Source organism: Anabrus simplex, chromosome 2 (genome assembly GCF_040414725.1).
Source record: "Anabrus simplex isolate iqAnaSimp1 chromosome 2, ASM4041472v1, whole genome shotgun sequence".
Classification (NCBI taxonomy): domain Eukaryota; kingdom Metazoa; phylum Arthropoda; class Insecta; order Orthoptera; family Tettigoniidae; genus Anabrus; species Anabrus simplex.
The window spans coordinates 950,019,788-950,163,966 of record NC_090266.1 but is presented as its reverse complement, the minus strand read 5'-3'; the positions used below and the strand labels follow the sequence as shown (position 1 = coordinate 950,163,966).

The 144,179-nt window shown below is 40.9% G+C and overlaps 1 pseudogene; it reads left to right on the top strand.

Moving 5' to 3' along the window:
• Positions 1 to 59,765: 59,765 nt before the first annotated feature.
• LOC137498495 (uncharacterized) lies at positions 59,766 to 122,498 on the top strand (annotated as a pseudogene).
• The last annotated feature ends 21,681 nt before the right edge of the window (positions 122,499 to 144,179 follow it).

Here is a 144,179-nt window from a genome sequence, read left to right as displayed (position 1 = left end):
CTAACCACCACAGGAATATGGACTGGTGAATATATCACTCCAGAGATGTTTGGTGCTAGAAAGGCCACCTGGCCGCAAAATTTGGCCAAATCAAATTCGAATGATGACCTCAATAATTTGGGGAAAGGCCAGAAAGAATAATGTAGCTGGGATGTTCACTAGGCTACATATTATTTTATTAGTATAGTGTGTTGTAGCAATATTAAGAGGACCAAAAAAGGAAATGTCAAATGTATCCGTTAATACTAGTTGTATCGAAATAAACCGTATGTAAGAAAGTTGTGCAAAATAATTTCTTTTCTACCGGGCGAGTTGGCCGTGCGCGTAGAGGCGCGCGGCTGTGAGCTTGCATCCGGGAGATAGTAGGTTCGAATCCCACTATCGGCAGCCCTGAAGATGGTTTTCCATGGTTTCCCATTTTCACACCAGGCAAATGCTGGGGCTGTACCTTAATTAAGGCCACGGCCGCTTCCTTCCAACTCCTAGGCCTTTCCCATCCCATCGTCGCCATAAGACCTATCTGTGTCGGTGCGACGTAAAGCCCAAAGCAAAAAAATTATTTTCTTTAATGTTTCATACATTTTAACAATTGCAAGAATAATAACGGATATAATCGTGATCATTAAATTTTCACAAACTTGCAAATTATCTTCGTAAATATTAGTTCTGTCTGAAATCTCTCCATAACAAAAGATACAGGAATGACAATTTCCGTTCATTATTATACCATACACAGAGTGTTCTTGAAGATGTGGGAAGTAATCCGGGGTGGGTAGTATAACCCAAAACAACAAAAGAAATCCCTACGGTGGATCATTTACAAGCTAAGGCTGTTTCATTTTTTAGCTAGAAAATGAAGATTTGATATAGAGTCAGGCATCGCATTACGGACATTGCAGTACTTCACCAGTATGTGGAACAAGGTTACCATCAATGCCTGTAGCGTTCAAAAGTGTTCGACAATCAATGAGGTAACATGTTAAGGCGTGGATTCAGGCGCATGGTGGACATTTTGTTGATTCCTCGTATTAGAATGCAGTATCCCTGCTGGTACGCCAACGTGACGACAGCTATTCGACACGGGATGTGCCAGGTAAGGCTATTACCAACACTTCCTGGATAATGATGGAATGTTTGTAACTCGTAAATGATCGACTTACGGTATGTTCATAGGGACATTTTGTGTTGTTTAGGGTGTATTATCCAGCCCTTCCAAATGTTTAGGAACATCTATATATATAAAATAACTTGTCCTGACTGACTGACTGACTGACTGACTGATTCATCATCGCCGAGTCAAAACTACTGGACATAAAGAAATGAAATTTTGGGGATATATTCATATTAAGATGTAGGTGCTCGCTAAGAGAGAATTTTTGGATATTCCTTCGCTAAGGGGGTGAAAAGGGGGGTGAAATTTTAAAATGAGTGTATCTATATCTCAAAACTTTAAACGTTTACAGATGTAAAAATTGGTATTTAGAATCTTCTTTAAAAATAAGGAAACACGTATTTTTTTGTTTTCAGAAAATCCCAATAGGAGGGGTGAAAAAGGGTGAAAATGGGGAAAAATGGGTTGAATGCCTTTAATCAGGATACCGGTACTTATATCTCAGAAACTGAAGATATTACAGCCCTGAAAATTGGTACTTTTGATCTCTTTTAAAAATAAAGAAACACGTATTTTTTTGTTTTCAGAAAATCCCAATAGGAGGGGTGAAAAGGGTGAAAATGGGGAAAAATGGGTTGAATGCCTTTAATCAGGATACCGGTACTTATATCTCAGAAACTGAAGATATTACAGACCTGAAAATTGGTACTTTTGATCTCTTTTAAAAATAAAGAAACACGTATTTTTTTGTTTCTGGAAAATCCAATTAATGGGAGGGTGAAAAGGGGGTGAATTTTTAATATGAGTGAATCTATATCTCCAAACTTTTAAAGTTTGCAGATGTAAAAATTGGTATTTAGAATCTTCATTAAAAATAAAGAAACACGTATTTTTTTGTTTTCGGAAAATCGCAATAGGAATCGTGAAAAGGGGTGAAAAAGGGGTTGAATGCCTTTAATGAGGCTACTTATATCTCAGAACCTGAAGATATTACAGACCTGAAAATTGGTGTTTGGGATCTCTTTTAAAAATAAAGAAACACTTTTTTTTGTTTTTGGAAAATCCAATTAATGGGGGGTGAAAAGGGGGTGAATTTTTAAAATGAGTGTATCTATATCTCAAAACTTTTAAAGTGTATGGATGTAAAAATTGGTATTTAGAATCTCCTTTAAAAATAAAGAAACACGTATTCTTTTGTTTTCGGAAAATCAAAATAGGAAGGGTGTAAAAGGGTGAATAATGGGTTGAATGGCTTTAATGAGGCTACTTATATTTCAGAACCTGAAGATATTACAGACCTGAAAATTGGTATTTTGTATCTACTTTAAAAGTAAAGAAACACGTATTTTTTCGTTTTTGTAAAATCCAAATATTGGAGGGTGAAAAGGGGGGGGGGGATATTTTTAAAATGAGTGTGTCTACATCTTAAAACTTTAAAATTTACAGATGTAAAAAATGGTAGCTAGAATCTCCTCTAAAAATAAAGGAACACGTATTTTTTTGTTTCCTGTAAATCCTAATAGGAGGGGTGTAAAAGGGTGAAAAATGGGTTGAATGACTTTAATGAGGATACTTATATTTCAGAACCTGAAGATATTACAGAACTGAAAATTTGTATATGGGACCTCCTTTAAAAATAAAGAAACACGTATTTTTTAATTTTTGGAAAATCCAATTAATGGCTGTTAAACAGGAGTGACAAATTGGGGTGAATTTTTTGAAAGACTATATGTACAGAATATCTTGGAAACGTAAAATGTTACAGACGTAAAAAGTGGGTGTTTGGAATCTCCTGTAAATGTAAGGAAACATAGGTGATTTGTTTTTGGAAACTCCACTTAAGGGGAACTCAAAAGGGGTGAAATTTTAAAATGAGAATTTTTACAGTATATCTAAAAAAACTTAACATGTTACAGAAGTGAAAAATGGTATTTTTTACCTCTATTAAACATAACGAATCGTGTATTTTTAGTTTTCGGAAATACCACTTGGGTGGTGGGGGGTGGGTAAAAGTGACTGAAAATGGTGTTGAATTCTTTTAATTAGGCTACTGATATCTCAAAAATGAAGATATTACAGACGTGAAATTTGATATTTGCAATCTGCTTTAAAAGTAAAGAAAGACGTATTCTCGGAAAATCCAATGAAGGGGGGGTGAAAGAATTGAAAATTTAATTGACTTAATTGTATGAGAATGCATACATCTAATAAAAACTAAAGTTGTTACAGACGTGAAAATTCGTATTTCGATCTCCTTTAAAAACAAAAAAAAAAACGCCTTTTGGTGGGGAAAACCATCTTGGAGGGTGGGAGTGTAAAGGAGTTGAATTCCTTTCATGAGGACACATAAATCAAAAACTGAAAAAGTTAGAGTCGTGATAAATGGTATTTAGCAGATATTTTACTATTAAAGAAACAAGTATTTTTTGCGGGAAATTTCACTTAAGGGGGGGGGGGGAGTAGTGTGAAATGAAGTGAAAAAAGTAAATTATTTTTATGGGGATACTTATATCTCAAAACTGAAGGCAATAGACGTGAACATTGGTGTTTGGAATCACCTTTAAACATAAAGAAACAAGCCTTCTTGTAATTTTTTTTGTGGGGGGTGGGGTGAGGGTGGCGGTAAATAAACTTAACGGCGGTGGGGTGTAGAAGGAGGTGAGACCTATTGATTTTACTGTTCTTAATGTACTTATAAGTATCCTCCGTTGTTCAGGCGGCAGCGCGCCGGCCTCTCACAGCTGGGTTCCGTGGTTCAAATCCCGGTCACTCCATGTGACATTCGAGCTGGAAAAAACGGAGGCGGGACAGGTTTTTCTCCGGATACTCCGGTTTTCCCTGTCATCAGCCATTCCAGCAACACATAATAGTAATAATAATAATAATAATAATAATACTAATAATAATAATAATAATGTTCCGGACCGTCGTCAAATGTGCGGACCGCGCTGGAAACGGCTCCTGGACGGGTAATGACTAAGAATGCAGTCCGGCCGCGGGTTCAGTCCCGCCAAAGCACCCAATATGACACCACGCCGGATCTTCTGAAGGATTTTATACATATTAAAATGATTATAGGAAAAGATGGCAAAGATTTACGGACCCAACTGACCGGGAGGAATACCTGAGCCTAGCCCGGGAAGTACGAAATCGATTCCTGGAAAGGAAGATTGAAAAATGGGAGGAAACGTGCAGTAATCTAATAGAAAACGAGTCAGATCGGGAATTTCGGTGGATTCTCGCAGAAAACGAGTCTGATCGCGAATTTCGGCGGATTATATATCTAAAACAATAAACATTCAATTATAAATTTCAGTATAATACCGTAGCGAAGCACGGGTATCTTGCTAGTCTTGAATATATTTATCTAACGATATATGATAACAAATACTGTATATCCACGAGTGTGGAGTTTTATTGTTAAGTCCATCAACGCCGAGCTTCTCTGACACGGAAATATATTTCAGCCATCATGGCAACAAGTTAACTGGCGATGATAATGGTTGTAGTGATTGCATTTATAAGGTGACTAGCGAATGTACCCGTGCTTCGCTACGGTATTTTACATTGTATTCGGTTATCGAAGTAAATAGTGTACATGCAGTAAATAAGATTGTTTTAAAATTGCATGTCTCTTAGCGTTATCCGAGAAAGAGCATGGGGAGTTCCCCGTACGTTGTTTCCAATGTAAAGTGTTTGTTACGGATTTGTGATATAACGGCAGGCTCACTTGCCTACTGCCATTCACAATCGAGTTGGGAAGATTACGTTATAATTGCAGGCCCCATTGCCTACTACGCGGACAGAATCGATTTGGGGAGTTTTCGTTAATATGGCAGCCCCCTTTCCTACTTCCAGACAGATTACAGTTGAGGAGTTTCTATTATAATGACAGGCAATTACCCTACTATCACTCGGAATTGAGTTGTGCAGTTATCATTATAATGCCAAGCCCATTTTCCTACTGCCAGCCAGCTTACTGCCAGTCACACCAAGTTGGTGAGTTTCCATCAAAATAGCAGTCCACTATGCCTAATGCCAGTCACATTTTAGATGAGGACATTTCTTTATAATGATAGGCACCCTTGCCTACTGCCAAACACAATCGGGTAGGGGAGTTTTAAACAAAACTGCATGCTCACTTGCCTTCTGCAAGTCAAATCGAGAAGGGAACTATTCATTACAATTATAGGCTTCCCTTACTAATGACAGTTACACAGGAGTTGGAGAAGGAACCCTTTCCTACTGCCAGTCAAAGTCGGTGTGGGGAGTACTGATTACAATAGCAGACCCACCCTTTCTCGATCGCTAAAAATCGACATCAGTGAATATATATAGATCGACATACGAAAGTATATGCGTGTTTACAATATTGAAGACCTTCATTTACAGATTAACTGCTACTAAACGTACGTCATATCGACAAAGGATTATACCATAAGACACGCCGGATTTAGTGGCCTAAATGGCTGGTCCTATGATATGTCATCTATTCTTGGGTCAGATTGAGTTAGAAACGTGGAACAGGTTAAAGGTTTTGTAAGATTATCTCACATTACATTACTTTTCGGATACATACATAGCATTTGGCTCACATATGGCTAGTGGGTGGCCCAATTTCCGTGAAGAGTTTAATGATTCTGTATTTCATATAAGTAACTGAAAGTATGAATTATGCATGTGAAAATTCCAAATTGACTTAACATCGATTAAAGAGAAAAATCAAACGTAAAAGGGATACAGATACGGCAAAAAGTCATAAGACCAAGGTTGTAGATCATTCCAAATTGAACGGAGATTGTGCAATCCGTTATGTGATAGGAATTTCCGAAGGTCTGCACCATCATTAAAATTGCCTGCATATTTCGATATTCTTCGGGGATAAAAAGTGAAAAATTTAATGATCTAGGAAGTTTTCCGTTCGTTACAGGCTAAAACGTATAATTTTGTCAAATTTCAATTATCTTCTCTTTCTTCTGGCAGATTATGGCGCAATTTGGATTTTGGGCGAGGCGGGTAAAAATTAGTACTTTCAGGAAACTAAACCAAAAATTATGGAGATGGTCATTATTACCCCTTAAACGGAAAGCTGTACGAAAATTTCGCCAAAATAGTCAGTGTAGAGGCACACAGTCGTTACGATTTGATTTATATAGATAAGGAATCTGCTCCATGTAAAACACCTTTTGGGCTATGTCCGCTGGACTTAACCTGCAAAAGTGACCATTCATGATATCTCCCTTAGTAATCCTCCTGACGAAATAATACACATTAAAAAAAGGTTTAGAGGTGGAATTCCATCACGTTTGGTCGATTTCCAGTCAGGTTGGTCTTGTTCTGTATATGTTGTGGAAGCCGGATAACGACAAATATGTAAATGCCAAGTGAATGTATTGGAAAATCAAATGTCCCTCAATAAATTATGCTAGTGTGAGTAATGGATATAATAAAGCGGTAACAGAGGAGAAATTTAGGTCAGTGATTCTTAGGTAGACAAATAATAAGAAGATGACTAATGGTGTTATTACTTAATCTATTCGAGGGCGGTTATAATATCCAACGATATTCCGCCAATATCCCGCAGATAGGCCGATTGACGCCTCTCTTGCCTTCTACCCAAGGAACAACCACGAATTTAAAAGCATGATGAGGAAAATGGCAATACGTTACTTCCCTGCTGGCATGCAGTCAGAGACGTTGCCATGGTAACCTGTTAAACCACCCGTCTATTCAAAGATTTTAAAATAATATGCATATAGAAACCTTCCCCGAGATGAGTATACTCTAAATATGAAGTTTGGTTGAGATCTATCCAGCCGTTTCAAAGTGATGGTGGAAAAACCATTCAGGTTTTCCTATAAACCCCCGTGTATTCAAATATTTTAAAATGATATGCATATGGAAGCCTTCCCTGGGATGAGTATACTCTAAATATGAAGTTTGGTTGAGATCTATCCAGCCGTTTCGAAGTGATGGTGGAAAAACCATTCTGGTTTTCCTATAAACCCCCGTCTATTCAAAGATTTTAAAATAATATGCATATCGAAACCTTCCCCGAGATGAGTATACTCTAGATATGAAGTTTAGTCGAGATCTAACCAGCCGTTTCAACGTGATGGTGGAAAAACCATTCTGGTTTTCCTATAAACCCCCCGAGTATTGAAAGATTTTAAAATGATATGCATATCGAAACCATCCCCGGGATGAGTTTACTCTAAATATGAAGTTTGGTTGAGATCTATCCAGCCGTTTCGACGTGATGGTGGAACAGACAAACAGACAAACAGACAAACAGACAGACAAACAGACAAACAGACAAACAAACAGACACGAAACGTAAAAACCACCGATTCGGTCTTGAGTTGACCTAAAACGGATAAATATCTAAAAAATTGGCAAAACAAAAGAAATTACAGACAGCGGACCCCCTACAATTTTATTTATATAGATAAACCCCGCGCTCATCAACTCATATTCATCAAGAAGATAATGAGTAAAACCACCGAAATGAGAAGGGAAAAGTGAAGGAACTTTTGCTCGAAGGTGATATAATTTCTAGCTGAAGTTGAAACTTGTTTATTATTATTATTATTATTATTATTATTATTATTATTATTATTATTATTATATTATTAAATCATGATCATCATCATCTCCATCATCATCAGGGGCAAGTACTAGCACAACCCATGCAAAATCGAAATTCCATATAGAGTTGTTGCACGTAGTAGGAGCCAAATCTATTCTACAAGGAACATCCGCGAATTTTCTGACGGATATTTCTCTCTGCTTTTGCAGATAGGCATAAATGATCCACTAGAAGACAGTAACGAAAGCTTTATCTGCTCATACTGACTCGTTCATTTTCACTCCATCAATAAAAAAAGATGTTCGAAATTCCAAATAAACGTATCGTCTTTGAATAAACAATACCGCCTATCTGGCAATGTTCTTCCTTCTTTAAGACTGGTCACGCCTCCCAGACACACACCGATATGCAATCCATCAAAACAATTTTTGTTGTGTTCATTTTCCTATGTTCAAGTGTAAAGGAAAAAGAACCTTACCGGATTGTACTGTAGGAATGTATGCTTGCACTTCTACAGTATAATGTATTTAAGGTTCATACTCTTATACACTTGTTCATAGGAAAATGGATGGAACGAAAAGTCTTGTGATGGACTGCATATCCATATGTGGCTCGAAGGCGTGACCAGGCTTAAGGATGATCATGAAATGGCGTATGGCTTTTAGTGCCGGAAGTGTCCGAGGACAAGTACGGCTTGCCAGGTGCAAGTCTTTCCAACTCTGCCCGTAGGTGACCTGCGCGCCGTGATGAGGATGAAATAATTATGAAGACGACACATACACCCAGCCCCATGCTAGCGGAATTAACCAATTATGGTCAACATTCCTGACCCTGCCGGAAATCGAACCAGCAAAGGCCAGCACGCTAACCGTTTAGTCATGGAGCGGGACAGGATGATAATAGATAGGAAGTGCGTTGTCAGCTAGGCGGTATAGTTTCTTCAACGACGATATACAGCTAACAACTTTCCCACCTGGCGCAACTTCCATTGTTCAAACTTTGGATGTATATTTGAAAAAAAAAGAAGATATGCAAGAAGTTCACCGAATGTTTTTGTGAGAGATATTTACTCGCCAACCTTCCAGCTGAATGTAATGCCTTTGATGATTCTGACAATGTTATCTGGTGCACTGAAGATTCGAGTTGCTCAACTCCCAACTGCATAAATACATCATTCATCTGATATGCTTATTGTCATTTACATTTGTACTTAACAGATTTCTACGTAATGACTCGAAAACTTGTTTACGTATATGTAAGTATAGGTAAGATAAGTAGAATAATAATTATTTTTGGGCGAACTTGCTGTCGTATTTATTATTTTAGATTACCATTATCTCTCTAGGCTCATGGACATGTAATTACCTCTATGAGCAGCTAAATTGGTACAACAAGAGTTAATTACATCTGAAATTTCCATCGTAATTGATTTCATGATATGATAAGTCAGGCACGTCGCGAAAGTTCCTTGTCAGAGCTGCTAATACACTTCTGTTGCCTGTACTTTGTAATGCATCATAGCGAAATATTAGTAAACACGCTCGCTACATCCCGGATATTAGGCCCTACATCCTTTGATACTGTCCAAGTGGATGTATCGACGTTGTGAAAGCGAGACGTGCCCTCGACATAATATATAGAAGCAAAAAACTTGACTTGCTTTTGGGCAATGAGAATTGTTTATTTCATTTCTCTAACGATCAAGTGACAGGAAATGATGACCCTGTCTTTCAACACTGCTTTTATAGGACGCCACACAAAGAACTCACCACACTCATATTTTACGTAGGAATAAGAGGCATTAGAACCCCTGTAATAATGGAGCGAGATGGCCAGGATTTCCTCGAGTGAATGGTGTCAGGGAAGAATGGATTCCTCCTGTCGGTACGAGTGCAGGACAGACCGGTAGTGACAGAAAACAGTTAGGATGGTCTGTGGGTCGCATAAGATAATCTGTAGACTGATAAATGATGGTGACTAAATGAGACAATGTCCGACTCACTGGCTGACTGGTCAGCAGGGGGGGATTAATTCTTCTGACTCGGGGACTGGATGTTTGTGTTTGTCCCAGCACTTTCATCATCATATTCAGACAAGACACTACACTACCAACCACCACAGAAACACTCAATAATGAATACACCCCTCCAGATATGGTTGCCGTCAGGAAGGGCATCCGGCCGTAAAACAGGGCCAAATCCATATGTGCAACTCAGGTCGCACCCGCGACACCACATATGTGGGAAAAGAGGTAGAAGAAGAAGAAGATCTAATTGAGGCAATGACCTAAAATTGTTAGAAATATGTAAACATTTATGACCTAGAAAGGTATTAAAATATGAAAAAATACAGGACTTAAATATTTTTGGTTACATTTTCGTAATTCTCAAGATCTTGCCGCTGTTTCAATTATTAAATATATTGAAAATATACTTTTAAAATCTATCATATTCAATAGTAATAAACAAGTAATAATATTAATTTTCTTATTATAATTTGAATTTATTTACTCAATCCAGGAGGTAACTCTTCAGTCTGCAGGGAATGAAATAAATGTCACATTTTGATGGGCGACCAGAAAGAATTACAAGAGCAAATTACATACATTTAAGGGTTTGAAATTGGAACGATCTTCTATTTTCACGCAGCATTAACTTGTAACGGGAAAAAGACCACCCAACATCGCAGGATGTTACTGGGCAATATTTAAAATACGTCAAATCTTGAGAGTTCAATCGAGGCTCAACTTTTCTGTAGCTTTTAACGCGTCTGTCTCTTCCTATACAGCTTACCCTCCTAATTCACGTATATAATTATATATTTCTAAGAAATATAATTGTAAGGAATTACAGGAAAAATAAGGAGATGTGAAAAATCCGTCTTTGAGACGACTGAAAAAAGGTATGCGAAAATGGAATAAAAAGTATACAAATATGACAATAATACGAAAATTCACGGGGAAATATGACCATAATATGAAAAATTTCCGGAAAATGATAAACACTGTTAAAAGAGAGACTCGTGAAAATTACATAATTTTAGTCACCGTAGATAAATTCATGTCCGCCTCTGTGGTGTAGTGGTTAGTGTGTTTAGCTGCCACCCCTAGAGGCCCGGGTTCGATTCCCGGCTCTGCCACGAAATTTGAAAAGGGCTGGAACGGGGTCCACTCAGCCTTGGGAGGTCAAATGAGTAGAGGTGGGTTCGATTCCAACCTCAGCCATCCTTGAAGTGGATTTCCGTGGTTTCCCACTTCTCCTCCAGGCAAATGCCGGGATGGTACCTAACTTAAGGCCACGGCCGCTTCCTTCCCTCTTCCTTGTCTATCCCTTCCAATCTTCCCATCCCCCTGCAAGGACCCTGTTCAGCATAGCACGTGAGGCCGCCTGAGCGAGGTACTGGTCATCCTCCCCAGTTGTATCCCCCGACCCAGGGTCGGGAACTCCAGGACACTGCCCTTGAGGCGGTAGAGGTGGTATCCCTCGCTGAGTTCGAGGGAAAACTGACCCTGGAGGTAAACTGATTAAGAAGAAGAGATAAGATAAATGCATGCTTAACTTGTATCTTAGGTGGAAATAATATAAAGAAAAAAATATGAAATGTCATAAACATCCAGGCCTTAATCGTAACCGTGTACTTCGAAGCGAGGATGGGGATAGACGACCTGAGGCTGGAAGTAAGATATTTTCTCACCATTTCCCTTAAAGAAAGACGGAAGCACATAAGGTGCCAAATCTCAGTATTTTGTCTCATAGGTTATAGTTTTTATCAATTACTGACCGTATACCGTGCACTATAATACATTAAATTCAAACTAACAATGGGGCATTCCCTACTCGTCACCACCGATTTCGCTCAAATTTATAGAACATGCAGGGCTTGGCTAGAAATGAAAGTACCCGAAAAGGAAACTCCAGATGGCCAAGCGTATAGAAAATAAAAATAAAAATGTTTACGCGGTCTCGCACCGTATAAGCCACTTACGTTAGTACGCACGCCGAGCAGTTGGCGTAGCGGTAAGAGCTCGGACTTGTAATTCGATGGTCGTGGATTCGACTCCCCGTGTGGAGACTGGTTTTTTCTGTCAACTTTTATATTATTCGTTTTCCAATTCAGCAAAGAGGTGAATAATTCATTTTATTTATTTATTTATTTATTTATTTATTTATTTATTTATTTATTTATTTCTACGCAGAAGGCATTGAAAAGGTAAAACATTGGGATTTCAATGTCAGACTTTTTACTACCCACGCCAAGAATCTATTGTTTGTGTACAGCCGCGGGGAGCAACCTTCACTTGTCAGGTGGGAACGATTCCTACAGCGAAACGACTATTCACGTTTATGGCACATTTCCCAAGGAGGGGAGATAGCCAATAAAGGAGAAAAAAGAAGAATTTCTGTTTAAACACGTCGGGAAAGTTCGCAACTCCAAATTTTCTACAATTGTACGCTCATTAAAAATGGCGTTCTATATGCCTTTTGCATATAAATAATGAATACAATAACTTAAATGAATAACATAAAATTGAAAAAAATTCTTCACACGGGGAGTTGAATCCACGACCATCGAATTACTAGTCCAAGCTCTTACCGCTTCGCCCACTACTGCTCGGCGTGCGTACTAACGTAAGTGGCTTATACGGTGCGAGAGGCGCGTGAACATTTTCATTTTTATTTTTATTTTCTATAAGCTTGGCCACCTGGAGTTCCCACTTTGGGTGCTTTCATTTCTAGCCAAGCCCTGCATGTTCTATAAATTTGAGCGAAATCGGTGGTGACGAGTAGGGAATGCCCCCTTGTAAGATGTTGGAAATAATATTTATACATCAATAGACACTACTTCCATACACTAAAAATTACAAATTACAATATAGCTTTGATGCAAGACATTTATATCAGCAATATTTTGCATACAAGCATGCAAATCATCATCATCATCATCATCATCATCATCATCTGTTTACCCTCCAGGTTCGGTTTTTCCCTCGGACTTAGCGAGGGATCCCACCTCTACCGCCTCGAGGGCAGTGTCCTGGAGCTTCAGACTCTTGGTCGGGGGATACAACTGGGGAGTATGACCAGTACCTCGCCCAGGCGGCCTCACCTGCTATGCTGAACAGGGGCCTTGTGGAGGGATGGGAAGATTGGAAGGGATAGACAAGGAAGAGGGAAGGAAGCGGCCGTGGCCTTAAGTTAGGTACCATCCCGGCATTCGCCTGGAGGAGAATTGGGAAACCACGGAAAACCACTTCCAGGATGGCTGAGGTGGGAATCGAACCCACCTCTACTCAGTTGACCTCCCGAGGCTGAGTGGACCCCGTTCCAGCCCTTGTACCACTTTTCAAATTTTGTGGCAGAGCCGGGAATCGAACCCGCGCCTCCGGGGGTGGCAGCTAATCACGCTAACCACTACACCACAGAGGCGGACATGCAAATAATTTGCAATTAATTTATAACTATTAGGCTCTTCAGCCTGCCGAAACTGACTTGTAGTAAATAGATTTTAAAAAAACTATCTGAAAGAAAAATCATATGGTAAGTGTATTACACCTGCAAAAGAAACAACATAACGAAAATAGAACGAAACATGTCATTCTATTTTAACTTAGTTGCTTCTTTTGCAGGTGTAATATTTTTATTCTTATTCTTCTTAATCTGCTTACCCTCCAAGGTTGGTTTTTCCATCGGACTCAGCGAGGGATCCCACCTCTACCGCCTCAAAGGGCAGTGTTCTGGAGCTTCGGACTCTGGGTAGGGGGATACAGCTGGGAAGGATGACCAGTACCTCGCCCAGGCGGCCTCACCTGTTATGCTGAACAGGGGCCTTGCAGGGGGATGGGAAGATTGGAAGGGATAGACAAGGAAGAGGGAAGGAAGCGGCCGTGGCCTTAAGTTAGGTACCATCCCGGCATTTTCCTGGAGGAGAAGCCACGGAAAACCACTTCCAGGATGGCTGAGGTGGGAATCGAACCCACCTCTACTCACTTGACCGCCCGAGGCTGAATGGACCGCGTTCCAGCCCTCGTACCACTTTTCAAACTTCGTGGCAGAGCCGGGAATCAATCCCGGGCCTCTGGGGTGGCAGCTAATCACACTAACCACTACACCACAGAGGCGGTCATGTAATATTGTTACCATATATATATTTTCTTTCAAGTTGTTAGTTTCGGCAGACTGAAGGGCCTATAGTTATTAAAAAATTAAGAATAAAATATTGATATTTTGCAGTTCGTATTTCATCAGAGGAGGACGCTATCTGACCGACAAAGTTACAAAATATTTTTAGAGTACTACAGATTGGTTCAAACCACGGCAAACATCGGATGCATATTACCCGGATATCATCCGAACGACGATATTCTTAGAAATGTTTGGTGCGGCCATTAAGCACAGTTTGTCTGCCAAATAAAAATGGCCCTTAATGAAATATTTTGCTAATATAAGTGGACGGGATATTATTATGTGCTTGCCAAATTTGAATCAATTCGGAGCGTCACAGTTGGCTATGAAAAAGAAAACCTATCACCTGTTTTCCAGTCATTGAGCAATTGCTCTTACTACTTTGTCCGAGAGGACACCTATGGAGAAGGGGTAAATAATCTGCAGAATTTGACACGGAGAAAGAGAAAATACAAGAGCGAGATCTTGGAACTCAACTAAAAACCTTAGGAATGAAATAACATCACCGATGGAGTTAACAGAAAACTTAGAAATACCCCTGAGCAACATTGCTAATGGGTGAGGCAAACTACTGACCCCGGGTGACATAGTAGGTAACGACCTAGGGGGTGGAGAAGCTGTTTCAGAGGGTGCACTATTTAACACAAATGGAGGGATGGATGTACGGCGACCTGAGTCGGTTTCCAATGAGGCAGATGTTTGTTGAGTTGCCGCGGATTTTCTACCTCCTTTTCCCGTGGGAGAATCCTCCTCGCTAGCGATGTTCACCACAGTGGGCTGGTCGGTTTTGGGAGCCGCTGCCCCAGTTAACAATTGGCTAACCTTACTGGACAATTTAGAAAGGTTTTCGAGAAGCGCACTAGCCTCCTTCCCTTGAATGTCATTTTACTTAAGAGACAACAGATCAGTAACCCTATTGTAAAAATGGAACAATCTAGCTTGTACACGTTTAAGTTGATTAGGTGATGGATCACCCCCTTCAAAAATCTAACTACAGATGTAGTATTATCAGTGATCGTGGAGAGAGCGTCGTCAATCTCCTTCTCCCCCAAGATGGGGATACTAATCGGCAAATCAAGAGAATCTTTAAGCTTAGTGGTATCGGCCGCAACCGTGCCTCCAGATTGAACATTTCTAATAGCTAATTCATAAATTAATTCCTCCTTGCGCAAATCCCGAGGGTCGGACACGATGACAATAGATTGACAAATTTAGAAAATAAGAAAGAAAATTCCAGCGACGGAGAAAATTGTTAGAGTTCAAAACAGAAGCAATGTTTAGCCGTCAAAAGCGGCTTAAATGTGACCCATTCAACCACGCTCTACTACCACTTGTTACGGAGTTATCCGTGGAAGGCAGAGGTGAAAAAAGGTGGGGGCTGGAATGGGTCTAACTACAAGGCCGAAAGATGAATTAAAATTTCAATAAAGGTTATATTTTCAATAGACAACAAGATTTAACAAATTTTCACTAGGTGAAATAACAATATTAAAAAACACAGGTACAATGATAACTTTACAAACTAAAACACAAGTTTCGGGGTCTTTTCAAGTTCTGGATTCGAGCCCAGTTACACAATCCTCGAGCTACTAGCCCAACTTTACCTAGGTACACTCATTTATCCAAATTGCAGAAAACCCCTTCATTCAAGGAGCACTTGCTCCCAACTTTTAACCTTAAGCCTCCCAGAGGCACTTTTCAAACACAAGAAAGAGCTGACCCGCTCTCAATTTTTCAAGCCTATTAAAGGCAATACCAGACTTTTACACATGATTGCTATCAACGCACAACTTACATCAAATGAAACGGGGGTATCTCGTACCCAACCTACTGGGCCTTAGTGGAAAGAAACAGATTAATTAAATGGCCCAAAAATACCAAGATGAATGGAGACGTTGCTTGCACTCCTACATGGAACCTTCTAAAACCTAAGGGCACTAGGCCAATGATACAGGGGTTATTCCCAAACTAGGGAGGTGACTCGTATAAGAAAATTTTAAGACATTAAGAGTAGAAAATCGGTTATGAAAACGTAGTCACCTCAAATCAAAAAAGAAGGGGAGCTCGAGAGGGTAAAGCACTCCCTATCCCCGATTTACAGTGAAAGTAATAAGAAATTGTTACATAAGCCGGCACTAAGTTACATTTTGAGAGAGGTAGGTTACATTGAAAAGGTTTTGGACCTTCCCTGAGGGCTAAACTGCTGAGCTAGCAAGAAATAAAGATGTTAAAAGGCCATTACCTTTGTTGAAGAGCTGCTGCCCGAAGGAGGAGGCGCTACCCGCCTCCTGCTTTACTTCCATACACTAAGCTAGATGTTGTACGAGTGGCCGAGAGCCAGGAAAATCAGCAGTTTTTATACTCTCGGGGAAGATTCGAGACCTTTCATGAATGATTAAGACACCCCCACAGTCGTTTATTGGGTAGCTTACAGTTACACATCAACATTGGAGAAGAAAGACGCAATTGGCTGAAAATTAATGACAGAAATTTACGATTGGCTAATTTCAAAACTGGCGGAAAGAAAGATTAATATTGCCAACCCACAAATGAAAGAACAACATTTAGTAAGGAAGAAACTTATGAATACAAAATTTCTTCAAATAAAGTTCTACCGCTTCGCACCAGGGTGCATGATCATAGTTTTTGGTAGAGACATCTGAGAGAGAATGTCCACACTTCTTGATAATTAGTAAACAAAAACAATTCGAAATTAACACAGTGACATCTTCTGATAAACGGTTGAATTAATTCAGTTTTAAAGTTCAGAGTTTCAGCTGTAGAGGAGTAATTTAAGGCGGAAAATTCAAATGTGCGGCGTATAGGTGTACCAACCGGTACATTAATAATAATAATAATAATAATAATAATAATAATAATAATACGAGGGTTGAAAAATGTGACATATAAAGACGAAAGGACAAGGTGTTAACCACATGTGTCCAATGAATAGCACTGAAATATCGTAACACACTAATTTATTACGATAGTATACGGGGCAATATGGCCTACCCGGTGCAAAGGAATGACAACACAGTACACACAAAGTTGACATGACAAACCTGGGCCTGAAAACCCTGCTACTGACACCACACGCTGCCAACAATGTGGGAGGCGCTGAATACCATCTGCCTCAGCATTTGCTGCACCATGTGTGAATCGGGTCACCTGTTGGCGCACAGCATTAGCAATGCCATCTCGTGTTGCAAACCGCCTACCACGTAGTGGTTCCTTAATCTTTCGAAGGAGATCAAAGTCACAGGGCGAAATGTCGGGAGAGTACGGTGGGTGCTCCAATTTTTCCCATCCCCAACGTCGCAGTAGCTGCCCTACACACTCTGCTTTATGTGGTTTTGCATTGTCGTGCAGGATTATTGCACCGTCCACAAGATCCGGACGTTTCTCCCGAACGCCACGCCGTTCCTGTCGCACAAGGGTCCCTGTAGTACTGTGCGGTCACTGTTCTGCCATGTGGAACAAAGTGGCAAACAATGACACCCCTGACGTCATACGCGACGATCACCATCAAATTGACTGAGGAAGGATTCTGACGGACCTTCTGCCTCCTTGGTGATCCAGCATGTCACTACTCCGAGGACTGACGTTTGAGTTCTGGTTCGTATGCTCTGGCCCAAAATTCATCGATGACGATTATTCGTGACAAGAATTGATCGCCGTCCTGTTGCCAGCGTGCAAAGTAGTCTGAGCATATTGCATAGCGCACCCAACTTTGAACTTCCGTCAGTGAATGCGGTATCCACCGCGGTGCGATTTTGCGCAGTTGTAACTCATTACGCAATATCCTGTGGACGGTGCGTTTCTCGATTCCACTTGCCCTCTCTAACTCCAGTAGCGTCCATCGTCTGTCTTCATCCAGGAGCTGCTCGATGACGGCATGTGCCACGTCGGTCTGCACACTGACAGGTCGTCCCGAACGTTGCTCATTACTAGTTGACACACGTCCTTGCTGAAACTTTCCTACCCACCGTACTACTGTACGGTATGGTAGGGCATTATTCCCAAGGGCTCCCATTAATTCACTGTGACATTCCAACGCATTTCTCCCTCAGAGAACGGCTATATTGATGTAAGCGTGCTGCTCAACACGGATTAATTCCATCTCGCACGACACTCACCAACCGAATGATTTCACAGCCCTCCCTGCGCTACTACCAGCTATCACAAAGCCATCTCTTGTTCTGCACTCACACACTATGCCTGCAGAACTTCCACACGACACATACATTTGTGACCCGTTCACATATCTACAAGAAAAATAGTTGCCATGACTTTTGCCCCATTCCTCATAATAATAATAATAATAATAATAATAATAATAATAATAATAATAATAATAATAATAATAATAATAATAAAGGTTTTACATCCCACTAAATATTGTTATGGTTCCGGAGATTCCGAGGTGCCGAAATTTTGTAGTTCTTTAAAATGCCAGTAAATCTACCTACACGAGGCTTATATATTTATTTGAGCACCTCCAAAACTATTTTTCTAAATAACAATCCCTCAATATTGCAAACAAAACTCTCCTTGCTATTATCATATGCCCTTTCGAGATCTTCAAAATATATTCACAACAACGACAGTTGAAAAAAAGTACTTTAAACTGAATGATTAAAGCTTGAGCACAGTTCTGAACAACATAATTATGAAAGCCTAGTGATGCAGAGCGAGTCCCACATAAGTCTACAGATGCCATGTTGCATGTAAGTGGAATTCTTTCTGTGGGATTTCGGATAGACACGGTTGACAAACAAAAAATTAATATGCTATCATCTGTTTGCGACATAACATCCATTGCCATTTGTTCCTTTGGCATAGAAGAGGCGTGTTTGCCTCATCCCAGGAAGCCCTGGGATCGATTCAAATTCCTACTTCTCTCAGTAGAGTCCAAATGAATATTTTGAATTAAGAGGTAATGCAGAAAGCACCCATTCTACACATTTCAAAAACTTATGGGAACATGTTTTCGAACCTACGCCATGATCCACAAAACAATACCTCACACCCAGGTACTGTATATTACCAAATGAACCTTTTTTCCTTACCGTTGAAGTAGGCCTATACAAAAGAACATCGATGCATTCGCGTTCATTTTCAGAACACAGACGGTAATGTCCAAATAGGGGCGAAAACAAAGTTATTACTGTCCTCCAGGGTGGATTTCATCACAGGTGGAGAGCTTCAGTATGGTGTATGTCCTTCACGAGCATTTATCACAGCTTGGCACCTACGTGGCATGCTCCGTATAAGTCAACGGAGGTAACGTTGTGGTATCAGGCCCTATTCTTCAATGAGAGCCTGTTCAAGGTCTTGAAGAGTCTGTGGTGGATCAGGACGCCCATGAACACTTCTGTCAAGCCTATCCCACTCATGCTCGATGGGATTAAGGTCGAGACTCACTATTGGCCATTCCATCTCTTGAATGTCCCGTTCTCGCAAGACAGCTCTGGTAATACGTGCTACATGAGCCCTGGCATTGTCGGGCATGAGTACGAATTAAGGGCCAACACCGTATGCAGCAACCAACACATGTAGCAGTATCTGCTCGATGTACCCCGCAGCGGTAAGATTACCACGGACGACGACAAGATCCGTACGACCATCAATACCGATGCCACCCCACACCATTACAGGACTTTGTCCGAATCAGTCGCCTTCCTGGACAACATGTGGCATGTACTGCTCACCACGGCTTTTCCATACACGTTGACGTCCATCACGCTGTGTCAGGGGAAATCTCGACGCGTCTGTCAACAACACAGGTCTCCAGTTGACGTTGGTACGGGCAAACAGAAGGCGAGCTGCGTGATGTAGCTGGGTTATACGGGGCACTCGAACAGGACGTCTGGGGCGTAAAGGATCATTTCTTTTAACCTGTTCCTTACTGTCTGGTCAGACACCGTGAATCCAGTGACCCCCCTGAGGTGCTGTTGCAGTTCTCTGGCAGTTGCTGAAGGACCCCGCAACGCACAGATGGACAGATATCGGTCAACCTGTGGGGTTGTCATGAGTCCACGACCTTGTCCAACCCTCGTTGTGAACTGGCCTGTCTCATTTTAGCGATTCCACAAGCGTTGAATAACTGACGGTGAGACGTTGAGATCCACAGCAACACGACGAAAAGTCCTTCCTTCCTGGATCAAAGTGACGGCCTTTGTGACTTGAACCTCGTTAAGATGGCTCATGGGATGTGCTAGTTTACGTACAACGTGATCAAATGACCGCAGTAGTCTGTGTAACACAAAACGACACATGGACGCACCGCTATTGACTTTGTTTTGAGGGGTCACCTGAGAGTTTAAAGCATGGGTACGCGTACAGATGGAGTATAACTTCGATTTACCATACGCTGAGTAGCTAAGGTCTCAAGGTTTGCTGTACGATCATTGGAACCCCATCTACCAAATTAACGTTCACATACCAGACGTTACAAAATATATTCCCCTAATTTTTTCTGACTGTGTAGTAAAGTACCCCACACTACTTATTATCATTGAAGGTAACGACCAGTCCAGAGATTTGCATTCAGGAGTGAGGTTCACTCAGCTTCATGATGGCAACTGAGGAACTATCGGAAATCGGAGGCAAGGGTCCCGGTCATGAAAGTCAAACTGTATGACTGTGAATGTAGTCATGCTGACCATGTGGCACTCAAATACCTGCAGGTCATAAGGTTGGGCAGCAGTCGTCTTAGCAAATGAAGACTCAAAATGATCGATACATGTCACGGGGTTTTATTTCATTGACCACCAACGTGACAGGTGTTATATTTCTATTTGCTCCTGACGTAGCATTTCTTCTGTTATCTTCTTAAGGAGGCACTAACGCAGATCGGTTTTTCGCGGCGCTGAGAAGTGATGAAGCATTTATCAGGTATTGTGCGCAATTTTTTATGCACTGGTTTTCATCAATCCCTTTCTCTCTCTCTCTCTCTCTCTCTCTCTCAATCGATCACTTCTTGCCATAACAGAATATATTGACCATTAACTCTTTCTTGTTTCCACTTCTATAATGAAAATCCACAGCCTGCTTCTAGTCCTTTGACTGGGTCAGGAATGGAATTAATGAAGCCCCATCTAGCGGCGAGGATAGGAAATGTGCCGGCTGCCGAAGTCTGTCGCACTCCTCTGGGGCAATGATATGTGACTGACAGATGAAATGAAAAGTTGATGGAGAATGTTGCCAGAATGAAAGACGACAGGGAAATACGGAGTACCCCGAGAAAAACCTGTCCTGCCTCCGCTTTGTCCAGCACAAATATCACATGGAGTAACCGGGATTTGGGGATTTGAACTACGTTATCCAGCGTTGAGTGGCCAGCACGCTGCCACCTGTGTCACGGAGGATTTTTCTTCCACGTCTACAAATAGATGCAATTACTGCCTCCCTCTAATCAGTAAATTGGCCACTTTACGATAAAACCCCGTACTAATCCTTTTAGTCCTGAAATTCTTCCCAATACATGCCATTATTTTGGACCTAATTTCATTCACTCTCACAGTTTTATAACACTACAGTCTGCAGTATATATACTAGCCTCTCCTCTTTCTCAGTCACAATTCTACGATCTTCATTCACTCTCACTGGAAACAGAGATATGATAGCCTATAGAACCAGACAGGATTCATGTTACAGTGTGCACGTTCTTAAGATGTCCTTCAATCTGTCCAATAATTTAGGAATAATTCACTTGGCTTCTGCAGACAGAGACTTATTTTATTTGTCTCTCCAAGACTCCTATATTACACTGCAGGAATACTTCTCTGTTACCTGACCAAATACATTTAAAAGTCTTCTTCGATTTCCTTTTAGAATATAAATGGTTTCCTAGTATCTCTCTTTCTCTCTCCTCGGAAAATAACTCGTCAAGTTTTAAATCCACAGCGTTCTCTGTTTGAAACCTTTCCGTTGGTAACCCTTTCAAAAGTTACATACTGACACATTGCTCAGGGGCAATAGACGGCACATTTTCTAATAGGACTCCCCTTCCCGTGACTTTTGGCCACTCCGTGTCTATATAGCCTAGTGCATTCTCCTGATGTCCCTGAATATATTTATAGAGTTTCAAGAAATTATGGCAAACCGCTTTCCCGTGATGTTCACACAAACAGCCAGACAGATGGACAAAAACCTATTTTTGACTTCTGTGTACCTAATCCGACATGAATGAGGCCAGAATTTGAAGCATACAGATATTTTTTTTTTTCGTAGATGTATACTAGCTTCATGGAACACGCCAGGTTGTGAAAATATGGAAGCTGCTGGGGTGCTGGATAATGACATTCGGAGCACCACTGGTACGTCTGAGTGTTAGGAAAGGTATTAATCACAATAGCAATCATGCCTCAAGAGCACTTTCTGGCCTAGTGAGGAAAGTAATGGTAAACTACACTATGTGATGAAAAGTATTCGGACACCTGGCTGAACATGACGTACAAGTTCGTGGCGCCCTCCATCGGTAATGCGGGAATTCAATATGGTGTTGGCCCACCCTAAGCCTTAATGACAGATTCCACTCCCGCAGGCATACGTTCAATCAGGTGCTGGAAGTTTGCTTGGGGAATGGCAGCCCATTCTTCACGGAGCGCTGCACTGAGGAGAGGTAGCAATGTCGGTCGGTGAGGCCTGGCACGAAGTCGGCGTTCCAAAGTATCCCAAAGGTGTTCTATAGGATTCAGGTCAGCACTCTGTGTAGGCCAGTCCATGCCAGGGACGTTATTGTCGTGTAACCACTCCACCACAGGTCGTGCATTATGAACAGGTGCTCGATCGTGTTGAAAGATGCAATCGCCATCCACGAAGTGCTCTTCAACAGTGGGAAGCAAGAAGGTGCTTAAAACGTCATTGTAGGCCTGTACTGTGATAGTTCCACGCAAAAAAGTGGTGCACGCTCCCTTCATGAAAAGCACGACCACATCAAAACACCATCACCTCCGAATTTCACTGTTGGCACTACACACGCTGGCAGATGACGTTCACCGGGCATTCGCCATACCCACACCCTGCCATCGGATCGCCACATTGTGTACCGTGATTCGTCACTCCAAACAACGTTTTTCCACTGTTCAATCGTCCAATGATTACGCTCCTAACACCAAGCGAGGCGTCATTTGGCATTGACCTGCGTGACGTGTGGCTTATGGACTGCCGCTTGACCATGAAATGCAAGTTTTCTCACCTCCCGCCGAACTGTCATAGTACTTGGAGTGGATCCTGATGCAGTTTGGAATTCCTGTGTGATGGTCTGGATAGATTTTTGCCTATTACACTTGACGACCCTCGTCAACTGTCGGTGGTCTCAGTCAGCAGACGAGGTTGGTCTGTACGCTTTCACGCTATACGCGTCCCTTCACGTTTCCACTTTAGTATCACATCAGAAACAGTGGACCTAGGGATGTTTAGGAGTGTGGAAATCTCGCGTACAGACTTCTGACACAAGTGACACCCAATCACCTCACCACGTTCGAATTCCGTGAGTTCCGTGGAGCATCCCATTCTGCTCTCTCACGATCTTGAATGGCTACTGAGGTCGCTGCTATGGAGTACCTGGCAGTAGGTGGCAGCACAATGCACCTAAGATAAAAATTATGTTTTGGGGGTTATCCGGATACTTTTGATCACATAGTGTAACTCACTCCTCAGTTTGCATAGTATGCCTCATTTGGCATTTGCGGTTCCCTATAACCATGTAAATTTCGGTGGTGCTGTTTGAAGATACAACCTACCTCTGGGCTGATAATTTAACAGACTGATATACTGTATACAACACATCGTTAGAATACAGTAGCGTCGCAATATTAAGGGGACCAAAATGTGAAATTTCTCCCTTAATATTGGTTGTATCGAAATATTGTGCACTCCAAAAGTTATCTGAAGTATAATTTACGACCTTTTATGTTTTATGCATTTTTATCTTACGTAGAATATTGTGATAACAGAGATCCTATATTCGCGATTATTACGTTTTTCATAAACTTCCAAACAGTATTTCCGGAAATATTTGTTTCATTTGAAACCTATATTAATGAAAGAGAAATTACAATTTCCGATCATTTATGTCTCATAGATGTTTACCGCACGAGCTATGATAACAGAAATTTTCACGAATTTAGATTTTTATTGCCGAGTCCATCAACGCCGAACATCATTGACATGGGAATATGGTTCAATTGCCATAGTAAGGAGTTAAATGGCGATAATGGTCGCTGTTGTCCAGATGTTTATAAGGTAAAAACCACGTGAAATCAACACATAGCCCGGCTCCATGGATAAATCTTTAGCGTGTTGGCTTTTGGTCCAAAGGGTCCCGGATTCGATTCCCGGCCGGCTCGGGGCTTTTAACCTTCATTGGCTAATTCCGATTGCTCGGGGCTGAGGGTGTGTCTGTGTGTGGGGGGGGGGGCTGTTTTAAGAATTATAATTAATCATAGGAAGGACCCAAACCTAACTGGCGCGCAGGATGCGTATAGGTGTCAACACGAAAGAGGTGCACCAGACCTCTGCGGACGCCATACACCATTATATCAGCCCATATTGATCAGTAATATTCGGCCCGACTAGTTGGCTGAATGGTCAGCGTACTGCCGACAGGTTTTAGTAATACACCTTTTATTGGGAGAGATTTCCTGAAAATTCATGTAATTTCATGTATTGCGGTAAAAACATTTTTTTTTTTTTACAAGTTACTTTATGTAACAGCGACAGAGATATGTCTTATGGCGACGATGTAGTAAGAAAGGGCGGGGTAAGAAGGAAGTGGCAGTGGCCTTGATTAAAGTACAGCCCCAGAATTTGGCTAAATGTGCTAAAATGAGAAACCACGGAACAACCATCTTCAGGGCTGCTGACAGTAAGCTTCGAACCCATTATCTCCCAAATGAAAGTTCACAGCTGCGTGCCCCTAACAGCACTGCCAAATCTCTCGATACAATATAAAACGATCTGTTTATTTTCTGACTCGTCTCTTGAAATTAACTTGCCTGACGAACACTTAAATTAAGTGTGTGTGGCGTGCCTCACAGGTTTCTGATTTGCTACTTAATTCACCTGATGCAGAGCCGACCGAGCTCGCTTGTCCTCATGCCAAGCCACGAGATGGGAGCGAAGGTGCAGAGGGGAAAGGGGTGGTCGGAGCTGGAGCAGCTCAGGCGTGACTGCAATATGATAAGATTAGATTTCTATTGCCAATCACTATCGATTTAAAACGTGACCCTACCTGAGACTGCGCTCAGAGTACTTTACCTCCCAATTCTTCTTCTCATTCCAAGATCTAAAACGGGACCTGAACGCCTCATTGGCGGCAATTGGGCGGTAGGGAGAAGTTAACCCTCAAGAAAAAGATCAGCTGTACTGCAGTTGTTTTACTCGTAGTGTATTCCGTCGCCACTGGAAGGGGAACGAAGGGGGCAATATAATAGTTTCCGTCTGCCCTAAGAAATTTAGTTCTGTTTCATTTCTACCTCCCGCGATACTGTTCCAGATACTTACACTATATACAGAGTTATCTTTCAGTCCTTGCATATGCTTGTAGATAAGGTCTCAACATTCCTAGATCATCTTCTGTTGTTGTTTCCGAAATTCGAGGGAGTTGGTGGGATATAAAACCAATAGCATATATTCATCTTCTTTTCCTTCTTCTGCATTTCGTGCATCCTTGTGTGGTCAGTCGTGCGAGATCCTCATGCGAAATTTTCCTAGCTTTACGGCCGGATGCCCTTCCTGACGCCACGCCAGCCCTATTTAGAAGGATGTGTCCAATTCTTACGTGTTCCTGTTGTTACTGGCAGTGTGGTGTATTTTGAGTAAATAAAGAGGTGTGTATTAAGACGAATGCAAACATACAATCTCCGATCTAGGTGAATTAACCAAACGCAGATAAAATCCCCAATATAGCCAGAATATGAACCCGGGAATTTCTAAACAGATTTATGTTATTATGATCATTCAACCAAGGAGACGAATATTTCGAGATAATAATAATAATAATAATAATAATAATAATAATAATAATAATAATAATAATAATAATAATAATAATAATAATAATAATATAATAATAATAATAATAATAATAATAATAATAATAATAATAATAATAATAATACCTTCGTAATAATCAATTCAAAGCATCCAATAGAAGATCAGCAAAAGAGTTAACAAATACCTGCCTGTGGAAAATGAAATAAGAGATTTGGAATCCGGATAGAGATGTCATTTTTTCAATACTTGGTAGAAGCACCAGGACAAATATCCCACCAGCTGTTCGATGAAATTAAGCAGCCTATCAAGAGGATTGTTATCCAGTCAGATGCCCTTAAGGTATTGGAGCGTCACGTAGTCAGCCTAACAATATCATCATATATTTTGCTTTACTATCTCGGCCGAGAATACTGTTGATACCCACGCTATTTCCCATATACTTTACTTATTAAGAGGTCAATTTTAACAAGCATTGTTTACATTGATATACTAGCAGTTACCCGCGGATTCCCTCGCGTCGATTACGTAATTTGATAAAAGTAATCGTTCTTCGTCACTGTACTAAGACATTATCTGAAAATCCCTAAAGTATAAAAACTCACCGCAAAATAGTTTCATTTACCCCAGAAACTCTTTGTAAATCACGTTTGAGGTATTGCCTTTTGGGGCTAAGACGACCATGCGACACAGAACTGCACATGTGAGAAACAGTCTTGTCTCAATTCGAAAAAATACACGTTTATTTATTTTTAAAGGAGAAACCAAATACCAATTTTCATGACTAACATTTTCAATTTTTGAGACATAAGTATCCTCATAAAAAATAATTCAACTCACTTTTCAACTTCATTTCATTCCCCGTTAAGGGCTTTTTCCGAAAACAAAAACGTACCTGTTCCTGTACTTATAAATGACTTTCGAAATACTAAGTTTCTTGTCTTTCACATGTTCAGTTCTTGACATATACTGTAGATATAGGCCTAAGAGTACTTATTTTAAAAATTCACCATCTTCTTCAATTCATTTTAGCCCCTTAAATGAATTTTTCGAAAGCAAAAAATTACGTGTTTCATTAGTTTTAAAGGAGATTCCAAATACCAGTTTTCATGTCTGTACGTTCTGAAACACCTTCAGTTTTTGAGATATAAGTATTGTCATTAAAAGATTCAAATTCTTTTTCACTTCCTTCCACCCCTCTCCCCCCTGAAGTGAACTTTCCGAAAACAAAAGTACGTGTTTCTTTATATTTAAAGAAAATTCAAAATACCAACTATCACGTCTGTGACAGCTTCAGTTTTTAAGGTATAAGTATCCTCATGCACGGAATTCAACTCTTTCATTACTTATTATCAAACCCCCTTAAGACGATTTTCCAAAAACAAAAAAACATGTTTCTTTATTTTTAAAGCAGATTCCAAATACCAATCTTCACGTCTGTAACATCGTTAATTTTTTGAGATATAAGTATCCTCACACAAAGAAATCAACTAATTCTTCAATTCATTTACGCCCTCCCCCCGTTGGTGGATTTTCCGAAGACAAAACAATAGGTATTTCTTCATTTTGAAGGAAGATTCAAAATACAAATGTTCATGTCTGTAACATCTTCAGTTTTTTGTATGTTAATTTGATCACCACACTCCCACTCAAAAATGCGTGTTTTCTTTACTTTGAAAGGAGATTCCAAATACCACTCTTCACGTCTGTAACCTTCAGTTTTTGAGACGTTAGATTCTCCATTAGAAAATTCAAGTATTTCACATCCTTTCACTTTCCCACTTCAGTGAATTTTCCAAAAACAAAAAAAAAATACATGTTTCTTTATTTATAAATAAATTTCCAAATACCAATTATCACGGCTGTAACATATTCAGTTTTGAGATATATGTATCCTCATAGAAAGAACTGAACTTTTTCACCTCCCAAGTTGATTTCCACCCCCTCTCAAAATGCGTGTTTCTTTATCTTTAAAGGAGATTCCAAATAACTATTTTTAACGTCTGTAACATCTTTAGATTTTGAGATATAAGTATCCTCAAAAAAGAATACAATCCTGTTTTCACCCCACACCCGCCCGTTAACTTAATACCCCTCCCTCTGTGACCTTCAGTATTTGAGATACTTCTACATAAAGGATTTCAACGCCATTCACTTCCTTTCACATTCCCACTTAAGTGAGTTTTCCGAAAACAAAAAATACGTGTTTCTTTATTTATAAAGGATTTTCCAAATACCACTTATCACGACTATAACATCTTCAGTTTTTGAGACATATTTATCCTCATAAAAATAATTCAACGTCTCCCCCCTCCCAAGTTGATTTTCCGCCAAAAATGCATAATTCTTTATTTTTAAAAGAGATTCCACTTATCTGTTTTAACGTCAGTAATAAGTTTAAATTCTTTCACCCCCTTAAGTGATTTTCCGAAAAAAAGAATGCGTGTTTCTTTATTTTTAAAGGAGATTCCAATTACCAATTTTCACTCCTGCATCATCTTTAGTGTTTGAGATTAAGCAAATAATTTAACTCATTTTCAATTCCTTCACCCCCTTTAAGTGGATTTTCCGAGAAAAAGAAATACGTATTTCTTTATTTCTTAAGAAGACTCCAAATACCAATTTTCACAACTGTAACATGTTAAGTTTTTGAGATGTTCTGTAGACATGCCCATTTTAAAATTTCACCCTCTTTTTCACTTTCCCTTAAGTGGATTTTTCGACAACATATTATGTATATTTCTTTACTTTTATAGGAGATTGCAAGTACCAGTTTTCAAGTCTGTAACATGTTAAGTGTCTGAGATATATTGTAGGCCTAGATATATCTTTTTTAAATTACACCCCGTTTGTCAATCCCGTTTGCCCTCTTTTCATTGGATTTATCAAAAACAAAATTGCTTGTTTATTTTTAAAGGAGATTCCACATACAAATTTTCGTGTCTGTAACATCTTCAGTTTTTTAGATATAAGACTATCCTCATAAAAGGTATTCAACCAATTTTCCCTCTTTTTTTACCCCCCCCCCCCTCCTTAATGGGGTTTTGAGAAAAAAACACGTGTTTCTTTATTTTTAAAGGAGATTACAAACGCCAGCTTTTATGTCTGTAAACGTTTAAGTTTTTGAGGTATTGATGTCCTCGTTTAAAAATTTCACCCCCCTTTTCACTCCCTTAGCGAAGGAATACCCGAAAATACTTCCTTAGTGAGAACCCACACCCTAATATAAATGTATCCTCAAAATTTCATTTCTTCATGTCCAATAGTTTTGGCTCGGCGATGATGAATCAGTCAGTCAGTCAGTCAGTCAGTCAGTCAGTCAGTCAGTCGGTACATGTCATTTTGTTTATATAGATATTTCGCATTACAGACTTAAAACAGACAGTATACAATTAAATTTCAATCATAATGAAATACGGTGAATTACCTGAAATTCTTTGAAAATTCTCACCTGTATTAAAAGCAACGAAAACATTACATTAATAACATTAAATTAATCATATTAGTTTCAAACCGTCGTCTTACTCGACACGAACTTGAACAATTCTAAGTATGATGAATTATGCCTTATGTTTACCTTCCTTTCAACTATTCTCCGCCTTAAAAGACACTTGAGTCGTTGACGATTACCCTAAAAAGTTCTTCTTAAAACGTCACCTATAAATCTTCTGACACGAGGTTAACTTATTTGAACATCTTCAAATGCCAGCAACCTGAGCTGGAATCGAATCCGTCAGTTTGGGCTTACAAGGCCAGCGCTGTAGAATTCGAGCCACTCAGCTTGGCGGTTGTTATTGTTTAATTGTGAAATGTCGGATTCGTTGGCTGAATGGTCAGCGTACTGGCCTTTGGTTCAGATGGTCCCGGGTTCGATTCCTGGCCGAGTCGGTGATTTTAACCTTCACTGGTTAATTCTGATGACTCGGGAGCTGGGTGTTTGTGCTGTCCCCAACATCCCTGCAACTCACACACCACACATAACACTATCCTCCACCACAATAACACGCAGTTACCTACACATGGCAGATGACGCCAACCTTCACCGGAGGGTCTGCCTTACAAGGGCTGCACCCAGCTAGAAAAGAAAAAAAGAAAAATTGCGAAATCAGTTTAAAGTATATTTTACAGTTATTATACAAATTGACCGGTCCAGCTGTCTTGGGGTAGCGTGCCTGCCCCTTTCCCGGGTTCGATTTCTGTCCATCAGTGATTTTTACTTGGACCTTAGGGGTGATCCTAAGTCTACTCAGCCTACGTGGTTGCAATTCAAGAGCTATCTGACGGTAGGATCGCGGCCCCATTCTAGAAAGTCACGAAAAATGGCCGAGAGGATTCGTCGGGCTGAAGACGCGTCATCTCGTAATCTACTGTTCTTCAGGCTGAGCAGCGGTCGTTTGGTAGGCCAAGGTCCATGAGCGCTGTAGCGCCATCGGCTTGGTTTGTTTGTATGATACAAACTGCTCGATAACAACTTCAAATTATTTGGACGTAAAATCTGTATTGACACATAATTTTACGACCGGATATGAAAACACAATTGTTCGACACAAATTTGGATATTTTATATCGTTATTGCTTTCATGCTTCCTGCTGCCATTTCTTGACGGATACAGTACATTTTCATCCATCTCTTGGCACAGGCCGGAGCAAAGTGTAGCTTCCACCGAAGTCCCAGCCTCATCCATGGCTGTGACAATATAGACGCTGCTGTGGTATGGGTGGTGCTTAGTAATGACATTCGGAGCACAAGCAGTGCGCCTGAGTGTTATGGAAGGTGTTTTTCATAGAGTTAGTCGTACTACAATAGCACTGTCTGGCCCGGTGAGGAAAGCAATGGCAAATTACTTCACTCCTCGTCTTACCTAGTACGCCTCATTTTGGTGCTGCCATTGGTTATTGTGGTTTCCCTATTACTGCATAGCCTATGGTGGTGCTATTTGAGGATCCAACCAGACTCTGTGCTGATGACCTAACAGGCAGATTGCTTTCATGCTTCTTCAGAAAGTCTTCACGAATTTTTATTATACAGGCTCTCTCTCTCTCTCTCTCTCTCTCTCCCTCTCTCTTTCTAACACACACTTATGGCTGCACGACTTTCTCCTGAAGTCAAAGCTCATGTAAAATACAGTGAATATAATACAAATTTTGAGTGCTGATCATTTGATGATTCATGACTACTGGTGCAGTCGCAGATTGCTGAGGTCCACCAACGTGTCCTGGAGTGAATTCCTTTCACGTGTGTGGACAAAGTACAGCTAGTTCCATTACTCTCACATATTCCGTGTTCCTTGTTGAAAGTGATCCATGACAGTACGTCAGTGCTCAGATTCAGTAATATTTGTATGGTCACGGATATTCATACGATATCAGCTCCAAATTAATAATTACCGGGCGAGTTGGCCGTGCGCGTAGAGGCGCGCGGCTGTGAGCTTGCATCCGGGAGATAGTAGGTTCGAGTCCCACTATCGGCAGCCCTGAAGATGGTTTTCCGTGGTTTCCCATTTTCACACCAGGCAAATGCTGGGGCTGTACATTAATTAAGGCCACGGCCGCTTCCTTCCAACTCCTAGGCCTTTCCAATCCCATCGTCGCCATAAGACCTATCTGTGTCGGTGCGACGTAAAGCCCCTAGCAAAAAAAAAATTAATAATTGCCGGGCTGAGTGGCTCAGACGGTTGAGGCGCAAGCCTTCTAACCCCAACTTGGCAGGTTCGATCCTGGCTCAAGGTGCTCAAATACGTCAGCCTCGTGTCGGTAGATTTACTGGCACGTAAAAGAACTTCAGCGGGACTAAATTCCGGCACCTCGGCGTCTCCGAATACCATCAAAGAAGTTAGAGGGACGTAAAACAAATAACATTATTATTATTAAATTAAGAATTATTTCTTAACTAAGAGGGTCTTCATTAACGTTATCTCATCCATTAGGTGTCTAAAAATAATCTTCACGTTCTTTTCCCAGTATACTCAGTGTGTACATCAGTTACGGCTGAAATATTGCTTACTGTACAATATCAGTGCTCAAGGTCAGCCCAATGGAGGGATAAGCTCGGGCAGTGATTGTTCAATGAGAACTATCGCTTGCTATATCAAATATCAATATTCTCGCTCAGATCATGTATCCATATTAATGTACTGTACCACTAGTAACTGACTCATATGGCTCCTTTCTTTAGGGCCCCCTTGTTAGTTCTAGCGCGTGCGTATTCTGAAGAATCCGATCAACCGTGTTACTGTAGTATCGGTAATGGCGTGTGCACAGCAATTAACCGATTATTTTGCTAGATGTTTAACGTCGCATTAACACCCTTAGATTTTCCACAACAATGGGATGTGTAAGGGCTAGGACTGGGAAGGTAGTGTCTATGGCATTTTCGTCGTGTGAAAAAAGGAAAACACGGAGGAGCACGATCTTCAGGGCTGACGACTGTGAGGTTCGAACACATCATCTGCGAATGAAAGCTTCCTACGACCAGTACCACGTAGCCATATCACTCGGAATTAATTTTAAGGTGGGAAACTATGACACAGGATTTTAAATATGGTAATATCTCAGAAGTTCTCCGCAATGAGTATAAACATTGAAGAAAAATATTTCTGTTCTACACTGTCCGAGATCTTTGGATATAACAGAGATTTAAAACTTATCTTATAAGGCGCCCTGAAAAAAGAAAAAACGAGCCTTATGCAAACCTGGACGTTGGACACCTAGTCAATGCCCTCAGTGAGGCCAGGGGCTAGTAACCAGACAACCTGACTGAGCCAGGCAGAATTTATTTGCGGTAGGGTGGTCAGTTCCTTTTTGCTCATTCTCTAGTCAACAGCACGTGACTACCCAACCTATTGCTTGCCGCTACCAAGGTTGCTTAACATCGGGGATCTCGCACAATCCGGTGTTTCAACATGGTTAGGTCTCTAGCCTAACGTTTCCTAGCACTCACGAATATTAGCATTCTTTTACTGTAGATAACAAACGCACGTAATTAACGCATCGAATTCGTGAATGTGCGAATTCAAATATATATTTCATTCAATGGCTTGCAACTGGGAGATATTCCCGTGGCAATGCCTGCTTGCAATCGTATAATATTGACATTTTAACAATTTGCTTTAAGTTGCATCGGCACAGATATGTCTTATAGCGACGAAGGGCTAGAAAAGACCTAGGAACGGGAAGGAAGCGGCCATGGCCTTAATTAAGGTACAACCCCAGCATTTGCCTGGTACGAAAATGGGAAACCACACAAACCCATCTTTAGGGCTGCCGACAGAGGAGATCCAACCAACTCTCCCGGATACAAGCTCACAGCTGCGCGTCCCTAACCGCACGGCCAACTCGCCCAGTTAACATTGAAATAACATTGACATACATTGCATGAAGAAAAATGTAACAGAGAAATACTGTATATCAAACCAGGAAATTTCTTGATAATAATAATAATAATAATAATAATAATAATAATAATAATAATAATAATAATAATAATAATAATAATAATAATAATGGCATTAGTACGGCCTCTGCCTAGCTGTAGGCAACACTTCTAACGCCTGGAGACAGTGTAGTTTCTCAGAAACAGGGATAACTTTATGAAATACATTATTATTTTGAGTTCCACCTAGGGACTTTGAATGTATAGACTCTAGTAGAGTATTATACATATTTGTGGGTTTCCACAGTAAACTTTTGTCATCTGATTCTAAGTTCAGTTCAAACCAACCTACCAGCGCCCAGCTCGTCCCTATAAATACTGTACCGTAAACTTGAACCTTAAGTATCTCTATCTGGACATTGTAGTGTGCATTGATAAGTGAGGTTCTCCGCTCTGGAGACGACGCACGGGCTGGAGCGGCATGTAGGATAGACGGCAATATTTGACCTAATATGTGAACTTATCTGTGTGTGGCGACGGGAAGATACCAGCGTTCCCCGCTAGCATGTAACTATTGCTTGATGCTTGTTGTTTAAAGGGGCCTAACTTCTAAGGTCATGGGCCCGCATGTAACTGTTAGGGTGTGCCACGATTACCTTAGTTTTAAATTTTCTTTAAGTTTTCTTATTTCAGTTTAGTTGTAATATGTAGGTTTCTAGGCTGTCTTCGGACGGAGTGTAATTATCCTAGCGGATATCATAATTATGATGTACGAGCGTGTACCCTCGTTTCCATTACTCACTTTGCTTTTTGGTGACCAAGCTTGAGAAGCATAACTCCAGCCAACTGAGTTTAAATGGAATGGCCCGAAACATAATTACAGTAATTAAGTTATTCTGTGTCGGCACGGCCTGTGTTCAGAACGCGCACCTTCACCTCTCACACGTTGTTCATAAAGATCCTATATAATTCAGAAATCTCGTGCATTTTCGGCTTTCTTACAATCTTTGTCACACTAAAAATTGTCCACATACCACATACGTCGAATAGTTCTAATCGAGAATCTCCTTTTCTTTCGGTGTTCTGTAATAGGCGTGTCCAGATGTAGACATCAGGCAGCATGAACTATGTGGTCCAACAAACAGAATTACTGTTCATCTAATACGAACTGGTTGTTGGAGAAGGACAATTTGAACAGCTAGTTTTCTGAAACGCCATTCCGCAAAGATATTAATTGCTGTGAAAACACGGGCATACCTACTCTAACTTTAATATCAGTGAGGAAGTTACTCCTACCTCAAGCAGCAAAGTTTTAAATTTAATAATAATAATAATAATAATAATAATAATAATAATAATAATAATAATAATAATGATAATATTAATTTTACGTTCCATTAACTACTTTTACGGTTTAAGGACCCAAAGCTGTCAGAATTTTGTCTACAGGAGTTCTTTTACGTACCAGTATGGTATCTTCGGACACAGGGCTGGCGTATTGAGCACCTGAAAATACCGGCTGACTGAGCATGGATTGGACCTGCCACCTTGGACTCAGAAAGCCAGCTTCCAACCATGTGAGTCGTTCAGTCCGGCCCTCATGTGTACTCTTACTGGCGCAGTTAATTTTGATCACATGCGAAATGCATGAGAATATGGAGGTAAGTATGACTGAATACGTTTCAATACTTAAGTGTTACGCTATTGCACGTCATTGTATGTTCGTTTCTCTGCCAATTTTCAATAACCATGCGTTAAAAGACACGCCTTATATTGAAGGGTCAGAGTCACATTTTCTGGAATTCTACCACACATTTCAGGCAAACTGTGTCCCAGCTGACGACTTCCCTTCAAGTTCCGCACCCCCTTTCCCAGTCTTAACTTCATTTGATTACAACTGCACAATGTGGACTGCGAGTGTAGCGACCAGAAGTTGCCGTTCCTATGACAGAGCATGAATCAACAATCGTTGATCAACACGCCTGTCATACACTTTGTCGGGCTGAGTTGATCAGGTGATAGAACGCTGGCCTTTTCAGTACAAGTTGGTCGGTTCGATCCTGACTCAGTCTGGTGTAATTGAACATGCTCAAATACATCGTCTTCGTCTTGGTAGATTTACGAGCAACGTAAGGTAAATCCGGGACAGATGCCGCTCCGATAGAGATGCCGCATTCACTGTAGCTAAAGGTTCCCATCGTTACAACTAGATGGCATTATGTGTGGTTTTCCAGTTTCTAAGGAAGAACTACTGTCTGCGAGTGTGACGAAATTTGCTCGTATATTACGCCAATTATAGCCGATATCTTGAGGTGAGTACATGTTTCCTCGTGAAAAAGTTTTTCCGTGTGTTAATTTATTGTATATTAAGTTGGTTTCAAATGATTAAATAAGTCATTTTTAGTACAGTACAAGTCAGAAGCATAACTGTAGTCGACAATAAGCTAATTTTGGGCCATAATGGCCTTGAGGTACGACAACAGGAGGGTGTGGCGTCTCCACCTGATAGTTGGAAGAGTTGCCGCACAACAATCCGGCTGAGAGGCGTCATTGCTATCAGATTCTACAAGCGATCTGCAAACATTCAGTACTATTCAGAGTGTACCGGTACTTTATTCGAATATTTTATCGTCTTACGATTCTTAATATATAATCATCTATTTTTATTGCTTTCACTGGTAACATTATTTTATTATATAAAATTATATTATTTTCAGAAATAATATTTTGCGACATGCCTGCTCAGTATAAAAGTAAGGGCACTGTTAAAGGACCTCACTGGACAGAGGAAAATTTGAGAGAGGCTGTTAAAAGACTGAAAGCAAAGGAAATACTGATCAGGGAGGCAGAATGATACTATAGAATTCCGGAACGAACACTGAAACTTAGAATGCAGTCAGGAAATCTGGAAATAGGCTGTCTTGGTCCAGCAGGTATAGCTACTTCAATAATCACCGAAGTCAAAATTATATTAAAGAAAGGATGACTGTATCCGGTGTTTGAGTTACAACCAGTGGCTGCATGAATCTTGCTCTACATATAACGACTGTTGCAGCAAAATTGCTAGAGAACAAAGTTTTAAGAAACAATCTGTAAAAACTTGTAAGAGGATAAACATCAGTTTTTGATTCAAGAATCCTGCCTTAGACATGTTTTGAAATTACTGTGTCAGTACAGAATTATATTCATTATGATTTTGATGTTTCCATTATATAACACGTGGTGTAGGGGTAGCGTGCTTACTTCTCGTCCGAAGGCCCCGGGTTCGATTCCCGGCTAGGTCAGGGATTTTTCTCTCAACCTGAGGGCTTGTTCGAGGTCCATTCAGCCTACTTGATAAGAATTGAGGAGCTATCTGATGGTGAGATGGCGGCCTCGGTCCCGAAAGCCCAGAATAACGTCCGAAAAAATGCGTCGTGCTGACCACACGGCCCCTCGTAATCTGCAGGTCTTTGGGCTGAGCAGCGGTCGCTGGGCAGGCTAGAGCACTTTCAAGGGCATTAAGTGCCGTGGAGTTTTATATAACGCAGTGAAGAATCCATTGCACATGCACATTCATAGTAAATCGAAATTAAAATATGATTAATTTAATGTTGTAAGTTATCAGATAGATTCTTTTACCATTGAATGATTATATTATATGGATATAATTGTCTTGTAGTACGTTCCAACGTTCGGTTATATTAAAGGTGAAGAAATTTGCTTAAATTTGACTTTGTGATTAATTATTTTACTTGCGGCATCTCTCCCGAGCGAAGTCGGCATCTATACCGGGTTCCAGGAAGAGACGCCGTTGATGCAACAATTCATTTGTTCTCTCCTTTCTCCCATTTACTTTCAATTACCAATATTTTGTTCATCTCTGATCAAATGTACATGTTTTCAAATTATGCTCGATGCATTTGCAACAATTTTTAAAGTAAATAAACCGAGATATAACAAAAGACATAAAAAGTGCGGCAACTCTATCGGAATTACCTTGTATGAAATCCTGCGGGACAGGACAATACTAAGGCACCGCGGCATCTCCGTTAACCATAAAAATTGTAGTTATTCGTAAGTAAAAATGATATCATTATAACAGTCATACTTCCGATCTCAGATGTCTGCTGAATTTGTGCTTCAGAGAAAAATGTCAGCCTCATTAAGTCGAAGTCACAACAGTGTGCTTATACTACAGTATAGACTATTCTAAATGATAGACTATTTTAATATTTTGTCCGGCTCCTTGGATGAATGGTCAGCATAAAAGCCTTCCTTTCAGAGGGCCCTGCTTCGATTCCCGGTCGGGCTGAGAAATGTTACAGTGTGGCTTTTTTGTTTAAGTTCGTCTTAATGCACTTCTCTTTGTACACACACAAAGCAGGTCTTTCTATTTGACGTCCGTAGGTGACCTGCGCGTCGTGATGAGGATGAGATGATGGTGAAGACAACACATACACCCAGCCCCCGTGCCATTGGAATTAACCAATTAAACACCCCTCCATTAAAGGTTGGCATTAGGAATGGCATTCTGCCGTAAAACTGGGCGAATTCCCATAAAGTGACGCCCCAAAAAATCGAAAACAAAGGGCAGAAAGGAGAAGAAGAAAATTATGTTAATATTTCATATCTCAAGCCGATGTTTTACCATGCTCTATGAAGGAGATGAAAATACTTACCAGATCGAAGAATTGATGTTCTCGGAGGGAAGGTCAAAGTAGCAGTGAACTGGAAAGAAAATAAGAAAAGTTCATGAACTTCAAGGAAGTATAGCGTGCTCTTACTCATGTCTCCCCTTACACCTGAATGCAGTGTTGCTATAGGATCAGCAGTTAAACCTACTATTGTTCAGTATGGTAATTTACTTCAACATAATCAATGTATCTCCATCAAATATAAACAGTACAACTGTATAATATGTAATCAATTTATATTGCTTATTCACTCCACGGTCGGGTGGTCGACACTTTGTGAGGAAACACAAAATAGGACAGAGGTATGATATATTTCTTGATTATGTTCAGTAATGCCTTTAGACGGTAAGGAAGACCCCATCCTAAAACTTTAATTAAAAAATGTCAATGGCTATTTCAACATGTTGGGAGTGTTTACTCTTAGATCCCAAAACGATTTCGCTGTATTAGAATTACAAGTACGTGTAAGAAATATTTGAAATATGGACTGCGTGAGGTGGAGTGGCACACTGACAGCTGCCAAAGATTATTTTTGGTTTCTATCGCCATCAAATCGAACCATCTTCACACCGATGGAATAACTTTTTGCATTCCAATGTTGGCTCCTTACATTTCTTTAACATATAGAGATTTCTAGTGAGTAAAAGCCGCACTAGTAAAACCAAGTTTTTGTTGGGAATGTAATTCATGAAAGTTTGCTTTTCTTTCCTTTACAGTAGTTGTGCTTTGTTATATGTAAATGACTGCTTAATATAATTTGTTGCAAATATTTTGGTTTTTGTTGTGAATATTATAGCGGTGAACACGGAAAATATGCCTGTAATTATTGTCGTAGTGAACACAGAAGAAATGTCCGCTGGAGAATTGCTGCAACATATGGTCTTACTGGGCAGATAGTAATTTTGATTACTTCTCTTAGTGTAAAGAGTGCGAAGAAGTTGTTCCATTGTGTTATATGGTGTATATACTTAGTACAAAATCGCTATATACGGAACTTAGCATAACATCAAAATGGGAAAACAATTGGTGCTCGTGAATGTTAATGGGTATGTCTCTTGCGCTAACATTCATTTTAATAAAATCCATCTTCCCTTAAGTTTGACTTTCTAAGTTCGGTAACAACTTTCTTATCCTAAATAGTATCCAACCTCAATAAACATTTTGCAGGAAGTACTCATACGGTGTATACATATATGTATGCATTAATATTATATAAAATGTAGTTTGTCTCCTCTATTACCTCATTTATGTACCGATAATTAAAGAAAATTTAGGTTTGAAATTTGAAAAAAATACGGGAAGTAAATGAATAACATTTCTGATAAAATGAATACATAAAACTGTTGAACTATATCTTACGAATGTCCTAAAATATATGGAATGGGAATATTGAGATCTGTGTACCAAAAGATGGTTTTCAAAAATTCTATTGAAATCGTATTAAAAATTCAAAACTCAGTAACCAATGTAGTTCTGGACTTCAAAACTTAGATATTGCTACATCTTTACGTGATAGATATGATTTTTAAAATTCGCTTGTAATCGGCAAATAGAAAGAAGTTAAATTTTTGGGCGGAGTCTCGCCTTAACTGAATAGCTACCTGTTAGTTTATATAAAGTCTGATCCTAGAAACATACTTTTATTACAATCTGCTTTTCGTCGCACCGTCTCAGATAGGTTTTATTGCAACGATGCGATAGGAAAGAGCTAGGAGTGGAAAGAAAGTGACCGTGGCCTTAATTAAGGCACAGTCCCTGGTGTGAAAATGGGAAAACACTGAAAGCCATCTTTAGGGCTGCCGACAGTGCGGTTTAAATCCACTATCCTCGGAATGCAAACCACATGGCCCAAACCGCTCTGCTACTTACTCGGTACAAACATACAGCACCGACCGACGCCACCGCCGCCTGCAGCCAGGAGAAAGAAGAAGAAGGCTACGCAGCGGAGCCATCAGCTACCCCGGGGCCACCAGGGCGGGAAGAGGGCCACCAGGACGAGGCCTCTTCCTCAGCCGAGAAGCAACCCCTCGGACCGACCGACGCCGCCGCCGCCGCCGCCAGCCAGGAGAAAGAAGAAGATGGCGACGCAGCGGAGCCACCAACTACCGTGGGGTCACCAGGCCGGGAGGAGGGCCACCAGGACGAGGCCTCTTCCCCCGCCGAGAAGCAACCCCCCCCGGGAAGAAGAAGCAGAAGAAGACGACGCCGCACCAGGAAGCAGAAGGCGACGCTGGTTCACCAGGAGAGGACCGTCAAGCCGCAACCCAGGACTGCTCCCAGGACCGCAGTCGACCGAGGAGCCAATCAGGAGAGGACCTCAGCGGTCAGCGGCAGTCAGGTGAGAGTAATACGTCCCCCTCAGCAGCTCTTGCAGTGTTTCCGCTGTCTGAGGTGGGGCCACCGTCAGGTCAGCTGTGGGCTTGAGGTGAGGTGCAACCGCTGTGGTGGTGATCACCACTACACGGCCTGCGCAGCACTTAGAGACGCGCCGGTGTGCGCCAACTGCTCGGGGGGCCACCCGGCCTCCCATCGCAGTTGCCCAGTGTACCGGGCCATGGCGCGGGCAGAGAGGAAGGAGGCCCGGCGCCATGACCCACCCCTTTCCAGGAGGCCCCCGCCTCGGCGGGCTTGGCCTCATTCTCCGGGATCGGAGACTGGGTACGAGGTACCCCAAGGAGGTGGAGTCGTGCGACGGGCCCTAGTGGTACTCGACGCATGGCTCCGCAGCCGGCAAGGACCGTGCTAGTCACAGCAGTGCCCAGACGAACTGATCCCCAGGCGATGGAATGGCAAGGAATTGGTTTATGTTTTGTGCATGTTACCTGTTCCTAACTAACACAACCTCTGGTCTTTCTCCAGCCCACATCCTTGCATGTGCTATCAAAAGATGTCAGGTTTTACATGTAGGCTCTTTCTTCTTTCTGCCTACGTGGTTTTTCCCTGACCCATCAATACCATACTTCAATACCATATACCTAACACAATATCGCCTGGTAGCGTGTCTGACATGGAAACAGGCAGATACTCCTTGTATCACTTCCCACTCCTCCCTGCTATCTCTTTCTTCTTAGAAATAATAGCATGTCGGAGGCCATGTAGATTGAGTCGTTGGTCACGCGGGGGGAGCGGGCTTCGGGCCCCCCCGCCCGAAAAAAAAAAAAAAAAAAGGCTCTCTGGCATAGCAAATGCTGCAAGTTCGTCAATTTGAATCGCCCGCCTAGAGGTAACAAATTAACTACATTTTCTCGAAAACAAACATTTTCTACGCCAACCCGATTGTACCCTCGTTCTTAACAAAACGCGAAGAGCATCCCTGATTTTTGGTCGGTATAGTTATGATACACTCCATATGTAAGGGGCTGATGAAGTCAATGTTAGGTCTCTTAATGCAGCCATCGTCGTCATCAGCATCATTATCATTATCATACTACCGGCTTCGTACCGTGCTTCATAGAGACACAAACCTTATATCCTCAAGAATGCGATGTCAAATCCCGGCGCTGTTAGCTGACTTGAAAGAGTACTTAAAAATGAAATAACATTTCCACGACAACATTTTGACACTCCGGGATCCATTAGAGACTCTGCAGGAAAATTAACATATTTATCGCCTCTCTCTCTCTCGCTCTCTCTCTCTCACTCTTTCTACACACACATATATATATATGAAGAGGTTGACAGTAGGAGGGGCATACGGTCATAAAAACCCACCACGACAGATCCATCTCACCTCATACCCGACCCCGTAGAGAAACGGGACAAAGGTTGGGCAAACAACAATTATTATCAGCGGACCCTGCACCTATTCGGGACCAAACGCTAGGAAAGAACTGTATTGTCTCCAACGATGAACTGAAGCTACTCTAATTATTGAGATGCTTCTAATCCACGTCGGAGATGAAATGGGAAGGATGTTGGTAATTTCCTTTGCCTATGCTATTCACTCCATTTCACCCGTATCTCTCAACTACTGAACAAGTTGGCTCCGAAGCCGGTCCACCGTGACTTTGTTACCTACAGTATGTTCTATACCAAACATGTCATGGTTCGTGCTCGAGAATGTATTAAGTGTGGCAAGTAAATTGACTTCACTCATGGGGTGAAAACTTCGAATAAGGACGGCCAGCAATTTGAACAAAACACATGCGGGCGAAAGTAAACAGTCGACATATGGGAGCGATAGTCAGCAGCCAGTAGTTTTAATATACGAACACTACCAGTATACTGTATATCTCATGTTAAATCCAACATACCAAGCAAGTTGGCCAATCTGGGTCACACAGCTTTAAGCTTGAATTCGGGAGATGGTGGGTTTTGAACTCCACTTTCGGCAGCCCTGAAGATGGTTTCTGTGGTTCCCCATTTTTACATCAGACACATGCCGGGCTGTAACTTAATTAAGGCCACGGACGGTTCCTTCCCCATCATAGCCCTTTACTCTACCTTCGTCGCCATAATATACTACCTATCTGTGTTGGTGCGACATAAAGCAGGTTACAAACACTATAACGTTTGGAGTACTTGCTAAGTGCTAAACAGAGTTATAGCCTGGCTGAGTGGCTCAGACGGTTGAGGCGCTAGCCTTCTGACCCCAACTTGGCAGGTTCGATCCTGGCTCAGTCCGATGAAGGTGCTCAAATACGTCAGCCTCGTGTCGGTAGAATTACTGGTACGTAAAAGAACACCTTAGGGACTAAATTCCGGTACCTCGGCGTCTCCGGAAACTGTAAAAGTAGTTAGTGGGACGTAAACCAAATAAAATTATTATTAAACATGGTTATACTAAACTATTCCTGACACATGATAATTCATTATTGCAACCTTTCCACCCCACGCGATTTGCCGGACAGAACCAAATGACTGCATGATAATCCCTAAAAAAAAATCGGGATACTGCCATATAGCACCATACGCCAAAGCGCCTGATGGAAAGGGACCTTTTTAGTCTAGAGTCAAATGCCACCTCATCAGGAAGGAACAAAAAAAATTCAGAATGATGGGTGAGCAAATGCTCTTCCGACCGTGCAAGGGTCTACTGCACCCTTCCGTTCCAAAGAATCAAACCACCGACCTCCCAAGGCCATGGTACGTTCGCGGCAGAAGATCAAAGAAAATAACACATAACTAGCTTAAAGGCATAAATGAACGGAAGGAAACCTGGGATACAATGTTATTCGGCAAAATGACAGGCAGACAAAAATTTAAATACCTATTTATTGAGCCTTGATAAATCAAATTAATTAAAGGTCGATCCTGAATATTTATAGTATATCAATGTTGAATATGCAATGTCCAACGGACTAAATACAAATTGTAAAGTGTCAAAAAAAAATGTATTTCTCCTTTACTTCTATCTTCTTCCCGACATGATGATAAATATTACATCATAATTTGTATAACATACTTTTCAAAATAAAAAAAAAATCAGAAATATCCTTATAAATGCGACGGTTATCATTAATAGCTTTCTTCACTATCAGAAGAAGCAATTATTTATACAACAAAATAAATTGAAGATAACTTGAAGTGGTCACCTAGCTAAATTAATTATATTACAAAATAAACAAAGAATAAAATGAATGCTAGTCGATATAATCCTCATCAAAATAAAATGACTGATGTCGGGTCCAGAAATCGAACCCACATCCCAATGAATCCAATGACGAAAATTACGAAAATAAAACTCGATTTTTTATCCACATAAAGTGTGAAACACGACTAAAAGAATGTATTAAAAAAGAAAATATGTACACAGTATGAAAATAAACAATAACAATATACACATGCAATTGGCTGTATATAAAAAAAATGTGACAACAAAAATCCATGGTTGCCTCAGAACTCGAACCAATGATATCCAAGATAACATCGACAAACGGGACTAAAAAAACTGCCTTTCTTAATTAATCATATGGTCTACAAATAAATGATAATACTGGCGTTCCAGTTAGTTAAATATTATTATAAGATCATACATGAAAAAGTCAAAGAACCCTTTAAACAATAATCGGTGTCGCACGGCCTTCATTCTAAGCGGAATAGCTCGAACAATACAGCATACGGTAATCCTTTAAAAGGGACAAACCTTCTTCACTCTCCCCTCATCGTAAATCTCTGGACGTCAAAGCCCAGCTAATAATGGCTCGGTGTGGCAGAAATATCCTTTCAACATCTCAAGGTGAAAGCAAATCGTTTCCCTTGGAACACATATTTGTTAAATAATCTTATTTCATTATATATTCTCATATCATATTTCCAAAGCTCCACTGGCTTATAAATTCACTGTCCTGCCACAATTATATAATACAATATCAATCCACTGTTCATTGTCTCATATTCACATCCATCAACTCAGAATGACCAGCTTCGATTCCATCCGATTACAGAATACAGCCTAGGTTTTTCCTACATTTTAAAATCAAATCAATAAAATCAAATATGGATTTTAAACATATCCATAAGGATATTCTCATATTCAGAAAGGGAAATTATTCGACATTAAAGGAAAACGCTAATCTCAATAGGAAGGCGTCTGTTCGATGTCTAGGCATGTCACAAGTTACGCATATAATTAATACAGCCATCTACAAATATATCATCATGCGAATTACATGAAAATAAGAGTGCCTTGCTATCCTAATGTTAACAGTCGATAATCCATTTTTACAAGCATAATCACCATGCATTATCATAATAAGCTTGGATATCACGTAAATAAATTATACAAAATTACGGCTCGGCTCAGTGCCAAAAACAAATCCACTATCTATTACATTTACCTAATCTAAGCACTCTGACTAACTAATATTTTATCATCACGTCAAATACATGCATTACGTTAATTATATATATATATTTAAGCCCATGGAGTAGACTATTAATTCCATGAAATGAACATAAATGAATATGAAGACCACTCACAAGTTCTCTTTCTAATTAAAAAGAAATACATGCAATTTACATGTCTAACCTAATTGAAGAGTGGAAATGCTAAAGGATCTAAGTGCCAAAAGTGAAATTTTTCAGGAAGCAGAAAAAACTGCACATCGTTGTGTGAAATGAATATTTATTCGTAATTAAACACAAATTAACTCCTTACATGGTTTTAAATATGTTGACAAAGGTTTTTTTAATTATCTTCAAAAATGAAATAGTTATGTGGCCTTTTGAGCAAAAAGATCTAAGTACAAAAAGTTTTGACACAGCTAATAGATCCAAGTGCCACGAGACAACATTGACGTTATTGAGCTGACAGCTGTTGGAAAAAGTCCTTGTTATTTTCATCCACATAATCAATCATGGTGGAAAGATCTTTTTGCTTGTTTGGTGCCAACGGAACTGTAGCTGGAAGTTTTTCCAATTCCACAGCTGCAAGGCTTTCATTTTCTTGCCTTTCTTCAGTACATAAAAATTCTCCCAGTCACAGATCGGGAAAGGTAGTTTTGTAGGACACAATGCTGTTGCTTATTTTCAGCAAACAAACCTGAGTGATACCAAATTTTTCTATATCAATGCACTCAGAAGCCTTTTTCTCAAAGTCTAAGAAACTGTCATATATATTCAACACTCAGAAATGTTTTGTAGGCCAAGCTTGCTAGATCACATTTTCAAGATCTTCCATTACTTGCTTTTTGGCTGTCTTGCTGCGTTTCTCTATAAGAGCGATATCGTGATCGGCAACTGAAAAACTGCGCCCAGACAATATAAATTTTTGTTCTACTGACTTGAAAATACCCTGTTCTACTATGTACTTGTACAAAAATATTAACATTTGATTTTTATTTGGCCTGAACAATTGTCACTCCATACAACAAGATTTGTTTTTCTGTCGGGAAGTAAACCAGAGTTTAGAGCCTACAAAATACAAGAGGCCATCTCATTCCCTCCTTTACCTCTGTGCCCCCTCCTGCCACAAATACATTATGCCGTCGTTCGTGTCGGTAATGTGAATGTTAAAGTTATAGCAAGAGAGTTGACACAAATAATACATGTTACTGTCAATTTAGGCAAAGGGAAAACTTTTTCTAAATCCACAAGAATGGTGCAATGCTGGCTGCGAGGTAAAGTGCTAGATATTGTGTTATTTTTCAATACAGAAAGGGCACTCTCAGCTTTTCTATGATGTAACTTGAGTGCCTTTTTGGCCATGGCTGATTGTATGGGGTCATTGCCTTTTGATTTTATGTTTGAATAACCGCACCTTTTGCAGGTATCACTCCTTGGTCTTCTAAACGATAGCTTAGGAAAGTATTTTAGGAATACTTTGTGGTAGAACTTGTACGATACACCACTATCAGGATACTTTTCCTTAAAGGCAGCAAACATGCGGCTTAAGTTTAAGTTACCACTAAGGTATTCCCTTTCAGATTTCAAACGACTATAGTGAGAAACAATTCTGGGAAATAAGTTGATGTGATTTTTTCCCGTAAATTTCTCAACACTTCCATCACTACTAAAAGCACTGGTGTTCATACTATTATCATCATTCTTGTCCATCATTTTCAATAACAAGCAAAAGCTTCAGTAAGCAAAACAATAGCAGGAGATGAAGGTTATGGCAAAACCTTGAGTACTGACTTCTGCTCGGCTAGCGGCAGACGGCTGTGGCACATAGATCCACTAGCACAGCAGGCCTGTCTGAACATAGGACTCGCGCATTCTGTTAGGGACTGCAGCAATTCCAAGGAGCAACTGAGGCACATAAATCCTTTAGCATAGGACTGGCGCAAATACATAGATTGGTTAGCAGTGAAAAAACCCGAAAGTAAAAAAATGGCACTTAGATCCCTTAGCATTTCCACTCCTCAATTTACGTGATCTGCATAATGAACAACCGCGCATTTATAAAAAAAAAATTTCATTTTAGTACTTATCATCATGTCGTAACAATCCAAGGTTCGGGTCCCGGGTAAGACCCTCATTGTTTCCTTTTAAGCTTCCATGGTGTTGACGTTGGTCACGAGTTCATGTCCGTTGTTACTCCCGCTGAGCACGTTCATATTCCAATGGTTATCTTCTACACTTATAACAGTTTTTATGAGATTAAGACTTGTTGCGTCACTTTAACACAAAAAATACAATTAATAGCACTATAATGAAATTAATACTTGTTGCATCACTTAAAAAGTTACAATTATACCGTTCTTGCGATCACATAACTTGAACCTGTTTTTAAATACTATTGTTTGTAGACAATTACAATATTCTCGAAGATATAAACTGTACATTTACAGTCTGAAACACTAAATAGATCAGAACACCATCAAACCGTGGTTCTGCTTTGGATCCTTCGCGTGAAATGGATGGGTTATCATCATCGCGGTTCCTTTTATAAACTTTCCCCCTTCCATGCAAGAGACAATGGATAGTCCCCACTACTTTTTTTAAATTAATATTTCACGTGTCGTATGACATCGGTAATACACTCAAACGTGTGACTCAGATTCTTAAGTAGTCTGGTTATGTGCGGAACCTGAAATGTTCGGCCATTTATTCAAAATTAATTATCAAAATAATGCCCCAACAATGTCTTCCATGAAGGTGCTGCGTACAAGGGACGCTTAGCTTGTTATATAATGCAACGATTGCATATTCTTCCACACGTTAATATATTATAAAGAATTAGAATTTTGGCAGATGTCTATAATTAAATCATATCACATCCCGAGGTTTCCCATATTAAATATTATGCATGTCTCGAAATCTCATCATAATAATGGGATTCGCGAGCTGGCAACATCGTGTTCGGCCATTTTTTCAACGGGTGACGTTATCATTATCGATTTTTCTGGCTTGAGATTTTCTTCCCTCTCTCTCTATCTGTGTATCCTTTTAGTTAAGACGGAGTGGTGTTTAGCAGGTTACAAAGGTTGTGTAAGCATGTGCAACCTAATGCAACTTTTTGTAACAAGTACGAGGGAGCTTTACAAAGGTTTTTCACTGCCAAATAATTAATAAATAAATATGTACATGACCGATAAGGTCACATTATAAACTGTGTCGACCTTTGTAGTGTAATGGTTAGCGTTATTAGCTTCCGTCCAAGACGGCCCATGTTTGATTCTCGCTACTGCGAGTAATTTAAGATTGGCAGAAGAGCTGGTATGTGGCTATATAGGTACATTCAACTATCCGCCTTTGGGGGTGTGTCTGAAACGAGACAGACTGCATCACCTTGGGATGAGTACACGAATTTACATAATTAATTGTTCCCACTGCAACCTACGGCGTCCATGAAGCGTCTCTTTTATCGTTCTCTATTCGCCAATGCATTAACGTATTTCCATGTCTTCCCTATTTAAATGCTTCTTCTTATTCTACGGCTCTTTTCCACATCTGTTATAGACATTCCCTTTGAGCTCCTTGGAGGTTCCAGTCCAAGGCCACCTTCTCCAATAATCTAGTAGTTTTTATCAGTGTGTAACGAATAAACTGCCACATATATGCAGTTTGTGTATGTATATGTATTTCAATTGGCTTTACGTTGCACCGACAAAAATAGGTCTTACGGCGACGATGGGATAAGAGAGGGCTAGGAGTGGAAAGGAAGTGGCCGTGGCCTTAATGAAGGTACAGTCCCATCATTTGCCTGGTGTGAAAATGGGAAACTACGGAAAGCCATCTTGAGGGCTGTTGACAGTGGGGTTTGAACCCCTATCTCTCGAATGCAAACTCACAGGCGCGGGACGCTAACCGCACGGCCAACTTGCTCGATTGTTGGTAATTTTGCGTCCCTCATAAATTATCCAATGTCTCTTCAATAAACGCACGAATGCTAGCAAACACTGAAGTTACGTGTACGGCAGTTAGATGATAGCGTAACATACGGGGCACGTTATCATACTATGAAGCTATCAATAGGAAGAAGCCAAGGCTGATATAAGCAGTCAGTTAACATTCTTAGCATCTCATTGCCTTAGTATTTATGTCCAGTCATATATCCAGCACTATCTACAGTTTTCAATTAATAATAATAATAATAATAATAATAATAATAATAATAATAATAATAATAATAATAATAATAATAATAATATCTTTTTAAGTCCCACTAACCACTTTTGAGGGTTTTCCGAGACGCCGATGTGCCAGAATTTAATCCCGAAGGAGTTCTTTTACGTGCCAGTAAATCTGCTGTCACGAGGATGACGTATTTGAGCGCCTTCAAATTCCACTGGAGTGAGCCAGGGTCGAACTTACAAAGTTGGGGTAAGAAGACCAGCGCCTCAACAATCTGAGCCACTCAGACCGGAAGTTTTCAATTAAAACTTCGCTTTCGTTATGTATTACAACTCTCCTACTCTCGCCACCGATTTAGTATCAGTGATTACTCTGCATATTGCAGCAATGTGTACCTGCAGCCATGGAATCAGTGTTAAAGGAGATTTCACTCCCCCACAGCAAAGTTAATCTGGATACTAAATTTTAAAGACGTAAGTGGAATTTGAAAGTTACTTTCTTTTTACACTGGACAGAAGATTGCTAAAAAAATATTGTAAAAGAGAAGTGCGGTACATGAAGTATTTAGGACGGAGTTCATAAAAAAGAAGAAGTGTGAACAGGGGCGTGATGATCCAATGATGAGTTTAGAAAGAATCTGCGCTAATTAGTCGATTCGTTGTAATGGCATTTAGTTTTAAATTAAAGATCTTATTGTCATTCAGCTCAGTGAATTGCATGTACCATATCTGCTTAATTTCCGCTATTAATGTTGCTTACGCGGTGGTAAATGCATCGATAATTGGGAGTACGACAGGGAAAGGTGGTCGGAAACTTGAGATCTGGAATCATCCCTGTTCTTTACAGATGATACCGTGGATAGACTGGAATATCAGAATATTGTTACCGTGATCCCGGAAGAGACATATAACAGTTACTAAAGTAAGTCACTAATGTCTTACGTTTCTTGGCGTTATCTCACCTTCATTTGATAAGTGTGATCATTCCACCGACGAGCATAATTCATTCTCTCATCTCGAGAGGCAGGAGATTCGAACCGCATTTGACAAGCCATTAAAATGACTTCGTTTGTTCCATCCTTTCCATTTTCATGAAAAATCCGTAATTTCATCCCCTTTAATCTGTGGACAACCTAAATTCCTGAGAAGCAATGGAGTGTCTGTTCCAATTTTTCGACCATACTAATGTAAGATAGGCGACAGGGATTAGTGTAGTGGCTTAACTAATGGTTTGCCTCCAGACAGACGAGATTCGAATCCTAGTGGATTGTATTGTTGAATTTTCACCTCACAAGTCATGTACCACCAGAAAGAACATCCGATTAAAACCCATAATAAGCGAGAGTGGCTCTAGCAATCTCGGAAATGCATGGAACAAGGTGGGAGATGTTATAAAATTTACTACAGTTAATAATAATAATAATATATGATTTAATGCCCAGGAATTATTTTTACTGTTTTTGGAGACAACATGAAGCCAACGGACTGAGCCAACTTGGCCTTAGATGACCAGTACTCTATCACCTAGGCCACTCAACCCAGCAAGCTAGATTCAAACACATCCTTTAGTAGAAAAAATTCACAGCCTGTTTCCAGTCATTCGACCGGGTCAAGAATGGAATGAATGAAGCCCCACCTAGCGGCGAGGATAACAATTGCGCCAGCTGCCGAAGCCTGTCGTACTCCTCTGGGGCAATGATGAAACGAAATGATATTGGAGAGTGTCGCTGGAATGAAAGACGACAGGAAAAACCGGAGTATCCGGAGAAAAGCCTGTCCCGCCTTCGCTTTGTCCAGCACACATCTCACGTCGAGTGACCAGGATTTGAATCACGGAACCCAGCGGTGAGAGGCCAGTGTGCTGCCGCCTGAGCCACGGTAACTCTTCATCCGTTAGTAGACATATGAAAAGTATATCAAATAAATAAAATTCCACCCATTGTAATGGTGGCATGCAATCAGAACAGATACAAACAAGGAATAATATAACAATTTCACTCAGGTAAACGTATAATCAACACAAGCAACTTGATTCTTGTATTGACTATGGGAACTGTTCTTCCTGAAGGAGCACAAGTGGCTTATAAGTTTCTTCTTCGTCTAATTCATCTACAGAGCAGCTGACACAGTAAACAAGATGATGTCACAGGCCATTGTATAGTGGGTGTTTCATGTTAGCTTCAGTGGAGCGTTCTATTCAGTAATAAAAAGGAAAGGGATAGACAAAGCCACACTTATTCTTGTCCCCATTCATGGTCTCAAACTCTCAAGTCACGAAACAACGAGCTGCTTAACAGGAACTTCAGCGTGTGTTCAAAGAGACAGAATACTTCCCAATCTTTGAAGAGCATGCGGGCTTATCACTGAAATATCGCAGCGCAGTACTAACACTTCCCTTTGCTCCAGAACACGTTGTATAGACCATAAAAGTAGTATGCTTCTATGAGTTGTCTTGTGACAAGCGAAGCAGGGTATAATTATTAATCCAACGCTTAATTTCTTTATAAAAATTCGAAGAAGAAGAAGAAGAAGAAGAAGAAGGAGGAGTAGCAGTAGTAGTAGTAGTAGTAGTAGTAGTAGTAGTAGTAGTAGTAGTAGTAGTACCTCAGGAGCTCACCACGAGCAAAAGGACATGCATAGAAGCCTTCCGATCTTGGCCCATTACCTTCAGAAGGACAAACTTCTAATAATCATTGAGAAAAATCACTACAACCTGAAGTTTCTAAATCAGCCTGGGACTTCAACGACGTTCTACGATATTCGACGACCGCTGCACGCTTCATTTTCATTGTAGATTTATATTCACTTACGGACTGTTTTTATGACAATCTTTAAAATATTGGGGTTTTATTTTTTTTAGTTATTACCTGAAATTGTTTGGATTCACCGAGTTTTGCTCCTGTTTTCATGGATTTAGGTAGGTTAGCTTATGTAGAGATATTATCACAACGTAATTGGAAAGAAGAATCCATAATGCTGGTTCAAATTACAAAATAAATTATTTATTGACTACAAGTAAGTGTGATTACATAGTATAAGACATCAAATGATAGTCTGCAAGAAGTAAAAAGGCCGTAACCTTGCAAGTCCTGTCCTGTTCCATCGAAATTACACAGGCAACTCATTGTCTTCTGGATGAATTTCAAACTCTGAGTCCTCCTCTGCATTGTTCACAGCTGTTTGAGAATCCATCAGATTCTTATAGAAAACAAGATTTTCGTTTTCTTCCCAAGTCTCCCCGAAATGCTTTCTAAGCAGAAAATCAATGTCCCTAACTTTCACTTCCTTTAAAGCTCTTCCAATCTGGATAACATTCGGCTTCATAGCTGAGTAAGCTTTGCCACGTCTGCATATCCCTCTCCCTTCACCAGCGTCCATTCTGTAGGCCACTTCACCTCCATGTTTACTCCTGGTGATCACAACCCTTTTTTACAGGAGCAAAATTTGAAGTGCCACTGACCACAGGGCTTGACGACATCAGCAACTGCACCTTTCCAACACCGATTGACGACATCTGCTCCCAGATGGAAAACTATTCCGTGATCCTTGATTACTTCATGGTACTCGCCTGGTAATATGACAGTAACTTCCAGACTGAGAACTTTTTCTATTCGACCAAAATTTCTATCGCGTGGTAGAAAAGAATGTCCAACCATTGGATAGAAGATCTTCACCCGTTTCACACTCACAGGAGCCTCTTGTGTTAGCCACAAGCACAGCATACCCAGCATTGTCTGGTTCTTGTTTTGCCGTACACAGCTGTTCGACATTAGGTGGATGGTGTGGATGCCATTCAAATCTGTTGATGTTAACCTGTGATGCACACAGGACACAATTTCATAAGATCCCTTTGCAAAATCGGTTTCTTTCCAAGTGTAAATAAATGCATTTCCCTGGTTCTTCCACACACCTGATGGGCCTTGGCAGATCGTAAAATTGTACACATACATTTGGCGTGTATAATAAGCACTTTGATCTTGCAACTTAGGCAATGTAAGGTTTTTCTGGCAATCAAATGTGAAGGTTATTTCACCATTGTCCTCAACTTTCAGTTCATCATAAAAAGCTTTTGCCTTAGCTTCGTGCACAAGCTCAGAACTAACATCCATGGAGAAAAAAGCTTGTAAAATAGCATTATTCAAACGCAGGACACAGTGTGTATTAAGCTAGTTTTGCACCTGCAAACCACCTTAAGTAATGGCGCTTGGTCAGGATACACCAAGTTCTGCTTCTTTCTGATGAAAATAGATTCACTCAGTTTTGCTTTGCAAACAGATGTGGATACACACACTTTTGCATCTGTAGGCTGTTTTCGGGGTGCGATTTAAAGCAGACGGAAGCAGTTTTGCTTGCGTTTTAAGGGTCTAATCAACAGACGACAGCATAGAGAACAAAATGGTGGCAACAACTCATTTTCGAGCAAAAGTGGATTTACTGCATTTTGGCAGTTTCGCTTGCGTTTTAAGGGTCTAATCAACAGACGACAGCATAGAGAACAAAATGGTGGCAACAACTCATTTTCGAGCAAAAGTGGATTTACTGCATTTTGCATCTGGACGCCTCAAATCCGCTATTCTAATGTTCTCTCGTCTAGGAATGTAATATGAATGAATATTATTATGGAAACGGCTAGCTTAACTGGTGCTGTTCAAGGTGAAAATGGGTGAAATGGAAGCTGCTGTAAATAAAAATTGCAGGCGTATTATGTGTAGAAATCTAGTGTTCCATAAAATAAGGCAAATTTCCCATATTTAAAAAAATGATAACTCCGAGACAGCCTTGTTTTTAATACGCTCTGACTACATCAGTTGATGATCTATGAAAATGTTTATGTCTGATAGAAGGCAGAGGTTTTGAGAAATGACTTGTGGTAGTTTACACAAAATTTATATTGTTATGTTTATGCCGCGAACTGATCCCCGCTTACTGTAGTACAGGAAGTGAGACCCTAACAACTGCACCACATGGCCAGTCCATATTCTCGACGGATATAGAACGAATGAACTCAATATTGTGAATCTATAAAGAAAACAATGTCTTGATGAAATAGGGCTATCAAACCTTAATTCTGTAAGTCACTGTGATTTATTTACCGAAGTTTACTCACGCAATTAGTAGATAAACTTCAATTATCCCAGGCGTGGTTCAAAGGCCGGACGTGCTGTTTAGGGTAGCGTGTCTGCCTCTTATCCGGAGGCCGAGGGTTCGATCTCCGGCCAGGTAAGGGACTTTTATCTGGATCTGAGTGGTGGTTCGAGATCCACTCTGCCTGCGTGATTAAAATTGGGGAGCTGTCTGACGGTGAGATGCCGGCCCCGGTCAAGAAAGCCAAGAATAAAGACCGAGAGGATTCGTCGAGATAACCACACGACACCTCGTAATCTGCAGGCATTCAGGCTGAGCCGCCATCACTCGGTAGGTCATATGGTTTGGTGTTAGTTTTATTCTTCAAATGTGGCGTATTGTTCTCAAAAATTCCCGTAACTTTAATGAAATATCGCAAGATTTGAGAAACGGGAATTTATTTCCTTCTTACTCAGAGTGGATTTATGTCAGATGGTCAACAGATGATTCTTTCTTAAATCTCAAATTTTCATTGAAATGTAGTTCACGTCAACACCTAAGTCTTCGTGACATTTTCAATGGAGAAGTCACATCATCTTTTGTCAGGCTACGAACCGAATCTGAAGTCCCACAGTTTAATTCCTTGAAGCTGTATTTCAGGTTTCTCTTTATCATTTTCAGATTTGTTTGGATCTCTCCACGTTTTGCGTTGAGCGTCATAAACGAAAGTTATTTCCCTCATAGTCCTCATGAGTTATACGTTCTTCATGCCTACGTAGTTGACAAGAAATGCTCCAGAGAAAGCAAGGAGTAAGTTTCAGAAAGCAGTTAGTTTCACACCTTAATATTAGGAAAGAAAGGCGGTAGGTAGCAACTACAGTATAAGATAACATTTGATTCACTACGTGGTACGGATTGTGCAGCTGCACGCTTCAATTCGGGGGATAGTAGAATCGACCTCACCGTCCGCAGATCTGAAGATAATCTTCTCTGGTTTCTAATTTTTACCCTTAATTGAGGTCACGGCTTCATCTTCCCGCCCAACATTACTTATTTCCTATTCCAGCGTCGCCAAGTACTTATACATAAAGAGTTCGTGTAACGTAGAACTGCTAACATATTGGTTTTACATCCAGCTAACTACTTCTACAGTTTCAACAGACACCAAGGCGCCGGAATTTTGACTCCCAGGAGTTCCCTTACGTGCCAGTAAATCTTCCGACACGAGGCTGGCGTATTTAAGGATTTCCAAAGGCCACCGGATTGAGATAGGATCGAATATGCTAACTTGGATTCAGAAGGCCAGCGCTCTACCACCCGAACTACTCAGCTCGTCGCCATAAGACCTATCTGTGTCGGTGCGACGGAAATCAACTAGCAAAAAAGAAAATAACTACTCATCCCGGCTATAAACGAACAAACAAACAAACAAAAAAACGGGCGTTAATGATAATTTCGTGTGGCTATTGCTAGCCTGGTGCAGCCTTTGTAAGGCAGACCCTCCGACGAGGGTGGGCGTCATTTTCCGTGCATAGAAAACTGCGTGTTAATGTGTTGGAAGATAGTGTTAAGTGTGGTGTACGAGTTGCGGGGATGTTGGTAACAACACAAACAATCATCCCCGAGCCAAAGCCATTAAGCATTTAAGATTCAATTCCCTAACCCGGCTGGAAATCTAACTCAGGTCCTCCGAGTTGAAGTCCACTACGCTGACCATTCAGCCAAGGAGCCGGACAAACGAACGTTTAATTACAATATTAGCGATTAGCAACGGTAAAGATAGAGTCTACAATAACCCCTCGGAATAAAACTCACTTTATAGCGGGACCGATGACCTTCGATGTTAGGCCCCTTAAAACAACAAGCATCATCATCATCATCACTTTATAGCAATGTAAGTCTTACATATCTTATCTGGTATAACATGTGGGAGATAGCAATTTGTTTTACGTCACCGACACAGATAGGTCTTATCCGACGATGGGATACTAAAGGGCTAGGAGTGGAAAGGAAGCGGCAGTGGCCCTAATTTCGGTACAGCCTTCGCATTTGCCAGGTGTGAAAATGGGAAACCACGGAGAACCATTTTCAGGGCTGCCGCAGTGGGGTTCGAACCCACTACCTCACGGATGAAAGCTCACATCTGCGCGCCCCTAACCGTAGGCCAAATCGTCCGGTATGTGGCAGAGAGAGATGTGTTCATAACCGAAGCTACGGACCCATCTACGCACCACAGAAATACAGTATATTTACTTATAGCGAACCATTACGAATCGTCCGAAGTTTTCCTTTGATCACGACTGAAAGATTTATTACGTCATGTCGTCCCTCCCATAATTAAACACGGATAATTTCATTACCAACTATGTCACAAAAAATTTCTAAACAATGGTAACAAACAATGCTGACAAACCAATGGTGATAAGTGTTTTAACACTTCATGCTGCAGTAAGCCAGTTGTCCGACAAGAAACAGTTAGTAATTAAGGTGATCGTGTGAGGAAATAAAACGAGGGACTAAGAGCAACAGAACATCGACATCCGTCGACGAGACAAAGGACATGGGCCGTGCGCTCTTGCCTTAGCAACATTTTGTACATGTGCGAAATGTGCATTGTGCAGTCCAGTAAATACTGGTCAGGAAAAAGCGGATCAACGCAATGGAAACGAGGATGGATACCAACCCTCTAAATTGCATTTTTCATCCAGATTTAGCAGGACCAGTAACGCAAAGTCGTTTTAGATGATTTCTAAGACCCAGATGCCATGAAAGGAGTCCCCTTGATGTCTTAAACCACAGTTATGCTGTGAAACTAAATTTTCCGGTGTCTAGATGTTATGGAACACAAGATCAGTCCGTCAAAATGTGATGTCAAATTTTTGCACGAAGACAATACTCCTTTAAGTCACACCATGATTCGAAATTTACAAGTCTTAACAACGTTACCAGTACATCCACCTCCAGAGTAGAAGGAAGCTACCCACTTAGCATTTGAATAGTGTTGAGCAGATTCATTTGTAAACCCCATCGAGAGAGTTTTATGGGTGGTCAACACATCGAAATACCATGCCGAATTACCTGTTGAAGGTCGGGTGGGTAGGGGTGAATCAATAACCCATACATGAAAGGAATTTACCCCACGCTGGTTAACTCAGAATTAATCATTGTCTTTACATATTGACAGTGCTACATTGCACATTATTTGGGGATATGTTACACACCGCGTTCAAAACCTTGGGACATTGTATAATTTATAGAGAGTTGTGGTTTTGTACGGGTTCGACAGCTACCTCCACCTCATGCACCTGAGAGGCCGCCTTAACCTCATATATGTGAGACTAAGAGTAGAAGCTTAACCTCACATTACGTTATTACCTAACGCTGACTACGAGTGTAAGCTTAACCTCACAGGTTTGGATTCGAATATTTGGCTAACCGTAACCTCACAGGCCTATGGTCGGCTACCTTGCTAAACTTAACGTCTCAAGGGTCACAAACCTCACAGGCCAAGTTCTACACCCGGGCTTAACTCAAAAGGCAGCGTGATAATCCTCATAGTCGACATCATCACGAAACATATCTTAACCACACAAAGACACTAACTTCACATACCCAAGTTCGACACCTGGACTTAATCTAACTGCCCTACTGGGCAAAAGGGCTGCTATCATTTCTCTTATGGGACTAACTCTGAGGAACAGACGCAAGGCTATTGGACAAGGTGGCTGCCATACATTGCTCTTACGGGGCTAACTCTGGAGAGCTACCTCAGGGCCTTACAACTTGTAACTTCGAGTTCGAGTCCTTGGCTAACCTCTCACAGACTCGAGTTCGACATCATGACGTACCCTAAACTTACGAGCTCGAGTTTGACCCCGGCTGAAGTACTAGAGTCCCTTCCACTAACAGAACCAGCAGATGCATACAAGAATCGAACTCTTGAAATCAAGCTCTGAAAACGCTAACCACCAAACTTACTCGAGCTTGTGCGTTTAGGGTAAGTCATGATGTCGAACTTGAATCTGCGAAATTAGGCACTTACCACCATTAGCCCATGTGCCAGCTCCCCGGAGCTAGTCCCATAAGAACAATGTGTAGCAGCCATCTTGCCCAATAGGATATGTTAAGCCTGGGATCGAGTTCAAGCCTGTGAGGTTACGCTTGCACTCTTATGCGGTTAGCCCGGGCGTCAAACTTGGCTGTGTGAGATTAGGGTAGGTTACGTGATAATGCGACTGTGAGGTTAAACTTGCCCTCTTATGAGGTTAGCCAGAGTATCGCACTTGGCTTGTGAGGTTAGGAACACTGTTAGGTTTTGGTTAGCTAGGGAGTTGAACTTAGGCCTGTGAGGTTAGGACTACGCTAGGAGTCGAATCCATGTCTGTGAGATAAAGCTTACACTCTTGTTCAGAGTTGGGTTATGACGTCATGTGAGGGTATGATTGCACGCTCAGTCAGTACATGTATGAGGTGGAGGTGGCTGCCGAACCCGTGCAAAACCAGTACTATACCTAGATAGAGTAATCCAATATTTACAGTATCAGCAATTTGTTCAGGTGCATAGTGAAATGCCACAAAATACGGCTGGGTCTGTCGGAGACATGCGAATGGTGACAAATATGCAACACGTATGCAAAAAGGATTCTTCCTACTTCGTACAGACTTGGGACTGCGCAACCAGCATGTTTGCCTTAAATGTTAGAAATTATAGATGCCACATGCAGCAAAGTGGATGATGAATGCAATTATATCAGTATTGCTTTTAGTGTCTTGTTTTGCTGTGTCACTATCTTAGTAAATTCAAAACGCAAATTTTCTTCACTCTAATACACGTGTGTACGTAAATATTCTTACATTTTCACTAAGGGGCTCTCTTCTTCAATCTAATTTGTTGCGCAGCAGTTTGTATTTGTAAGTACGTGCTCGCCTGATATACCTTGATCCTTTCTAAAAAATTGTATATACAGTATGTGATGGTGGTAGAAGTTTGTACGCAAATCTGAAAGGAGACTAACAGAAATTGGTAGTATGCAGGGAATTTCATAAAAGACATGATCGCATTTTCGCTAGGAAACTGCTCTCTCTACTTAATTGTCCAACAAGTAGTTGTTATTGTTCGGCAGAGCAGAGTCGTCGGGTTTCATTAATTCATTTCTCGTTGAAACAATCAATCGCTTCTTCTTCTTCTTCTTCTTCTTCTTCTTCTTCTTCTTCTTCTGTAAAGACCACTTACCCATCCTAGGGAGTTAAACACCGATTATTATTATTATTATTATTATTATTATTATTATTATTATTATTATTATTATTATTATTATTATTATTATTAATGCCGGCTCCGCGGTATAGGGGTAGCCTACCTGCCTCTTACCCGAAGGTCCCGGATTCGATTCCCGGTCAGGTCAGGGTTTTATACCTGGCTCTGTGGGCTGGTCTGAGGTCTATTGGGCCTATATAATTACAACTAAGGAGCTATCTGACAGTGAGACATGGGCTGTGGTCTAGGAAGCCGCGAATAAAGGCCGAGAGGATTCGTCGTGCTGACCACACGACACCTTAATCTGCAGGCCTTCGGGCTGAGCAGCTGTCGCTTGGTAGGCCATGGCCCTTCGGGCTGTTGCGCCATGGGATTTGGTTGTTTGGTATTATGATTATTATTACCATACGAGTTACTCATTGTCCCTCGCTTGACCGGTGCCAACAGATCAGTCATTCTGAGTCGGAGTGTACTTATGGTAAAATAATACCAATATAGTTGGTCCGTTATTGGACATTGGACAAACTATATTCGGAATAAATATTTCAGGTTCCATATGGGGATCAACATCTTTATCAACTTAAGGTAAGATAGGCAGTTCCTTCCTAATCCTCCTCCAACCAAGAGCACGAAAATTACATATCCAGGAGGTTACCACGCTCAGTGTTGCTCAGTTTAGGATATCTCACGGGATTCGGTGTTTCAACGTAATATCAATAATATATACAATATCGTGTTCCTATTGCAGTCGAATTCCACTCGAGTATATCAGACCCACCGGCGAGGGTGAGCGGCCACTGCCGTGTGGAAGTGACCGAGTGTTGTAGTGGAGGATAGTATGTGTGGTGTGAGAGTTGCAGGAATGCAGGAGACAGCACAAATTCCCCGTCCCTCGGCCAAGGGAATTAATAATTTAAGATTAAAATGTAATAATGTTAATGGTTTTTCGTCCCACTAACTACATTTTTACGGATTTGAAGACGCCAAGGTGTCGGAATTCTGTACCGCAGTAGTTCTTTTACGTGCCGGTAAGCCTACCGACTTGAGGTTGACGTTTTGGAGCACCTTCAAATACCATCGTACTGAGCCAGGTTTGAACCGTCCAACTTACGAATTAAACACCAGGACAAAAACCGGAACAGAAACGGGTTTCTCGAGGCCGGAAGGCTGCGACACACACTACTCAGTCATGGAGCCGAACATTTCAGTAAGAATAAGAATAATGTCGGGCTAGTTGGCCGTGCGGTTAGGGGCACGCGGCTGTGAGCTTGCATCCAGGAGATAATGGGTTCGAATCCCACTGTCGGAAGCCCTGAAGTTGGTTTTCCGTGGTTTCCCATTTTCACACCAGGTAAATGCTGGGGTTGTACCTTAATCAAGGCCAGGCTGCTTCCTTCCAACTCCTGGGCCTTTCCTATACCATGGTCGCCATAAGACTTATATGTGTCGGTGCGACGTAAAGCCACTAGCAAACAAATAAGAATAAAAATTGTTTAATTGCCTTTCATTAGATTTTAAAAGACGCAGACATGTGGGAATTTTGCTCCGTTAGAGTTTCTGACAAGCTGGATGCCAATGACACGATGTTGTTTGTTGTTTTGGCACCGACCTCAATCTGGGTTATTATTATTATTATTATTATTATTATTATTATTATTATTCTAGTACGAGCCTCCGTGGCTCAGACGGCAGCGCGCCGGCCTCTCGCCGCTGGATACCGTGGGTTCAAATCCCGGTCACTCAATGTGACATTTGTGCTGGACAAAGCAACGGCGGGAGAGGTTCTTCTCCGGGTACTCGGGTTTTTCCTGTCATATTTCATTTCAGCAACACTTTCCAATATCATTTCAATTCATCTGTCATTCATTAATCATTGCCCCAGAGGAGTGCGACAGGTTTCGGCAGCTGGCACAATTCCTATCCTCGCCACTGGATGGGGGCTTCATTTATTCCATCCCTGACCCGGTCGAATGACTGGAAACATTTTCATTTCATTTTCATTATTATTAATATTCTAGTCAAGTATCACCGTGACTTGTCAAATTAACTCCAGCAACCGGCAATTATCGTTTAAGTCAGACGAGATCCCAGTTGACTACGTAACATGATTTGATGTACCTGCGTGGAGGTGACGGAAATCAGATTCCACATTATCGGGCCTGCATTGAGATGTCTTTGTCTACCGCCACAGCTGCTACAGACGGCTCGCGCGTTAGTGCTCAGGTTTGAATTCAGATGTTAATTCCAGTGCGGCTTGCATCGGACTTAGATCTAATTGATAGTGCGCTGTTATCGTGGGGAGCTGGTGGAGGTCAGGAGTTTATTGGTTCACGATGACAGGGGAGGTAGTTACGGCTACAATGGAAATTTATGTTCACTTTCAAGTACTCTCTTAAGTTACGAGCAGAATTGGAGAGTGAGAAAAGTTATCGCCTTGTTTAACGACTCTTGTCTTCTATGGCCATTAGCGGAAAAGGAAATGATCCTTGTGGATGCAGTTGCAATGTATGCTTGTGTGAGGGGGAGAGCTGTAACTATTACAAGCGGCAAGGGGGATTACAGAATTGATATCAATTGAAGTTCCGTGGAGAGAGTTGCCTAGGCGGTACGGATGGTGTAGCTGTAAGCTTGCATTCGGGAAATGATTGTTTCAAATTAGACCCCTGCATGACAAGTATGAAGACCATAGATAAGCAGTCTTAGCCTGGCTACATCGGCAACGTACCAAATGTTTCTGTGATGCGATACTGTGTATGAATGATCCGGCCGAGTCTGTGACAGCCATTTGGTTGTCCATAAGCGAGGATACATTGAAGAAGAATCAGAAAATATATTGCTAATTATTTGTCGTTTTTAACTACTTGTATGCATGAGAATATGTCTTTGTTACAATTATTATGCACTAGTCAATAATGAATATACTTATTTTATTAACACAATGAGAATATATCCAGAGTACAAAAGTGCATTATTTAAGTAATTTAGGGCAGGAATAGATACCCCGATCATAATATTAATCTTAGAGTTACGACTTACGATCGGAAATGCCCATGGACACAATGTGCACTATATCGTCTCTTAGGAGACAGTGCCACGTAAGGAAAAATATTTGAATTTGGTATCGTTCAAATCCCACCGTCAGCAGCCCTGAAGATGGTTTTCTGTGGTTTCCCATTTCACACCACTCAAATGCTGGGGCCGTACATTAATTACGGTCACGGTTGTTACCTTCCGAATCGTATGCTCTTCCCATCCTTCAGTCGTAGAAAACATTTGATGTGTTAGTGCGAAGTTAAATCACTAGCAAAAAATACTGATACCAGAAAGGAGAAAGAAGATAAAAACTGTAAAAATTGTAAATGAGTCTCCGGAATTATTAGTCACTTATAATGAAATAAGTTGATTAATTCGCAAGTTGGAGAAGGAACAGCATTTCTTCACGTACTTGTCCTTGTTAATTAAACGATTTGACCGCCGCATTTGGCTATAATGTCTTAGCTACGCGATGCCATATCTTAAGCGACGGTGTACCGAGGGGTAAGACCGGTCAGCTTTGAAATGTTTAGCCGAGTAGAGATGTCGGATTATGTTCGATGACCGGTCTAAGCCGAACCAAGTCCAAGCAAGTTTATGGAGGAGTCTAGTTCAATCCCTATCGTGGGACACCCAGAGAACTGCATTTAGTGGTTTCTCACATTCACACCAGGCAACTGCCAGTACTATAGCTTTAATAAAACCACGAACACTAGTCTCTCAGCCTACCGTCACCGTAAATCTGAGTAGTATAATGGGAGAGTTCGGCGGCCACCGCCACCTCCGGCTCCCAGTGGCCACCTCCACCTCCACCTCAGCCAGAGGCCTCCCAGTGGCCACCTCCACCTCAGCCAGAGGCCTCTTCCAGTACTGCCAACTTAACCTAACTAGCGCGAAATTTGAATTTGTAAACAAAGCCACGTGCTTTTTGACAGCTGTCATCGACAACAACGCATCGCTAACCTCAGTACTGCCATCTTGACGGGCCTAAACCTCAGTAGTGCCAACTTAACCTAACTAGCTCGAGATAAACAAAGCCACGTGCTTTTTGACAACCACGTGCTTTTTGACAGATTTGTAAACAAAGCCACGTGCTTTTTGACAGACAACAACGCATCGCAAACCTCAGTACTGCCATCATGACGGGCCTAAACCTTAGTGATACCAACTTAACCTAACTAGCATGAGGTAAACAAAGCCACGTGCTTTTTGACAGCCACGTGCTTTTTGACAGATTTGTAAACAAAGCCACGTGCTTTTTGACAGACAACAACGCATCGCTAACCTCAGTACTGCCATCTTGACGGGCCTAAACCTTAGTGGTACCAACTTAACCTCACTAGCATGAGGTAAACAAAGCCACGTGTTTTCTGACAGCCACGTGCATTTTTGACAGCTGTCATCCGCCATCTTTAATCCAGAGAGCACCGTGCTGCCCTCTTTATCGTAGTAGATGTAAATTCATCACCTGTCATCTGCAGTGCTGCCATCTTGACGGGTCTAAACCTTAGTGCTACCAACTTAACCTCACTAGCGCGAGGTAAACAAAGCCACGTGCAGCTGTCATCCACCATCTTTGAGCATCGTGCTGCCCTCTTTAGCTACTTACCTTTGAAATGTGGTACGTCACAGCTGTCATCCGCCATCTTGCATCCGAAACCTCAGTGCTGCACTCTATGTAGTGACGGTAAATTCCACGTGCTCTTGTTTGGAAACAAAGCCACGTGCAGCTGTCATCCGCCATCTTTGAGCACCGTGCTGCCCTCTTTAGCTACTTACCTTTGAAATGTGGTACGTCATCCGCCATCTTGCATCGCAAATCTCAGTGCTGCACTCTATGTAGTGACGACAAATTCCACGTGCTCTTGTTTGGAAACAAACCTATGCGCTTTTTTGTCAGCTATCATCCGCCATATTTAATCTAGAGAGCACCGTGCTGCCCTCTATGTGGTGGTGGTAAATTCTACACGCTTTACAAACCTATGTGCTTTTCTGACAGCTGTCATCCGCCATCTTTAATCCAGAGAGAACAGTGCTACCCGGTGGCGGCAAATTCCACGTGCTCTTGTTTGGAAACAAAGCCACGTGCTTTTTTGACAGCAGCCATCTTTAATCACCGTGCTGCCCTCTTTGTGGTGGCGGTAAATTCCACGTGCTTTACAAACCCATGTGATTTTCTGACAGCTATCATCCGCCATCTTTAATCCAGAGAGAACAGTGCTGCCCTCTTTATGGCTACTACCTTAAGCACGTAGTAGCGGGCAATTTGAAAAGTTCTGTTAGCTATCATCCGTCATCTTTGAGCGCCGTGCTGCCATCTTTAGTTGAAATGTGGTGGCGGATAATTTGAAAAATGCTTTTTTGACAGCAGCTATCTTTGAGCCCCGCGCTACCCTCTATGTGGTGGCGGCAAATTCTACATGCTTTACAAACCCACGCGCTTTTTTTGACAGCTATCTTTAAGCAACAGAGTACAGTGCTGCCCTCTTTGTTGTGACGGCAAATTCCACGTGCTCTACAAAGCTACATGCTCTTTTGACTGCTGTCACCCGCCATCTTTAACCAACAGAGCACTATGCTGCGGGCAATTTCGTTAGCTGTCATCCGCCATCTTTAATCAACAGAGCACCGTGCTGCGGGCAATTTCGTTAGCTGTCATCCGCCATCTTTAATCCACAGAACACCGTGCTGCCCTCTGTAGTAGCGGGCAATTTGAAAAGTTCTGTTAGCTATCATCCGCCATCTTTGAGCACCGTGCTGCCCTCTTTAGCTAGATACCTTCGAACTGTGGTGGCGGCAAATTCCACGTGCTCTTGTTTAGTAAACAAAGCCACGTGCTTTTTTTTGGACAGCTGTCAACCACCATCTTTAATCAATAGAGCACTGCGCTGCGGACAATTTCGTCAGCTGTCATCCGCCATCTTTAATCTACAGTGCACCGTGCTGCCCTCTTTATGACATGTAGTAGCGGGCAATTTGAAAAGTTCTGTTAGCTGTCATCCGCCGTCTTTGAGCACCGTGCTGCCCTCTTTAGCTAGATACCTTTGAAAATGTGGTGGTGGCAAATTGAAAAATTCCACGCGCTCTTGTTTAGTAAACAAACTCACGCGCTTTTTTGTCAGCTGTCATCCGCCATCTTACATCGCAAACCTCAGTGCTACACTCTATGTGGTAGCGGATAATTTTAAAAAGAAAAATTCTACAGCAGCCATCTCTCGACGCTAATTGCACAAGATGGTGGCTATACATGACTCCTTAAAGGTGCTCATGCAAGATGATCGCTATACATAGACGCCCTTGGGATGCTTGCGCAAGATGGCGGTTATACAAGGCTCCTTATGAGGGATGCTTGCGCGAGATGGTGGTTGCTCTTATGAGGCGGCTTAAGGATCCATGGCTAGAGACGCCCTAAGGATGCTTGCGCAAGATGGTGGATGCAAGATGGCGGCTATACATAGCTCCTTATGAGACAGCCAGTACAACATGTGATCAGAACATTGATTGATGTGTTCAGAACACAAAATAAGTAGAATCGAACACTGTACTCGATACAACATGTGATTAAAACATTGTCTGGTGTGCTCAGAACACTACATAAGTAGAATCGAACGCTGTATTAGGGGGTACCTTTGTTTAGATTGAAACATAACAAGACTAGAATTGAACACTGCACATTGATTGATGTGTTCAGAACACAAAATAAGTAGAATCGACCACTGTACTCGATGTCGTTAACTTCAACATGTGATTAAAACATTGGCTGGTGTGTTCAGAACACTACATAAGTAGAATCGAACGCTGTATTAGGGGGATACCTTTGTTTAGATTGAAACATAACAAGACTAGAATTGAACACTGCACTCGATGTCGGAAGATCAGATTGAAACATAACAAGACTAGAATTGAACACTGCACATTGATTGATGTGTTCAGAACACAAAATAAGTAGAATCGAACACTGTACTCGATGTCGTTAACTTCAACATGTGATTAAAACATTGTCTGGTGTGTTCAGAACACTACATAAGTAGAATCGAACGCTGTACAACATGTTAGGGGATACCTTTGTTCTAAGAAGATCAGATTGAAACATAACAAGACTAGAATTGAACACTGCACTCGATGTCGTTACATGTGATCAGAACAATGATTGATGTGTTCAGATCACGAAACAAGTAGAACCGAACACTGTACAACATGTCAGGGGATACCTTTGTTTAGATTGAAACATAACAAGACTAGAATTGAACACTGCACTCGATACAACATGTAATCAGAACATTGATTGATGTGTTCAGATCACGAAACAAGTAGAACCGAACACTGTACAACATGTCAGGGGATACCTTTGTTTAGATTGAAACATAACAAGACTAGAATTGAACACTGCACTCGATACAACATGTAATCAGAACATTGATTGATGTGTTCAGATCACGAAACAACTAGAACCGAACACTGTACAACATGTTAGGGGATACCTTTGTTTAGATTGAAACATAGCAAGCCTAGAATCGAACATTGTTTGATGTGTTCAGTACAACTTCAATGATTAACACACACACTGTGCACATATCGCATAGCTAACACTTCAAATGATTTACTTAGTACGAAAAAAAAATCTATACCGCGTAGCTAACTCGTTCATCACACTGCTAAGACGCTTAGTAATTGTGAATACACTCATACGAAAATCAAGAAAGCACACTGCGTAGCCAACTCGCTCGACTCACTCGCTTAGTAATTGCAACACACACGGATAAGAATGTTGTGAGATACTTACATGTTTTTTAAGGGGAGGGTGAAAGATCATAAATTATATGTACACATGTTGTCTCCTCCAAGTTGTAAGATGAAATAGACGCAGTACTGCGAGTTTCCGCTCTAGCTGGCGAACGGAAGTAGCATGATATCTCAGCAAAAAATAAAAATACGCGTGAGCTTGCAAGTCAGACACAATGATGGATACCGCGATTCAAATCCTGGCAACTTATGCCGTCGGGAAGGGCATCTAGCTAGATCATGTAATGACGTTCGCGCAGGCCCCTCGCCTAGTATTTACGGCTTCTAGTTCGAACCCGCTATCTTCCGAAGTAGCGAGAATGATTGAAGAGTGTTGAGGGTGATTCATTTGTCGGATGGAGGCGTTAAGTTATGTGCAGGCTTCTTCTAGTCGGGGTACGCGATTCAAATCCTGGTAACTTATGCCGTCGGGAAGGGCATCTAGCTAGATCATGTAATGACGTTCGCGCAGGCCCCTCGCCTAACATTTACGGCTTCTAGTTCGAACCCGCTATCTTCCGAAGTAGCGAGAATGATTGAAGAGTGTTTGAGGGTGATTCATTTGTCGGATGGAGGTGTTAAGTTATGTGCAGGCTTCTTCTAGTCGGGGTACGCGATTCAAATCCTGGTAACTTATGCCGTCGGGAAGGGCATCTAGCTAGATCATGTTATGACGATCGCACAGGTCCCTCGCCTAACATTTACGGCTTCCAGTTCGAACCCGCTATCTTCCGAAGTAGCGAGAATGATTGAAGAGTGTTGAGGGTGATTCATTTGTTGGATGGAGGTGTTAAGCTGGCTTCTTCGGTAAGAGTAGGCTATGTCGGGATATCGATTTAAAATCCTAGTCAGGAAGGGCAGCCGGTCGTATAAAACTATGGTGTGAGGCGGGGTGTGCAAAAAAGCCAGCATTAAGTAAGGGCTGTTGATAGGAGGCGTTAAACCATGTGCAGGCTCCTTCACCAGGAGAAGCCTACATGCCGGTACCGTGCAGGTTCTTTCGATAGGAGTAGGCACTGTGTGTGTTTTAACCTCTCCGTACAATCATGATAGTTTACGTTAGGAACTTACATAGGCTAAATGCTACACATTCTGTGGCAGAGCTAGGAATCGAACTCGGACCTCCGAGGGTAGCAGCTAACTACTACACCACAGAGGAGGACTATTTCAGAATATTTTACAACCTTAATTGGTACTGTGTTTTAAGAGCTTACATGCTACTCAGCTACGAAGACGTTCGCGAGTTACAAGCCGCTTATCAGTGTCCTCGCTCAAGGTTGAGCCGGAAGATACGTGTACAATTTCAGCTAACACATGCATTCCACACAACTCGCCCAGAATGACTGTGCCGATACTTCAAGGACTGTGGAGCAAACCTATAGCCTACAGCGTGCATGCCTCTCACCCAGTAGTCTCTGGTTCGATTCTCTTAGAAATAAAAATGTGTTTAAATCGCATGAATTTGCTGAGTTGTCCTTCCTGATGCAAAACTAGCAGTATCTAACCTCATACACTATAGTTTTTTAACCGGTTGCCCTTCCTGACAACTCGGATTAAGAATCTGTTTTGTTTTAAGACTAGTTGTCCTTCCTGACGCAAAACTGGTAGTATCTAAGCTCTTACATCATACGCTATTGTTGTTAACCGGCTGCCCTTCCTGACGTCAAAGAACTCAGATTAAGAATCTGTCGAGAATCGGGGGGGGGGGTTTACAGCTAGATGCTCTTCTTAGATTTTAAATCACGAACTATTGTTTTACTGCCGGATGCTCTTCCCGACTAAGATTTTAAATCGCAAGAATTTGTTTTAAGACTCAAGTCTTGTTATGTTTCTTTCGTAATCTGCAAGTCTAAACATGCATATCGCTGCACACTCCTGCCTTCGCGATGCGTGTTCGATAATTGTTGTTAACCGGCTGCCCTTCCTGACGTCAAAGAACTCGGATTAAGAATCTGTCGAGAATCGAGGGGGTTTTTCAGCTAGATGCTCTTCTTAGATTTTAAATCACGAACTATTGTTTTACTGCAGGATGCCCTTCCCGACTAAGATTTTAAATCGCAAGAATTTGTTTTAAGACTCAAGTCTTGTTATGTTTCTTTCGTAATCTGCAAGTCTAAACATGCATATCGCTGCACACTCCTGCCTTCGCGATGCGTGTTCGATAATTGTTGTTAACCGGCTGCCCTTCCTGACGTCAAAGAACTCGGATTAAGAATCTGTCGAGAATCGGGGGGGGGGGGTTCAGCTAGATGCTCTTCTTAGATTTTAAATCACGAACTATTGTTTTACTGCAGTATGCCCTTCCCGACTAAGATTTTAACCGGCTGCCCTTCCTGACGTCAAAGAACTCAGATTAAGAATCTGTCGAGAATCGGGGGGGGGGTTTACAGCTAGATGCTCTTCTTAGATTTTAAATCACGAACTATTGTTTTACTGCAGGATGCCCTTCCCGACTAAGATTTTAAATCGCAAGAATTTGTTTTAAGACTCAAGTCTTGTTATGTTTCTTTCGTAATCTGCAAGTCTAAACATGCATATCGCTGCACACTCCTGCCTTCGCGATGCGTGTTCGATAATTGTTGTTAACCGGCTGCCCTTCCTGACGTCAAAGAACTCGGATTAAGAATCTGTCGAGAATCGAGGGGGTTTTTCAGCTAGATGCTCTTCTTAGATTTTAAATCACGAACTATTGTTTTACTGCAGTATGCCCTTCCCGACTAAGATTTTAAATCGCAAGAATTTGTTTTAAGACTCAAGTCTTGTTATGTTTCTTTCGTAATCTGCAAGTCTAAACATGCATATCGCTGCACACTTAACACCTCCATCCAACAAATGAATCACCCTCAAACACTCTTCAATCATTCTCGCTACTTCGGAAGATAGCGGGTTCGAACTGGAAGCCGTAAATGTTAGGCGAGGGACCTGTGCGATCGTCATAACATGATCTAGCTAGATGCCCTTCCCGACGGCATAAGTTGCCAGGATTTGAATCGCGTACCCCGACTAGAAGAAGCCTGCACATAACTTAACACCTCCATCCGACAAATGAATCACCCTCAACACTCTTCAATCATTCTCGCTACTTCGGAAGATAGCGGGTTCGAACTGGAAGCCGTAAATGTTAGGCGAGGGACCTGTGCGATCGTCATAACATGATCTAGCTAGATGCCCTTCCCGACGGCATAAGTTACCAGGATTTGAATCGCGTACCCCGACTAGAAGAAGCCTGCACATAACTTAACGCCTCCATCCGACAAATGAATCACCCTCAAACACTCTTCAATCATTCTCGCTACTTCGGAAGATAGCGGGTTCGAACTAGAAGCCGTAAATGTTAGGCGAGGGGCCTGCGCGAACGTCATTACATGATCTAGCTAGATGCCCTTCCCGACGGCATAAGTTACCAGGATTTGAATCGCGTACCCCGACTAGAAGAAGCCTGCACATAACTTAACGCCTCCATCCGACAAATGAATCACCCTCAACACTCTTCAATCATTCTCGCTACTTCGGAAGATAGCGGGTTCGAACTTGAAGCCGTAAATGCTAGGCGAGGGGCCTGCGCGAACGTCATTACATGATCTAGCTAGATGCCCTTCCCGACGGCATAAGTTGCCAGGATTTGAATCGCGGTATCCATCATTGTGTCTGACTTGCAAGCTCACGCGTATTTTTATTTTTTGCTGAGATATCATGCTACTTCCGTTCGCCAGCTAGAGCGGAAACTCGCAGTACTGCGTCTATTTCATCTTACAACTTGGAGGAGACAACATGTGTACATATAATTCATGATCTTTCACCCTCCCCTTAAAAAACATGTAAGTATCTCACAACATTCTTATCCGTGTGTGTTGCAATTACTAAGCGAGTGAGTCGAGCGAGTTGGCTACGCAGTGTGCTTTCTTGATTTTCGTATGAGTGTATTCACAATTACTAAGCGTCTTAGCAGTGTGATGAACGAGTTAGCTACGCGGTATAGATTTTTTTTTCGTACTAAGTAAATCATTTGAAGTGTTAGCTATGCGATATGTGCACAGTGTGTGTGTTAATCATTGAAGTTGTACTGAACACATCAAACAATGTTCGATTCTAGGCTTGCTATGTTTCAATCTAAACAAAGGTATCCCCTAACATGTTGTACAGTGTTCGGTTCTAGTTGTTTCGTGATCTGAACACATCAATCAATGTTCTGATTACATGTTGTATCGAGTGCAGTGTTCAATTCTAGTCTTGTTATGTTTCAATCTAAACAAAGGTATCCCCTGACATGTTGTACAGTGTTCGGTTCTACTTGTTTCGTGATCTGAACACATCAATCAATGTTCTGATTACATGTTGTATCGAGTGCAGTGTTCAATTCTAGTCTTGTTATGTTTCAATCTAAACAAAGGTATCCCCTGACATGTTGTACAGTGTTCGGTTCTACTTGTTTCGTGATCTGAACACATCAATCATTGTTCTGATCACATGTAACGACATCGAGTGCAGTGTTCAATTCTAGTCTTGTTATGTTTCAATCTGATCTTCTTAGAACAAAGGTATCCCCTAACATGTTGTACAGCGTTCGATTCTACTTATGTAGTGTTCTGAACACACCAGACAATGTTTTAATCACATGTTGAAGTTAACGACATCGAGTACAGTGTTCGATTCTACTTATTTTGTGTTCTGAACACATCAATCAATGTGCAGTGTTCAATTCTAGTCTTGTTATGTTTCAATCTGATCTTCCGACATCGAGTGCAGTGTTCAGTTCTAGTCTTGTTATGTTTCAATCTAAACAAAGGTATCCCCCTAATACAGCGTTCGATTCTACTTATGTAGTGTTCTGAACACACCAGCCAATGTTTTAATCACATGTTGAAGTTAACGACATCGAGTACAGTGTTCGATTCTACTTATTTTGTGTTCTGAACACATCAATCAATGTTCTGATCACATGTTGTACTGGCTGTCTCATAAGGAGCTATGTATAGCCGCCATCTTGCATCCACCATCTTGCGCAAGCATCCTTAGGGCGTCTCTAGCCATGGATCCTTAAGCCGCCTCATAAGAGCAACCACCATCTCGCGCAAGCATCCCTCATAAGGAGCCTTGTATAACCGCCATCTTGCGCAAGCATCCCAAGGGCGTCTATGTATAGCGATCATCTTGCATGAGCACCTTTAAGGAGTCATGTATAGCCACCATCTTGTGCAATTAGCGTCGAGAGATGGCTGCTGTAGAATTTTTCTTTTTAAAATTATCCGCTACCACATAGAGTGTAGCACTGAGGTTTGCGATGTAAGATGGCGGATGACAGCTGACAAAAAAGCGCGTGAGTTTGTTTACTAAACAAGAGCGCGTGGAATTTTTCAATTTGCCACCACCACATTTTCAAAGGTATCTAGCTAAAGAGGGCAGCACGGTGCTCAAAGACGGCGGATGACAGCTAACAGAACTTTTCAAATTGCCCGCTACTACATGTCATAAAGAGGGCAGCACGGTGCACTGTAGATTAAAGATGGCGGATGACAGCTGACGAAATTGTCCGCAGCGCAGTGCTCTATTGATTAAAGATGATGGTTGACAGCTGTCAAAAAAAAAAGCACGTGGCTTTGTTTACTAAACAAGAGCACGTGGAATTTGCCGCCACCACAGTTCGAAGGTATCTAGCTAAAGAGGGCAGCACGGTGCTCAAAGATGGCGGATGATAGCTAACAGAACTTTTCAAATTGCCCGCTACTACAGAGGGCAGCACGGTGTTCTGTGGATTAAAGATGGCGGATGACAGCTAACGAAATTGCCCGCAGCACGGTGCTCTGTTGATTAAAGATGGCGGATGACAGCTAACGAAATTGCCCGCAGCATAGTGCTCTGTTGGTTAAAGATGGCGGGTGACAGCAGTCAAAAGAGCATGTAGCTTTGTAGAGCACGTGGAATTTGCCGTCACAACAAAGAGGGCAGCACTGTACTCTGTTGCTTAAAGATAGCTGTCAAAAAAAGCGCGTGGGTTTGTAAAGCATGTAGAATTTGCCGCCACCACATAGAGGGTAGCGCGGGGCTCAAAGATAGCTGCTGTCAAAAAAGCATTTTTCAAATTATCCGCCACCACATTTCAACTAAAGATGGCAGCACGGCGCTCAAAGATGACGGATGATAGCTAACAGAACTTTTCAAATTGCCCGCTACTACGTGCTTAAGGTAGTAGCCATAAAGAGGGCAGCACTGTTCTCTCTGGATTAAAGATGGCGGATGATAGCTGTCAGAAAATCACATGGGTTTGTAAAGCACGTGGAATTTACCGCCACCACAAAGAGGGCAGCACGGTGATTAAAGATGGCTGCTGTCAAAAAAGCACGTGGCTTTGTTTCCAAACAAGAGCACGTGGAATTTGCCGCCACCGGGTAGCACTGTTCTCTCTGGATTAAAGATGGCGGATGACAGCTGTCAGAAAAGCACATAGGTTTGTAAAGCGTGTAGAATTTACCACCACCACATAGAGGGCAGCACGGTGCTCTCTAGATTAAAGATGGCGGATGATAGCTGACAAAAAAGCGCATAGGTTTGTTTCCAAACAAGAGCACGTGGAATTTGTCGTCACTACATAGAGTGCAGCACTGAGGTTTGCAGTGCAAGATGGCGGATGACGTACCACATTTCAAAGGTAAGTAGCTAAAGAGGGCAGCACGGTGCTCAAAGATGGCGGATGACAGCTGCACGTGGCTTTGTTTCCAAACAAGAGCACGTGGAATTTACCGTCACTACATAGAGTGCAGCACTGAGGTTTCGGATGCAAGATGGCGGATGACAGCTGTGACGTACCACATTTCAAAGGTAAGTAGCTAAAGAGGGCAGCACGATGCTCAAAGATGGTGGATGACAGCTGCACGTGGCTTTGTTTACCTCGCGCTAGTGAGGTTAAGTTGGTAGCACTAAGGTTTAGACCCGTCAAGATGGCAGCACTGCAGATGACAGGTGATGAATTTACATCTACTACGATAAAGAGGGCAGCACGGTGCTCTCTGGATTAAAGATGGCGGATGACAGCTGTCAAAAATGCACGTGGCTGTCAGAAAACACGTGGCTTTGTTTACCTCATGCTAGTGAGGTTAAGTTGGTACCACTAAGGTTTAGGCCCGTCAAGATGGCAGTACTGAGGTTAGCGATGCGTTGTTGTCTGTCAAAAAGCACGTGGCTTTGTTTACAAATCTGTCAAAAAGCACGTGGCTGTCAAAAAGCACGTGGCTTTGTTTACCTCATGCTAGTTAGGTTAAGTTGGTATCACTAAGGTTTAGGCCCGTCATGATGGCAGTACTGAGGTTTGCGATGCGTTGTTGTCTGTCAAAAAGCACGTGGCTTTGTTTACAAATCTGTCAAAAAGCACGTGGTTGTCAAAAAGCACGTGGCTTTGTTTATCTCGAGCTAGTTAGGTTAAGTTGGCACTACTGAGGTTTAGGCCCGTCAAGATGGCAGTACTGAGGTTAGCGATGCGTTGTTGTCGATGACAGCTGTCAAAAAGCACGTGGCTTTGTTTACAAATTCAAATTTCGCGCTAGTTAGGTTAAGTTGGCAGTACTGGAAGAGGCCTCTGGCTGAGGTGGAGGTGGCCACTGGGAGGCCTCTGGCTGAGGTGGAGGTGGAGGTGGCCACTGGGAGCCGGAGGTGGCGGTGGCCGCCGAACTCTCCCATTATACTACTAATCTGTAAGTATTAGTGTGACGTTAAACCACTGGTAAAAAAAGAAAAACGTTCCCTCTTCAATTTCTACTGGATTCGTGCAGTGAGCGATTGATATTGATATTTTTCACATTCGAGATCGGGAAAGTACAATGTTAATATCGTTTACAGTGTCCCTAACTTCTCGCTCACATGCGCTGCTAAATTAAAAATTTGTTCACAAGAGAATGATGGAAATTTTAGCTTTGTATGATACGAAAAGCATTTGCCCCTGAATAGGAGATAAAAATTATGTTCAGAAAGTCGTCACTGTCAGAGATATAGGTGACCCAAGTAGACCTTACTTTAACTTTCCGTACGATCAGCTAACGAAGGAAACAAGTCAAGGCACTGATAACTCCAGCTAAATGAAAAGCTAACACCTTCAGTGTGGTAGTTTATTGAAGATGATTATATTTGTATAGCGTGGTGATCCAATATTCTTCAAGAATAGTTACACATCTGATTGTCCTAACGCATTTACCTCCCAGAGAGTTAGTGATTTCTACTTCCACTATTGGCAGTTCCGAATATTGCTCTCCATTCAGACACCAGATAAATGCGGGAGCTGTATCTTCATTAAAAAGGACAACCACTGTTTTCATAGGAGTATCCCTTTCATATCTCATCTAAAAGTCATCAAAAGCCTGTACGAATCGGTGTAACGTTTAACATAGAACAAATAGGAAAGTAATAAAGTCTAGCCCACTGGCCTTTCTCCCACGACCCTCAGCCGCTTTCGCCATTTCGGTAGCAATTCAATAGTAATTTATCTGTAAAGTATGCCTCTACTGGCGCCGTATTATTCAAAGGTTCATCCTAATAAAAGGAGCGTACGAACTCTGATTACATCATCCAGAGATCTCTCAGTATTGTGACATGAATGACCCATGATCTTTCTGCGCATCGCAAATTAAATGAATTGTGCTAAGTATCAGTTATATTCGTAAGACTGTCAGCATTAACAAAAAAAACAAATTCACCGCTTCATCAGTTTTAAATGATCTTAACCGATGCATCTGATCGCATGTTCGGGAAGTGTAACACGTAAGGCAGTGACGCAAACGAGATGGAGGTTACTTTTCAGAAATGACGTACCGAATTCACTGGCCCAGTCTAACAGCCGTTGGTCAAGCGTTCCTGAGGTGGTGAGTTCGATTTCGGGTCAGATCGATAGCATGTGAAGGTGTTACAGGGCGAAAACTCTTACTCGCTGGCATGTTGAAGAGCTCCCGCGGGACGAAATTACGACAACACATTTTCTCTTCAAAATATAATGATCCATAGGATGTTCAGAAAGAATTTGCCGGGTGTTAAAAGGAGAGACCACGAAAAACCTCCTTGAGGGCTGCCGATGGTGAGGTTCCAACCCACCATCACCAGAATATAAGCTTTCAGCTACGAGATCCAAACCGCACAGCAACTCGCTCGGTTTGTTACTCCTTTATAGTCACACTAACATCTAACGGTTCTTGGCAATAGTTTTGAAGGAGAGGGTGAGGACCAGGAACGTAGTGGACGTCACCTTAAGAACGGTGCAGCCCTGGCATTGCCGTGTGTGAAAATCGGAATCGAGGGTAAACCATCCTCAAGTCTGCCGATAGTGGAGTAGGAACCTACCATCTCTCGAAGCTTTCTACATTACGATCCGTGGACAACTAGCTCGGTTGTGCTTTTATTTACGAGGTAGATTCACTATGGTGTTCACCCCTATTTACATTATATTTTCATGTGAAATAAGTCAGCCATTCGCTGTAATGATGTTGTCTACAGTAGTGTGTGCGGATCTAATAAGTTGATGACGTCACAGTGATGTTACAGCGTGTTATTCAGATCGACAGCTACCCAGCCTCAGGCATGAAGCTTACAGAAGACGCCAAGCGAACACTACGTCACACTCAGCCGTCAGTCTTGGGATTTAGATCGACGGCATTACCTCTAATAATAGGGGGCGTTCAACATTTAACCTTCTAATGTAACTAAGTGGCAAAGAAATGTTTCACAATGTAAGAATAAAACTGCACACACTGATCGTATTTTCTAGATTATATAGGCTTATTTCAGGAGGCATTAAAAGTTTGGTTCAATAATAAAATTAATCAGATTCTGTATTTTATAATGATAATAACAATTTTGGGGCATGATCCAAGGACCTTAGGTTGATATCGATATCCGTAATTACGCACGCAATGCTATTAAAGGGAAAGAACGCTGAAAATGATTAATATTCATATCATTAATAGAGGTTATACCGGAACTAATTAATATTCATACCATTGAGATAGATAAATTGTGTATTTTAAAATTATTTTACGAGATTTCTTTGTCTGCGACTTATTGCGCAGTATTATCCTTTGTGTAGCGGGGGCCCCGCAGATGAAGCCAAGCCAACTTAGACCCGGGAGGGGTTACGAATGGGGATTCCCTGTGACATCACTCGAGAGAAGACATCCCTCCTCAAGGCTCACAGAATGAGGGGAAACTAACTTTTTCGAAACGGAATATAGGAGCCATCTTGGAATCGGACTGGCCAACTGAATTACCTACGAGATAGAAAATTAATAAAACTCGAATTAAGGGCTCATCTCCCGATTTAAAAGGGATAAATGTTACTGGGACATTTATTTAGAGTGTTTAATGTCCTCTTCCGTGATAACTTTCAGCAGAAGAAAGAATACTGTGTTGTTTCTGCGTGGAAAAGTACTGGGGCCATCTGGTTAGTCTCATGACACGTCCTCGACGGAGGGACTTCACCCCGTGTGGTAGGGGAAGCAGAACATATTTTAATTAATTTAAAGAGATTCACCGAAGGATAATTGAGTGGTTATGTCTCAATCGCACCAACTAGATACTGGTCACCGACCATCCGCACTATTTTACCTCGAGTACGCCGGGAATAGGCGCTACACAAATTAGTGGAAGGGGTATCGCTCCCTAGTATAAACTACTGCAGAAAGGGAGAAGAGTCAGTCGGGATTTGTGGCTTACGGACGGCGAAGCTTCGTGCCGTCGAGCTTCCAGCGATCTTTTGTTTGAGTGAATTTCAATTTAATTTACAAGTGAAATCGCGTACTGTGCGTAAATATTGCAGAGATTGGATAGACGTGATGCTAGTGTCTAAACTTTAAAGATCAGGGACGTGTCGCGAACATTAAATATAATTTGTAATAATATTATTATTATTATTACTACGGCGCTACTGTGTCGAGTAGTAACAAAGGTACGCGGAATCCGATACTGAATCGTGGATTGCGGAGTGAGGTCCGATATCGTGGCTGGACGTTCACACTGAATGTAACTACACAAATCTTGGAATAAATAGTGACGTGTTGTGTGCCTCAGGAATACTGCCAGCGGTTTCGTCAACTTAGAACAATGGACTCCCGGTTGGAAAGAAGAATGGTGCCTCCAGTAACTGCTTTGGTGCCTATGGATCAGCACTAAACCAGCCATGGACTCCCTGAGCTGACAACGGGTCATCGAGATGGAGATGAGTATAAATCATAATTAATATGACGAAATCAGATTGGGCGGGGAACAGTTATCATTACCTGACGCTATAATGTTAAAGATTGTAACTTCAGTAATGTAGATGAGCTACCATGATACACGTAGCTTCTATTTACTTTATTTAGTTAGTAACACGTCTGAGCAATCAATTGTAAATAAAGGGGTAATACGATGAGTTTGCATGCAGTAGTAGATTGACTTAATCATTTTATTTGGGGAAACTTGTAATTATTGATGCGTCAGGAGACTAATTGTTAGTAATTCAGAGTAATTCAAGTTAGGTTGTAGTTAGTCCAGTGATGATAATGCATGGCTGGTAAATAGTGTAATTTTATTCCGTGAGCACCCAGAACTACGAGATGTGACTTCGGAACTGACACCCAGGCCTCCACTGACATATATTTAGATAGGAAGTGTACGATTTTAATTGGCAGGCTTATCACAATTCAAGTGCAAATTGAGGAATATTTAATTCATAATTGTATTACCGCGTGATGATTTATCAGAAACCACGATTTAGATATGGATTAATTACACCGTTATTACGAGGAAGTTAATTATGATCATGCAGTATGGTCTAATTTCCAGGTAAGTCGTGTAGGGAGATGGTGTAATGATGAACCCAATAATAATAATAATAATAATAATAATAATAATAATAATAATAATAATAATAATAAATTGTAGTTATGGTAATCATGCAAGTATTGGTATCATAGAAACCGGTGTCGCGTCGCGGGATCATGATATTGTAAACGAATGTGTGTGTTGAATTGAAGTGAAGTATTGAGAGCCGATGTAATTTTGTTTAATGAACAATGAAGTTCAGTTTATTAGTGAACGATCCCCGAGATGGGGTGTTTTGTTAAGAAAGGGCGTTATGCCTGTGAAGGCCGAGGCCACTGACCACCCGCCGTGCAAAGGGGCTGGGGCAGTTGACCTAGTGAGGAGAAGTGTTTTTTTTTGTATGCTCTTTCGCTCGTGTAAGGGGGAGCCTTGAGTTGAAGAGAATGAGGGCGGAAGAATCGCCCAATAATGAAATATTCAACACGCCAGAATGATGTAGTCGCTAATAAATGACACGGCGATTGTTACCAGTACTTGTCAGCTTACTGTCATTACACACTTGAGTATAATCTAGCTTAGGGTTTTCAGAGTCCCACTTCCATCCCAAGGGGTGTTAGTTCAGTTCCCGACAGCGGCATTGGTACCCCAATGCTCAACCGAAGGCTGGATGTCTCACGTGTTTACTGTATATAATTTGTGTTCTTTAAGGGTTTATGTATCTTGTTGTGATTATAATTGAGTTGCCGATGGTGTTGACCATCGGGGTGGTGAATTGTATACAAGTGAGGGTCGGTTCAAACCCGGGCGTTTGTTCCACATTTTTATGAGTTCGTTCTTGGCATTTCGTTGGGGAATAGTTGTGTGTTTAGTATAGGGATTGCTCAGATTCGTTGCATGCATGTTAATCCTATTGATCAATGATGTCACATAGCCTCAGTGTCTATGATAAGTGTTTTCCCGTTCGAATCTCGTCATAATGGATCGCTCTGCGATAGATAATACTCGGATCCATCACATACGACTAAAAGTCGATAACAAACAACAACAATTGATAATAATCCATGTAATTCATTTGTATATAAATGCGTCATTACCATCATCATCATTAAGGCCTAATAAACCACTTGTATTAACCTAAACTTCAACCCGAATGTGTTCTCATTGTAATTAGGTATGATCCGTCTCCTACCCTGTAGGCCTTTAAGTTTAGTCTAGTTAAGCGCCTATTTGTTTTATTCCAACCCGTTAACGCCCTGTAGATATCATGCCGGAGCAATTAGGCGTAGGGACGGGTGCATACTAAAATGGCGGCCCAATGTGGGACGTGTTCTAATGTTAAATAGGCGCGTATATTTATATTACCCGACATTTACACGTTGCGCACCATACTAAAATATCAGTCCAATGTGATGCGAAAAGGGGGCGTAAGTGAACTGTGGGGGCTCGATATGTCCGTAAATAAGGGCTACCCAGATTTAGGAAATTTAGCGCCATATAGAATGACATCCAATGTCTGGCTATATAAATACGGCCCAAGGTGGGACATATTCTACGGTTTAATAGGCGTATTTTGATGTTTAATAGGCGCATAATTATCCCACCTATTGCATACCATTAATGCAAAGATAGGGGCGTGTTGTGTTGTGTATTAGGCAAGGCATACTTGTGCGGCTTCCAGGAGTGGGCACGATTATTTTGGTAACCCATGTCTGCTTCTGACATTTCCACGCGAGGCCCAGTTCATTATAGTTGAATAAGTGATACCTTGATGTCAATATTAAATCGTTTTATGAATGAGAACACAGTCATGGTCCAATGATATGGGCAGAGCCATGACATTCGCGTAAGCAGGGGCGTATCCAAAATTCAAGGGGATTAGTTCGAATCCCGGGAAACCAAAAAATGAATTTCCCATAAGTGAGGTTTGAAGTGAATAGTGGCTTTTTCTTAGTGCCTATTTATTCACGGATATCAGCCAGTGGTGCGTGTTTCTTCACCAAACAACCTGCTATTAGGAAATATATTTTACGTTAGTATAACCGTGGATGAGAAGAGGTAACCTCACGCCTACTTTTCTTTTTCGAGTGGCAGTAGGTTGATTTCATGGGTTCAGTTTGAGATTCTGATGACTTTGTGTGTTTGAAGGACCTCAATGCTGAGGGCATGGGTTGATTTACTGGCACTATACCACATGTGTTGGTATTTAAAATCGAGCCCGATTTTAGAATTACAGGTCAACCGGCAACTGTATTAACTGAATTTGAGGGCTAATATTATAATCATTTTCGGAAATTTCCCGTTGCCTTCTCATATAAATTTCATGAACCTTAATGATGTTAGGCGGTTAGGCAGCTTCAATGATAGCCGTTTTTGAGGCTTAATTTGCAATGATGATTAAAGTAAAGATTATTTGAAGCTGGAAAAACGTAAAGTTTGGATAGAGGAATCCTTTCTTTCAAAATAAATAATAATTATATATTGTTGTGGTTTGTTGACGCCGACGTTAGCGAGGGGGGTCCTGTCATCTCAAAGGATAGCGACATGGATAGTGAAGCCATGCGGGCTTTGATGGACGCCTTTAAGGCACTCGAAAATAGGATGGAAGAGAACAGTGCGCAGATTAGGGAAATGAAGGACGGTATGAAGGACGATTTAAAGGCGAATCGGGAGGAAATGAAGGACGATATTAAGACGCTTGAAAATAAGATGGAGGAGAATAGTGCGCAGATCAGGGACAGTGTGAAGGACGATATTAAGACGCTTGAAAATGAATGCAAACAGGGGCGTGCAGAGGTCAGAGAACAACTAGAGAACTTTGACGGTAAATTAACACATTTTGAGGTTAAATTGGAAGAAAACCGAACCGAGACTAGTAAGATGATTGAGGAGAAATGCAGTAGTCTAATGAACAACATTCAGGAGGTTCAACAACAATGCGAAAAAGGGGCTAAGGAACTAAGCGATAAAATAGACGCGGTTTCTCAGCTCAATGCCGTTGTTGAAATAAAGGTCGAGGGAATAGTTGAGCGGCTTGGTCAGGTTGAGACCGGTATCGAGAGAGACATAGCTCGCGTGAATGGCGAAATCGTGGATGTTAAAGAGGAAATCGATCGGCTGAATGGTGAGATGGAACAGGTCAGGTCCAAAGCGAATGACCGCGACACGAAGATCGAAGAGATAGTGGAGCAGGTCAAGGACAATCAGATAAATATCAGGATCGTTGAAGAAAGGACGGAGAAAGCCTTGGCGGTAATTGAGGCCCTAGACGAAAAGATTACGTCAGTATCGCAAGCAGCGCAGTCCGATACGAAACTAACTTTTGCCAGGTTACGGAAGGAAGTGTCAGGACAAATAGTAGGAGAGACTGCTAAACAGATCCACGAATGGAGCGAAGAGAAAGGCTCGAAAATGATGGTGAAATTGGAGATCCACGAAGAACAAATTAACGCGCTTCGCGAAGAAATAGAGGGAATGAAGAAATTAGACATTCGGGATGAACCACATTTCAAAATGGAAACGGCCGGAATGAAGAAAATCGAATTAGGTAGCGGATCACATCAGTTGGGCTACAGTCTGTTCAAGGAGCAACTACCCGGCAATGAAGAGTATAAATTACCGACGATGGACGAGAGAACGTCGACCTTGCTTGGCCAAAATTCAATACCGATGTATAGCCTCTTACGTTCGGCGGATGATAAGCCAAACAAATTCAAACCAGGCACCAGGACCACACCAAAAAGTTTCCTCCGCGAGGTAGATGATTACATGACGGATCATCGGGTACCAGCGGATAGGAAGTTACGAGTAGTTGAAAAATTTTTGGAAGACCAGGCTCTCGAATGGTTTAAAGCGTTCCGCTACTGTTTTGATAGCTATGAAGGCTTTAAGAAGCTATTTTTGGAAAAATACTGGGGTTTGGACACGCAGCAAGGGCTTAGGTTAGAGCTTTACTCGAGGAGGTACGCTTCGGGAGGACCCACAAGGTTCTGCGATTATTTCACGTCCCAGCTGGTGAAGATGCGCGAACTGGACAGCCCGCCGACTGAAAGTGAATTAATAACCGCCATCACAAAGCAGTTCCCAGCTGACGTCCAGCGCATGTTGATTGCGGCAAATATCCGTACGGCAGTGGAAGCCGAGCACGTGTTAAGACAGTTGGATCAAACATCTCATGTCGGGCACGGTCGAGCTAGAAACGTAGAAGCCATCAACACGTTAAATGTTCGAGAGGGAGATCAGTCGGTAAACCGGAGTACTCAGGTGATAAGTACTCAGACTGACGCTCAGATAGGCAACCAGAACAGGAATAATAGGGATTGGAGGTCTCCGAAGTGGGAAAACCACCAATGGAAGTGTCGAAATGACCAGGGTAGGAGTCAATGGTATCAGTCAGGGAGGTACAACTACGGACAGAGCGGCGCACGAGGGCGACGACCTTACGAGAGAACACCCAACTCCTACTGGGGTAACCGTGGTCGACAGAACAACAGACCGCGAGAATACTATCGGGGTGACCTCAACGACAGAAGGAATGAGTCACGCCGTTACGTCAGAGATCTGCAAGATACCCAGGCCGGAAACGATCGGTGGAAAGATTCGATGCAGCAGTTTGCTAAGTCGGATGAATGTCGAGGGGCAGAGAGCCTCGAACTACAGGCACATAATGCTGCAAACCGTGCCAGTAATCTTGATCCCCGCGCACCACCATATTCAAGTGGAGGCGGAGGTCAGCTAAAAAAAATTAGGAAAACCGAGTGAGGAGATAGTCGGATTTTCGAGGACTACCGACGCGAAGGGGGAACCGTGGACGTCCGTGACCATCGCATCTTGGATAGTTCAGCCCGATGACCTCGTTGAAGATCCCGTTCAGGCATGTCCAAAACCAATCAGAGCGTTACCCGTCATTTTTGTCCGTGTCAACCAGTTGCTGGTTCGTTGCCTCGTAGACACAGGCGCGAGCGTCAGCGTGGTATCTAAAGTATTAGTCAAAGAACTGGAATCGAAGCAATGTATTCCAATCATTCCGATTTCCAATATTAAGGTTAGAGGAATAATTCCGGACCGCACAACTACATGCAATAGCCAGGCCTATCTAGATTTGGAAATTGGGAACAACCTCATATCACATCCATTTATAATTTTGACTAGAATGGAATATAATATCATCATTGGAGCTGATTTTCTTCGGGAATTCAAAGCGGTCATTGACATGGACAAGAATGAAATTAGATTCAGGAACGATTCAATTCAGGGAGATGTAAGGTTAAACGACTTCGAGGGACAACACGGGGAGGAGAAAATTTGGACCATGGAGATAGAACAATTGAAACATGAAGGAGGAGATTGCTTCCCAAACTGGGATGCCTATCGGGACGAGATGATCAAGGAGTTTGAAGGGATGATTTTCAAGTTAGAAGCGGAGAATGAAGGACCATCATTGGCGGAGGTAGTCCAAGAAAAGATCGACGAAGCAAAGATAGGGGAGGAAGACAAAGGCACATTACAGAAAGTCATAGAGAGACACGAAAATGTATTTGGTTCACGTCCAGGGAAAATTCCAAATTTCAAATATTCCTTAGTCGTCAACAATTGGGAGCCATTTCGGCAAAGACCATATCCGATACCTGAAAAGTTTCACGCTGGGGTGAAGAAAATTATACAGGAGATGGAAGATAACGGAATTATATCAAAATCACCCACACCATTTTTGAATCCGTTGGTCGTGGTGGAGAAGGGCAACGGTTCGTTGCGGGTTTGCCTCGACGCGCGAGCAATAAACCAGCGATTAATCCCAGAGTATGACCAGGCCCCGTGTATAAAAGAGGTCCTTAAGAAGTTCCGGGGAATGAAACTATTTAGTGGAGTTGATCTGACATCATCATTTCATCACGTTGAACTTGACCCAGCCACCAAAATTTTGACCGGGTTTCTGTTTGATGGGCAAACCTACGTTATTAATCGGTTACCCTTTGGATTGAAAACAGCAGGGTCAGCGCTCATTAGGGCACTAGATCGTAACCTCAGTGACGAGGTTAAACAGTTTACGGTGAGGTACGTGGATGACATCCTTATTGCATCTGAAACTTTGCCAGAGCACCTGGAGAAACTTGATAAACTATTAGCTGAGTTAGAAAGGAACAACTTCAAGGTAAACCTACCCAAGTCTAATTTCTGCCAAAGGAGTATCTTATTTTTAGGTCATGTGATCGACTCAGAAGGAATCATGCCCAATCCTGTTAAATTAAAGGCAATTCAAAATTTTCCAAAGCCGACGAAGGTGAAACATGTCAGGCAATTTTTAGGAGTTTGTAACTTTTTCGCGGATCATTGTCCGAACTACACCAGTATAGTTGCACCATTACAAGATCTCCTCAAGAAAAACAATAGGTGGAAATGGGACCTTGCATGCGATGAAGCATTTGCTAAAGCAAAGGATCTGTTGGCCCATAGTGTGAAATTAGGATATCCGAACTATACACAAAAGTTTATTGTGCAAACTGATGCGTCGATTATAGGAGTCGGGGCAGTACTGTATCAAGAGACGCCCGAACCCGAACAGAGGATCACCTATTTGGCTTTCATGAGTCGCAAATTAAGATCGCATGAGTTGAAATACACCGTGACCGAACTAGAGATGCTCGCAATCGTGACCGCTCTTAACCATTGGAAGAAATACATTTATGGGTACCCAATTGTGTTGAGAACGGATCACAAGGCTCTGACGTTCATGATGAAATCTGCATTAACAAGCGAGAGAGTCAGCCGGTGGTGCTTGTTTGTGCAGCAATTCGACATTACAGTCGAGCACTGCGCCGGAAAGGCAAATGTAATTGCAGACGCCCTCAGTAGAAATCCAGACCCGGAACCTATCGTGGTTAACCAAATACAGTTAATAGAACAAGGGGACCGCGAAATCATAGAAAGGCTGCGGACTATTGGTGAAGAACAGCAGAAATGTCCGGAAATGAAGAAGTTGATCGATTTCCTCCAACGTAGAATACAGTCGGGGACGGATGAATACCGTGAACTTCAGAAAAGATCCGAGAAGTACCAATTTTTTAATGGCATGCTGCATAAATTCGTGGACGAGGACCACACGCAATTCAGGATCGTGGTTCCAACGACGTTGCAGGTTGATTTAGTTTGGCTCGCTCATCACGTTACAGGTCACGCAGGGAGAGATAAAGTGATTGCTACACTTCGGGAAACTTTTATCTGGAAAAATTTGAGAAAAACTGTTCAGCAGGTACTCCTTACTTGCGACATTTGCCAACGGGTAAAACCCAACCCATACCTACTTAAGCAAAAACCGAAGCCGTTGTTGCCAAGTAAACCTCGGGAACTGTTCGCTTTAGACTTTTACGGACCACTTCCCAAGGGAAAGAGAGGGCTTCAATACATTTTGGTATGCGTGGATGTGTTTTCAAAATTCGTCACTCTCTGTCCAATCCAGAAGGCAAATACTAGAGCCGTCATAAATCAGTTGAAGACTAAAATCATACCACGTATGGGCAAGCCCGAATGCGTCCTTACTGATCATGGGTCGCAGTTCACATCGGGAAACTTCAAGCGAGACATCGACAACTTAAACATCAAACATCATCTAAGTTCAATTAGGCATCCGGAGTCGAATCCCGCAGAGCGGATAATGCGAGAAATCGCAAAATTTTGCCGCATCTACTGTCCTAGACAACATTGGCGTTGGGCGGACGTGATTCCTGTTATTACAGAAAGTATCAACGGCACTATCCACGAATCCACCGGCCAAATTCCGTCAGTGATTCATTTCGACTGTTCCCCGAAGAGACCATGGCACGAGGTCTTAAAATGTCCACAGGATCCTAGGCTATCGGTTGAGCTATGCATACAGGAGACAGCGAAACATTTGAAGGCCCAAGCAGAACGAAGATTACGTCGTCTCCGTAACAAGAGGTACCATCGACCACTGCGCGTAGGGGAACTTGTTCTCGTTAAACGACCAACAGTATCCGATCCACCTAACAAGTTCTACCACAAGTTCGCTGAACTGTACATCGGTCCTTACCGAGTCATCCAGAACCTCGACAACAACGCGTACAAGGTTCAAAGCATGGACGGCGCGACCGAAACCATCTATAACGCGGCAAATCTGAAGTTGTACCATACGTCCGGAGGCAACTTAGAAGACGTGGACAACGCTGAAGAACTTGGGGCAACGGAAGAAGAAGACGATGAGGAAGACGGAGAAGAAGATCGACGTGACGTGTCAGATGAAGAGTCGGGACCAAATGAGGAAGACGAAGAAGTCAATTATTTGGAGAATTTGTTTTCACAGGGAGATCTTGGGGATGAAGAATGTCCAGAATGTCAGTACCTGGAGAACTACAGAGAAGCATTGCGTCAGATAGCATATTATTTGGAAAGAGAGAACCAGGAACTTCGCCAGAAAGCAAAGGTTTGGAAACAGTTGTGAATCGATATTGCCAATTGAATATTTAGCGACGAAATGTGTCCAGTGCCTGTACCCATTTCTTCTCGGGGAGAGGGGAATATGAACCCGACAGGGGCATGATCCAAGGACCTTAGGTTGATATCGATATCCGTAATTACGCACGCAATGCTATTAAAGGGAAAGAACGCTGAAAATGATTAATATTCATATCATTAATAGAGGTTATACCGGAACTAATTAATATTCATACCATTGAGATAGATAAATTGTGTATTTTAAAATTATTTTACGAGATTTCTTTGTCTGCGACTTATTGCGCAGTATTATCCTTTGTGTAGCGGGGGCCCCGCAGATGAAGCCAAGCCAACTTAGACCCGGGAGGGGTTACGAATGGGGATTCCCTGTGACATCACTCGAGAGAAGACATCCCTCCTCAAGGCTCACAGAATGAGGGGAAACTAACTTTTTCGAAACGGAATATAGGAGCCATCTTGGAATCGGACTGGCCAACTGAATTACCTACGAGATAGAAAATTAATAAAACTCGAATTAAGGGCTCATCTCCCGATTTAAAAGGGATAAATGTTACTGGGACATTTATTTAGAGTGTTTAATGTCCTCTTCCGTGATAACTTTCAGCAGAAGAAAGAATACTGTGTTGTTTCTGCGTGGAAAAGTACTGGGGCCATCTGGTTAGTCTCATGACACGTCCTCGACGGAGGGACTTCACCCCGTGTGGTAGGGGAAGCAGAACATATTTTAATTAATTTAAAGAGATTCACCGAAGGATAATTGAGTGGTTATGTCTCAATCGCACCAACTAGATACTGGTCACCGACCATCCGCACTATTTTACCTCGAGTACGCCGGGAATAGGCGCTACACAAATTAGTGGAAGGGGTATCGCTCCCTAGTAAAAACTACTGCAGAAAGGGAGAAGAGTCAGTCGGGATTTGTGGCTTACGGACGGCGAAGCTTCGTGCCGTCGAGCTTCCAGCGATCTTTTGTTTGAGTGAATTTCAATTTAATTTACAAGTGAAATCGCGTACTGTGCGTAAATATTGCAGAGATTGGATAGACGTGATGCTAGTGTCTAAACTTTAAAGATCAGGGACGTGTCGCGAACATTAAATATAATTTGTAATAATATTATTATTATTATTACTACGGCGCTACTGTGTCGAGTAGTAACAAAGGTACGCGGAATCCGATACTGAATCGTGGATTGCGGAGTGAGGTCCGATATCGTGGCTGGACGTTCACACTGAATGTAACTACACAAATCTTGGAATAAATAGTGACGTGTTGTGTGCCTCAGGAATACTGCCAGCGGTTTCGTCAACTTAGAACAATGGACTCCCGGTTGGAAAGAAGAATGGTGCCTCCAGTAACTGCTTTGGTGCCTATGGATCAGCACTAAACCAGCCATGGACTCCCTGAGCTGACAACGGGTCATCGAGATGGAGATGAGTATAAATCATAATTAATATGACGAAATCAGATTGGGCGGGGAACAGTTACCATTACCTGACGCTATAATGTTAAAGATTGTAACTTCAGTAATGTAGATGTGCTACCATGATACACGTAGCTTCTATTTACTTTATTTAGTTAGTAACACGTCTGAGCAATCAATTGTAAATAAAGGGGTAATACGATGAGTTTGCATGCAGTAGTAGATTGACTTAATCATTTTATTTGGGGAAACTTGTAATTATTGATGCGTCAGGAGACTAATTGTTAGTAATTCAGAGTAATTCAAGTTAGGTTGTAGTTAGTCCAGTGATGATAATGCATGGCTGGTAAATAGTGTAATTTTATTCCGTGAGCACCCAGAACTACGAGATGTGACTTCGGAACTGACACCCAGGCCTCCACTGACATATATTTAGATAGGAAGTGTACGATTTTAATTGGCAGGCTTATCACAATTCAAGTGCAAATTGAGGAATATTTAATTCATAATTGTATTACCGCGTGATGATTTATCAGAAACCACGATTTAGATATGGATTAATTACACCGTTATTACGAGGAAGTTAATTATGATCATGCAGTATGGTCTAATTTCCAGGTAAGTCGTGTAGGGAGATGGTGTAATGATGAACCCAATAATAATAATAATAATAATAATAATAATAATAATAATAATAATAATAATAATAATAATAATAATAATAATAATAAATTGTAGTTATGGTAATCATGCAAGTATTGGTATCATAGAAACCGGTGTCGCGTCGCGGGATCATGATATTGTAAACGAATGTGTGTGTTGAATTGAAGTGAAGTATTGAGAGCCGATGTAATTTTGTTTAATGAACAATGAAGTTCAGTTTATTAGTGAACGATCCCCGAGATGGGGTGTTTTGTTAAGAAAGGGCGTTATGCCTGTGAAGGCCGAGGCCACTGACCACCCGCCGTGCAAAGGGGCTGGGGCAGTTGACCTAGTGAGGAGAAGTGTTTTTTTTTGTATGCTCTTTCGCTCGTGTAAGGGGGAGCCTTGAGTTGAAGAGAATGAGGGCGGAAGAATCGCCCAATAATGAAATATTCAACACGCCAGAATGATGTAGTCGCTAATAAATGACACGGCGATTGTTACCAGTACTTGTCAGCTTACTGTCATTACACACTTGAGTATAATCTAGCTTAGGGTTTTCAGAGTCCCACTTCCATCCCAAGGGGTGTTAGTTCAGTTCCCGACAGCGGCATTGGTACCCCAATGCTCAACCGAAGGCTGGATGTCTCACGTGTTTACTGTATATAATTTGTGTTCTTTAAGGGTTTATGTATCTTGTTGTGATTATAATTGAGTTGCCGATGGTGTTGACCATCGGGGTGGTGAATTGTATACAAGTGAGGGTCGGTTCAAACCCGGGCGTTTGTTCCACATTTTTATGAGTTCGTTCTTGGCATTTCGTTGGGGAATAGTTGTGTGTTTAGTATAGGGATTGCTCAGATTCGTTGCATGCATGTTAATCCTATTGATCAATGATGTCACATAGCCTCAGTGTCTATGATAAGTGTTTTCCCGTTCGAATCTCGTCATAATGGATCGCTCTGCGATAGATAATACTCGGATCCATCACATACGACTAAAAGTCGATAACAAACAACAACAATTGATAATAACCCATGTAATTCATTTGTATATAAATGCGTCATTACCATCATCATCATTAAGGCCTAATAAACCACTTGTATTAACCTAAACTTCAACCCGAATGTGTTCTCATTGTAATTAGGTATGATCCGTCTCCTACCCTGTAGGCCTTTAAGTTTAGTCTAGTTAAGCGCCTATTTGTTTTATTCCAACCCGTTAACGCCCTGTAGATATCATGCCGGAGCAATTAGGCGTAGGGACGGGTGCAATAATGATAATAACAATTTTATTGGTTTTACGTGCGACTAACTACTTTTTCGGTTTCCGGAAACGCCTATATTGGTAATCATTCGAGAAAAATGCTCTTTGAAAAGAGTTAGCCTGTTAGTTTAGATCGAATTCAAATGGATGGAGAAAGAGTACCTCTATACTCGAATGGTGAAATTAATAGATTTCATTTTCTTTTAGGATTTGCTTTACGCCACACCGACAAATATAGGTCTTATGGCGACGATGATGTAGGAACGAGCTAGGAGTGGGAAGGAAGCGGCCGTAGCCTTAATTAAGATACAGCCCCAGCATTTGCTTGGTGTAAAAATGGGAAACCATGGGAAACCATCTTCAGGGGTTCGAACCCACTGTCTCTGGAATTCAAGCTCACAGCTGCACGCCCATAACCACACGGTCAACTCGCTTGGTAATAATGAATAGAAATATTTAAAAATGTATTATCTCAGTTTTGACTAATATAGTACTTAGCTCCTTTAGAAAGAGAAAATGGATTGCAGTTGTGATCCATTTGTCAAACTTATAGAATAGACAGGGTTTTGAATAGGTCCACTGCCCACTACATAAGACTACATGAGCAACGCTGGCTTGAATCCCGGCATATCCTTAGAGCAAATGTGTTGTTGTTGGTCAGGTAAAGGATACAACCCGTTTCATAACAACATACACTTAGCATGAATTTTGTCTATTGAAGTCCACGGCTGTGATGTGTCAACTGGTGTATGTTTATTTGTTGCCAATACAGACTAATATTGGGAAGAATATTGTCAGTCTATAAGTCAGACACTATCTTGGAATTTTCCTGCAGATAACGTGGAAAAGTACTTTTTTCTCTTTCTTTGCCTGTGGTCTAATGTCACACTAACAGGGAGTGGTCTTCGGCGACGATGGGATAGAAATGAAATGAAATGGCGTATGGATTTTAGTGCCGGGAGTGTCCGAGGACATGTTCGGTTCGCCAGATGCAGGTCTTTTGATTTGACACCCGCAGGTGACCTGCGCGTCGTGATGAGGATGAAATGATGATGAAGACGACACATACACCCAGCCCCTGTGCCAGCGAAATTTACCAATTAAGGTTAAAATTCCCGACCCTGCCGGGAATCGAACCCGGGGCCCCTGTGACCAAAGGCCAGCAAGCTAACCATTTAGCCATGGAGCCGGACGATGGGATAGAAAAAGCCAAGAATGGAAAGGAAGTGCCTGTAGCCTTAATTAAGGTACAGTCCCAGCATTTGCCTGCTGTGAAAATAGGAAATCAGAAAAACCGTCTACAGGGTTTCCGATGGTGGTGTTCGTACTCACCATCTCCGAAAGTAATCCTACAGGCAAATGACCCATACCACGCACCTTTCTCGTTCGGTTCAGTTCTAGGATGGCTGGGAATCTGTTTAAAAACTACTTCTCTCTTCAATGCAATCAGTTCCATATTCCGGACACTCAATCTTGTCTACAAGTCGTGGTAGAGCACGAAATTGAACCCGGGTACTGGGCAAAATGCTAGTATCTTAACACCAGACTCTTAGGAGTAGTCACCGAAATTTCCCCTGCCCCCGGGAACGAACCACTTAACTTCGGGTGCCCGCATTGTACGGTTCTCTATTGTCAGAGAGTTGCGTCAATGATCGTCTTGAAACCCGTGCGACAACATTCACCGGTGTTCTCTACGAAGGCAATCGAGAATAAAATATCAGCAACGTGAGAAAAGCGCTTTCAGAATCTCATTTGGCGTGAAAGTTCAATGTAAAGTGGAGAATCTTCGGTAATTACATTATAAGAAAGTATTCGTGTAGTGCTGGCAGCAGCAACTTGGGCGTGACCAAAGCCGATAATCAATAACCCGAACGTGCTCACTTACCATTCTCCTACAGCTTTCTTCTTCATCACCTCCAGGATATCGCACTAAAGTTACCAGGAAGCCTTCTCCTTTCCCATCAAGTCTCAAATAATACCAGTTGTGTTTTCCATCCCTTCAGCCCAAGTTTCAAATCTGAGAAGGTCACGCATGTCATCAAAAGTTCGTCACTGGATTTTCCGACTTTATACCCATTTAGTACTTGAAGTGACTGCCCAATAGTATTGGTAAAATCAAGAGTTTATAATGCTCACTTCATGTCTACAAGATGTTACCATATTCCGGACACTCAATCTTGTCTACAAGTCGTGGTAGAGCACGGAATTGAACCCGAGGGTACTGGGCCAAATGCCTTAAGAATAAATTATTCTATTTACCTGGGGTGGGCACTAATGTGGATTAAATATAGGTTTACAACTGGATGCGCTTGATGGGGAGGGATGTATTCTGTATTAAATGGTACTATGCTTCCCGTAAGAGGAGGAATTCTGCTTAAGAGAAATCCGTGGCATATAAAAGACTCCAAGGAGAGAGCTTGCTCCCTCAGCCAGATGGAATGCAACGTGGTCAGTGGAATGATATGCTTTCACAAGTCGAGAGTCGACTCAGGATCGAACCCGCCAAGCTGGGGTCAAAAAGCCAGCACTTCACTGCATGAGCAACTCAATTCTCCTAAACGTATTGACGATGAGAAAGGACCTATGAACCTATGTGTCATACAGTTTCACTGTCCATAAATTCGAACTCGAAATCCTTACGTGGATCTTAGGGTTGGGTCGAGGTCCACTCAGCCTACATGATTACAACTGAGGAGCTATTTGAAGGTGAGATAGCGGCCCTGGTCTAGAAAGCCAAGAATAATGGCCGAGAGGATTCGTCCTACCAATCACATGAGACCTCGTAATCTCCAGGCCTTCGGGCTGAGCAGCGGCCACTTGGTAGGCCCTGGCCCTTCGGGGCTGTTGTGCCATTGAGTTTTTGGTTTTTCGCGTATTATTATTTCAAGTACTGAGAATGTGTATTCTCCTAGGAAAACAGCAGTAAATGAGTTCGATTGAAGGCGCAGCAAGCAGTGCTATTCAGTACAAGCTAAGCAAGTTCGAGGACGAAATGTTTCTTCATATCGCTCTTTATTTAGACCGACTTTGCTGTACGGTAGTGAAAGCTAAGTGGTCTTAGGATATCTTATTCGTAAGCTGGAAGTTACAGACATGGGAGTAACGAGAATGATCGCTGAGAGATGCAGGTGAGAATGGGAGGAGGGCATTAACAATGAGAATATAAAGGATATGCTAGGAATAAAATCTATGCGTATGTGCCACCATTGGTATTGAGGTGATAGGATGAGGATAGTTTACCTAGCAGAACTATGGTCTCGGCATGTAGGGTGACAGAATCAGGGGGAATAGAAGTCGTTTATAGTTTGATCCCGTTTCTAACAACTTAAAGAATTCTTTTTGGAGTGTAGCCTCCGTAGATGCCTGATGTAGGTGTTTCGTCCTGTAAACAAACTGTGCGTCTATGAGGATGGAGACCTACCTAAGATGTATTCTAAGTTTGAAGACGACACAAACATCCTGCCCATGACCCAGAGAAAAGTTAAATGAAAGTTAAATCCCCAACCCGGTCGGGAATTGAACCCACGGCCTCTTTAATCTAAAAGCCAGAATGCTAACCATTTTCCATGGAACTGGATAAAATACTCATGTCCACGTCCCGAGGTGGTGCAGCTCCCTTCAGGCACACTTCCAATAGAGGGGAGCTGCTTCTACCATTTTAACCGTATACCAGATAGCTTAACATTCATCTTTGACGGTACCAGGAATTGAACCTGGACCTCCGAGGACAGCAGCTAATAGCCCTAACCGTTCCTCTACGGAGGCGATTTAACGGTAAGAGATGCGGAGATAAATACGGTCACAGAACTGACTCCAGACAGAAGATTGGGGAGGAATATTTTCGTTCTTAGAGGCTTTATTTATTTATTTATTTATTTATTTATTTATTTATTTATTTATTTATTTATTTATTTATTTATTTATTTATTTATTTATTTATTTATTTATTTATTTATTTATTTTAATCCGTTTACCATCCAAGGGTGGTTTCTCACTCGGACTCAGCGAGAGATCCCACCTCTTCCATTACATTGGCAGTGATCTGGAGCGTGAGGTCGGGGATACACCTGAGGAGGAGCACCAGTAACTCAGCCAGGTGGCCACACCTGTTATGCTGAACAGGGGCCTTCTGGGAGGATGGGAAGATTGGAAGGGATAGGCAAGGAAGAGGGAAGGAAGAGGCCGTGGCCTTAAGTTTGATACCATCCCGGCATTTGCTTGGAGAAGTTGTGGGAAACAACGGAAAACCACTTCGAGGATGGCTGAGGTGGGATTCGAACCACATCCCGGGGCAGAGTAGACTCTGTTCCAGTCTTCGTTCCACATTTCAAATTTTGTGGTAGCGCCGGGATCGGAACCCGGCCTCCGGGAGTTGCAGCCAACCACGCTGACCACTACACCTCAGAGGCGGACGTTATTATTATTATTATTATTATTATTATTATTATTATTATTATTATTATTATTATTATTATTATTAATTATTCTATTTATCTGGGGTGGACACTAATGTGGATTAAATGTAGGTTTACAACTGGATGCGCTTGATGGGGAGGGATGTATTCAGTATTAAATGGTACTATGGTGATTTATAGGGTATTATACTAATACCCGTGTCCTTATCCCAAGTTAGTGTAGCTCTTTTCAGACTCACCCCCAATGGATGTGAACTGCATGTACTGTTTTAACGACATACTAGCTCTCTGCCATTCTTAAATCTCTGGTAGTACCGGGAATCGAAATCGGGCTTCCAAGGACGGCAGCTAAAAATCCTATGCGTTAAACTACGCAGGTGGACGTTAGTAGGGGGATATGTTGCATGTAAGTGAAGATGTGTATTTAGACGATCACAAACTCCCAGTCCCGGAGCTAGAGCAATTAATCAAACGTAGTTAAAATCTCTGTCTCGGTCGGTAATCGAACCTGGTGCTCTATAAACCAAAGGTCACCACGCTGATCATCCAGTCAAAGAACTACTACTACATTATTTAGAAGTTTCGAGACCTGCTCCTTGGCTGAATGTTCAGCATCGAGGCTTTCGGTTCAGAAGGCCGCGGGTTCGATTTATGGCTCGGTCACGGATTTAAATCGCGTGCGGTTTATAATTCCCCTGACTCGGGGACTGAGTGTTTGTAGCTGTCCCTATACTCTCTTCTTCATATACACACAACGCATTACACCACCAACCGCCAGAGAAAACACATAAAAGTGAGCACATCCCGGCGCATACGGTTGGTGTCAGGACGGGCATCAAGCCATAAAAAAAGGGCAAAGGAACCATATGCGATAGAGTTCGCACCCGCGACCTCACCAAAGGAGGGAAGGACGTACTAGTAGTAGTAGTAGTACAAAAGTTCGAAGTTACTTACCAATCCTGGTTTAGTTCTTCAGACGACGGATAGGGTGGAGAACTGAGCCCTTGTATTTTCAGTAAGTGTTTATGTAGGATAATCACTAAACTATGGCGAAGGTTAATAATTGCTACTAAGTCGGTGTTGACACTATCTGTTGTATAAAATTAGGTAGGATGTTCTGATTCCTAAATTTGACGCATTTCTTTTTTCGGAATCCGAAGGCATTATTTTCCAATAATATGTATAATATAAGAATATATAATGATTTATGTGTGATACACCTACTTATTAAGATTCTACTTGACATTACATCTATATTAATGATCATAATTTGTTTCAATGCTCTAAGAGTGATGTACAGATTATTTAGACTACACTGGCAGCTTGCGTGTTACCGTCTGTGGCAGCAATGAAGGAGTAAGTCTAGAAATAAGAAAATGTGCTGAAACATATTCCTAGAAATTCACTGCTTAACTGGGCGGGTGAGTGGTGCGCGTATGGCAAGTGGGATTCGCAGCTTTCTCGGAGTAAGAAAGATCAAGCGAGGGCGGTCTTCGAGGTGGAATGAATGATGTATGACTGCTCTGTGGCATATGCAGCGACATAAACGTCATGTTACCTGACATCCAAGTAGCAGTGACACTGCTTGTCATTTCGCAAAGTGCACGCCATGTGTTCTGGGCTCAAGAACCTAATGCTCTAACTGACTAAGCTGCCTACATAGTCCCTTTAGCAACAATCTGGGGTTCGGATATACATTTCCTTCTGCACAGCACTGTAAAATACTATATATCTACGATCGTGGACTTCTATTACATTGCCTCGATGCCCATCTGGGTTCCTTCTTGAGAAATCAAATACCTAACCTGTCATCCTTGATTGTAAGCTACCACGATCCAGCCCTTAGCGACATCGAGTTCTCGTCCTGCGCTTACTATTGAAGTTGTAATATACCTAACGAAGTTAATTCAGCCTTATGGGGGCAAAAGGATATCTCCTTATACGAGAAGTACCAACTATCACAGATTAGTACACGTCGTGCACAGGACAGACTCAAGTTCGAAATAGGCCCTCAAGTGTTATACAATGATCTCACAAAACCTGCCAAAGACTGCTTTCTCCAGTTACTTAGAAGATAAGTTCCCCTAAATCAGACAAAGACAGCTCGTGACTCAGTGACATAAAAAATTAGAATCCAATACTGTAGTAATAATTTGCAGAAGGCAGAAGTCTTCAGTCAGCAGTATGTTACGATAGTTGGACACAATGAAGTTAATGTTCAGGTAGAGGAGGTGACTAAAATTGGTGAAGTAGAAACATTTACCTATGACAATAAATATATTTACTAAAAGATGCAAAAGTTGAAAGCTACAAAAGAAGCTGGGAGTGATTTCTGTGGGTGTACTAAAGGCAATGGGATGGGATATAGTACCATACCTGAAGTACTTACTTGATTACTGTTTGTATGGTGGAGCTATACGAAACGAATGAAAAGTCTCGGCAGCACCCCCGGTGTACAAAGGAAAGTACGATAAACATAAAGAGGATAGCTACAGGGCAGTCAAAATGTCATATCGTCGTTGCGCCTAGAAAAACCGCTATATGATGATATTTCAGCTCAGGGTTATGTTACTGTATGAACTATATCAACGAATTTTCGTTCTAAGTGATACATATGGGCCGATAACCTTGGATGTTAGGCCCCTTTAAACAACAAGCATGTTCATCATTATCATCATCATCATCATCATCATCATCAGTGATACATGTGTTGCGGGTCAGTATTTCTTCCCTCAATATTGTCACATAACGGTATATCAAGGCTCAACGACAATATGTTGCATGTTAGATCTGGTAAAGCATTCGATCTGATAGACACATTAGCGAAATTACTACTTGGTTCGACAGAAGGTAATTCTGGTTTACGAAATATGATTCCGGTCAGACTCAATTTTCGTAATTCCAGCACAATATAACAGATATCCTAGATTCAGGAGGTCAAATGGAATGTATCGTTATTGACATAACCAATGCTTTCGATAGGGTACGAAATAGATAATGGGGGACCACAGACAAAAAGTGAAGGCTGTTGGGAAAAAAAGAGCGATTGAACGGACGGCTAAATTCCTACGAAACAAATGTTAGAAAATTAGAGTAGGTGAAGCATTATCTGATCCTTTAGTGTTAATATAGGGATCTATCAAGTCAGTGCTATTTGACATTTGTGTTTTCTTATACGTATAAATGGTACCAGCAGTTAACCGCAGCTTCGCTCGCGTCGATTTCGTTATTTGTTAAAAGTAATCGTTTCTCAGTACTGTACTAAGACTCAATAAAGTATGAAAACTCACAGAAAAATTGAGTTTCATTTATCCCAGAAACTATTTGTAATCCACGTGTGTGGTATTGCCTTTAGGGGCCAAGACGACCATGAGACATTGAACTGTATATGTGAGGAACAGTCTTCTCTCAAGTCGAAAACAAAGACATATTTCATTACATTTAAAAGAAATTCCAAATACCTATTTCCACGTCTGTAACATCTTCAGTTTTTGAAATATAAGTATCTCCTTCCCCCAACCTCATCCCACCTAAGTGGATTTACCGAAAACAAAAAATACATGTTTTTATTTTTAAAGGAGATTCCAAACACCAATTTTCACGTCTGTAACATGTTACATTTTTTACATATACTGTACCGGTTACGACTGTACATAAGTATTTTTTGAGCATAAGTTACGTTTATTTACCACGCGTAATGTTTCGAACGCGTCTGGTTTGTTTTCCAGCAGCGAGGACCACCTAGCGATGTGTGTGACGACTGTGAGCTGTGACGTAGCCACAGGGGCTAGCTAGGCCGCCCGCTCGTCTCAACACGTGTTACCAGCCTTGACTGGTATTTTCTGGATTCCACGTCACTTGTTCTAGTGAGTTCGATGGAGAAAATTTGGAAATTTCTATAATAATTGTGCTAGCGAGTCGAGCGATATGTCATCTTGTTTGGGATCACCTAAACGTCCCAATGCTCGAGTTTCAAGCAAATCCATCGAGGGATTCGGGAGATATTCAATCAAATCGTATTATGACGTAGACATCCCGGATTGAATAAAAAGGGAACCTACTGTAGCCTATTCACACAGTCTCAGCTGAGTAGTCAGCGAGGACACTCTTGCTGCTACTATCATCGTGGAACTCTGTCATTATACCAGTGTGGGAAGACGATTCTTACGAGTGTTATTAAGTGGACTCATAAGACTTCGAGTGTTGTAGAAATTTTTCTAAGTCTTCGTAATTGAACTCAGAATATTTACAAGTGTTCATTGAATGGACTTGTATCATTTACGTGTCTTCGAGACTGGAATTTTTCTAAGTGTTCACTAAATGGACTTGTGTTATATCCATGGGTTCGAGACGCGAATTCTTCTAAGTGTTCACTGAACATTATTTACGTGTCATCGAAGTTGGAATTTTTCTAAGTGTTCACTAAATGGACTTGGGTTATTTCCATGGGTTCGAGACACGAATTCTTCTAAGTGTTCACTGAACATTATTTACGTGTCATCGAAGTTGGATTTTTCTAAGTGTTAACTGAACGGACTTGTATTATTTACGCGTCTTCGAAGCTGGAATTTTTCTAAGTGTTCACTGAACGGACTTGTATTATTTACGCGTAAACGAGATTGGAACTTTTCTAAGTGTTCGTAAAATGGACTTGTGTTTTTTACGTGGAATATTTGCAACTGTTGAGGAACTCATTCTTCTAATAGACAGTGATTGATTAACATTGCCAGTGTTGGTTTAAAGGACTTATAAATTTCGTCAGTGAATTTATTTATGTGAATGGACTTGTGTTTTCGTCAGTGGTCACTCAAAGACTTTATGAATTTCACCAGTGATTAACTTTAAATATATTCAGACTTCCAAGTGAATGGACTTGTGTTTTTTCGTTCGAGTTTAGGCAAAGACTTGCACCTTCGCCAGTAATGAACTTTGAGTTTAACTATAATTTCACAAGAAGGGACTTGTATTTTTCGTTGCCAAACGTTATTCAGAGACGAAGATTTTCCTAGTGATGAACTCTAAAATTAGTAATACCACTCATATCATTTTAGGTGTGTTGGAAGTCTTGATGTACAATTATCAAGATCTCTGCTTATAAGTTGATCATCCAAGGTGTTCATGGAGTCAGTGCTACTAGTGACCTTGGAAACATCAATCCTTTCAGTCTCATTGGGCTGAGGTAGTACGTGACTATCTACAACATCGCCTGGATCATCGGGGTTCAACCCGGGCCTCAGAGTTCGAGACATCTCTACTCGCCCTCAATCCAGACAGTCCAGCTGCCTCTGTCTGGAGTATCTGGAGTCCCTGGAATCCCTGGAGTCTTCTGGAACGTGCTTCAACCAGCTTGGCTTGGTGAGCTGGAGAACCCAAGCCATACTATTGGAATACGAGGAAGACAGTCCATTTCTACTTAGAGGTTATGTGCAAACTCATGACTTATTTGAATAAACTCTTATACAATCAGAGTCAAAGTTTTTCTGTAGATAGGACCCTACCTCCTGTACTGAGCCCTAGCTACAATTAATCCAGTTTTATGCCCTGAGATCTCTATTTCATGCCCCTATCAAATTTAATCTGAGAGTCGGGCTCTTTTACTGGTACAATACTGTATATATACCGGTACTCGTTTTAAAAATTTACCCCCTATTTCAATTATTTTCACCCTCTTAAGTGAATTTTCCGAAAACAAAAATATTGTTTCTTTATTTTTAAAGGAGATCGGAAATACCAATTTTTACATCTATAACATCTTCAGTTTCTTTTATATGTAAGTATCCTTTTTCAAATAATTCGACTAATTTTTCAATTTCCGGGCGAGTTGGCCGTGCGCTTGCATCCAGGAAATCCCATCCCCTCGCCACTAGCAAAAATTTTCAATTCTTTCGCCCCTTTAAGTAATTTTCTGAAAACAAAAGAATATGCGTTTCTAGATTTTTAAACGACATTTCAAATAACAATTTTCATGTCTGTAACATATTTAGTTTTTGAAATGTAAGGACCCTCATACACAGAAAACAAGTAATATTTAAATTCCCTTAAGTGGATTTTTCGAAAACAAAAGAATACGTGTTTCTTTATTTTGAAATAAAATTCCAAATACTAATGTTCGTATCTAAAACGTCTTCAGTTTTTGAGATATGGGTATCCTAATAAAAAGAATTCAACTTTTGTTTCACCTCCCCCACCTAAATTAAGTTGATTCCCGCCCCCGCCAAAAAATGTGTGTTTCTTTATTTTTAAAGTAGATTATAAATACCAATTTTCACGTCTGTAACATTCAGTTTAACAGATATAAGTATCGCCATAAAAAGAATTTAATTTCATTCACTTCCTTTCACCCTTCCCCTTTAGTGAATTTTTCGAAAAAAATTATATGTTTATTTATAAAGGAGCTTCCAAGTATGAATTACCACGACTGTAACATCTTCAGCAAAAATGCGTGTTTTTTATTTTTAAAGGATATTCCAAATACCAATTTTCATGTCTGTAACATCTTCACTTTTTTAGTTATAAGTATCCTCATAAAAGGCACTCAATCCCTTTTCCCCTTTTTTTCACTCCCCTTTAGGGTATTTCACAAAAACAAAATACGTGTTTCTTTATTTTTAAAGGATATACAGATCTGGTCTTTTAAAAAATTCACCCCACTTTTCACGCCCTTATCGATGGAACATCAAAAAATCCTGCATTAGTGAGAACCTACGCTCTAATATAAATGTATCCCCAAAATTTCATTTCGTTATGTCCAGTAGTTTTGGTTCGGCGATAATGAGCCCGTCAGTCAGGACATGTTATTTTATATATATAGATGAGCAAAGAAATGGAATCACATATAAGAATTTTTGCGCATTGTTGCATTGTATAGAGCAATAAATAAGATACAAGATTGTCAGTGACAGCAAAAGATCTCAGCAAAGTTTTGAAATGGGCAGCAAACAATGGTTTGATGGTAGTCGGGTTTTATGTCTCACGAAGAAGAAAAATCCCCTCAGTTTTAATTACTATGTTGATGGGGTGAAAGTACATCATGGAAATCACTGTAAGTACCCGTATAAATATGAGGAGAGATCTTCGTTGGGGTAATCACATTAACGGGATTGTAAATAAAGGTTACAGATGTCTCCATATGGTTATGAGGGTATTTAGGGTTTGCAGTAAGCATGTAAGGAGAGGGCGTGTAAGTCACTGGTAAGATTACAACTAGTGTATAGTTCCAGAGCATAGGACCCTCACCGGGATTTCCTGATTCAAGGATTGGAAAAGATCCAAAGGAAAGTGACAAGAGTCGTGCCGGGTGATTTCCGACAAAAGAGTAGTGTTACGAAAATGTTGCAAATTTTGGCCCGGGAAGGCTTGCGAGTTAGGAGACGAACTATTCGACTAAGCGGTATATTTCGAGCAGTCAGCGGAAAAGTGGCACGGAATGATATTAGTAGACGAACAAGCTACAATGGAACATTTAAAATTGGGAAATATTATGATATGAAAATACAGCTGGAATTCAAGAGGACGAATTTGGGCAAATATAGGAAGAGGAATGACGTACTGTAGATGCTCAATAAATTTCCAACTTCTTTGAAATCATTTAAGAAAATATTTGTACACAAGTGATAGGGAATCTGCAATCAAGGCGACTGCCCTAAATGCAGGTCAGTGGTGAATGATTGCTGATGATAATAATATCGAGCGAGTTGGCCGTGCGGTTAGGAACATGCAGTTGTGAACTTGCATTCGGGAGATAGTGGGTTTGAACCCCACTATGGGCAGCCCTGAAGACTGTTTTCCGTGGTTTCTCATTTTCACACCAACCTTAATTAATGCCACGGCAGCTCCCTTCCGACACCTAGACTTTTCTATCCCATCGTCGCCATAAGACCTGCCTGTTTCGGTGCGACCCAAAGCAAATTGTAAAATAATCATAATAATATTGGTGTGATGATCTAAGAAAATTAATAACATTTGTTTTCTAATTGTAGAATTACCATTTCTCTTTTTTAAAAATTGCATGACGCTTTGCATAATGGCACTATGAAAAAAATATTTGTGTTCTTTCAAATGCACTAAGCTTTTCGCACTTCCTTCATCATTTAGAAATGAATGGAGTTTCCTAGTTGGATAAAAACGGTACAAAGGACGATTTCTTGTGTGAGGTAGATGTGCCGAGTAGCTCATATCGTAGATCGTTGGCCTTCTTAGCTCAATAATAATCCTATTGGCTTTACGTCCCACTACCTATTTTTTCGGAGGCGCGGAGGTGTAAAAGTTTGTCCTGCAGGTGTTCTTTAACGTGCCAGTTAAGCTTCCGACACGAGGCTGACGTATTTGAGTACTATATCTTCAAATACCACCGCACTGAGCCAGTATCGAACCTGCCAACTTGAGCTCAGAAATGGTGGTATTCGATGGTGTAAAATCTTCACCGTCGTGTCGGTAGATTTACTGCCGTACATGAAAGAGTTCCTGCGGAACTAAATTCCGGCAATTGGAGTCTCTTAAAACAGTAAAAATGTTAGGACGTGTAATAATAATTATTTCCATTATTATTCAGTAACGTCCCTTAAACAGGTATCCGTCTTAAAAAATGGATGGGGGTGGAAAGAGACAAATTATACCCTAGAAATAGTTTTCTGACCGTGCCGGTAATACATGGATTTTGTATTTTAGCACTTCAAAATGTCAGTCGTTTGAACTGAATTCCATCCTGCAACTTTGAGCGTTAGATTTATTTTTAGTCTTTTCCTCTTTTTTAGAATTTCGCTTCACGTCGCACCGTCACAGATAAGTCTTCTGGTGACGATGGATTAGGAAAGGGCTAGGAGTGGGAAGGAAGCGACCGTTGCCTTAAGGCACAGCCCCAGCATTTGCCTGGTGTGAAAAATGGTAAGCCACTAAAAACCATCTTCAGGGTTGTCGAAAGTGGGGTTCGAACTCACTGTCTCCCGAATGCAAGGTCACAGCCGCACGGCCAACTCGCTCGGTTTGAGCATTAGGTGTTCTGACCTAACCAAGTGTGCTACACAGCCGATCTCATCGGAGGATGATGTCGTCCTTTCTGAAGAAACATTTCCGTACTTTGAACATTTTGGCCATCAGCTCTGCGTACTCACGAATGTAGACATACATACATGCTCATTATAGACATTTATGCCTTTCACCGCTCAGTCTGCAATCCTCGGATAACTTCCTGACCGCCGCCACAAACCTCTATTTGTAACTAGTTCTCTGTCCACATTTAGTTCTATTGCCCACCTCATATCTTTAAATTGTTAGAAACTGAGAAGGGGAGGCCACGACGTCCGGACGATCTTCAAACTTTGTACACTTTTAGTAGTCCACTAGGACAACGTAATGTGCAAGTAGTAAAAGTTAAGGCGTGCTACTTAGGCGTTCTCGAGAAGATCGCAAGATAAATTTTCGCGTCAAACAGGTGCCGGTGCATTGCGATCATGAGCTCGAATGCCGGCGGTCAAGTAGTAAGCGGTCAAGCCCCGTGTTCACTGGCTAACTGGATCAAATCCCGCTCATCATCTACACTGGTTAATATTCCTTATTATATATTGAATTTTAACGATAATATAAGGGAAAAACGCGCGTATTTGCATGAACGTTTATTGAATTTCCAATTATATTTGGTTCTTTACTAATTTTTATGTTCTAGGCTGTGTGGCTCAGACGGTTGAGGTGCGGGTCTCCTGATCCCAACTTGGCAGGTTCGATCCTGGCTCAGTCCGGCAGTATTTCGAGGTGCTCAAATACGCCAGCCTCGTGTCGGAAGGTTTACTGGCATGTAAAGGAATTCCTGCGGGACCAAATTCCGGTACCTCGGCGTCTACGAAAACCGTAAAAGTAGTTAGTGGGACGTAAAGCAAATAACATTGCTTATTCATTTTTATCATTACAAAACGTATATTATTATAATAATTATCGACAAGTAAACTACCAAATGCATACAGTTTCCATGAAAATGTATGCCTGTCGTGATTTGCAAAATTCCTCATACCTGACAGTGAAATCGGGTAGGTTACCCGGAACTGCATTGCACCTGCTTTGACCTGCTCAGACCGGCTTGACAGTGAAAGGATTAGGGGAGGGCTAATATTGTACCTGGGTTCTATTCGTATAGGGCCGTTGTGGTAGAACAGGCATCATTCGGCAGTTAACTTGCGTAGCGGTGACCCAGTGAGACCTTGCTATTGTAGCAGGAACGAATAATATACGAGCGAATATTTTGAAAATCATAAAATTTATATTTGTACTGGATAAATGGAGGTGATTCCCGTTTCTTAGACTACTGCGAACGATGAATGTTATGAAAATTCAATGTATAATGCATTTGCAAAACGTCAGTTAAAAGTTGCGTTTGTGTACTGTCAAAGTCTTCTTCTAGAAGCGGACCTTATTGTTACAGTATCATCAAAAACGATTTCTTCAGATGCAATGGCGATTTGAGAAGAACTGTATCAGTCTACCGTCGAAATGTTAGGAGAGACGATACTTATTACGATGAGGACCTCATTAATTTCGACGAAGTGGATGAAGAAGCTCTATTCCATGCAGTTGAAGGAGATTTGTCCGACGATGAGGATTATGAGCCAGCCGAAAAGAAGGCGAAAGCTGGATGCGCTCCGTTGGAGACAGAAATCAAAGTAGTATGACTGGCAATAGAACACCCCACATGGAATCTAAAATGTCTCCAGACAAAAGGATGTCGAAATTTAAGAAGGAAACGACGATTTGAAGATATTGAAAAAAAACATAAAAACTGGAGGAACAACGATCGATAAATTTGCAATAATTGATTCTTGGACCAATGACGCTTCGTGCAGTCTCGCAAATATTATCAGCAAATAAGTGTAGATTGTTATTACTGTACAACATTTAAAAAAATCTTCAACATCCGTTTTGGAAGGAAACAGTATGTAATGAAATGAAACTTTGATTTTCTCCGGGTAACAACAAGGTACTTACAGCAGTGGGCTTTGGCTGTTGCAGGCCAATTTCAGTTGGACGACTTTATCTTTAAAGCATCACTTTCATTGGTTAACATTTCAAACAACGGCACAGAGGAAGATCACACTGTATGTGAGTAACAGGGAATCTAAGACTTCGCAAGAAACACTAGAAGCCACAAGGAAGTTTCAACTCCAGACGAAGGCAATTATCCCAAATTGTGACAAAAGGAAGTCGTGATTAATACAGGCCAGTGAGGTTGCCAGTACCATTTAACTTATGACAGAACTCTCGCCGAAAAAATTCAAAAACTGTGTTTGTTAAAACGAGCGATATGAACAGCGTTACCACACTCATACACAGCACAATACGCGATGACGACGCCTGGTGAATTATTCCCACAAGTGTTTTTGTGTTTGCAAGAGGCCACGGGAAAGCTTGGACCAAGTGTTCAAAAAGCTGTTGACAATTTAACGAATGACCTTCCAAACGACGTTGTAACAAGTACGAAATCTGGGAAATTTATCACACAGTTTTATAATATATTTTTAGCCAGCGTCATGTTTCCCTACGTCGATAAAACAAAATCTTACTAATAATAAATTATTTGGGGATTGGTCGAACGAATCCTGTTTTTGTACTTTTTTATTGGCTTTAGGTGCCAGAGCAAACAGCCAGCTATAAACACAATGGAATACAAATTATAAACAGTAAGTATTCACATTTGAATCTTTCACAATATTGTACTTGGATTTCGTAGTTTTAATAGTTCTCAGTTCTTAAGAAATACCATCATCCCGCCCCCATCTCCCCTCACACACACAGAAAAAGGAGAAACATTAAACACTGCATCTGTAGTATGTTTCGTTCTTTTTTCGATGTTTGCTATTTGCTTTACGTCGCACCGACTCAGACTAAATCTTATGCGACGATGAGATGGGGAAGGCCTAGGATAAGGAAGGAAGCGACCGTGGCCTTAATTAAGGAACAGAACCAGCATTTGCCGGGTGTGAAAATAGGGAAGCTACGAAAAACCATCTTCAGCGTTGCCGACAGTGTGATTTGAACTCACTTTCTCCCGGACGCAATCTCACAGCTGCGCGATCCTACCCACACGGCCAACTCGCCCGGTTTTCCGATGTTGTAGGACGTCAAACGTTATAGTCTAAAATCGGTTTATTTTAAGAATACGGCGATTGCATTATACACCTCTGGTTGCAGGGATGATAAAATGCACTGTATGTTGAGTGGTAGTTGGAAGTCGATTGAAAGTAAAGTTGTTACTAATTTTTTCCGCTGTACATTATAAATAAGGCCCGCGAAGAATATGTGGTTGAGGTCAGCGATTGCTTGACGGTTACAGGAAGAATACGACGAGTTTAGGTCTCATATCCTGTAGAGATGGTTTGCTAAACTTTCGTGATTGAACATCATGCGAATAGGAGAAGTGACGTATCGGCGACAAGCATTCCATTTGGAGAACCACAGAATCCTCGTTAGTACGATGAAATCTTTACTGATGATGCAGGTCTTTGAAATTGAACGGTTAAAGTAATACCCCCGAAATGCACTCCGATTTGCCAACCGTGTGACGTTTATTTCTCTAGGCAAGTCAAAAACTTTACCAAGCATCTTCAACATTGTTCATATTTACTTGAAAACGAACGAGAAATTTCTTGTCGTGAAGATGCTATTAAAACACGTTCTATAGTACATCACCAATTATCAGCACCGATATTTACGAAAATGTTGCATTATGCATGTTTGCATCCAAATTGCCGGAAGAAAGAGAAATGTTTCGGAATGTCAACGAGGTTTGTTTTTCCATAAAAACTCTGAAGATTCCTTGTAAATGAGGGAAAATTGCATTCATTCGGTGTAGTAGCGTTTTGATTTTTGTCTGCCGTGTCTATATGAGAAATACCATCCTGCAACTTATAAAATAGAAAGCACATCCGACGATTTATTGTACATTATGTGTATATTCTGATATATTGCAACTCACTGTGTTATTGAAGCAAGTTATACACACACACTTTTATTTATCGATGTTTGACAAGGGCCTTCCAAGCCTGTCCTTCCACTGTCAAACCGGTCGGTGCAGGTCAAAGCGTCCAGGTGCAAAGCAATTCCGGGTACTATACTAGATTTCACTGTCAGGTATGAGGGAATTCTCAAATCACGATAGGCATACATTTTTAGGAAATCTTTATGCATTTGGTCGTTTACCTGTCGATAATTATAAATAACTAGCAAGATACCCGTGCTTCGCTACGGTATTATACTGAAATTTAGAATTGAATGCTTATTGATTTATATATAATCAGCCGAAATTCGCGGTCTGACTCGTTTTCTGAGAGAATCCGCCAAAATTCGTGATCTGACTCGTTTTCTGAGAGAATCCGCCAAAATTCGTGATCTGGCTCGTTTTCTAATAGATTACGGCAAGTTTCCTCCCTTCTTCCTTTTTTCAATCTTTCTTTCCAGCAATCGATTTCGTACTTCCCGGGCTAGGTCCAGGTATTCCACCCGGTCAGTTGGGTCCCTAAATCTTTGCCATCTTTTCCTATAAGCATATTAAATATGGATCAAATCCTTCAGGAGATCCACCGTGGTGTCGTATTGACGGCCTTGGCAATACTGAACCCGCGGCCGGACTGCATTCTTAGTCATTAAGCGTCCCGGACCCGTTTCCAGCGCGGTCCGCACATTTGACGACGGTCCAGAACATTATTATGATGATTATTATTATTATTATTATTATTATTATTATTATTATTATTATTATTATTATTATTATTATTATTATTATTATTATTATTATTATTATTATTATTATTATTATTGATGTTCTAGACCACACAGCAATATTCAAGACCGCTACTTGGAGGTAAATTACATCTGCCGCCATTGTCATTGTTGACAATGTGAATAACACCATTGTCGCGCGTAGGCAAGTGTGCGGGATTTCTGGCCATACGAATGACATACTTCCGTACATTATTGAACTTATTAGAGAGGTGAAAATTTGAACGTTCAATCTTATTCCTATCGTTTATTTCAAAAGTGTTTAAATTGTTATATATAGCCTATGCCAGCGGAATCTACTGTAAGCTAAGAACGTTCTCCGAAGGAAAAGATGGCTCCTGAAAACGATCCCAGGAGAGATTCAAATTGATCGGTTTATGATCACGATAAGTACATCGAAAATCTACAGCCTGTTTCGAGTCATTCGACAGGGTCAGGAATGGAAATAATGAAGACCCCATCCAGCGGCGACAATAGGAATTGTGCAGGCTACCGAAGCACTCCTCTGGGGCAATGATCGATGAAAGTCAAATGAAATTAAATATTGGACACTTTTGCTGGAATGAATGATGACAGGGAAAACCGGAGTAAACGGAGAAAAACCTCTCCCACCTCCGTTTTGTCCAGCACGAATGTCACATGGAGTGACCGGGATTTTAACCACGGAACCCAGCTGTGAGAGGACGGCGCGCTGCCGCCTGAGCAACCGAGGCTCCTTATGAATATATAATGAACAGTAAAATCAATTGGTCTCACCTCATTTTACACCCCACCGCCGTTAAGTCCCCCCCCCCCAAAAAAATAAAAGAAGGCGTGTTTCTTTATGTTTAAAGGAGATTCTAAACAGCGATGTTCACGTCTATTACCTTCAGTTCGGAAATTAAAATAATTCACTTTTCTCACTTTCACAATTCTCCCCACATAAGTGAATTTTCAGGCAAAAAACACTTGTTTCTTTAAGAGTAAAGGATCTTCTAAATACCAATTATCACGACTGTAACTTCTTCAGTTTTTGATTTATGTGTCCTCATGAAAGGAATTCAACTCCTTTTCACTCCCGCCCCCCAAGATGATTCAACCCCCAAACGGGCTTTTCTTTGTTTTTAAAGGAGATCCAAATAACATTTCTCACGTCTGTAGGCCTTAAAAACTTTAGTTTTTATTAGATGTAAGTATTCTCATACAAGTAAGTCAATTAATTTTTCAATTCTTTCACCCCCCCACGATTCATTGGATTTTCCGAGAATAAGTGTTTCTTTACTTTTAAAGCAGATTCCAAATATCAAATTTCACGTCTGTAACGTCTTCATTTTTGAGACAACAGTAGCTCAATTAAAAGAATTCAACACCATTTTCAGTCACCTTTACCCTCAATCCACCCAAGTGGTATTTCCGAAAACTTAAAATACACGTTTTAAAAATACATTTTTTCACTTGTGTAACACGTTAAGTTTTTTTAGATGTACTGAAGAAATTCTCATTTTAAAATTTCACCCCCTTTTTGGTTCCCCTTAAGAGGAGTTTCCAGAAACAAATCACCTACGTTTCTTTACATTTACAGGAGATTCCAAATACCACTTTTTACGTCTGTAACATTCTACGTTTCTCACATATTCTGCAGATATAGTCTTTCAAAAAATTCACCCCAATATGTCACTCCTGTTCAACCGCCATTAATTGGATTTTCCAAAAACAAAAAATACGTGTCTCTTTATTTTTAAAGGAGATTCTAAATATCAATTTTTACATGCGCAAACTTTTAAAGTTTTGAGATATAGATACACTAATTTTAAAAATCCCCCTTTTTCACCCACCCCCCACTATTTGGACTTTCCAAAAGCAAAAAAAAAAAAGTTTATTTTTAAAGGAGATCCCAATTACCAAATTTCAGGTCTGTAATAACTTCAGTTTCTGAGATTTAATTATCCTCATTAAAGGCATTGTCACGCCTCCTATTGGGATTTTCCGAAAATAATAAATACATGTTTCTTTGTTTTTAGAGGAGATTTTAAATACCAATTTTTACATCTATAAACTTTAAAAGTTTTGTGATATAGATACACTCATTTTAAAAATTCACCCCATTTTCACCCCCCCATTGATTGGAGTTTCCAAAAACAAAAAATACGTTTTTCTTCATTTTTAAAGAAGATCCCAAACACCAATTTTCAGGTCTGTATTATCTTCAGTTTCTGAGATATAGGTATCCTCATTAAATGCATTCAACCCCTTTTTCACCCCTTTCCACCCCTCCTATTGGGATTTTCCGAAAACAAAAAATACGTGTTTCTTTATTTTTAATGAAGATTCTAAATACCAATTTTTACACTTGTAAACTTTAAAAGTTTTGAGATATAGATACACTAATTTTAAAAATTCACCCCCCTTTTCACCCTCCCATTAATTGAATTTTCCAAAAAAACTTGTTTCTTTATTTTTAAAAGAGATCAAAAGTGCAAATTTTCAGGTCTGTAATATCTTCAGTTTCTGAGATATAAGTATCCTCATTAAATACATTCAACCCACTTTTCAACACTTACCACCCCTCCTATTGGGATTTTCCGACAACAAAAGAATACGTATTTTAAATGAAGATTCTAAATACCAATTTTTACATCTCTAAACTTTCAAAGTTTTGAGATATAGATACACTCATTTTAAAAATTCACCCCCTTTTCACCCTCCCACTAATTGGATTTTCCCAAAAACAAAAAATACGTGTTCCAGTATTCGGGAGATAGTAGGTTCGAACCCCACTATCGGCAGCCCTGAAGATGGTTTTCCGTGGTTTCCCATTTTCACACCAGGCGAATGCTGGGGCTGTACCTTAATTAAGGTCACGGCCGCTTCCGTCCCACTCCTAGCCCTTTCCTGTCCCATCGTCGCCATAAGACCTATCTGTGTCGGTGCGACGTAAAGCAACTAGCAAAAAAAATACGTGTTACTTTATTTTTAAAATAGATCAGAAGTACAAATTTTCAGGTCTGTAATATCTTCAGTTTCTGAGTTATAAGTACCGGTATCATGATTAAAGGCATTCAACCCCTTTTTCGCCCTTTTCACCCGTCCTATTGGGATTTTCTGAAAACAAAAAATATGTGTTTCCTTGTTTTTAAAGAAGATTCTAAATACCAATTTTCACATTTGTAAACTTTTAAAGTTTTGAGATATAGATACATTCATTTTAAAATTTTACCCCCCTCTTCACCCCCTTAGCGACGGAATATCCAAAAATCCTCCCTTAGCATGCACCTACATCTTAATATGAATGTATACCCAAAATTTCATTTCATTATGTCCAGTAGTTTTGGCTCGGCGATGATGAATCTGTCAGGCAGTCAGGACAAGCTACTTTATATATAGAGATACTAGGAAGATACCCGTGCTTCGCTACGATATTATACTGACATTTATAATTAAATACTTAACGTTTTATATATAATCCGCCGAAATTCGCGACCTGACTCGTCTTCTGAGAGATTACGGCAAAGTTCCTCCCATTTTTCAATCTTTCTTTCCAGCAATCGATTTCGTACTTCCCGGGCTAGGTCCAGGTATTCCAGCCATTCAGTTGGGTCCCTAAATCTTTGCCATCTTTTCCTGTAAGGTCCGGCGTGGTGTCGTCTTGGGTGCCTTGGCGGTACTGAACCCGCGGCCGGACTGCATTTGTAGTCATTACCCGGCCAGAACCCGTTTCCAGCGCGGTCCGCACATTTTGACGACGGTCAAGATTATTATTATTATTATTATTATTATTATTATTATTATTATTATTATTATTATAGATGTGCTGGGACCAACAGCAAGATGCAAGACCGCTACTTGGCGGTAATTACTTCTGCTGCCATTGTCATTTGTGAGAAGGTGGACAGCACCATTGCCGCGCGTAGGCAAGTGTGGGGGATTTCTGGCCGTACGAATGACATACTTCCATGCATTATTGACCTTATATAGAGGTGAAAAACTGGACGGTCAATCTCATTCCTATCGTTTATTTCAAATGTGTTTAAATTTTTATTTATATGCCAGGAGAATCTACTGTAATCTAAGAACGTTCTCCGAAGGAAAAGATGGCTCTTGAAAACGAACCCAGGAAAGATGAAAAATGATCGGTTTATGATCAGAATTAGTACATCGAAAATCTACAGCCTGTTTCCAGTCATTCGACAGGGTCAGGAATGAAATGAATAAAGACCCCGTCTACCGGCGACAATAGATATTGTGCCGGCAGCCGAAACCTGTCGCACTTCTCTGGGGCAATGATTAATGGATGACAAATGAAATTAAATTATATTGGACAGTATTGCTGGAATGAATGATGACAGGGAAAACCGGAGTATCCGGGGAAAAACCTGTCCCGCCTCCGTTTTGTCCAGCACGAATGTCACATGGAGAGAAAAGGATTTGAACCACGGAACCAAGCTGTGAGACGCCGGCGCGCTGCCGCCTGAGCAATGTAGGCTCCTTATAATACATTATGAACAGTAAAATCAATTGGTCTCACCTCCTTTTACACCCCACCGCCGTTAAGTTTATTTACCCCCTGACCCAAAAAAAAAACTAAAAGAATGCGTGTTCCTTTATGTTCACAGAAGATTCCAAACACCCATGTTCACGTCTATGACCTTCAGTTCTGAGATTAAAATAATTCACTTCTTTCCCTTTCACACTCCTCCCCACCAAGTGAATTTTCCTACAAAAATTACTTCTTTCTTTAATAGTAAAGGATCTTCTAAATACCAATTATCACGACTGTAACTTCCTCAATTTTTGACTTATGTGTCCTCATGAAAGGAATTCAACTCCTATTCACTCCCGCCCCCCAAGGTGATTCTCCACCCTTCTAAAAATGGTTTTTCATTGTTTTTGAAACAGATCCAAATACCAATTTTCATGTCTGTAGGCCTTAACAACTTTAGTTTTTATTAGATGTAAGTATTCTCATGCAATTAAGTCAATTAATTTTTCAATTCTTTCCACACCCCCCCCCCCTCCCCGTTCAATGGATTTCCGAGAATACGTGCTTCTTTACTTTTAAAGCAGATTCCAAATATCAAATTTCACGTCTGTAACATCTTCATTTTTGAGATATCAGTAGCCTAATTAAAAGAATTCAAAACCATTTTCAGTCACTTTTATCCCCTTCCACCCAAGTGGTATTTCCGAAAACTAAAAATACACGTTTACTTATTCTTAATAGAGACAAAAATACAATTTTCACTTCTGTAACATGCTAAGTTTTTTGAGATATACTGTATAAATTCTCATTTTAAAATTTCACCCACTTTTTAGTTCCCCTTAAGAGGAGTTTTCAAAAACAAATCGCCCATGTTTCCTTACATTTACATCAGATTCCAAATATCACTCTTTTCGTCTGTAACATTCTATGTTTCTCAGATATTCTGTAGATACAGTCTTTCAAGGAGTTCACCCCAAAATGTCACTCGTATTTAACCGCCATTAATTGGATTTTCCAAAAACAAAAAATACATGTTTCTTTATTTTTAAAGGAGATCCCATATACAAATTTTCAGTTCAGTAATATCTTCAGTTTCTCAGATATATGTATCCTCATGAAAGGCATTCAACCCATTATTCACCCTTTTACACCCCCCAATTGGGATTTTCCGAAAACAAAAAATACATGTTTTTTATTTTTAAAGGAGATTCAAAATACCAATTTTCACATCTGTAAAATTTTAAAATTTTAAGATGTGGATACAATCATTTTAAAAATTCACCCCCTTTTCACCCCCAATTGTTTGGATTTTCAAAAAACGAAAAATACCTGTTTCTTTATTATTTTTAAAGTAGATCCCAAATACCAATTTTCAGGTCTGTAATATGTTCAGGTTCTGAAATATAATTAGCCTCATTAAAGGCATTCAACATATTTTCACCCTTTTCCACCATTCCTATTGGGATTTTCCGAGAACAAAAATATACGTGTTTCTTTATTTTTAAAGGAGATTCTAAATACTAATTTTTACATCTATAAACTTTAAAAGTTTTGTGATATAGATACACTTATTTTAAAGTTCACCCCCTTTTCACCCCCCAATTAATTGAATTTTCCAAAAACAAAAGTACGTGTTTCTTTATTTTTAAAGGAGATCCAAAACACCAATTTTCAGGTCTGTAATATTTTCAGTTTCTGAGATAATTATCCTCATTAAATGCTGTACCGGGCGGTACACCTCCACGCCGCTAATTCAAATATTGCGCCAGTTGAAACTCCTCTAAAGGAGAAAGCCTGAACTTTAACAAACTGAATTAACTCAACGGTTTTTCGGAAGATGTCACTACTGTAAATTTGGTAATTTTGAAGTATTCAGAACTGTGTCTATTTCGATTTGTGTTTGTTTGCTCCGTATCAAGAAGTTGGGACATTCTCTAACAGATGTCTCTACCAAAAACTATGATAACGCACTCTGATGTATAGAAATATGGTATTACTAAGTTTTGTTTTTACTAAATTTTGTTCTGTGGTTTGTGGTTTGGCAATATAAATCCTTTCTTTCCGCCTGTTTTGAATGTAGCCAATCATGAATTTCAGTAATTAATTTTCCACCAATAAGGTGTTTCTTCCTCGTCTTGTGTATTAGTTTTTGCTGTTATCCAATAAAAACGAAAGGGTGTGTCTACTCATTCCTGAAAGGTCTCGAATCTTCCACGAGGGTATATAAACTGCTGATTTTCTTGTCTCGGGGCCACTGCAGTAACATCTTTCATAGTGTGTGAATATGTAGCAGGGGGCGGGAAGCGTCTCTTTCTTCAAGCAGCAGTTCTTCTACAAGGTGATGGCCTGTTAACATCTTCATTTCTTGCTAGCTCAGCAGTTTAACTCTCGGGGAGGGTTCGAAACCTTTAGTATGTAACCTATCTTTTTAAAATGTAAATTCTTTTCTGTCTATGTAAAATCTATAAATTATAAATCTGTAAAGCGGGGATAGAGAGTGCTTCACCCTCTCGAACTCCCCTTCATTTTTGAAAAAGGAGGTGACTACGTTTTCATAACCGTTCTTCTCTTCTTTAATGTAGTAAAGTTTTCTCATACGTGTCACCTCCCTAGCTTGGGATTAGTCCCTGTATTTTCGGCCTAGAGCCACTTAGGTTTTAAAAGTGTATTTAGGAGTGCAAGTTCACGCCTCCAAACTCTTTTGTACTTTGGGCCAGTAACTTAACCTGATGTTTTGTTTTCTTCATGCGAAGGCCCCGTAGGTTGGGTATTAATTACCCCTGTTTCCTTGTGCGCCTTAAGGGCAGATAGAAATGATGTTTGTTGTAGCCTTTGATAGGCTTGTAATATTGAGAGCGGGTCTGCTCTTTTTCTTAACATTGTAATTAGGAGCAAGTGCTCCTCGTACTTAGGGGTTTTCTGCCCTTTAGTAATTGTGGTGGTGAGCTGAGAGCTCAGAAATTAATCTTGGGGCTCGAAGCCCAAATCTTGTAACGAATTCTAATGTCTTAACTTGTTTTCCTGCTACTTGGTACCTGTTACTCTGTTGTTGTTATTTGTTGATTTTGAAAAGAAAATATAACCTTTGTTCAAGTTCTAAATTAACTTTAATTTTGTAGTTGAGACCTATTCCAGCCAGCACCTTCTTTCACCTCTAACTACCACGGATAACTCCGTAACAAATGCATTCAGCCCTTTTTTCACCCCTAACCACCTTTCCTATTGGGATTTTCCGAAAAAATACGTGTTTCCTTATTTTTAATGAAGATTCTAAATACCAATTTTTACATCTGTAAACTTTCAAAGTTTTTAGATATAGATACACTCATTTTAAAAATTCACCCCCCTTTTCACCCTCCCATTAATTGGATTTTCCAAAAACAAAAAAGTACGTGTTTATTTTGAAAAGTGATCAATAGTACCAATTTTCAGGTCTGTAATACCTTCAGTTTCTGAGATATAAGTACCGGTGTCCTGATTAAAATCGTTCAACCCCTTCTTCACCCTTTTTCACCCGTCCTATTGGGATTTTCTGAAAACAAAAAAATACATATTTCCTTATTTTTTAAGAAGATTCTAAATACTAATGTTTACATTTTTACATTTGTAAACATTGGAAGTTTTGAGATATAGATACACTCATTTTAATATTTCACCCCCCTTTTCACCCCCTTAGCGGCGAAATATCCAAAAATCCTCTCTTAGCGAGTACCTACATCCTAATATGAATATATCCCCAAAATTTCATTTTAGTATGTCCATTAGTTTTGGCTCGGCGATGATGATAAGTCAGTCAGTCAGTCAGTCAGTCAGTCAGTCAGTCAGTACAAGCTATTTTATATATATAGATATATTTTTGTCTTTCTTTCTTAATCTGTTTATCCTCCAGGGTTGGTTTATTCCTCGGAATCAGCGAGGGATCCCACTTCTAGCGCCTCAAGGGCAGTGTACTTGAGCGTGAGACTTTGGGTCGGGGACACAACTGAGGAATATGGCCTGCTATAATGAACAGGGGCCTTGTGAGAGAAAATGGGAAAATTGGAAGGGATACACAAGCAAGAGGGAAGGAAGTGGGCGTGGCCTTAAGTTAGGTACCATCCAGGCATTTGCCTGGAGGAGAAGTAGGAAACACCCGAAACGCACTTCGGGGATGATTGAGGTGGGAATCGAGCCCTCCTCTACTCTGTTGACCACCCAAGGCTGAGTTCCAGCCCTCGTACAACTTTTCAAATTTAGTGGCAGAGCCAAAAATCGAATCCGGGCCTCCGGCAATGGCAGCTAATCATTTCAACCACTACACCACAGAGGTGGCAATATTTTTTTTTGTAACGATAAAAATTACTAAACATCCAAATAACTTGGGAAATTCAATAAAAGTTCTTTTAAATACACGTATTTTTTCATTTTATTACCTTTGAATTGTGATATTTACGAAATAATATGACCAGTGTTGAAAAGATAATGGATGAGCGTGACTCGCATCAGCAAGTCAGCGATTACGGAGCTTAATCGTTAACCACTCGACCGCCGCCATCTCGTGCTTATGATCGCAACGCACCGGTACATATTTGACGCGAAAACTTCTCTTGCGATTTTTTCGAGAACGCGTAAGTAGTACACTTTACTTCTTCTTCTTATGACGCCGTCTCCCTCCGAAGGTTGCCGATCCAACTGATTATGATTACACGCGAAAAGCAGCATGGAAGATTTCTATCGACGTATGTCCATACCACCGCCGCAAACCTTTCAGCCAGGAATTTCTCCTTCTTCCCACAGATCATTTCCCTTCAATCTTTCCTTCGTTCACCTCTCATGATGTGCCCGATCCTTGATGGTTGTGAGAAGCTCTTTCTTCTTGTTCAAGATGTTGAAGACTTCTTCATTTGTCTTTTTTTCTACCCAAGATATTCGGAGTATTCTTCTGTATACGTACGTTTCAAAAGATTCAATCCGCTTCTCCAATAAAGGGCTGAGCGTCCACCCTTTGAAACCATACAGAAGGACAGGAAAGACATAACAACGTAGCATTCGAACTCTGAGCTGGAGGTTGAGTTTTCGGCTGGTGAATAAGGTCCTCATGGTATTGAACATATTTTTTGCTTGTCCAATCCTGGATAAGATTTCACATTTTGAATCACAATGCTGGTTCACTAGAGTTCCAAGATATTTGATGGAAGATACTTGTTGGACGTTGTTGTTGATGTAAAGGGTAGCCTGTTTTGGTGTTTCCGAGAATACAATCCGCTTGGCCTTGTTAATATTCAAGGATAAACCGCAGGTTTCACTGGTCCTCATGATGTTGTTTATAATGATTTGAAGATCACCTTACTACTTGCACATTATGTTGTCCTAATGCACTACCAAAAGTGTACAAAGTTTGAAGATTGTTCGTAATCCGAACGTCGTGGTCTTCCCTTGTGGGTGTAACCTTCGACGTCTTTGTCTCTCCGTTTCCCTTACACTCCAAAACAGAGTCCTTTATTCTCCCAAGTAACTTATACACCTCCATTCACCTCACATGTGCCCTCCACCAAAGTCGTTTGATTCACACAGCTTCATCCATCGAGTTCATATCTACCTAACTATAGAAAATACCCTAAAATACACACTGTACCGTGGGTTCTGTAGAAATATGTGTAACTCCAGGGATTCAAAGGGAGTACTCTCGTCACTAGTTTATCATAGAGGTGAGTGTGTGCGAATTTTGGCCAAAGCATGAGGCGCTCATCACATCAAATACCTTGCTCCTGTAGTTTAGATTCCACATAAAACTGGAGGTGCTACGGCTATGATCATGATATCAACAGTCATTTGAAACTACGAACTAGCTAGTTACTGTAATAATCGGACAATCCTTGTTAATGAAATACGGTAGGACCAATACCCGACGGTGTTCTGCCGTAAGGTTGATATGTCTGATCATCTGAATTTTCAGTATGGAGCTTCACAGGCCTGCGTGAAGAATACGATGACGAGAATGGTTACAAAGTAACCCATGACAACTTGTAATAATAATAATAATAATAATAATAATAATAATAATAATAATAATAATAATAATAATAATAAAGCTTTTACGTCCCCCTAACTACTTTTTAACGATTTTCGGAGAAAGCGAGGTGCTGGAATTTTGTCCCGCTGGAGTTCCTTTACGTGCCAGTAAATATAAGGACCGGAGGCTAACGTATTTGAACACCTTCAAATGCCACCGGACTGAGTCAGGATCAAACCTGCCAAGTTGAGCTCAGAAGGCCAGCGCATTAACAGTCTGTGCCACTCAGCCCGTCAATTTTAAGAACCTTAAAGTCGATGAACTGTAAATGAGTGCCATGAAACATAATTTCTTCATCAACGAATGTTCTAAAGACGACCAAATATCAAGAGAAACACCTCCTTACTAGAAGTCTTACAGAATATCGAGGAATAAGGTCAGTGCTGTAGAAGAAATTGTTGGTCAGTTTATTTAACACTCTGAGAACTTTCAAAAGAATCCAGCATGAGAGTAAACTTTTGAGAAACATCAGAGGCAACAAACAAGTTAAATTATAAGAGTTATATGTTTAACATGCCTTCGACTATTGCCTTGCGAGAATTACGATAATTGGCATCAACGACGGAGCAAAATAAAAATAGAGCCTTAAAACCTGGAAGTTATTTTATATTTAGATGCTATTTTAGCCAAATACGATTCGGTAACAAGCCGATTACGATAGGAGAAAAGTAGCAATCCGAGAGAGACTACAATTATTTTTATGTAGATCACTGACCTGGGTGTGTTTTGTATACTCGCTGACAAAAGCTAAGAGACCTTTCTACAGAAGAATGGGCGTCGAACATTGTGTACCTCGTGCTGTGCTATGGACTTCCATGTTAAAATATTTCGTGTTTTTATCTTTAATATACGAGATTTATCCGATACATATTTAAGCAATAGGCTTGTGTAGTGTACTTCTATTATGATCAGAGAGTGACATGCAGCGTTTAGGGCTATTCATAGCGAATGCTATCATTTAAACTCGTTCTAAAAGCATGGAAGTTTGTTAGTTGAGTGGGGATAAACCAGCGTTTCGTAACTCATTGGTGCATACTTACGGAACCCTTCCATATACACCTATTGTAGACCATAAGCTGGCATGGCACTCTTCCATAAGAATTTTCAGCCGATCGTCCGACAGACAAGAAAAGGGCTACTCAGTACTGTTAATTTACTTCGAACATTTTGAGAGACTGTACTAAGTGTACTAAGAAAGTGTACCAAGACTGACATACAGTAGGTCAGATGTAAATAACAACGCAGCCAGTGAGAAAGATATTTGAAAACTACTGAGATTATAACCCTCGTGAGGGGAAAGTATTCCGTCACGAAAGTAATTACATTAATGAAGATATTACACTTAGTAACTTAGGTGACGTAAATGATAAACATGTTGAAGGAGATGTCAATCATGCAAGAACTGTGGAGAAAATATTGTCATATTTTATAAAACACCATTAAACAGAATTGCTGGTCTGAATGCCGTACTTGATTTAGTACCAGTATGTCAATTACTTGATTTTCGAAAATATTCATAGAATTTTCAGGGTCTATTCGCATGCAAATTATTGATTATGGTCCCAGCGATTTATCTAGCCAAGATATCTCTCTGATAATGCATTCCTCCCTTTTGGCCGTGCTTGCCTTCGGATACTACAGATCTTTCCAGATCAATTTTTCTGTCAGTATGTACATCTTCATGCTGGCCCCGTGGTGTAGCGGTAGCGTGCTTATCTCTTATCCGGACGTCACGGGTTCGATTCCCGGCCAGGTCAGGGACTTTTACCTGGATATGAGGGCCGGTTCGAGGTCCACTCAGCCTACGTGATTAGAATTGAGAAGCTATCTGACGGTGAGATAGCGGCTGCGGTCTAGAAAGACAAGAATAACGGCGGAGAGGATTCGCCGTGCTGACTACACGACACCTCGTAATCTGCTGGGCTTTGGGCTGAGCGGCGGTCGCTTGGTAGGCCAAGGCCCTTCAGACCCTTACTCACAGGAAAATAGATATGGAGATGTGTACAGGGTACGTCATAAAAATCGCAAAGAAACTCACGAGGATTCAAAAGGGTTTTGGGTTTCCCTTTGTAATGTTAATTTAGAACAGGGAGTGATTCTTATAGGATGGGTTCGTTTCCCAAATTTTATCATATTCACTCAAGACACACTGATGACTAATTTGTCCTTTCTTTAAAGTTCCAAGATCGATGTCAAAAACGTCGACCCTTAACTCACCTCCTGCTTGCAGGCCAGTATTGGTTGCTTGATCTCAAACTGGGAGGGCTGTACGACTATGATGAAAAGATCTTTGTCGATATTTACAGTAATACATCGACTGAGATTTAAATGCGTGGTCTACGTTATTGGGTACAATGCTAATGGAATGTGCGAGATCATTGCCCTAAAAGAACAAGGCTTCATCCGCAGTCCTCCCTGGAACCATTTCGGTATGATAGTTACTGGTTTTGGGAATGAGATTACCGTTGAAATGGGTACACCTTACCGTAGCTTTGGAGGATAATATAATTCTTTATTTCTCATCATTAAATAGTTCAAAACTGGCATATAAATGTGTAAGCCCCTAGGAATATACACTTTTATTTAAGGTAATTTCTGAAGGACAAGTTCTTGATAAGATATTTTATGCTGAACTTATAATAGAAGATGAAAGGAAGATATAACATTTCTGTGTAAGATGTACATATCAGTCATTTTTGATGGGTGTTTCACAGCCCATTTTAAGTTGTAATCATATTTCAAACACATTTTCTGCGAATAATGAACACATGAATGGCAATAATCACAAATTTACTACCATCAACAAAGACATGACGTTACTCCAATAGCTAATAAAGGAACATTTCTATATACCCTTGAGAATTTACACATACAAAAAGATCAAAGATAAACCAAGCACGCAATCTCAATGAAATCACAAGAGAAAACAAAATATTATATGACGAATTACTGAACATCAACACGCGCAAAACAAGTAATAAGCTCCTCATCAGTCAACTCAATGACCTTGTCAGTTCTACTTCCTCTCACTAACAGGCTTGAACAGACAACGGTACGCAGTGACCCGGTGACCATTTTACCTGATAACCACAATAACTGGGACTGGAAGTCAGAATGTAAGTTCAAGTACTGATTTACCCATACTCAATATCACTTAAAATTGTGTTACAATAACTAATATTCCGGTTTCTCCTTTTCTACAGGTTCACATGACTAAATTAAACAGATCATGATTAGGTTAACAAGAATTTCACAGGATTATTATTGATAATACTTTTCTTAAATGCCAATACTGGCAACGAAAATGAACTCCTATAATGTGATATCTTCTATCCATGTCGATCTTTCAACAAGTGATGTCAGTCTCAAACATTTCATCAAGTAGATACAGAATATTTTAAAGACATTTAATGACTCACATTTACCCATGCATCTTTTTATTGTTCTAATACTATTTAATATGTACAAAATACACGTCTGTGCAAACCTAAAGGACGAAAGTAACTTTCGCATGCTGTGTCACTCCCGAGTAACATAGCTCGATGATACTTCAACCATACATACGATGAACTGCTACAGTATGGTACGGTAGGCAACTGAAAGGAATATGCGATGAGATGAATAGAAATTACACTTTAATGCAGAGACAATAAATTACACATAAATCACTGCAACTTATGATGGTCCCCTGGACATTACAACAGAAGGGTAATGGTACTTAAAAGCGTGTGTGATCACCGCGGACAGCGATGCATGCTCTGCAACGTGTTCCCATGCTGGCCACAAGATTGGTAAGGAGTTCTTGTGGTAGGGCGTTCCATTCCTCCACCAGTGTGGTTGACAATGGCTGGATGGACATAGGTGCATGTGGACATGCTGCAATGTCAACATGTCCCATATGTGATCGATAGGATTTAAGAAGGGGGAACGGGCAGGCCAGTCCATTCGCCGAATATTCTCTCGTTACAAGAGCTGCTCCACCTGCGCTGTTCGATGCGGTCGTTCATTGTCATCCATAAAAATTAAGTCAGGGCCGAATGCACCCTGGGGAAAAAAGCACATGGGGAAGGAGTACACTGTTTACCGGTTAGTGTACCCCGTTCAAAAATTTGGAGATCGGTACACCCATACAACATTATGCTCCCCACACCATAAGACTTGGACCACCAAAATGATTATATTTGATAATTTTCCTGGGTGCATTGCGTGTTCTCACCTCTCGCCAGATAAGCGTGCGTCTAGAATCACTATGCATACTGAATCTGCTCTCATCTGAGAAGAGCATGTGACCGCACTCCTCGTCGGTCCAGACCTGATGCTCTTAGCACCATCGCAAACGGTGCCGCCGAAGTGCGGGTGTCAACGTAGCATAACGTAATGGTCGCCGGGCAAACAGACCACCCCCCATGCAGTCGCCGTACCACTGTGGGGCGTGAGATTGGGTGCCTTGCAGTCCTGTTAAATGTGATTCCAATTGCACCCGCTGTTTGACGTGAGTCTCTTCTTGCCTGTTGCACAATATAGTGGTCATCTGCTGCTGTAGTTGACTGTGGTCGACCCCTCCTCTTCTTCGAGCAGCAGTGCCTGTGGTTCGGAATGCTCTCCATGCACGTGAAACAATGCTGTGAGCAATTCTTTCACTCATCACACTTCGTCCTTTTTCCAGTTTCCCGATGATTCTTCCCTGTGTGATCTCATACAAATGTTGTCTCCGGGCCATGTTGTAATGAATAACACCAGCACAGTGCACTGTAACAGCTCGCTGATTGACTCACACTGTCTTGTTCCGTTCCTTCAACTGCCTCGTTTTGTGGGGCCAGACCCATTTGGCGTTATAGTCGCGCTGACCTCACGCCAGATTTCTATGCACGTGTGGGAGACCTCTGGCAATATGCTACCACACTTTCATTCATTTAGACCGAGTAGCTGATATGTTAGGTTGCTTGATCTATCTCTTCCTTTTTTGCACAGCAGTGTACTGTAAAATGCCAATTTTAATGGCAAAATGTCGACATTTTTTATTTTTCCTGATAAACATTACCCAAAATGAGGCGAAACATGTTCTAGTTTTGATGTGATGACTATTTGAACATTTCTAGTGTAATAGAATACTGAATATCTGGAATTCGAAGTTCATATTCTATTAAGGCATAAAAGTTATTTAAACTCATGTTTGGTGAAACAGGCGTCTTATGTCATATTATTGACTTATCTCAGCAACAAATAACAACTGAACACAAGTATTATTACCAACGACATGTCCGCCTCCTTAGCGTAACGGTTAGCACTATTAGCTGCCGTCCTCGGGGGGCCCGGTTTCGATTCCCTGTACTGCCAGAAATTTAAGAATTGCAGAAGGTCTGGTATGTGGTTAAAATAATACATGCAGCTCACCTCCATTGGGGGAGTGACTGAAAAGAGCTGCAGCACCTCGGGATGAGGACACGAGTTTACTTTACCAATTACATAATAATTATCGTTACTCAAAGGTAATTCACCCCTTCAGAAACATTATTCTCGGAAGGATGAATCCAGACTGAGAATAACTTTGTGTCCAAAAGCAGTCGCTTTTTCCTGTCTGCACGTGAGACCTCTCACAAGTTTTAGCATCATATCTTCCCACACCGTACTCTCACTGATGGCTTCATTGATCTTCCACCTTCGCGAGCTTGTGAGTTAGGTAACAGTTTATGAGATTCACAAAAACGCACCACTATTTGTTGCTCACCAAACTCCGTGATTGTAGACACTACCCACGTACCAGAAGCTTTTAATCTCGACAAAATTTTCCTCTTATAGGAGATGAAATTTACTCTATTGATTATGAATTGTGAGAAATCGAATAGTTGATCGCTTTATTTCTGTTGGGTTTTAATGAATAAGAAGAGTATAAATATATACCATATGCGGCTCCTAGACTGAGGATAGAGGAAACGTAGAGCCCACTTGAAATATGTTTCCCTATCACTGCTAATCAAATGTGGCATGAATGTGAACGTTTCGACTTTTATTTTTTAAGAACTTCATTATCCGTATGAATATGATGATTCAGGTGCAGTCATGCAAAAGGAGTGGGTGAAAGTTACGGATTGCTCTAAACTAGACCTGTGTGCACAGTGAACCCTCCCATGGCACCTCTTTAGTTAAGTCGATGTCTGTGGATCAATGTAAGAGTAATATGCGATGGAAATTTTACCTTACATGCTCCATTGTGCAATCTTGGCAACACTTATATTTCTGAGTTACTCGAGAATATATTTTTTAACAGAAAAACTGCAATATTTAGTAGCGGATATGGAATTGTTTATTACATACTTCATAAGTTCGAGATTAAAATTTCGATGAAGCTTATTGGTCAATTAGGAGCGTTAAGAACTATCAATGTATATAAATATATATATCTAAATGCATGTTTTCTAAGGGCCAAATCCTGGGGACATCCATTACTTGCTATTACTTTCAATGTAGATGTTGAAAGCCCTTGGTACTGATCTGTAAACAATCACTCCAGCGAGTTATTCATAGTCTACTTTAAATAATATCCTGTTACAGTAAGTTATGTTTCCTATTGTTATAAAGCATAGGTTATGCAACGGCTGTGTTGAAAAGTACAGTTTTCGAAAGCTATCTGTCTTTGCTGGGGAATCCGGCTCCATGGCTAAATGGTTAGCATGCTGGCCTTTGGTCACAGGGGTCCCGGGTTCGATTCCCGGGAGGGTCGGGAATTTTAACCATTATTGGTTAATTTCGCTGGCACGGGGTCTGGTATATGTGTCTTCTTAATCATCATTTCAACCTCATCACGACGCGCAGGTCGCCTACGGGAGTCAAATAAAAAGACCTGCACCTGACGAGCCAAACATGTCCTCCGGCACTAAAAGCCATACGCCATTTCAATTTTTCCTAGGGAGACGGATCACCTAATCCTTGTTTAATTCACGTCAAAAGTGATCGAAATATGATACTCAGTACAGAAAAATATCAGATCGCAGAGGTCTGATATAAAATGGCACAATTGAGCCAGTAGCTGCGCGGTTTGAGTCACTTAGCTGCGGAGCTGTCCTTCGGCAGTCCTTAAAATGGTTTTCCGTAGTTCCTCACTTTCAAACCAAACTAGTCCTTTCATAAACGCAAGACCTGTCTATATCGGTGTGATGTAAAACAAGAGGTAAAGAAAGGTAGTAAAACCAGGAACTATAAAGCTGCGTACACCTGTAAAGACCAGTCTGCCTCTACAAATGCAGGCAACGAGTATTTAACGTCCCTTCAGTTGCTAAAGAATTTAAAAGATATCGGAGTGCCAACCGATAGCATCGGGATTGAATCCCACTACCTTGAGCAAGGTGGGCGATTGCCTCAATCAACTACACTATGAAGCCGTGTCTTTGTGCGCACACAAATACAATCCACATGTATAATAATAATAATAATAATAATAATAATAATAATAATAATGCTATTTGCTTTACGTCCCACTAACTACTTTTACGGTCTTCGGAGACGCCGAGGTGCCGGAATTTAGTCCCGCAGGAGTTCTTTTACGTGTCGACACGGGGCTGTCGTATTTGAGCACCTTCAAATACCACCGGACTGAGCCAGGATCGAACCTGCCAAGTTGGGGTTAGAAGGCCAGCGCCTTAACCGTCTAAGCCACTCATCCCGGCCCACATGTATGAGACAGCTGCGTTCATGGTCTGAAGGTACGTACCAAAACTCTGTTCCTGTGTGTTCACAGTTCACATTGCGACTCGAGAGATGAACACCTGGCGTGAAGAAGTGATGTGGATGCACCAAGCCTCACGAGCACATTTCAGTAGAGATGGCCGGAAATCCCAATCCTCGGGCATTCTCAAATTTGTTTCCCGTTGTTTCGAATTGCAAAAAGTGGGTGAGAATCTCCCTCTCAGCCATCACAGAAGAGGTTCTCCATAGTTTTCTACTTCAACTCGAGGCGAATGCTGGGAGGGCACCTAAGATCTAAGCCATGGCATCTACCTACATAATGCTAGCCATTGTTAATTGCAAATTACACCGCATCTACACAAAACATTTATCAAACAAAACTACACACGCACATGGGTTGGTAATTTACCCTTTCATGATGCAATAACCGCAGCGTCTATTCTTTCATAACATAGCGAGTGGATCAGCTGCCCCTATTTCTTCGGATATATGGAACCCGCAGTTTATAATTTAACGTGAAAATACCTCCCCTGTCGTCTGGTAAGTTAATGTGTAGGTGCATGGCTTGAAATATATGAATTCTTAGCTGACAAGCAATCAATAAGGAGGTAATGATGAATAGTTAACTTACATAATCTTCTTACGCTTACGCTTACGCTTTGACACTAAAATGTTGCGATATAAGACCAGTCGCACGAGATTTCTCCAAGGCCGCGGTGACTAATGGTCAGCGTTGAGTTTTGTGTTTGGAGATTCAAACCCGGCGCTGCCAGAATATTTTAATAGATTTTTTCAGTTCCGGGCGAGCCACAATAACAAAAATCACTGATCATTTTGATCACATCACATATCTTAAAAACATAACAGACGTGAAAATTGGTATTTTTAATATCTTTTAAAAATAAAGCAACATGTACTTCTTGTTCCGGAAAAAATACTCAAGGGGGTGGGGGTTGTAAAAAGGACTGAAAAAGGGGTTGACTTATTTTTATGAGGATATTTATATCTCAAAAACTGAAGAAGTTACAGACATGAATATTTGTTTTAGGAATCTCCTTTAAAAACAAACAGATGTTACTTTGTTTTCAGAACATCCAATCAATTGGGGGGAGGGGGATAAATAAATTGAAAAATGAGTTGAGTACTTTGTTTGAGGATACTCATATCTCGAAAAAGAAGGATGTTACGGACGAGAAAATTGGTTCTTGGACACTCCTTTAAAAATCAATACTCACGTATTTTGTGGCAGGTGAGCGACTGGGAAAGTTGAATTAATGTAAGGAGTGTGTAAAATGATTTGAATTCCTTTTATGAGGATACAAATAACAACTGTACTTAAAACAATACACCCCTAAGTGGGTTTGACTGGGGGTGTGGAATGATGACAAAAATATGCATTGATATGGAACTGTTTGAATTATGAAGTTAAAACTTCAAATGATATCCTAGGTGTTAAATAACAGAAGGTCTGAAACAAATTTAACCGCTCATAGAGTTAAATGGAGGGCTAAGATCCCAAAACAAATATATTCATTCCTTCTTCCGAAACGGTTTAACGTATGAAGTCAAAATTCCAAATAACGGTATATATTTTAAATCCTAGGTGTGAATAGGAAATGATTTTTAACGTTCCACACATAAAGTGTAAATGAGGTTAGCACGGTAAACGAAATTATTAATCCTTCCAAAACTGTTTGACGTAAAAAGTTGTAATTTTACGAGAAGGGTATTCTTTTATGTACTAGGTGTAAAATATCGTGTACCGGCACTTCAAAATATTTCTCTTCTTGTGGTGTTTAGATGGTAGCTGACTCTCAAGAACACAATATCCATTTTTCCGAAACCGTTTCAGGAACAAACTTATTTGTTTATGAATGCTGGTCTTCTATATCCTTGATATTAATAAATATTTTAAAACATTCACCCCTTAAAATGTATTCATTCCCCCATTACTGTTCGACGTACAAAATTAAGAAATTCACAGGTTGGTGGCTTTTATATCCGGCTTGTAAGATTGTATGCGAGTATCTCTCAAATGCGTTATCCACATCTTCTTCGTTATCACTGTACTACCCAGAACAGATAGTTCCCTTCAACGGGCATCGTTCCACTCAAAACGCCTGTCAGCCTTTCAAAACGCATCCGCAGTGGGTAGTCTTCATCCAGGAAATCACTCTTGGTATATCTCTTTTTTTTGTTTTTGCTAGTTGCTTTACGTCGCACCGACACAGATAGGTCTCATGGCGACGATGGGACAGGGAAGGACTAGGAGTGGGAAGGAAGCGACCGTGGCCTTAATTAAGGTACAGCCCCAGCATTTGCCTGGTATGAAAATGGGAAACCACGGAAAACCATTTTCAGGGCTGCCGACAGTGGGGTTCGAACCTACTATCTCCCGAATACTGGACACTCGCCGCACTTAAGCGACTGCAGCTATCGAGCTCGGTCTTGGTATATCAATCATGATTCTCATGCATCTTCCTTCTCCGTGGAGTAAAATCATATCCACCAGCTTATCAAGCGAATATATGACCGTCGTCTATACAAGAACTATTACTCGAATGTACAGGCAGGTTTCCCTTGCTGCAAACACCACAGTGTGCTGTAGAATCGTGTCTCTATTCAGTCCAGATAGCTGCAACCACTCCCTGCGTGAGGAGTATATACCCATAACTAAGTTGAATGAGTCCACCATAATATTCGTTAAGGATGCCTAACATAGTAAAAAGCAAAGCAAAGTCATCTCCGTACGGGCCATGTTAGCCCTTGGATGGGTGGAAGGTAAAGGCTTCCACTATCCGTAACCTCGGCACTTGATGGGGCAGAGTAGTTAGCTCTACGCCCGGCCGCCTTTGCCCCCAGGAATTAACCTGGTACTCATTTTTGGTGAGGGTTGAGTGAACCTCAGGGCCATGTGCACCTCGGGAAGTGGAAATCTCGTTTCTTAAATTTTACGACTTCCTGGCTGGGATTCGAACCCACGTCCTTCCGTGCGAATTGAGCACGCCTTTACCGCCTCGGCCAGGCAGCCCCTGCCTAACATAGTACGAAATGAAAATAAAGGAGGCATGAGTAAAGGAGGGTTTGAACTCTCACTACTTGAAGCAGCCAGATATATCTACCATGCACAATTCTACGCAGCTACTTCACACGTGCAAGTTTAAGCACTGTAACTCTGTATTGACGAGCAAACCTTCATTGAATGGTGGAATGTAGTCAGTTAGGCTTATATGTCGTAAGCTATCGCATCTACTGCACAGCATGTACGTGCCACAGAATATTAAAACATGTGAAAAACACGTTTCTATCAATTTCGACATGATGTGACTGCAAAAATTAGCGGTGAGCTGACATTTCGGCAATTGGTCCTAACCTATCACGTCGTCTATGATTATGCGACTGCCCTTTCCTATCGTAATAAAATGGCCTCTTGGACCAATCAGGTGAGCAGTTCTCTAGCGAAATCTATAAGGGTGGATATAGTTTGTACAGTACAGTACAGTAATGTTTCTTTAAAATATTACAGAATTGGACCTCTCTACATAAAAGGGTGGAGTGGTTTTTTTTTTTTGAGATGGGCCTCACTTACTGCCTCTTGTAAGATTTTGTATTGCATGGGGAAGCCTACATTACTGTAAGTATAAGATGCGACTAAGAAACATTTAATTCCTAGCAGGATGCACATTTCGAGAAAATAAAGGCGCATCTGATCCATCCGGTACATCCTACACATTTATCTACGTTTGGGCAAATATAGGCTACTCTATTTTCGCTCATCAGCACCTGAGTGAAACCTACTTGGGTTATGATATCTGCTGCAGAGAGAGAGAGAGAGAGAGAGAGAGAGTTCTTATTGGGGTCTACGGCTAAGAGAAGTGCCTGGAATCGTATAAATAAAATTGAATCTGGTCCGCTGTATGTAACGTCATTTATTTGGCATATTTTTACATATTTATCCGTTTTAGGTGAACTCAAGAACGTATCAGTGGATGTTAGCTTTCGTTTCTGTTTAATTGTTTGTTCCACCATCACCGGTGAACGGCTGTATAGATCTCGATCAAACTTCATATTTAGAGTCTACTCATCTAGTAGCAGGTTTTGATATGCCTATCATTTAAAATTCCTAAATAGACTTCGTGTTTATTGAAAGACCAGAAGAGATGTCTTCAATTTTCTCTTACACTACTGATTATATCTCGACATAACTTCATATTTAGGGTCTACTCATCGAAGAGCAGGTTTCGATATGCATATCATTTAAAAATCACTGAATAGACTTTGGGTTTATAGGAAGACCAGAAGAGTTTTTTCAATTTCCTCTTACACTATTAATTATATGTAAAGTCTGTAGAACATATGTGAAACGCCCCTTCATTTTAAATAATATTTCAAATGTACATAATTTCGCTTATTCTTCAAATGACAGATACAATTACTATTTTCAATGGGCTTCATGCTCTGAAGCCAGTGAAGGGCACCTCACAGACCTATAGTTATATAAAGGATCCATAACAGGAGAAAATCAGATGATACATAATATTTCCCTCGGCTTGAAAATTAACCCTACTTTATGTAACTGAACACCAAGGAAACATGAAGTAGAACTTTTCACTTTGGTTTTTGTCAGTCTGTCTGTATGGTTATCTATCTATTTGTATATTCCTGAAAGCGGAAAACTGCTGGACTTATTGCAACCAAACTGTGTATTTGGAATCTAGTCATTCAGGATTGCGTTATCAGGTGCTTATGATGTCGCGATAATCACATGAGTTGGTATTTATAGGAAGATTATTCTGAAATATTTTCGTTAACATTAGGTTGATCAAAGGACTGTATTGAACCCTTTGGTCCACTGTGAAGGATACCTACCTTCCTTACCTATCAGCAAAATTTCATGAGATCTGTCTCTTGGGTCGTATCGGGTTCTTCGTCACTTGCTGAGGTAAAAGGTGGGGTTCAGTAATTCTAATCTATCTACTCAAATGAAAGGTCTGTTTAAAAATATTACTATTTATTCAAGTAGGGTAATCTCTGAAGAATTAATAATTTATCACCGGTATCATTGGGATCCAATCGTGTCCACTGGACACCACAATCATTTTTCACAGAAGGTCAGAACACTGGTGTGAACCTTTGACGTAACTGCCTGATGGGCATCCTTATTAGAAACCAGTGTCTCAATTATTAATTAAAGAAAAGAAAGTCTGGAAATCCTTAGATTCGGCTTCCACGTGAGACTACATGTACCATCATAGTGATTCCTTATGGTCCAGTCCTCGTAACACGAACTCTGGACTCTGGGTATAATTAAGGCAGTCCAATCGGTGTGTGCCACACAGTGGTTATACGGCATGGACCCTTAATTTGAATCGATGTGATCTGTGACTATGTCACGGACCGACATCTAAACTTCTAAGTTACTTTAAAGTCATTGTGGATGATGACCGCAAGGAAAATGATGCTACGGTGGCATATGGCCCTACCCTAAGTCACTGAGGTTGATTACCCCATGACCATCCAAGTTTATAAGCTGAAGGCTAAACACAATTAAGTTTCATCGGTTGATGACCAAAGTTTCCACTTTTACTAACCCCAGCACATTTACTGTTCCATCAATCAAAGTCAAATAATGCAACAACAACAATGCTCACAATACTTTGTGGCAGTAAAATCCATTACCTTCTGATATGTCCCCTTAATCGTTACGTTAACATTTACATATTCCCCTGAAAAATAGACTAAGATTTCCAGAATGCATCTTCAAGTCATTCGCTTGATTTAAAGTTATTTCAAAATACATTTCCACTGAATTTAATAATTAAATAAAATGATTTAATGAAATCTTAATGAACAACAAATTTTATCTCCGCGGACGAATGGTTTCTTTCACAAGTCCCTACTTAACGTCTTGACGTAATTCATTTTTAATCATGTTGGATGGATATCGTCGGTAGCTGGAATTTTTTTTACATCACTTATTTTAAGTATTCACCTTGTTTCGTGATGTTGTTGTTTGAGTCATCAGTCCATAGACTGGTTTGATGCAGCCCTCCATGCCACCCTATCCTGTGCTAACCTTTTCATTTCTACGTAACTACTGCATCCTACATCTGCTCTAATCTGTTTGTCATATTCATACCTTGGTCTACCCCTACCGTTCTTACCACCTACACTTCCTTCTAAAACCAACTGAACAAGTCCTGGGTGTCTTAAGATGTGTCCTATCATTCTATCTCTTCTTCTCGTCAAATTTAGCCAAATCGATCTCCTCTCACCACTTCGATTCAGTGGTTCGTGATATCACCCTTTAATTTAATCTAATACTAACAATTATTACTACTTGGATAACCCTGATAATTAAGTGCAAAACTATAAGTAACTCGCCGTACAATGTAAACCGATTACGATGCCATATCTTGTCATAAAATTTCCGTGAAGCTTTCTGCACCCTTCACAAACAAAACAATCATCATTACCATCGCTCTATATTTTGTACAACCCTGAAATTGGCTAACCTGGCTCATTATACTCTAAGTTCGTGGTCTCAAATGTACATTAGAATCTCAATTAAACAAATATAAGGTATCTAATAACACACACGTTACACCCGGATGAAAATTTCAACTAGATCCAACAGTTAACGTTATCCCCTGCCAAGAAATGCAATCTCGTTTCAATGCATAACACATTCTGCACGTTCCGTCATTCGAGCTGTGAACTCCTATCAGCTGACGGCATTGAGACGCGACCCCGCTCTGCTGTGATATGAAACATCTGTTCGTCTTGCTTGACTGGCCTCTCAGAATGAAACCTTTAACTTCGTCGACATAATTAAACAAATACGATATTTCTGACCAACAAAATGCACACAGATTATACTTCAAAATGCCCTACACTAATTGTACACGTCGCAAATTAATATAGGAATGGATTCTCTAGTTCTACTTTCCATCCCAAACATTACACAAAATCTTCCTCGAGCTTCTACATATCCCGGCACATTTACAGGCTTCCAATCACCTGATTCAAAAATCATACCTCAACTCATACGACAACTCTGAACTCTGCCTCAACTCGACGGCTCTCACTAACAAAGAAATGGAATAAAAAATCTAGAATCCACGACGCATAACACGCACAAATACATTAATAATGAACACTTCGCATAATGATCTCGTATTTCCAAAGCTGGATTTCACAAAATGACTGTCAAAATTCTACTATATATCGTCAGTCAGACACAGTTTAAATAAACATAGAATAACGTTTCCCTTCGTGACCAAATTCACCACTCTAAATTTCTCAACCCGACAGTGCTCTTCCACTCGATTGAAAATGGGTAACCATGGACTTCCTACATTAATTCCATCAAATTTTAAACAGAAAATTTTTACATCAGATAAAATAACTGAATTTGACATCACAAAAGTATAGGCAATAAATTCACGGAAATGACGATCTACTCTGGACCTAATATCACTTTGAAGCCCTCACTAATAACTTTTACATGTCACACGGCATTCGCAACATTTTAAATTTATCCAAGCAGAAAATGAAACAAATGACCTTTCGTCATATTTTGACATTCGCCAAAAAAATAGGGGTGACCAACTGCGTCATAAAAACCCATTTCAAATGCACATAAGTTTGACATCACAAAACAAGATATAGTAGGTGGTAAGATGGCAAGGCACCTACCTCAGATTGACGTCGGATTCCATCCTTCGGCTCACCCGTGACCTTCCGCCACTTATCTAGCCATTTTTCATTTCTGGCTGTACATCGTAATATTTATTTATTTTTCCTGGAAATAAAACATAAAAAAAGGAAATACCCTTCACTTGTTGATTTTGTTGATCGCACTCGACTGATAGTATTTATTTCCCGCACACGAACTACTTCCCTTACCACACACAACTAAATATAAAAACTTGTTCCTCTATCTTGGCCGTCCTTTTTATACAATTGCTTCTGCTCAAAGAAAAACTATCTCACATTGAGTCAAGAGCCCAGCCACATCGGCTAAAATCTGTTGGTTGGACTTAGTCTACTTTTGTCGATCGATTTACAGAGCAGTTCAACCCTCTGTCTTCAGCCTCACGATACAAAATACAGGGGTTTCAACATGGCGTCCCTTCTATAGTTATAGACAGTACCCCCTTTCTCCAGGCATTTTCCCTTTGCCGTGAAGAAAATTTGCGTAACTTTTCTGACTTAAATGAACCGTATTTAAAACGGTTTTGGATATAACCACATACTTGCTACATGGCTATCGGTAGTGTTCCTGGACATTTAAAATTTACGCACCTTAAATTAACTGGTTAGATGACCTCATTTGATAGTCACTACTTTTCTGTCGACTTCGTGTGGGGACGCTAGATACACGCGCCCTTCTGAAATAATCCCCAGAAATGGCTTAGCAGTCTCAAATCCGTCTTACTAAAGACCAATAATTGTCTTAAAGATAAATACAGGACCATCATTATATTGCATTCGCCAATAATTCTTTCATTTAATTATATTTATTCGACATAAACTTCCTTCTGTATCCTTCCACTGTCGACACGTGCGGATGACGTCACGTATCCCAGCGTGGGACGGAAAGTAGCTACCTCGTTGCCACGTGTCACTCCTGTGATATCAAGAAATTTTCAGAAATGTAGTAACTTTTCACACTTAAAATTCTTAGGGCACAAAGGTCATGGGTTCAGTATATAACAAACATTTATGAATATGTTATTTCCGTTCCTTTATGCCTTGTACGTATTTGTCGTACGATGTATAATAACGCAGATGATTACGAAAACTTGAATGTTTCGTCGAAGTCAAGTGGGATATGTCGTGAACGTCACTTCAAGGTGGGTAACGGGAAAAATAAAGAGCAATTTTACTCTTTTCTATAGAGCATATATTAAGGGAGGTATCGTCAACGTCAGAGTGCCACGCCAGTGATCACAGATACAACATGCAACCTGATAACCACGGAGAATTAAGCGCAACTTCGGACCAGGAATATAGCGTACAATAAATTCGGAAATCGTCCTCATTCTCACTCGACTTTCTTCAGCTTCGACATATTTCACGTTACTGCCACGCGCTTTCGTGGGAAAATATCATTTTAACACGTCGCATTAAACGTGTTAATAGAGCCAGGTTAATTCGCATAAATTCCTGAAGGAAACATGTAATCCACTGCAAATTCTCGTGCGAAGATCGGATACAAATGCTAGTTTGCAATAATAAGTTTTAAATCATCACTGAAAGTTGAAGTGGAAAACTAAGGGATACGAAATGCAGTCGTAAGAGGCTACCAAATCCATTATCCAAATTCATTATCCACGGATTTTTTTTTTTTTCATTTGGTGTCTCGTTGCAAGGATATTTGTTTTCTGTGTTTCGAAATGTTACCTAATGGTAAGTGATAATAATAATGATGAATGAAAGTCCATAAAGGTGAAAGAGATACAATCATTAAAGCTTTTCTTGATATCACTGAAAACGTTGTAAGTAATGATGTCAGGAATTCCTCTAAATCAGCGATTTTCAAATCTATCAGCCTGTAGGAGTATGCTTCACTTACAACTACCTACTGTAGTCTGCATTATGCATTATGCAAGTGAACTAGTGGTTATGCTGCTTCAGTCTGATTAGAACACAGCAACATTATTAACGACCGCAAGTAAAATCGTTATTTAGGACATTGGCTTCTGTACAGAAGGTTGAGGGATACAATGCCTACATAATTGGTTAGCACTTAAAAGGGTATAAATGGGAGAAACACATGCCAGCAATTTATTGGCTAGATAGAATGCTGTTGCTTCCGTGAATCCGAAAATCAATAAGTGGAGGAATACTACACAAAGATTATTATTATTATTATTATTATTATTATTATTATTATTATTATTATTATTATTATTATTATGGAAAATGGCAATTGAGTACATATTAAGAGTTATCCAAGGAATTGTTTTCAATTTGAAGTCTTTTTGAATGTATATTTGTTTGTTGTGTTCCGAAGTGTTATCTACCAATAACGAAGCTGTGTTCAGTCCATTGGCATGCACTACGCAGTTCACCGCTTGGGAGTCGGGCAGCACACTTTATTTGATCAGGTCCACCCGGCTGACCGCAGGATTAGGAAATATAGCCTTTGTGGGACACAGTCCTCTGGGAAACGATGGATAGGGAATCGAAAAGAGGAATTTCGACACCGTCACACAGTAATTTATCTGTGCACAAAACAGCAAAGAGATGCATCCTGCAGTCCAAGTATCATGCTGCAATCTAAATCCCACTAGAAGCTACACGTTGTTACTGTATTGGAACTCTAGTTTGGTTAGCCATTTTCTGCTGCCAAATGCAAGTTATATTCAATTTCTAATCCCAGACTGTCTGAGAATGTTTTTATTGTGTGACAATATTGTTCTGTTCCCCTAGAAGTTAGAGGTTGACCGACTTTTATGGATTCATAATTGATGTTTCAAAGAACGGTTCGAAAGGAATATAGCGACAATGTTTTCAGAATCTGCTAATAAAACCATACCCCAAAGCCCATGATCAGCCCTTGCACGCTCTACATTGCGGCTAACCAACTATAGCTTGCACCTGAGACGCAACCAACAGTAGCTAAGTTAGGAACGTGTTACCATTTGTATAGAGGTCATGTTGATGTTTTAATACGCTATTTTACGTGGATAGAGGTTTTTATTTCTCAAATACAACTGAATTTGTCAGTTGCTACAGTGACATCAAATACAGGCCTGGATGCGCAATTGCTGACTTAGCAGTATATATATAGTTATTGTACAAAAACGGTAGTATATCTTGACCTTGTTACACACATGTTCATAAATACCAGAACACCTTGAAAGACTAGATATAGGAAGTTCATATTCACAGGAAATGTGGATTAGTATGTTCTAAAGAAATGATTAGCATTTAAACCAGGTCGGCCCTCAGGTTTAAGGTCTACATCGATATCTCGGCACACCAACACCGACTGGTAAAATGTGCTTGCGGCTCTTGCTATAAACCGAAGGTAATGGGTCATTGTAACTTGGGCAGACGTACAGGCTGCTTCGCAGACGTATGCGAGAACTGTACCGTCAAATCCGTGAGTTTGAAAGAGGGCGCATTATTGGCATGTCCGACTCGTTGGCTGAATGGTCAGCGCACTGACCTTCGGTTCAGAGGGTTCCGGGTTCGATTTCCGGCCGGGTCGGGGATTCTAACCTTCATTCGTTAATTCCATTGGCTCAGGGGCTGGGTGTTTGTCCTGTCTCCAACATCCCTGAAACTCGCACACCACACAACACTATCCTCCACCACAATAACACGCGGTTACTTTCAAATGGCAGATGCCGCCCACCCTCATCGGAAGGTCTGCATTACAAGGGCTCCACTCGGCTAGAAATAGCCACACGAAATTATTATTATTATTATTATTATTATTATTATTATTATTATTATTATTATTATTATTATTATTATTATTATTATTATTATTATTATTATTATTGGCATGAGAGAAACTGATGCATCCATCCGGGAAATTGTTGCTCGTGTGGAACGAAGTGTGTCGGCAGTGCAACAAGTGTGTACAGAATGGTTCACAGAAGGCCGTAGGACACGACGAGATGGGTCTGGTCGCACCACCCAGACCAGCCCCCGAGAAGATCGACACCTCATCTGAATGGCATTGCAGGACAGATCTGCGTCCTCCTCGGCTCTGACGCAACACTGGAACAGTGCAACAAATCGTACACTATCAGGAGTGACAGTCCGTTGCCGTTTATTACGGTCTGGGTTACCGGCATGTCGTCCACTTCTCCGCTCACCTTTGACTAATGTGTATATATAAACATGCTAGACTGCAATGGTGTACGGAACGACGTCACTGGGGACAGGAATGACAGCAGATATTGTTTTCAGAGAAATGAAAATGATGGCCGCATTTTGGTTCGCCGCAGACAGGGGGAGGGGCATCACATTGACTGCATTCACACAAGACAAATAGTGCTAACCTAAGACCTTATAGTATGGGGCACTATTCGGTACAAGTACAATCATAGTTGGTGCGTGTCCAGGGCACTGTGACCAGTTTGACCTACGTGAATGACATCCTGCGACCAGTAGCCATATCCTTTCTGCACGACACCCAGCAGGACAATACGGGACCACATTGTCCGCACGAACACGTGCCTTCTTGTTGTAACAGGATGTCAGACTGTTGCCCTGGCCCGCCCATCACCAGACTTGTCGCCAATCGAAAATGCGTGGGTTAAGGTGAGACGACGGGTGCGGCGCTGTGACAATGCCAACCACCAAAGATGAACTGTGAATCCAGGTGAATTCAGCAGGGATGACTATACCCCTGGACGCGTTTCACGCCTTATACGCGTCGATGCCATCACGCATGGAACAAGTTTATTTTTTTTTTTTTTTTTTTTTACAATTTGCTTTGCGTCGCACCGACAGATATGTCTTACGGCGACGATGGGACGGGAAAGGGCTAGGAGTAGGAAGTGGCCATGGCCTTAAGGTACAGCTCCAGCATTTGCCTGGTGTGAAAATGGGAAACCACGGAAAACCATCTTCAGGGCTGCCGACAGTGGGGCTTGAACCCACTATCTCCCGAATACTGGATACTGGCCGCACTTAAGCGACTGCAGCTATCGAGCTCAAGGAAGACCCAGTGCCTACAAAGCAACAGGACACATGCTGAACCAAAGTGACTGAAATGCTAATCGTTTCTGCAGAACATGCTAATGAATATGTCCTGTGAATATGAAATTCCTGTCTCTAGTCTTTCAAGTTGTTCGTTTTTTTATGAACATAAGTGTATTTCCCTAACCACCGCCAGATTCACCTCTTCGCCTTAGCGACTCACCTTATACCTAAGTTCCAATGCCTTAAACGTTTTCGGTGTCTAATGCAGGGAATAGCCAGTTTTGTGGACTGGGTAATGAAGAACATTAGTACCACAGGAAATATAATGAGTATACACTACACACTGAGTTGTTAAATTACAAGATGCTATGAAAATTCCCTTAGGTACTGTACCCTGATGAGATAGGCCCTAGTTTCATGATTTGATTTTGATATGAGAAATACAGATATATAGGAATATTAAATGAATACAGTGGCAGTTTTGTGTGGACGGGAAAATTTTCGACATAAGCCAGCCGTGATCGCGACTGTCCGGCGCCACAGTAAGCTTGTCATTAAGGGGAGAATGTTTCTTGGTCAGAAGATAAGAGGATTAAATCTAGAGCTCACAACAACAGAATAATGACTACCAGGAAGTAGAAGAGTATATATTTCGGACCAAGGCCGAGCAGATGTATCACCAATACCGAGAATATGACGTGCTAGTTTTTCCACGCCCCGAGGCGTTTGGTGTGGTCACGTTTCAAGGGAGAGATTTCAAACTAACCGAAGCGGTGTTGACCAATGAGAAAATATATCACAGGCCCGCAGATAAACCAACATAAGAAAAACTCAGAGTGAACTCCAGTTAGCTTCTCCGATAACAATAATTAAATTATTCCAACCACATAATTGAATAGAGGGGATTTTTGTGATATCGTTCCCATGTTGAATAATTGTAATCGTAATAAATTAAAGTAATGAATTCGTGGAAATGACCCACGCTATCTCGCCATTGGTCGAGATGAGCACGCCATCAGGGACGCCGAGTTAGCGCGCGAAAAGTGGAGGACAGAAATTAAGTGATATTTCCATGATCACCGAACGATAGGAGTTCAGAATACGACACATGAATGTGTATCGCCAGTGTATTAAGTAGGATAAAGCAAGAGGTCCAAATCCACCTGCATATGCCGATTTAGGATAACCAACCCCCCCTCTCCAGGAGCTGACCGCGGATGACCCCAGCGGGAAACCGTATCGTCCATAAAAGTCTAGAAGCGGACCTCACATCACGCAGTTCCTACCAGTCACCAGTCGTTATCGGTCACCAGTCGTGTCAGTCGTAATGAAGTAGTTGAGACTCGGACACGTTGACTCTGTAAGTCAGTACCTCGGGACGCATTCGAAGTCAGTTAGAGCTGAAAGTACGTAAATTATTCGGAGAATGAATACGAACAGTGAAATTATCCATAGTACCGAGTGTGTATAATCAGTACAATTATTAGGAGTTGAATTTAATGAATGTCATGTGTTTAAATAATAAATAACTAACGGAACGCCGATAGTACCTTTGGAAGGCAGTGTGCGAAGCCTGAAGTAAACACCTCAAGATAGACGGTGAATAACTATCCGAGCAGGGAACCATAGGAGCTAGGCGATTATCAAGACGGCTCAGAAATAAACCAGGAAGTGCCGATTGAAGACGCGATACGCGCCGGTTTAAATGAACGACATTTCGTCGTAATGTGCCACGACGTGTGTTTCGGGCGTATATGAAGATTATATTGTGCGAGTGTCAGGGGTCTAGGAGCACCTATAAGTGTTTTTTTTTGTTATTAGTATTCCTGTGTAAAATAGTGTAATAAGGTATTAATCATGGGTAGTCACCCAGAAGTGTTTTATGGTGTTAAATTTGTATTGTGCGGCATGATGGACGAGTAGATCACCATGGGGCCGTAAGGCCTATATCTCCTCCGCTACGAGACAATGGAATTCTACATAGGAATGAGTACACAATTTTGATATTGGGGAATGTTATCGCGACTAAACGGGGTTCAGTGTAAATTAATTATGGTTACTTAACATGGTCCGCTTCCCGAGTCCATGATTTTTTTTTTGTTAGACGGACGAATTAATTTATATTAACGTAATAATGGGTTAGATTAATTAATTTGAGTATTTGTTTGTTGTATATAATGTAAATATGGTATATATTTCTTTCAATTAATGCATGCTGTTTGTAATACTTTGAATTAAGTTCATTTCAAGTGTTAAATTCTTTTTTTGTGCTAACCCATTTATTTGAATTTCATTTACTGCGGTGATCATTTGTATTTTAATTAGGAATAATTTCTATTAGACAGCCAGATTATGAAAGAGCCAGAGTATGGAAGATTTGTGTTGCGTACGGAAGGTCATTAAAATACTAATAATAATCATGTTTGTGAGTCGACAAAGGAAAGTAAAATAATAATAATAATAATATTTGGGCGTGTGCAAGTTAAAGTATAATAATAATAATGACAGTGCTTCGTGAGTTAGCCAGTGCAAATATAATAATCAATGTGGAGATGACATGTAGCGTTAATGACTTCATTCGCGTAATCAGTTTGAGTTTACGTAAATTTTTGATTTTACGTTTTTGGACTTTAATTTAACCATTAAAATTTTGTTTAAAAGCGATATAGGCACGTGAATTAGAATGGTCACGATATGTTAAAAGCCCAGTATGATTTGAGCCCATATTTAGAGTTGGAAGTCATGAGGGACGAATATCCGGCGTGAAATAAATTGAGCCGTATTGTTTGTAATGATGAAATAGATGAATCTCAAGGCCTAAGATGATATAAATGCATATGCCGGTGTTATTAGTGGTAGAATCCACGCACCGAGGATTATTTTATAAATTAAATGTTTGAAGAGTTCCGATGAAAGGAAATGGACTTCAAATTTGAAGGAATAGTTTAGCAATCGCCGGCATTGGAGGTATTTGCCCAGCCGCGATGTGCCATAGGTTGTGAGATGTGTCTTGGGAGGACAGGTGTCCCCATATAAAATTAACGGCAGTACGAAATTGAAGGTACGGTCCCGGATACCGTGTTGTCCCGACTAATATAAAGCAGATCTTAGTGGTTCATAACGGGATTTAACATATGTGACTAAATTCTAAAGAGTGGAAATTAAAATATCATCTTTCCATTTTTAATAATAATAATAACAATAATCATACTCCAAGTGAATCTTGTCTTAAATCAAGTGGTTAGTGCCAAGATAAATCGGAATCGTAAAAGGGGTTATGCGTTAAACATATTAAGAGTAAACTACCGTGTAACAGGCGAAATTAAGTTTTTTTTTAAGTAATAATAATAATAATAAAAACTAAGCTACTTTTTTTTGAAGAATTAATTTTTTTTATATTTTGGACATAATAATGATGTTGGGAGATGAAATGAAAGATTTGAGATTTTTAACTAATAATAATTATAAATAAAATATTTGAAGAAGGAGAAGAAGAATAACCAATGAAGGTACTTTTTTATTTTATTTTTTTTGATGAAAATAATAAGAGCGAGAAGTTGGAGTATTATAGCAAGGATGATTACGGGTTACGATAATCACGATTTCCACTAATAATAATAATAATAATAATAATAATAATAATAATAATAATAATAATATTAATAATAATAATATATATTTATGAGGAAGCTGATCATTATATTGTGCGGATAATAATTAGGAGGAAGAACGACCCTTCGTTTGAAACGTCGGCAAGGGTTGGCATATAATCATCCCGGATGACAAATGATAATAATCAAATACAGGATTATAATTGAAATTAATGATAATAATAAATTAATTGATGGTAGTCAAAGAATATGCTAATGATCAGATAAAGAATGGTAATGATATTATCTAATAATAATAGGATATGCTAGGGACAGTCATCCTGTGTCGAACTGCTCTGAACCAGATGTTGGGTTTTCACGGGGAGATTGTTAGCAGTAGATACGTAAATAACCCACGGACGGCACATGTTAACATGGTCAGAGCATAGTAATGAACCTTTCCGTACGTCTTGTCGTATTGACAAGTGTAAATATTAAAGTAGCTTTTGAGTTAATGAACTCTACCTGGTGTGTTTGTGAATCTGGAAATAATAGGCTAGAGTTTGTCCGTATTATAAATTCCCGTTTTTTCGAGGCGATAACATTTTTCACGGTGGGTGTCCGGCTCACCAGAATGTACATACCGGAAGTGTCTTATGTCCAAACGGAACGAGGAGACGACAGTAAAAAGTTACTGTCGTGCCTTCGTCTCCGAAAGAAGATCTCCAGCGGTGAAACGTCCAATCATAAGGATGTGAATTCGATCCCCAGTAACCAATTGGGGCGAATTCACCAGATGTTTTACACTACCAGAGTAGTGAGGTAAAATCCAAGTATTATGTCATTTATTTTTCAGGATGAAAGTGTCCCAATGTAAAATTGTCATCATGTGTAGTATGCAAAATAAGTGAATAAATTGCTCTTCATTGCAATTTCAATAGGAAACAGTTTCC